At 45.4% G+C, this 121,083-nt stretch overlaps 2 protein-coding genes across 2 annotated transcripts; one reads left to right on the forward strand and one right to left on the reverse strand.

Moving 5' to 3' along the window:
- Positions 1-23,577: 23,577 nt before the first annotated feature.
- Positions 23,578-39,959, reverse strand: TMEM17 (transmembrane protein 17). Its single transcript, XM_066587175.1, has 4 exons — positions 39,509-39,959; positions 33,427-33,530; positions 29,594-29,707; positions 23,578-25,421 (listed from the first exon to the last, which is right to left on the reverse strand). The coding sequence occupies exons 1-4, from the start codon at positions 39,615-39,617 to the stop codon at positions 25,188-25,190; spliced, it is 561 nt and encodes a 186-aa protein (XP_066443272.1). The 5' UTR covers positions 39,618-39,959; the 3' UTR covers positions 23,578-25,187.
- A 355-nt stretch (positions 39,960-40,314) lies between these two features.
- On the forward strand, positions 40,315-88,042 carry LOC136587416 (zinc finger protein 585A-like). Its single transcript, XM_066585984.1, has 16 exons — positions 40,315-40,366; positions 45,203-45,391; positions 46,699-46,892; positions 47,025-47,183; positions 47,269-47,392; positions 48,746-48,843; positions 51,219-51,333; positions 54,218-55,343; positions 70,072-70,207; positions 73,400-73,588; positions 73,674-73,791; positions 75,076-75,173; positions 76,673-76,748; positions 78,141-78,232; positions 82,390-82,501; positions 84,902-88,042. The coding sequence occupies exons 3-16, from the start codon at positions 46,821-46,823 to the stop codon at positions 86,227-86,229; spliced, it is 3,843 nt and encodes a 1,280-aa protein (XP_066442081.1). The 5' UTR covers positions 40,315-40,366; positions 45,203-45,391; positions 46,699-46,820; the 3' UTR covers positions 86,230-88,042.
- The last annotated feature ends 33,041 nt before the right edge of the window (positions 88,043-121,083 follow it).

Raw genomic sequence — 121,083 nt, forward strand, 5'->3', positions numbered from 1 at the left:
TCATCATGCAGCTGCTGCAAGAACACATTGGGACACATTTATGGCTGGTGTTGTACCAGAATTCTGGAGTAAGGTGCACTCTTTTTTGGTACAGGTCAATTTAGACAAATTTACTATTGATTTGCCCCAAAAAGAGCAGATGTTACACCTCTCACTCCACTTTTCAAAAATGTCTAGAAAAGGGAGTGGGGTTTCAGCGGAGTGAGGTCTTTAGACAGATTTAAGAATTGGGATTTTCTTAAGAAGTCGCAAAATTCTTCTATATACATCTACAGACATATTTAAAGATGCAACAAAATTGTTCAACATTTGATACATTTTCTGCTTATTAAATTGGAAAAGGGAAAAATAAATCTGCCAGAAAAGTGGCATCACAAAATCCCCTGATAATAAATCCCCCCACTGATACTACAGAAGCTCCACTGGCTCTACTGGTACCGGTAGACATTTCTTGCATGTGCAGACCTCTCAGGTTTGCCTCAGGTTCCTTCTTTGTGTTTTGAGTCACATTATCAGATTCTGAAAGTGTTTGTAAAAAGTTCTATATCACGGGAATATTGGTCAATATTTTACATAAACTTTGGTAGGTTGGGTGGGATCAGGCTGGTATAGCTGGACAAAAAGTTAACAGATTTTGTTGCTCTACAGAAGTAGCAGTGATATCACAATAGTATCACTATGATACTGGTAAGGAAATCGTCAGGGTTGGACAAAAAAATTTCAATGCAAGTAAAAAAAAAAAGTGTAGATAAGGAACTTACCTCAAAGTTGGTTGTCACTCATTTTCTGCTAAACATGTGCCTATTGGAGAGGTCGCGCAGTTTGCCCAGAGCTTTACAAGATCTATTAGTATTGTAGTGATTAAGGCCCATTTAGACACAATGATTCTCGCTCAAAACCCGTCTTTTGAGCAATTATCAATGTGTGTAACTGCACTTACATCGTGCAGTTTTTGTTATGCTGTCGCTCAATTTTGTCTTTCAGCGGGATACAGCTGGTACTATTGTTTCAGCTGTATCCTGCTCCCTGATCACAGGCTGGGTATGAAGAACAGAGCGGTCCAGATGTGTTCTCCATACCCCACTCAGAGCGCTCGGCTGTATAACAGCCGGGCGCTCCATGCAGAAAACATCTGGATGCAGAAGACAAGCAGGGACAGCGCGCTTGTCTTCTGCATCCTCCGCTCAGAGCGGGGAACAGCTAGATGCAGAAGACAAGGGGGGCCCCCCGCTTGTCTTCTGCATCCTCCGCTGGCAGCACAAGGTGATCACTCCTCTTGAGCGATCATCTTGCACTGTAAATTACACAACGAATATCGCTCAAAAGTGGCTTGAGCGACATCTTTTGAGTGATAATCGTTGTGTCTAAATGGGCCTTTACTATTTGCTACCCCTTCTTGTTCAGGCCGTTCCTCTTACTTTTGCCCACGGCTCTAAGCTCTAATGTCTCATCAATACCACATTTCTTCCTGTTGCTGCTCAGATGGTTTTTCTCAGCTGTGGAACATCTGCAAGGTGATGCATCTGCAGGATGAATTACTAGAGAGCACAGACTAAAGGGCCTAAGGCAGGCCTACACAACTTGGCAATACGTAGGGGCCAAAACTAAAATGAGCAAACCTCTTGGAGCCACAGATAGGTTTTTAGTGGCTTTACTTCATCTATTCAATAGCTTAATGGTTAAACTAAACATTTGAAAAACTAGCAATTTAAATTTACAATACACTTTAGCCTCCCTCAGACAGGCATTTTCAAAAACGCTGTATTTTTCAATGCTGCGTTTACTGCGGTTTCAGCAGCGTTGTCATGCAATATGCCAGAGTTTTGGCAGCCAAGGCAACTTGAAAAAAGAAGCAATACTCAGCAGGCGCTGTCCGGGTCTCTCTCACTGCTCTCCGGCATTCCTGCAGGCTTGCTTACAGTTTTCAGCACAGACAAAGCATCTCTTGCTGGTAACTGGGATTGAAAACCCCGCCTCCTCCAAGAGATTGCTCAGATTGGGTCTCGAGCGCTGGCTCAGCCAATTAGAGCCAGCGCTCGATGCACCAATCACAGCCATTCATTGAATGGCTGTGGTGAACCAATCACAGCCATTCATGAATGGCTGTGATTGGTTCATCGACTGCCGGCTCTGCTTGGAGGGACCCAGACAGCACCTGCTAGGTGAGTATTGCAATTTTTTTGCACGTAGTATAGCTAGGGCATTTAGCGCTGTCAACAAGGGGGCACCAAGTTGTGCAGCGTTTTCAGCAATGCTGAATACTCTGCCCATTCATTTCATTGGGCGACGCACAGCATTTAAAAATGCTGAAGCAGCCAAAAATAGAACATGCACCACTCGAAATTTGCAGTGCTTTTCGAGCGGCTGTCTGTGCCTGTGTGAGCGCTGCCACTGAAAACAATGAAAGCGTTGAACCACGATTAGCGTGGTGCTGAAAGTGTCGTGCAAATCGTAGTAAAAAGCGCCTGCGTCAGGGGGCCTTAGGAACGTAAGAAAAAGTTTTACCCCGCAATGCAGCATACACAGCATATACACTTATGGCAGCATATATACATTGCTCCAAATACTGCAGGTTGAAAGATTCTGCAGCTCCCGGGGCCTATAAGGCCTTCCCTCACTTGAATGAGTCACATGACTGCAGCCGGTATTGGTAAAGTTTAGGCTTTACCGCTATTGGCTAGCATGACATGACCTTTTGACTGGGGAGGGTGAGGGAGAGCTAAGCTGTGCTCACTGAAAGCAGAGAAGAGAGAGCAGGGACACAGCCACCAACACAGACAGAGGAATTACATAGAGTAATGGCACGCTGAACTGAGCATGCTCATCCAGAGCGGAAAACTACTGGTGGACCCGTCCAAAAGAAAAAAAAAGGTGAACAGTGATTGGGGATGGGATGTATAGAGGGAGAGGGGGAGAAAAAATCAGGGTTAGTGCATTTTCAAAAAGCGGGTTAATGTGCAAAAATCAATGATTTTAGATATAGTACACTGAGTCACCAAAATGATCTTAGGACTACCCCTTAATCAAGGTATGCTGGCAAAATAAATACTTAAAGGGTCTTTAAAGGAGTTTATAACAGTTTCACATAAATCAGCAGCCAGATGTTAGCTGTAGGGAAATATGAGACGAAATACAAATACTTTTTTTGTGTGTTTTCTTTTTCCTCATTTTTGTTTTTTGGATCATTCGTGGTTTTTTTGGCATTTTTGCATAGGCTTCTAATATGCGATTTTTTTTTTTTGTCTCCCATGCCTCCCTTCTGAGCCTGCTTTTTATCACATCGCAACGCACAAACTTACGATTTTCATGTGATGCGATGCATTTTTAACATTACAAAGTTTTATTGACTTTGACAATAAAAATTGTGCAATTTCATTGTGGGTGGCAGCGATGCACTACAAGATTATTTTCAAGATAAAGCATCGTTGACGCTCAAAAATCGTAGGAAAAGAGCCCTAACAGTAGGAAAAGGGACAAAATTATAAAATGACCAATACTCACCTGTGAAATCTGCTAATGCTCTGGTGGTCCCTGTGGGTCTTGGTTTACATTGGCTGCAGAGGTTACATTGATGTATGGCACGTCCTCACTACAGCAATCACTAGCCTCAGCGGTCTCATGTCATACATCCAAACATAACTGCTGACGCCAGTGATTGTAGGGTTCACCTGGGGGTGCAGCATATGATTGAAGCCATAGCATTGCAGCAGTGGGAGTAACAGGTGAGTTGCTTTCTTCCAGGTCCCGGTATACAGAGTCGTTTGTTCTGGAAAACTTGGTATATTCTTGAAAATGTGGACAGCTTGTTAATTTTAGTGAGCACTGTATAATGTTTTATTTTCCCAGTAGTGATGCTGTAGAAGACGGGAATAAGTACTGTTGGGATCCCCTATATATTACAGCTGATCACGTGCGTGTGTGGGGAGGGGTTGTTCTAACAAAATGTGATTGTCCAAAGTTGATAACCCCTTTAATTAATACATTTTTTTCGTGACGCTAGTGCCTAAAGTACCTACATATTCTTCTAATAGCACCCTTTTATAGTGTCAATTTTCCTTGAATAGACAAAGATATTATACTTTGTTCAATTTTTTGCTTTATTAACCCTTCCCGACATCTACCATATACAGTATGTTGGGTGTCAGGTTCAAGAGCCAAGTGTGCTCTATATTCTGGCACCCAGCCACAGCTGACAGGAGTGAAGATAACAGCTGATCCCAGCAGTTACCCCCTTAGATACCGCTGTTGATTCTGACAGCAGTATTTAAAAGGCACAGCAGAGGGAGGAGACTCCCTCCGGCACTCGAACGGCCTGCCTGCAATGAGATCGTGGGCTTCCACTTGGTTAGCATAGCAGTTTGGGGCCTTGTGAAGGCCATTTATGGCATGTCTGAGGGCTACATATTAAGCCCTGTTTATCGCATGTCTTAATAGAATGCCTGTAAAAGTATGATAAAGTATTGCAGCATATCATACATATAATCAGATGCTCACCAAAAAAATAAATATTGATTTATTTTAATAAAGAGTAAATTTTAAAAATTGCACTGTGTCCATAAAAGTCTAAAGAGAAGTTAAAGGACCGCGCTCTGAGTGATGATTGGAATAGAAATAATGATATTAGGGAGCTGAAAAAAAAACCCTGTGAAAGGTATAAGATAATATGCCGAACAACAAAATCATGCAAAAAAATTGCGGATTTACCAACCCAATATTTCCCAGATCCACTAAGAAGGCAGAGAGCAAAGAAAGGATCGAGAGTACAGCAGTTCGCCAAAAACTAAGCAATCCAGAAAACAACAACAGTAGTAATATACAAAAACGTGATCAAGTGCTCATGGGATAAGTGCAAAATACGGGCATAGAGGTAAAGCCACTTACTCTTTGCAGGAGGTCCCTCTTTCCAGAGACCTCCCCAATGACAACTTTCAGCCAAGCATGGAGAGTCCTTATCCAGAAGGTTCAATCAGAGGGTACTTATTAAACCAAATACAATTTATATAATAGAATATAATCCAAGGAACATCAAGGAGCACTCAAAAGTTTTCCAATACATTATATGGTACTTTAAATGGTACCACTAAAAATTACAAATTGTCCCTAAAAAAAAACATGCTCTCATATGCCTAAGTCACCAAAAAAATGTCTGATTTTTTTTGGACGTTTGGAAGGAGATATTAAAACGAAAAATAGGGCTGCAGCAGTACCCAATCTCATCTATGAAAGCTAAAAGTACTGTGCCTATAAGTGTTTATGTTTCTTCCAAAATATTTTTATATCGTATGAGTATTAAGCATTTTGTATTTGAAGATAGTCATCAGGGTCGCCACAGAAGAATATCAGAAGAAAAATGGTATTTCATACATATCTAGTGCATTTGATTTTCAAATGAGTTGTCTCATCTGGATCTAAAAGAGCATATGGATGTCAAAGAGGAGGGTCTCTAATTTGACACCCTCCTCCATGAGCATGAGCAGAGAGACGCTAACACTGACGGGCTCAGGGTGTAATCAAAAGATGTTGTAATGTAAAGATTACCATTTATATGAATGCCCACTATGTAACATAGTATCACATTCCCATGAGTAAATTGGTTGCATAGCTGTATAGTTCAACAGGCAATTAAAATAACAAAAATATCTAGAAAAAAAAGTAAAAAGAAAAGACATTTTCAATAATATGGATTATGGTGCCCTCTGCCATATCACACACACAGCATATGTAACGTACCCATATCTACTGTACATAGGATAGCCACCAAAAAATACCAGCTAAGGTAAAAAAGGGGCGTGGCATCCCCCATGTTTCTTAAATGAAATGTGTCATCAGAAAATAACCTATATAAATCACATTTTTGCATTAAATATATTTTTGAAGAATTTGGGTGATTTTCTTTTAACGTTTGGTCACAATCTATATTTTTAAAAACATACTAAAATCCTGCATTTTTCACACTGCCCACAGAGTCTGATACTAATTGGTCACTTCCTGTTCTGTAGACAAAGCTTTGCAGCGGTCATCTCACTAACCTCACAGGTAGGATTAGAGAGATGAGATTGCAGATAGATAACACATCAACCACTCATAGCTGAGCAGATAAACTATAGAATACCTGTTGTACATATACTGCAGAGGTTTTACAAGCACTGGCCTCCCAGTTAAAATACCGACCAGGCTAATAATTTACCAGTTTGGTGGAACCCTAACTGTACGTTGTGCCACTCAGGCAGTTCCTTGCAGTTGATGATTTGTTCCTTCAACAGCAACTTAGCTATAGGGGTTGCAGTGGTCAGTCCCTCCACACCACAACTGTACTGTAATAAGTAACTGAGGGGAAGAAGTTGGGCCGCTCAGGCAGCAGAGTGAGTGAAGGTATTGGCCAGAGTTGTGTGGGGCGGGTGGGGCACAGAGGGCCACTATAACTGTCTGGGGGTACAGAAGCACTGGTATAATGGTGTGAGGGCACAAAGGAGCCACTATAAATGTGTGACGGCATAGAGGGGTCATTATAACTGTGTGGGGTGTGTGGATGTGTCACAATAACTATGTGAAGACATAAAGGGGAGCACTAAAACTGTGTGGGCATGATGTTTCCTGAGGAAGATCCCAATCCAGGGTTGAAGCACATCACTTTTAACAAAGTCTTTGTACTTGGATATATACACATCTGGAAAGCATTTGTTGCTCCTGAGCAATATCCACCACTAGTTGGTTCCTATTCTATATCAACACTTTGTAGAGCTGGTATCTGACTATGATATGGTGACTGCATTATATGGAGCTATATCACAGCTGATCTACTGTATCTAAACCTACTGGATTATTTTTAACAGATATGCTGTTTATCAAAATATGTATGATGAGGGGGTTAATGCATGTGTTTTGGAGCTTGTGCCCATAATCTTAAGATTCTAGCAACATCCCTGGCTGTGAATGCTAGAAAAGGCTGGGCATGATAGCAAACTTCTGAAGGGGGCTGCCCCAACCACACCCTCCTCGAGCCCTACATTGGCTGAATTGCCTCAGAAAAAAGATACAACTAGACTGCCAAGTCTTGCTAGACTAAAATTACAGGGTTAGGAATAATGTAATAGTGGCGTTATTCCTAACCCTGAAACTTCATAATATAAGATGCTACTTATACAATTCTGTAGGTTGAACCACTTCCTTCAGTCTAACCACACAGATGATCAAGGCTGCAACACTGTCTCCTGGGGTATTCCCTATGAGCACTACAGTAGAGTAAGAACACAGTCATAGCGTCCAGAGGAGAAGAGTGTGTAGTGACCTTGACTGGCACTACAGAATATAATTACTTTACCTGCAAGTTAAGAGCAACTGTTCTAACTACCAGTTCGCTTAACTAAGGTTAGTTATGCTGGATTTCATTTTATAAGAAGAGGGAGTCTGGATAGGAACTAAAGCGTCAAGGTTGCTTATGCAGTTCCCTATCATAAATCACGTAGAAGCTGAACTGTCAAGCCCCCTCCCTTCCTTCCCCACCCCCTCCCGAAGTGAGGAAAGAAAAGGAGCGGGTTTCTGGCTCATTTCATGTTGCTCAGCTATAAATTATAAACAGTGTGATAAAACGGAAGTCCAGGGGGAGTATGGAGTGAGTTTGTGATGAGATCAGTTGGAGAGAAGCCGAGATGGACATGGAGGAAGCTGACAGCCATGTGAAGCCCTAGCGGACAGCTTCATTCTCTCCTCTGTCCTGCTGTAATTAGAGATGCATTATGTAAACGTTAAAGCAATCCTGTGTGCAGCAGCTAATAAATCACCCGGATGCTGAGAAACTGTTTGTTTGTCCAAATCTGAAGTCCATTCAAGCCAGCTCTGCTTTCTCCTGGACAGCAAGACAGACACAAAGCTTCAGAGAAGCAGTAGAGAACTAGAGAATTTCGTGAGTACTAGAGAAAACTTGAGCTCAGTGTTTCATGGTGGCCAATTTACTGTTAGTCAAAAGAAAGGGGTACTTTCTCATCAGTTCTCTCTCTATAGCTCTCACTTAGCTCAGATGCTGCCTCCTCAAAGTTTGTTTATCCATGTATAAAGTGTTAAACTGTATATATGCAAGTTGTATATGCAATTTCTGGTGCTTAATATTAATGCAGACAACCACGTGCCTGAAAGTAAATGGTGTGCCTGTCATTTACCTACATACATGTGTTAGTCTTATTTCACTACCAAGCGCTTTTAATGCAGGTACTGGCGTCACGATCACCTAATTCCATTAGTTGTTCAGATCCTGTTGTATACCTTCAACGGTGCACTAGGTTACAAAGAGCATGCTGAACTCATTGCCGCTGTGACATAGCTCCACAGCCACTTCTTAGAAACCACTCAGAGAATGCAGGCCTCTTCCCACTTGTCGCACATTCTAGGTGTCCATAGACCGCAGGAAATTAAGGTAGCGGTAATTTAAAAAGGCTGCTATATGCTTTAAAGAGCAGCAGTAGGCAAGCTTTTCAGGATACAGTGACCATGGCGAAGAGCAGAAGCGTGCATGCATTGTGTTTTGAAGCACTTGTGGGTTCACATCTATTAAATACTGAATGGTAAACAATATTTGATGTATAATATGTAAAACCACAAGTGTTCCCCACCATGGGTGCTGTACTCTGCATACAGAGTTAATATGGGAGAGGGCAGAGATGGGATAGGCAACCTGAGCAGTTTTTGCATGCTCAGCAACTATGTAGCCTATTTAAGTATGGAGCAAACAGTTGAAAGTAGTTAGATATGGCTTCTATTTAACTGAACTGACCGTGGGCTCAATTACTGTCTTACACACACACACCTCCTCACTTCCAGATGCCTCTGTGTCATGGACAATAATAATGATAGGCGCATAGGTAGGACCGGGCAACCTACCTCAGGGCTGTGTGCCCCACAGTAGCCTTTGCAGCTGCTATGGCGGTAGATCCAACCTTGTTTTGGCCAGCCTCTGCCTGCTTGGACACTTCCAGATCTCTAAATATCTACATAAAAGGAGGGGAGAGTTTGTGCTTGCCAGTGATGTATGTTCCTTTCTGCCTATTTCCCTTCTCCACCACCCATCTTTTTCCTTATCCCCACCTTTCCTTCATGAGATACCTGAAATTTTCTAAAATGAGGACAAGCAAACCCTCATGTATGACTTTGCCTTATCTGTAGGACATTTGTTTGTGTTGCATTATTAAACATTTTCTACAACCATTCAATGGTTTTCTGAAGGGTCTGTTTTCTACTCTTTTGTACATGCAATAAAATGTAGGGTGTTGCCTTGTTTTCAGTGATACCAACGAATACTTCACCCTGTATATATGTTAAGCTTCTGTACATCCAGAAATAATCTTCTTGCCTGTAGAAAAGGAGACATTTGTCTGTCTCTCCCCCTCCTTTCTCTCCCACCCCCTTTTTTTAAGTTTACCTAGAACTGCAGCCTTTAGTAAGCAAATTTGGAGTTACAGTACTTTCGAACTGGTATTCGACAAGTATATTGGCTGCCACTGTATTACAAGTGACAATTGTGGTACTCTTATTGCAATTAGGTTACTTTTTCTTGCTGCTTTTCCTCTATTGTCTTTTTCGACCCTTCTATATTTTTGTTTGTCTAGTCCGCCCAGAAAAATGGTCACCCACACCACTGTAGAGGCCTTGGGGTCTTAGTGCTTTGCAGCCACTCTTCAATTGAAATAATTCCTTTTATTTTTATTATAGCCAAAGCTAGCCTTAGATATTTGTGACCTGCATCGAATAGACAGGGTGCCTAGCGCTCCCCCATTATAAAAGGTACACCATGCTAGTTCACACCATTAGCTACCTGCAGGGAATGGACTATCTCCGACAGCCTGCACTTCTGTGTTGCTGTGCTGCCCATCTATACCTCCTTCAACTAAATTCCAACTAGAAGAATGCAGGATTTTTAGTGACATCCCAGTTACATGATCAAGGTCGTGCATCCAAGCACAGAGGAAGACTACTCAGCTAGAAGATGTCACTTGCTGTTCTTCACACTGGCCGGACTCCTGAGAAAGTGGCAGCAGTGGCACGGAAGTTGCAGCTGGTCCCTTTACTGTCTGCAGCTTGATTCTGGAAGCTAAAGGTATGTGTTGGTCATCGTTTTAGGAAGGGGACACTGTGTAGTCAGTGCTGGTGGCACAAATGCAGCAACAAAGTCAACAGTGAAGGTCAGGGCAAGCAGCAGAACAAACACAACCAGGGGCTTTGTCACAAATGACAGTAGGAGACCAATTGCTTAGACATCCACCTTAGGGTGTGGATGCCTAATATAAGGAATGCAGGAAGAGGACTATAAGGGGATGACTTATAGAAGTGCGCACTGGCCCTTTAAGAGATTGGTTGGGAGCCTATGAAAGCCCTGCGGGCAGTGGAGAGAGAGTGAGCAGAGGAGACATGGTGAGAAGCAGCCGGCGTCTAACATGGAGGACCAGAAGAATTGCGGTGGCTGCAGAAACAGGTAAGCTGTGACGCTAGCATGCTGTGACAGTAGTTGTAATTGTAGTTCAGTAAGTACTACTGCAAAAAATGTAATGCTCCTCCTATCACATTAAGGCCAAATGCACACGGCCAGGTCATATTCCACATGCGGAATCCCTCAGCGGAATCGGACCCTGTGCCGTCCGGTAACCCTCCGTGTACCTCTCCAGATTGTCTTCTCTCTGCTGCGGATGTGCCGGGCCAGCGTGCCGGCGCACATGCGCAGTGCAGAGAATGCAGCGCCATCGCAACGGCGATGACGCGGATCTGCAGCGATTTCAAAATTGACATTTCGGAATTGTGGCGAGCCGAACGGCTTTCATTGACTGCAATGGAAGTCATCCGTGTGAGTCCCACACCAAAATAGAGCATTCTGCGATTCTTCCTTCGTAAGCGGAAATCACAATTGATTTCCGCTCATGTGCATGAAAGAATCATTTTACATTGCATGCTATGGATTGACATTTCTGCGGGATTCCGCAGCAAATATCCGCCCGTGAGCATTGGGCTTATTCTATTGAAAATGTGAGTACTGTTATCATTATAATCATTATGCTCAGCTTAATCAATGATTAAGTGTTATTCTTACAGGCACAGAAGAACAATTAGTGCTACTGTAGTACTGAATAATGTGTTATTTGCAATGAAAAAATCGTGTTATCAACCTCTTAGTATAGAAAATTCGCCATCACTTCTCATTCCTCTTCACCACTCAGCATCGCCAGAATAGGTCCTTACACGTCCAGTGACAACTATAAGGTTCTGATACTGAGCAGCATCACAGCCAGGTGTGGAAGCATCTAGAGGTCAAAAGGATGCAAATAGAAGGGTCTGGTCTTGGTCTGAATCATTTTTGGGGGGTCTAATCTACTCTGAAGTAATTTAGGGGTCTGGTCTGAATTCTTTTTGGGGTCTGGTATGGGCTCTGAGTTAACTAGGGGATCTTTTCTATGATCAAGATTGAGTTTAAGATTGTGACTGGGGTCCGACTTTATTTTGGGGGTCTGGTCTGAGATATGTATTTGTTTTTGGGTGTGAATTTCGCTAATCTCTCTTGGTATCGCAGTGCACCCATTCCTTGTCTTCCCTTGGTTGCCTGCTTTGGAACCTGATCAAGCTCTATGTGTTTCTTTTGAAATAAATAGTGGATATCTGTGTCCAACAAGAGCTCGAGTGTTCAGTCAACAGCTATTCCTAGATGGAGTGTTCATGTGTTCTGTATGGGGAGAGGAGAGTAAGCCACTTCATATCACACTTCTTACTTATTATTTATCCAATTCTAAACAGAGTTCCTTTTTGCCATCAAAGACAGTATCTCAGTTTGAAGGCTTGTTAATCATGGGAGGAGAGTTTAATGTAGCCTTGGACCTCACTTTAGACAAACCTAAGCTAATCAGCTCGAAATTGATCCCTTCCAAATAAATCCATCTATCAGTTAGCTAAACTTCTCCACTCTAATTACCTAGTTGACATTTGATACAATCTCCATCCTACAACATATGATTTTATGTACTTTTCAAAACACATATACCAGAATTGGTCATGCATTCACCCATACCTAGTCATTAGCAAAAGTGACCAATTCATGATTTCCTTATGGTCCAATTACTCCCTTATCTAAGGATAGTGATGGGTGACCTTTTCAAAAGCTTGGGTTAGTGATTTTCGGCAAAAGGTTTGATTCAAATTAGTTCAAACCAAACCTTCACCAATACCCCTGAAAGAAGAATGAGGAATAGGATGATGAGAAGGAAGAGGAGGAACTTAAGTGGGTTTGGCCAAGACAAACTACCCGATGTTTGGGTTCACGCCTAAATGAACGTTTAGCAAAGTTTGACCCAAAATGGTTTGAATGCTTCGGTTTGCTCAACACTATGTAGGGATCTGTTCTCCATATGCAGTACATGATGCTTGAATGAGTCTCTATTCTGCAGTTAAATGGTTTATAAGGAAAACCACTAGACTGTAGAGGAGCTCTTTCAACACAACCAGAATGGATCTCACACTAATTGGGAGTCACACAAAGCAGTGGTGAGAGGGAGACTCATTCAACTGGTCAATAAATTGAAATCAGCTCATAAACTGGAGTTGAACTTGAAAAAATCTTACTGCCTTTTCCATTCTAAAGCACTGCAAAGCAAATCCCTCTTCAAATATCATAAAAGAGATAATGAAAGTATGGACTGAATTGAATCTTTGCTTCACTACACAGGCTAAAACACAGTTGGTCCAGAACTTGTTTCTATTTGCAAGATAACAGACAGGGTACAAATTATGCTTGTTAGATGGTGAATTAAGTCAGAACCCAAGGGCAATTGTGTAGACCTATGAACAGTTTTCCAAGAATTTATACTCTACCCATGAGAAATTAACTTCCAAATGGGTTGATAATTTAATTAACCAATCAGCTCTCCTCCCAAATCAAAGACAAATACACGTAGCCCTTAATGGGCTTTTCCAGGATGGGATACTTGATGACCAATCCTCAGGATAGCTCATCAACAGCTGCTTGGTGGGAGCCTGCCAATCAGGACCCCCACGATCAGTTGTTTGCTGGGCCACTGTGTCACTGTACTGAGCTGGAAGAACACAGCTTTTACCTTGTGCAGTGGTCCGAAATGGTATGGCAGGCAAAGTTCCTATTCACTTAAATTGGGTACATGGCGGGCTGTTCTGTTGGTATTTACCTTACCTATGAACAAACTCTGGACTTAAGCACTACTAAATAAAAATCAGCATACAAAGAAAGAAAAACTATGGTGCTGAGAGGGGGAGCAGGAATTAAAAATTTAGGTGTTTCAAGCAGAATGATAATGATAAATTAGAGGCACACTCCCATATCTGGGGGAAGACAATACTGCAAAGTATGTCCCACCTCCTCAGATCCAAGCAGATATATAAAGCCAATTTAAGGCATCCCGTAGGAATCCAGAGATCCAGACACTTAGGCTTGTTAAAATAGTAATAGTATAAAAATTCATTGAAATTGCACAGCTAAATTCACCAAAATCTTGTACGCTGAAATGTACAAGATGCTTCTATGACTCCCACACTTCTTTCCCAGAAGAAAAGCTGTCAAAGAGCACTCTGGGGCCCCCCTACTTTCACATTTCTTAGGCCAAGCAGGAATATTAAAAAGTCTACTCTCCAATAAGTTTCATTTATAAGAAATCACGTGTTTTAGTAGTAGCACACACCTTAAGGCGTTAACATATGTAAGTCATTGCAAATGAAGCAATCATTAGTTGTTATGACTTTGGGGACGTGTATTTCTATTACTGCATCACTTGGAGTATATTTGTGCCATGATGTTGTTAATAAACCAGAAATGTACTGATGTTGACGAACATTGTGTCAATGTCAGTTACTTGGCATGCATGCACTTCTCATTGTAACCAATTTGGAGCAGTACAGTGAAGTCAGAGTGATATAATTTATTTCCCATAACACTAATCATGACACTGTGGAATTCTAACTCCTTGGACAGGGGCACAGAAGTCTAAGCAAGTTTGTTTGGTTGCTTTTTTCCCCCTCTTCTCTTTTATTAGCTATCCTGGAAAGTAGTACTCAGGCCCACATATTCATTTTATCTAAGTGTTGATGGCCATTCTCTCACTTATTCCATTTCCTTATAATCCATTCCCCTACTTCATATTTCTCCTTTGTTGCATATGTCCTTGTTTAGTCCTTTTTTCAGGCTTTTTGGGAAGTTTGAGGTTCTTTTGGAGTAGGAGTTGATTGGCCCTCTTTGTGATTCTCCCCTATTATTAAAACTCTGTTAAAATAACAGAGAAATTTTGGTTCTATATTTGTGTCTATTTACAGCTTTCCTTTCTACATTTTTTATGTGTGAGAATGTAATAAGTGTCCAGCATATTACAAATTGTCTAAATGAAGCTAAACATAGTAACAGTTTGTAAGGCTGAAAAAGACACATGTCCACCCAGTTCAGCCTATTATCCTGCAGTGTTGATTCAGAGGAAGGCAAAACTTCTAGCATTTCTTTACTATTGTTATTATTTTTTATTATACCTAGAATTTCAGGGTGCCCATATATATACGAAAACAGGAGTTTAAATACTTGTACATTATATATGAAAAGCAACATGAACAATAAACAAAATGAATATGAAGAGAGAGGAGCCGGCCCATGAGGGTTTACAGTCCACAGTGGAAGGGAGAATCAAACAGTAGGTGAGGTAGAAGTATTTAATATAGTGGTGGTGGCAGGACTACAGTAAGTTGTAGGTTTTTCAGGTTCTTTTTGAAGCTTTCCAAGATGGTAGACAGTGATGTGTTGGAGTAGCGAGTTCCAGAGTATAGATGATACACAGGACAAATCTTAGAGATGACTGTGCAAGTAGCAGACTAGGGGAGAGCAGAGAAGGAGGTCTTGTGAAGACCAGAAAGTACATGTGGAGAGGTATGAGGGATGTTAAGTCAGAGGTGTATGGAGGGAACAGATTTTGAACAGCCTTGTATGACATTGATAATATTTTGAACTGGATTCATTGGATAATGGGTAGCCAGTGAAGGGATTGGCAGAGGAGTAAGGGGGGAGAGGTGAATTAGCTGGGTCGCAGAGTTGAGATTCATAGGAGGGGTAGAAGAGTGTTGGATGGGAGGCAGCAGAGAAGGATGTTGTAGTAGTCCAGACCAGGGATGATGAGCATATACTCTACTATTTTTATTGACTCAGGGGTAAGGGAGGATTGTAGTCAAGAGACGTTTTGGAGTTGGAACCAGGAGGAGGTGGTAAGGGCTTGAATCAAAAGTTACACTAAGACAGTGGGCTTGTGGGACTGGGGAAAGTATAGAGTCATTGATTGTGATTGATGGGTCAGTTGGGAGTGTTGAGTGAGATGAGGGAAAGATGATGGGGCTTATTTAATAACACTGTTTAAAGGTTAGTGCAAATTTAGACTAGATGGTCTTAATATGGGCCAGAATTATCACAGAAGCATTGCCGAATGATAAATCTGTCAAATTCTAAGACTGTTTAGGCTAAGTTTAGACCACTTATTAGTTGGCCAAGAATATGCCAAAAATTGTGCCACAATTTGCCTCGATTTTAAATATAATTTAGACCCTGCCCTTTTTTTTGGACAAGTCAGAAAAACTGTCTGAAAGTGTCTAAGTGTGGCACAAAGAATGTAAGACAGTTTTCTGCTGCAATTTGATATTTTGAATATTAAATAAGCCTCGATGAGTTGAGTTTCTCCACATTGAGTCTAGAATGAGAGAAGAAAAAGAATACAACCAATAAACATTTGTGATTCTGGATAGCAGAGAGGTAACATTTGGGCCAGATAGATCATCATCATAAAGGTGTATTGAAAGCCATGGGATTCTATGAACTGCCCTAATCCATATGCATAGATGGAGAAGAGTAATTAATTGTAATTCTTTTAAATTTTGAAAACTTGAGTTAAAATGGCACCTAATAAAACTGTTGGGATGAAGAGAAGCAAAATTATATAAGATGTGTATTATATGATGTAACGTAACCTTTTGGGTGTGAGTGTATCCATTAAGTAATACTCATAATTCCAGATTGGGGACTGTGAGACAGCTGAGCTGCATATTAAACAGTGTAGCCCTCTTGGCTGATGACCATTATATGACTGACTTTTTGGCACCAGTGCAGAAAATGATAGCAAAACAAACCCCTTCAAAAAACTGTGGCTAGTTTTGACTCAAAGGAAAGGAGTGGGAAATCCTCAAAAAACAGCGTAGGGGTTATAAAACAAGGTTTCCCTTATATAGTATATTAGCTTTAGCTGCGATGACACAGAAATCACAAAAAATAATTTTGATACATTTTTTTTTTAAATACAGCAAAAACAATTAAAAATTGTCACCACTTGAACTAGACCGACCAACAATGGATGCCAAGTAGAGATGAGCGAGTATACTCGCGAAGGCACATTACTCGAGCGAGTAGTGCCTTAGCCGAGTATCTCCCCGCTCGTCTCTAAAGATTCGGGGGCTGGCGCGGGTGACAGGTGAGTTGCGGCGGGGAGCGGGGGGGGGGGGGGGAGAGAGGGAGAGAGAGATCTCCCCTCCGTTCCTCCCCGACTCTCCCCGCCCCTTGCCGGCCCCCGAATCTTTAGAGATGAGCGGGGAGATATTCGGCTAAGGCACTACTCGCTCGAGTAATGTGCCTTAGCGAGTATACTCGCTCATCTCTAATGCCAAGTAATCAGTGGCTGGGCTGATTATTAGTTCCATCCTGCAGTCAACGCTGTGCAGAGCATTGAACTACTAGACTTAGTATGGTAGCTTCAGGAGGGTAGCGAAGGGGACAGGACCTGCTGAATTGGTGCTATCAAGTGACTGCCAACTTCTTATTGTTTGATTGCTTCCAATGTAGCCCACCAGAGACTTACGCCCTCGAACCGTAAGGCTCAACGTATGCTTTTTATTGGGGTAACTGTTAAGCTCTTTCCACATTGGATTCATGATTTCCATTTATAAAGGAAGTCATGTAACTTTGATGGGTACGTTATGAAAACAACACTTCCCAGTCCGCATTGACTTATAATAGGATCTGTCGGGGTTCCGTAATTTTGATGGCAAGAATAGTGCTGCATTCTGGGCAATTCTTGCTGTCAAAATTGATAAAAAGTTAAAACGGAAGGGCATAATAGCAGTAAGAACATAGTCATAATAAGGGAACTCTAACAGTGCCCACCCAAAAAGGGGTGAGGCAAGCATATACATTTTATTAGTACAACTAGTGGCCCAGCAAGGATATTTTCTTAAAAACGAAGCCTTAGGCCAAGTCTGCCACAATGCAACCGTAGTCTCATCACACTGGAAGTTTTTGTAAAACCTCGTTCCCACGAGCGCTGTGTGCGCAGATTAGAGGCGCGCACAGAACATGCTTCTACAAGAACCAATGGTTTCCGATAGAACCCTTCAGATGAATTCATTGTAGACACACAAAATCCTCGCACCTAACAAAGATAGGACATGCGAGTGGAAGGTTGCATCTACGTTATGTGGTGCGCGCAAAGATAGGATCTGACCTCTCTTTGGTGCGTGCTTTCCATACACTCTGGTGCGTGCTTTCCATACACTCCGATGGGAGCTGGATAACACGCACCTCGGATCATGTGAGCAGGCTAGTTCAAAAAACTGGAATTTACCCGTTCTTGTGATCTTTAGTGCAGTATAGGCGCAATCTTTTCATGCAATAGGAAATACTAATGCAAATCTCTTCATTGTGTCTGTGTGAATCAGACAGCATACAGACACTTGTCCATGTGCTATCCAATGCAAGTTTCACCCAACTTACACAGACGGTAAGTGTGCACATGGCCTATGGATTGTACATGCTGAAATCCAATATGCCCAATTCTTCTCTCCTTCAACATCTACTGTGAGGGAAGAGCCTGATGACACTCATACACATTAGACTGTTGACTGACCCCTGTGAAATATGCAGGTTTATCTGCTTTTGTATATGGGCACTTTAATATAGTATGGTGTCAATATCTTAGGGTAAAAAAATGCCATTATATATTGATATGTAAAGCTAGGTTCACATTCGACATAAAATTCTCCCCACATGCCAGATCCCCAACAGACCCTATAATAGTCAATGGGTTTCCATTCAGCACCGTATGGGTCCGCAACATACCGGAATCGGCATTTACAGTTTTATGTTGTTCGGTACGAGGATTAAGTCAAACAACTGATGAAAAAGATGGTAGAGTGAAGGTTTGGAGGGTCATATTTTGTCAAAAATGGTCATAAATGGTCATTGACTGATATATAAGCCTTTGTATGTCTTTGTGATGAAGATCACCCATCTGATACAATATCAAGACCTAATTAAATAGCACATAGTGATAATAAGCTTGTGTGAGAGATGATCTGGTTTCTGTTTTGTGCCGATAGCCATGTCTTGGCACCATCAGCACCTCTAGCACAGACAGGCTAGACAGGGGCACTATGGTTCCCATCTGAGGTTATAAACACAGTTTGTGACAGAGATTGAGTAAGAATTAGAGAAGGATGTAGGAATTTGGCACAGGAAGGGGTGCAGAATCTGCCTCAAAAAGTCGTTTTCTCTGCTAACAAGCAACAGATGGTGTGAAGGATGAGATGGAGCGGGGGAAGAGGAACAAGCAGGAAAACAAGGCCAGATTTAAAGGGGTCTGTATAATTGTAAGAAGTGGGGAGAGCCAAAGAAGGGAGATAATGACGGAAGACCCAAGAAAGAGTTAAAAATAAAGGGAGAAAACAGAACAGTAATCCAAGACAAAGGCAATATTAAAATTGAATAAAAACGTAAATGAAAGAGGAACAGATAACATTCTGTGTTCAGACAGCAAATCTGAGTCATTAGAAGTGATAATATGGTATAATTAGAGGAGCGCATGCTATACATCTCTTGCATTAACATTGCAATCTGGTCACACTGATATCGAGGACTCCTTGCAACACGGAGTTAAAGACGAAGTAGCAAGACTGCATTTAGTGTCTATTAATGCAGCTTAAGACACGGGCGCTCCTTTTAGGCACTGACCCGTCAGACATGTAGATGCTGTGATTTGTTATAATGTTATATATACTGTTTCCCCCAAAATAAGACACTGTCTTCTATTCAATTTTGCCCTAAAAGAGGCACAATGTCTTATTTTCGGGGGGTGTCTTATAATACTTATCTAGCAACCGACGTTCGGGTCCCTAGTGCTGGCCTCCGTCACTGCTGCAGGCTGCTGTGTCCTCCTTCACGCCGACAGAGCATTACTTCCTAATAGCGGTGCTTGAATACCCCGCCTCCAGCAAGCTAATGCCCTGATTGGTTAATCGAGCGCTGCGTCAGCCAATGAAAGCCACCGCTCGATTAACCAATCACAGCCATCTATTGAATTACATCATTAAATGGCTGTGATTGGTTTATCGAGCTCCGGCTCTGATTGGCTGAACCGGCACTCGATTAACCTATCAGAGCTTTACTTGCTGGAGGCGGGGTATTAAAGCCCTGTTACCAGGGAGTAATGCTCTGTCAGCATGCAGGAGGACACAGGAAGCCTTGCAGCCGCGTCGCAGCCCAGCACGTGTGACCTGAACAATGGCTGCTAGGTCAATATATATATATTTTTTTATCATGCAGTCTAGCTAGGGCTTATTTTTGGGGAATGGCTTATATTTAAGACCCCCAAAGGTCATAGATGTCGTCAAGGGGGACATAGATGGTAAAATAATAGTTACAAAAATAAGTTAAAAAAAAATTATTATATTTATAAAAAAAAAAGAATATGATCCACCGCCAATACCCGACCAAAACCATCGCCATATGTGCCCTGTGATACCCAACTATACAAATTATGTATCAAAACTTCCAAATGAAAATGAGCAACCCACACCTGTACTTTATTTTAGCATAAATATAAGATAAACGACAATTTTTAAAAAATATATTTTTAAACTTTTTATTAAAATTTAAAAAAAAAACTGAAAAAATAGGTCAGTGAAAAAAAAGATCTCAAGAAATCGCCCTAAATAATTTGGCAACTGAAGAAATAAAAACAGGGCAATGAAACCACCGCATGGGTAAAATCCCGGAAAAAAAAGTGTCTGGTCCTTAAGGGGTTAAATACTGATCTTTCAGCTCCTCTCACAGAGGCTTCATTCACACGAGCGCATAAAGGGCAACGTTTTTACGCCCGACCAATATATGCGACCATTTGAGGCATTGGTTTCCAATGCATTGGTTCACACAGGCGAATATATGGGGCGTAAAAACATCGGACTGTCAAAAATGGAACATATGCGACGGCAATACGACCGGCGTATATACGGTGGCTAAAAAGATAGGTCTGCAACTATCTTTTGCCGGATATACGGCGGTGGCTCCCATAGACTCTCATGGGAGCTGGAAAAAAAAGGGAGGGGGAGGCATGTTAGCGTTTTATTGGAAAGGGCAGCGCTATGTGAGGGAATTTTTTTGTTTAAGAGCCATAGTTTTTATTGGTACTATTTTGGGGTATATAATTACTTATTGGGATTTTTAGGTTGCATAATTAACAAAAATGTTTTTTCTCTTGTTTTTAGCATTTGCTGTACAGACTAAAAAAAATATTTTTAATTTATTGCATATATCGTTACAGATGTGGCCTTTTTTAATAAAAAGGAGAAAAGCACGCAAAACAGGGTATCAATTGTTTTCCTACGCTATTTTTTTTTTCATATTCCTTTAGGGGACCTGAACCTGCCATCTTCTAATTGCTCAGATAATACACTGCACTACTTCTGTACTGCAGGCTATTATGTCATTTCCTTGTCAGTAGTTGCTATGGCAAATTTAAGGCAATTTCATGTCAGGGGGCCGATGACATTAAAGAGGGAGCACCCTCCCTCTGTTATCTCCATACATACCACAATCAACATGGATTGAAGGGATTAACGTCAGAGATCGGCGTTTTTGCCGATCCCTGCCGTTGCAGCAGAAGGCTGGCTATTAGTCACAGTTGGCTCCCACTGCAAATAACGCAGTCTTAGAATCTTAGCCACCTATATTGTGTAATTATACATCTTTTCACACCAACCTCTTCCCACCCAGAATGTACATATATGCCCTGTGGCAACAAGGGGTTAAAGGAGTCTTCCAAGACTTAGAAAATGATGATCTATCCTCAGGATAGGACAACGCTATCAATTCGGCAGAGGTCTGCAGCTTGGGACCCCTGCCACTCAGCTGTTTGAAGAGCCCATAGCACTCGGATGAGCACTGAGGCCTCTTCACTGCATACCAGGCACAGTGCGGTACAACTTAACCCCATTCACGTGAATGGGACTGTGCTGCACTTAGGCCTCATGCTCAATGAACATTATGTCACTGGCTCAAGAAGAGGCAATAACGCTCACTGGGCACCATGGCCTCTTCCAGCAGCTTATCAGTGGGGGTCCCAGTGATGTGACTTTGACAAGGCCGAAATTGTGAGGGTTAGATCACTGGGTCAGAGCATCCTCAAAACAGAAGGCTTGTAGAGTGGTCCCTATGTACAGTGGTCAGGACCTACCATAACTGGTCCAAAGAAGAACAACTGGTGAACCAGTGACGGAATCATGGGTGCCCAAGGCTCACTGATGTGTGTGTGCAGAAAGACTAGCCATCTGATCCATCCAGCTAGAATAGCTATTGCATGACAAATTGCTGAAAGTTAATGCTGGCTATGATAGGAAGGTGTGTGAACACACAGTGCACTACAGCCTGGTGGTGCTGACCTCCATTCACCACTAGAAGCCTACAATGGGCATGCGAATATCAGAGCTGAATCACTGAGCAATAAAAGAAGGTGGACTGGTCTGATGAATCAAGTTTCCTTTTGGGTAATGTGGAGGGGTACATATGCATTGCTTACCTGGAGAGGGGTCTGTATTCACTGTGGAAAGAAGGCAGAGGTGCTCTGGGTAATGTTCTGCTAGAAAACCTTGGCCCTGGCATTCATGTGGGTACCACCTACCTAAACATTCCTGCAGACCAAGTGCACCCCTTTACGGCAATACTTCCTAATGACAGTGGCCTCTTTCAGTAGGATAACACTTTCTGCACAACGTGTTCTGGCATGGCTTGAGGAACATGTTAGAGTTTGAGGTGTTGACAGATTTCAATCCGATCGATCATATGCGGGATGTGCTGGTAAAACAAGTCCAATCCAACTCAACTTGCAGGAATTAAGCTGGCAGTGCACAGTAGACATTTATTGGCCGGATGCCAATATCTGCAGCAGCAGCCGACCACCGAAGTAGTACGACAGCCTCCCGACAGCAGATGGCAAGGGAAGATAAGGATTGGGCAGTTACATTTCAACTTGCCTAAACCTTTTGTTCTTGGAGATAAGCCGCCATTGGAGGTTTCTCACAGCAGCTTACTCCCATTTCCCCATTCAAAAAATACTGTATGAACGGGACCAAAGGGAGTTACACAATATTAGGCATAACAATGTTTTAATGTTATGGCAGGTATTGCTAGTTTTTCTTTTGCCATTCATTTCAGAAGTGAAGCTGAAAAGCGCTGCAAGAAAATGCAAATTCTGCTGACATCTAGAGGCCAATTGGAATACTGCAATTGTTTAAAAAGTATGTTTTATGCAAATTGTCATGACAAACACCTGAAAGGTGAATTAAAAGGCCACTCTGGTGATTTCTTTCCCCCCATTCATTATGCAGCTGCCCCCTCTCCCGGTATATAAGTGAGCTAGTGTTTGTTACCTTGGTTACTTATTTCTGTCTGAATCTCCTGGCCTCTTTATCCTTAGATGGTCATGTGATCTCAGTTGTAATCAGTTCAGATCTACTTGGAGTTATGTTGTCTGAAACTAATCAATTTCTCAGTCTGTGTGATGCTGTTATATGAACCCTATCACAGAAACTGCCTAGATGGGGACAAGGCACTCCTATCAGTTACTGATGGTGATCACATGGCTCCTGTCACACAGTTATAATAGAGGAGATCACATCTCATCCTCCTGACTGTATACTTATGGTCTGTAGCTTTTTTAGGTGAATATAGAAGGTAATAATAATTAAACTGCCCCCCCCCCCCCCCAGCAGGCAGAAATGGTATGGTCTCTAGCTAATGCTATGCTGATGCATCATGGGACAGATGTGAAAACAAAACCCCAAAATCCCACCATCATGATGGTGCCTGATAAGCATCAAACAGGGTGCTGCACGGCATGGAAATGACAGCAATACACTGAGGAGATCTCTAAAGTGTGACAGGCAATCAGGTGAGCATGGAAGGGATGCAAAACAGTTTTCGCCAGAGTGGTCCTTTAAGAGGAAAAAAGCAAAGCAAACAGCTTTTAACAAAAGGAATGTTTAAAAAGGTTTCAAAAACAAAAAATTATTTCCTTTAAGTTGTAATGCAAACTTATGCATATGTCCCTAGATCTTTATGAAAATAATCATTTTTGGTTTAATTTCTACATACCTATAGAACAATCTGCAAACATATCTACAACTATCTGACATTGCCCATTATCTTTGTGTAGCCACCTCACGCTGCTACTTTTTCTTCAATGGCCCATTACCATGGAGTATTGCATTTCTGGAGAAGGCCAAAAATTCTGAATGTTAGGGTAGTGATGTGATTTATTAAAAAAATAACATTTCATATACAAAGTGCAAAAATATTGACATATAATGTGACAGAGCTTGATATCAAGGTTAAACAGATTGTGCCAGAATTGAATTTTATCATCAATCCACAGGAGTTAAAGTCTGATAGGTGAAAAAGACTTGGGTATACTAATAGATCACAGACTGAACATGAGTCAACAATGTGATGCAGCAGCCAAAAAGGCAAACACAGTTCTGGGATGTATTAAGAGAAGCATAGAGTCTAGATCACTTGAGGTAATTATCCTCCTCTACTCTTCCTTAGTCAGACCTCATCTGGAATACTGTGTCCAGTTCTGGGCACCCTGATTATAAAAAGATAAAGACAAACTGGAGCAAGTTAAAAAAAGAGTTACCAAGATGGTGAGCGGTCTGCAAATCATGTCCTATGAAGAATGGTTAAAGGATCTGGGAATGTTTAGGCTAAGAGGAGACAATAGCTGTCTACAAATATCTGAAGGGCTGTCACAGTGCAGAGGGATCAGCCCTATTCTCATTTGCACAAGGAAACACTAGAAGCAATGGGATGAAACTGAAAAGGAGGAGACACAGATTAGACATTAGGAAAAACTTTCTGACAGTGAGGGGGATCAATCAGTGGAACAGGTTGCCACGGGAGGTGGGGAGTTCTGCTTCAATGAAAGTGTTCAAAAAAAGGCTGGACAAATATCTTTCTGGGATGATTTAGTGAATCCTGCACTGAGCAGGGGGTTGGACCCGATGACTCTGGAGGTCCCTTCCAACTCTACCATTCTATGAGTTTGGGTTCTCACAACCGTGACCCCATTGATCCCGTGTATAGGGGTCCTGTATCCCTCTTACTTCCCTCACTGTAGTGAGGCAGGGCTTGAGTGCAGCAGCATACATACTGCCGCTGCATTTATTTAAGTGCTACTGCTATAGATAGCCAAGCACCCTTCCGCCTCAGTCAGTCCCACTGGGGCGACAATGTGTATGCTCAGCTGCTGCTCCACTTGAGCTCCTTTTCACTGCAGCGAGAAGGAGAGGGGAACACAGAATCCCAGTACTCATCATCAGCGGAGGGTCTCTGTGGTGAGACTCCCTCCAATCAGACTTATCACCTAACCTATGAACAGGTGGTAAAACTCTATTCTGGCATGACCCTTTAATCAAAAATTACATTTTCAGCCTCATATGTAGCCTTGAATGATTGTTTCCTATTAGTTTCACAAAAAATCAGCTCAATTTCAGCTAGCGAGATGAGATGATGCTCGGCTGGGCGTTTCTGCTGCTTCGTACTGGCAATCGGTAAGGGGTCTTAGCGTCTGGACCCCCACTTGTCCAAATTCTGTCAAGTTTTTTTTAAATTGATGGTTGTACTTTAAAACAAGGACATAAATACGATGTCCATAAGGCGCATTTGTCGAATTGCAGGGAACCTTTAAAAAGATACTGAATTAACTAAACAAGACCAGTTACTTTCCAAGTCCCAGACAAGCAGCAGATGTGCAATATTTACTGTTCTGTACAAGTTGGCAGTCCCCACCGCCGCTGCGGCTCTGATAACAGAGTGGGACTATCGCTCCCACTGTAACTGTGACCCTTTAAGCGTGTTCTCTCAAGTCTCCAAGCTGGTGAAATCTTCCAGCAAGACGTCGGGTGGTTTTCCGTAGAGTAAGTGTCGACACGGGAATCTGAAAGAGCAAAAACGCTGCCAGTATTCCATGCGAGGCTCGGTCGAGTGGCAACGGTTTCACGCCGGGGTCACATAGAAGAAAGAGTAGAAGGGGCAACTGTAATAGGATGCTGAGCAGCCAAAATCCAGCGAGTTCAGGAACCTAGTGAAAAACACAAGACAGCATTAGCAAAATATATATATGTACTTAATATATACCCCCCATAACAAGTCTTATGAAGAGCATCTAATTTAAAAAGGTCTGAGCTGATTGGCTAGAAGGCATTACATAGTTGAGGCCACGACTCCATCTGAGAACCGTGTAGTGGCTGCGATCATGTGGTTCCTCTCTGGCAACCAGGCTTTATAGTCAGCAGAATACAGCTGCTCGTTATTTAAGGGGTATGTCTGCTGTCAGCCGCCATGCTAGAAATGGCAGCCGGAAGCTATGTCAATTTAGCGAGAGTCAGTTGGATTTTTTTTTACTTCACTCTAGAGCATAGCAAGACATGACGCCAGAGCCGGGAAAGGCGAATAAACCACTAGATCAACCACTATTAGCAGCTTTGAAATCCACTGCCTGTTGTTAGGCATTTGGCTTCTCTAGTAAGAAGGGACATGGGGACACTGCTAGTTACTACATGCAACAATAAGTGACAGACATTCAGCTGCCTTGCAGGCCTGTGCAAGGCAGCATGGGAGGTGGGGGGGAGGGGTAGTCTCAGCCAGTGCAGTACTGGCAGAATGGCTGCTTAGGGGACACCCTACCTGTAAATGGACTACAAACATCAGGACAGCAGAAAAATAGGAAAATCTACATGTAAAACGGAATCAACATAGCTAAAACGGGGTGCAAACAGCTACAACGCAGCGGCCAATGTAGGCCTGGAATGATTTTGAAAACTCAGGTATACTTATATATTTTATATTTATTTCTGAAAAATTTTTTCTCATTGGAGGTCTAATAGGTGGAAAGATTCTTGGGGGAAATTTACTAAGCAAAATGTGGCTGACTTTTGGGACAAATTGCAGGATACATGCCATGCACCAGATTTGTGACTTATTTTAAACCCTTTTTGCACCTCACTAGACAGTTCTGAAGTCTCTGGAATCAAGAGTCTGGCTAAGAGGAGTATACAAAAATATACCTGCCGCATTGTTCCCATGAAGTTCAAACAGGGAAAGGGACGACCCTGCAACAAGCCTCAGCTAAACCACTCGAGGGTGGAAGAATAGTCCGCTCTTGTATCATCAGGCTGGAAAAGTCACACATTCCAGTCAAAACTTGGCCTTCTTGAGAACTTGTGGAAGAAGCAGCCCAATATGTACTCAGCGATTAATGTTGGCCTCCCCCATCCTAATTTGGATGATTTAACACTCTTGTCAGGCAATGGTTACACTCATGTTAAAGGGAACATGTGAGCACAAAATGACCTGGTGTTTAAATCAAGTCTGCAGGTTACGGTGACTACCCACTAGCGTTTGCAAATTTGCTGCGTTTTTTCCCCCAGGTGTCTATGGGGCTTTCTAATGTTAAAAACGCATCGTTGCACAATCGCAATTTACCGCAAAATCGCGATTTTGCGCTATGCGATTTTAAAATTAACAAGTCCCATAGACCCCTGGAGGAAAAAAAAAACGCTGCGAATTTTGCAGTGAAAAAGAACTGCAGTAGTCAGTCACCCTTACACAGATTTTCTATTTGTTAAATTTTGGTAAATCTTGCAGTTATCACTCTGGCCACTAGGCTCAATATCGTTGCCGCTTCCTGTTCTGTACAGCAGCCTCATGAACCACAGACACAATAGGCTGGAGGGGACTTCTTTGGGAGAATGTTCTATCCAAGCTCTGTGCAGAGGTTACTATGCAGTGAGGGGGGAGAGGTGAGCTGTGACCATATTGTGAATGGAGGATCCTGTGTTATCTGTATACTGGAGGTACCTTTCATTATAATCTTTACTGTGAATGTAATGAGATGACATATGACAAGTTTTCAAACAAGACGTGTCAGACTAGGCCTAGTGGTCAAAACTGCAAGATGTTGGGATTTTCTTTTTTTGAATATACGGAATAAGGACAATGAAAAAAAAAATGTTTAACATTAAAACTTGATTTAAAGGGAACCTGTCACCTCCCTACAGTAACAAAAACTAAAACTAAAGTTCTGGCGCTGTTAGGGGAGGTAATGTATTCTGCATACTCGCATACTCCCTGATTCCCACTATGAAGACTGCACGGCGCACAGACATCCGACTCTTTTCAGATTGCCGTGTTTGTACTTTCCTATACAAGTCTATGGGAGGGGGCGTGCATGGCAATCTGAACAGAGTCAGATGTCTCTGCGGCATGCAATCTTCAGAGGGGGAAACCTTGGTAAAAAAGGAGTAGGAGTATAAAGAAAACTGCATCACCCGGCCCCCTGTCACCTCTCTAACAGCCCTATAACTTATGTTTATGGTGCTGCACCACTGTCTTTTGATGGTGCTGCATTAGAAGCCTGGCGGGCGTCTCATGTGCCGGGGGCTCAGCAGTTGGATGACAGACTGGCACTTGCTTTAACACCGGGAAGCGAAGAAACCTCGGATCTCTGGTGTTTGACCCTTTACACGCCGCAGTCAGTGCAACCGTGGCATGTAAAAGGCCGACAGAGGGAGTTGCTATGGCACCTGGACGCTTGAATGTAGCCGATGGGTCTGCCAGCTACGGTGGCCTTATAGGCTCAGCCTCTGCTGAGCCTCAAAGGCTTTCTAATGCACTATTATACTGAAGTATAGTGGTGTTTCAGAAGAATGATAAAATATGCTAAAAATTAAGTCCCCCAGTGGGACAAAAATAAAAAGTTTAAAAAGTATTTAAAAATATAGTAAAAATAATAAAACTTTATAAAAAAAACTTCTTTATTGCAACTTTCCCATTTACTATGTAAAAAAATGAAATCATGTATGTGGTATTGCTGCGTTTGTAATGACCCAGAGAAAAAAAGTTAGCACATTTGACCCACACAGCGCAGACCATAAAAAAAAAATACAAAAATCATGGCAAAAATAAATTTGCCTATCTTGCCTTACAAAAAAGAAATAGAACTTGAACAAACATCGCATGGATCAACAAACTGGTACCATTAAAAAGTACAGCTCCTCCCACAAAAACTGCACTTTAAATGCATGCAGAGACTGAACGACTGAGCGAGAGTTGTTCAGTCATTCAGTTTCTGCATGCACTAACCTGAATGATAAGTCGTTCAGTTCTGCAGGACTGTCTGCTTACAGTGAATGGAGGCGGGCGGGGGAAGAACGCTCCCCCGGCCACCCCACTGGCCATACTCGCTCCCATGTAGCAGCACAGGAAGAGCTTCACTGGGACGCGCTATCGGGCATCATTTGCCCAACATGTAAATGGGCCCTAAGCATAGACTTGTCAACTTTTTGCTTTATATCAGTCAATAAAAACTTAAAAGTAAGGAATTAAAATAGAAACTCTACCAGGAAGGAGAAAATCACGGAACTTTTTTAAACTGGCAACTGATCCAAAAGAAACCAAGAAAAGCCCTGAGACATGGGCCAATCAGACCAGATCAGCACTCAGACAAGAAGCTTTGACGTTATTTTAAAGAGCCGGTCTTGACAAAAACACATTTTTTCATGCCTGCCCCACTCCTCTAATTGCATGTCACACTCTGGCTGCAATTCATAGTTGAGACATCCACTTATTTGCAGGTCAGCCTCCTGCCTGTTGCTTATCACCATCTTGATGTTTGGAGATTTTGGTTTTACTTTCACATCAATCCCATGATGCATCAGCACAGCATTAGCTAAAGTCATACCATTTCTACCTATCTTGGAAGGATAGGGGAGTTTAATTATCATTACCTTCCATATTCACCTAAATAAGCTACAGAGCATAAGTATACAGTAAGTAGGATGAGCTGTGATCTCCTCTATTATAACTGTGTGACAGGAGCTGTGTGATCATCAGTAACTGTGCCAGGAGATTCTGTGTCCTCCTCTAGGCAGGCTCTGTGATAGCTCCATGTAATCGTATCATACACACTGACTTAATTTAAGGATACATAAAGGTAAGGAAATCTGAGCTGGACAGAAGTGAAATCCCATGTCCGCCTGAGAAAAAAGGGCATGGGAGTTTCAGATAGAGTGAAATAGCTAACAGAGGGAACACTAGTTCACTTCTATATACTTGGGGGGAGAGCTGCATAATTATATATATATATATATCACCGGAGTGGCCCTTTAAGAAATCTGTTAAACATTTCTAGAACTGACGCCCTCCTGAAGTGGCAATCACACACAGCATAGCATTTCCTAGGCTCCAGCTTACCTTCTCTTGCAGGTTTCCGCTATATCCAAGGTATAATCGAATCACTTCAATCACGGACATCAGAATCAGAAGAGTCACAAGGATGAATTTGTAATGATCAGGAAGCAGAACGTACTGCCAAAACAAAATGTGACGAATGTACATAAATGCAGATTGTAGCACTGAGCGAGGACCTAAGGATCCGAGTGACACATCGATGCCTCAAACCAGGTCCGTTAGAACAGAACTGAAGGCTTTATTGCAGGATACAAGTCTAAGTGTGTGGAAGCATGAAAGATACGGTAAGAGTTCACAAGATACTTGCTGGTCCGGAGGAGCAAAGGGTCAGAGAATAGTAGGGCCATTTTACATGGGACTACTGGTTGGGCGTAGATGCCTGACCGGTCGTCCCAGCGATAATGGTTCCTGTCTAGAGATGAGTGAGTACCAAAATGCTCGGGCCTGCGTTATTCGAGTCGAGCTTTTTGTAATATTTGAGAGCTCTAATCGAGTAACGAACCCCATTGAAGTCAATGGGAACCCCGAGCATTTTAGTATGTGGTACGCCGGGTCACAAGCTTTTTTCTCTCTCTCTCGTTGGTCGCTTAGTCGGGATGTGCATTTATATCGCACTTGTCAACGTGCATTTTTCATGACGATGTGAAGCATTTTACTTTTTAAGAACGCATCACTTCGGTGAAATTGCGATCCTCATGTGCGCATTTCAAGCGTGTGAATAGGATCACAAGTGTTTTGCATTGATTTGAATGGGAAATATCACACTCGCATGCAGATCGCACGGCATTTGAGTGCCACGTGATGACTATTGAAAACAAATAAGCAAAGTATTCCGAGGGAACGCCCAAAGACAGAACATGCCATGTGAATGAATCTATTCAGAGGCACGTGAGACTATCCCTCGGGTGAAGAATTCCTTACTTGGATTTTTATTCCTTTACATCAATGCACATTCTGTGCTGAACAGTCCAATGGACACACAGATACCGTAGCTGTCAGTCAACATGCACAGACCACCCATGCAATATCGCTGCGATTGTCTCGCGGCGATATCACGTCACCCGTGTGGAAGCGGCCTAATAGGAATCTGAGCTGTTGTTCATACAATGTGGATTTTTCAACATGTGGATTTGAAATGCATCTTATGGATAGAAGAAAACAAAACTGAACACACAACTGACAAACTCATTTTTGACACATAAAGCGTGTCAGAAAATGCAATGTAACTTAGACCCATTGAGTCCGGCTAATCCGGATGTAGATCCGTGTCACGTTCAAATGAGACGCCGCAGTAAATTGCGCATATTTCTTATGTGGATTTTTGTTCAAAATTCATGTCGGATGTTTCTGATGTGGATTGGTCGCCGCCCCAGTGCTGTTCTAATAGCAGTCTGTGTCGCAGCGATGCAGAGGGTAATGGATAGGGGAGTATGCGACAAGATTCATTTAAAATAAAACAGTGATCTCTTAGGCCTCATGTCCACAGAGACAGAACCGCAGCGGGTGTCCCGCACGCGTGATCCGCGCCCCATAGGCATGCATTGGATACCCGCAGGTAGTTAAATACCTGCGGATGTAATTTTCCCCTTGAGACGCGAATTGCGGGTGCGGGAAAACACCCACAGCATGCTCCATTTTAGTGCGGGTCTCCTGCAGAGAAGCCTATGGAAGACGTCCGGATCCGCGGCACACCCACAGCTGAATTCCTACTCTCCGGCGTGGGAGAGCAAGAGTAAAAAAAAAAAAAAAAAAGAGTGCCCGGCGCCGGCATGCTGAGCGCATCCGCCGGGCCAAAGAAAGAAAAATCTTCTTTTTAAGAATCATGGTCGGAGGGACCCGCTGTGGATTCTGCATGGAGAATCCACGGCGGGCCTGATTTTCCCCGCGGACATGAGGCCTTAATGGGATTAAAAAGATGGAATAATAATTGCATGTTATTTCATTTTTCTTTAGTATAAAAAATACTTTGCGCAAACAAACAGCCTATAATTATTCAATAATTCAACATGATATGTAATAGAAAACAAAAGACAAACAAGTATGAAAAGACTTTTTATCCCCCTACATCTGTGCCAGAGTTATATACCATTTTTTGGACTATTGGATGCACTTTTTTTGTGCTGCCATAGATTGGTGCATTTAGTAATCAGTATGCACACAACAGCAGGTGTAAAGAAGCAGGAAATCTGCTCTCCCAATGCATCCAAGGTCCTGGCGGCGCCTTCTGATTGGAGCAGCATGTATAGTGCTGGGTGCAGAGTCCTCACTGATCAGTCAGGTCTAGAGATGAGCGAACATGCTCGCTTAGAGCAATTACTTGAACGAGCATCGCTTTTTGAGTAACTGCCCACTCCTACTTGTCCGAAAAGATTCGGGGGGCAGCGGGGAGAGAGAGAGAGAGACAGACAAAGAGAGAGATGGAGAGAGAGAGATCTCCCCCCTGCTCCCCCGCTCCACCCCGCTGTCCCCCAAATCTTTTCGGACGAGTAGGCAGTTAATTGCCCTAGTCGAGCATGCTCGCTCATCTCCAGTCAGGTCTGAAGGGGTTTCTCCACTACATAAAGTTGCTCCACAACCTTCTTGGTTGCTGCTGACCAGGACATGTGACTGCTGCAGCCAATCACTAGCTGTAAAAGGTCACTGCTGTGGTAAGCGATTGGCTTCAGCAGTCACATGTCCTGATCAGCAACAACCAGAAAGGACACAGCGCTTTTACTAATTTTATGTAGTGGAGAAACCCCATCAAGGCCCTGCATCACCATTAGTGAAAACGTATTTGAACCCAATGACAAACTGTTGCATGAGGGTCTCTGCATTAACCCTAACCGATGACATCGGAGGAAAGACTGATCGACTATGCTGAATTTCAACATCAGACTCCAGGTTCCTGGTAACTTGAGTGGTGGATTTCTCTTGGGATCAGGACCCCCTTCCACTATACCCTTTCTGGATAAGGGTCAGACAAGGTAATTACCCTACTCTAGATGTTTAGCTTAATAAAGGACAACTTAGTCCAAAATGTCGCTACATGTACTTCACGTAGAATGGCTCAGTGCAGGATTCACTAAATCATCCCAGACAGATGTCTGTCCAGTCTCAGTTTGAACACTTCCATTGAAAAAGGAGAACTCACCACCTTCCGTGGCAACCTGTTCCACTCATTGATCCCCCTCACTGTCTAATATGTAATCTGTGTCTCCTCCCTTTCAGTTTCATCCCATTGCTTCTAGTCTTTCCCAATGAGAATAGGGCTGATCCCTCTGCACTGTGACAGCCCTTCAGATATTTGTAGACAGCTATTAAGTCTTCTCTCAGCCTTCTCTTCTGTAAGCTAAACCTTCCCAGATCCTTTAACCGTTCCTCATAGGACATGATTTGCAGACCGCTCACCATCTTGGTAGCTCTTCTCTGAACTTGCTCCAGTTATGGAATTCTTGTCAATTTCTATTCCATAAAGCCCAACACTTATTAGCATCTCAGTGAAGCCTGATGAGGTTTTCTTCTTCTTCATACAATGTAGTTGTTATATCCCAGCATGCAGTTCGGAAAAAACATAAGCCGTGTTGGTCTCATTATGATGGGGAGCAGCTCGCACGAGAAGCCTATATGATCTAATCTTCCTGCAGAAATGCCAGATGCACCACGACTAGGCGGAGAGGTACCATATGTCATTTATTTTGCTACTGTGACGCTCACTAGAAGCCTCTAATAAACAATTCATGAAGAATGTCTAATGAAAAGAGACATGCTGAGAAAGTACTCTAACAATAGAAGACTAATTTGACTAGATTGACAGTATGTATCATGTTCATCAACACAACCATTTTAATTAGTACCTTTAATTGAAGCATTAAAACATCGCAGATCCACCAGACGGGGAAATAAAATGTGTTGAAGTAGAGCGACATCTGCAGTGTTAAGCTGGAGACAATGTCGACCTCTGAAAGAGAAGGAAATAATTAGTCACATCAAAGGAACTTGAACAGTCAGTATAGAATGTAAAGGGCAACACAAAGATATAGATCATCCCTGCGGGGGCCACGCGGTGGGGCTCATCTGAGTCTACTTCACACAGTAAGATAAAGTCCGCTGGTGCAAGACTGACTCGTAGGGTGATGTCACATCAGACTGCTTTTGCGGGGTAGTTTGCCATTGCCTTCCCCAGTCATCTTTTACCCCCCACCAAGCTGCGTACTCATTTTACCGACCTCAGAAGGATGGAAGGCTGAGTCAACCTTGAGCCGACTACATGAACCAAGCAGGGATTGAACTCGCAACCTTCAGGTCGTGAGCGAGCTTAGGACTGCATTACTGCTGCCCTAACACTCTCCCATACACAGTAGCTCCATCCAAAATCTAACTCCTCACAGGTAATGGTCGACAAGGCAGTGAAAAGTGTAGCCTCCCTGTTAAAGGGGTTGTCCGGGACCTTTACTATTTCAGCTGATCGCCGAGGATCGGATCGGATATTGATGACCTATCCTGAAGGCTCTCAACGGGAAGGATGAGGGGAACGTCCCAGCAGGGCAGCGCCCAGTGATAGATTCTGTGAGAGACGGAGGAGGCTTCCCTTTTATTCTCTATCCAGGTCCAGACGGCCAATCTGTCTCTGCACACTTCCACCAAGTAATTGTGGCCCCTTAGCGGCGTTCCTTACAAAGCAACTGTGGCCCCCAACCCCCTAATCTCCATCCTACAATGCACCATATTATTTCACAGAAAGGAGGCGCTCTGCTCTCCCCCACCCACACAAAATGTGCTGTGAATATGCCCAGCAGTAACACAGCCGCAGGCTACATCCACAGGAGGCGGAGCTTGCTGCAGAATGTCTGTAGTGGGAATGCCGCAACAAATCAGCAGCGCAAAATCAGCGCCGTATGGTGAGAATTTGAGGTGGATTTCATCCCCTCATTTGAATAAGTGAAATCCACACCCCAAATCCGCTGCTAAAATTGACACAATGCGGCTTTAAATTCCCCTCTGATTTATGGCTCATGCCCACGGGCAGGTGGGAGCCGCAGCAGCGGAGTCCGCCCTTGCCCGCAGCCGAGCTCCCTGCGTACCTGTCCGGGTCTTCTATTTTCTGCACTGCCGATGTGTGTGAAGTGTCGGCCGCCACATATGCGCAGAAGTTCGTTTTTTATTAAACTCCTGCTTTCTTGCGGAGTTCGCGGCACGTCTGCAATGTCATTTGCTGAGGGTCCGCGGATCGGACGGCCTCCATTAACCCCTTAGTGACGGGGCCATCGCAAAACTACGTCCTGCTGTTGCAGAACGTGTATGGAGGGAGGTAGCGCCGCTATCTCCCTCCATACAGCGCGGGCGTCAGCTGTTTATTACAGCTGACACCCGCGGGCAATAGCTGCGCTTAGCCGTTCGGCCGATTGCGGCTATTAACCCTTTAAATGCCCCGAACGCTGTTCGGGGGTCCCGCACGGCCCCCCCGCGGTGAGATCGGGGGAGCCGTGCAGGTGTCATGGCAGCCGGGGGCCTAATGAAAGGCCCCAGGGCTGCCTTAGCAGACTGCCTATCAAGCCATCGCCGTAGAGTGGCTTGATAGCCTGCCTGTAAAAAAGCAGTATGACGTAATGCTATAGCATTACGTCATACTGCAGGAGCGATCAAAGTATCGCATGTTAAAGTCCCCCTGGGGGACTACTAAAAAATCTAAATCAGAAAATAAAAATATGTATTTGGTATCGCCGCGTCCGTAAAAGTCCGATCTATCAAAGTAGTGCATTATTTTTCCTGCACGGTGAACGTCGTCCGAAAAAAATAAAATAAAGAACGCCAGAAATACACTTTTTTAGTTACCCTGTCTTCCAGAAAAAACGCAATAAAAAGCGATCCAAAAGTCATATGTATTCCAAATTGATACTATCGGAAACTACAGGACATCCCGCAAAAAATGAGCCCTTGCTCAACTACGTCAACGGAAAAATAAAAAAGGTATTACACGCAAAAAATGACGGCAGAAAATAATTGAAAAAAATTAAATATCTTTAAAAAAAATGCAAGTACTACAGCATAAAAAATACTATGTAAGTTTGGTATCACAGTGGTGAAAGGGCTACTCAAGTTAAATTTGGAGACTTTTTGCTCTGCCTACTCTGTGAAATATTGTAAGTTTGGTATCTTAGTAATCGTACTGACCCATAGAATAAAAATATCAGGTCGTTTTTGTTGCAGTTTGTGCGCCGTAGAAACAGGACGCACCGAAAGATGGTGGAATGTCGTTTTTTTCCATTTCTCTCTGCTAAGAATTTTTTTTACGTTTTTCAGTAAATTATATGGTACAATAAATAGTGCCATTGAAAAATACAACTCGTCCCGCAAAAAACAAGCCCTCATACAGCGACGTCGATGGATAAATAAAGGTGCTACGATTTTTTAAAAGGGAGGAGGAAAAAACAAAAATGGAAAAAAGCAAAAAACCTCCGTCACTAAGGGGTTAACCTTAATAGAAGCGGTCCGCACGGAATCCGCCCTACAATGGAGTATATTACTATTTGTTTTCCTCATGCGGAATCCGGGAAAACAAATCCGCATGTGTTACCTGAGGCGCAGACGCCCGTGCTTCCCCGTGGGCGGGTTCCCGGGGACATTGGGCCGTAGCGCTGATTTCTTCCGCAGCGTGTGGATGAGTTTTTGAAAATCTCACTGCTGCTACTGTAAATGTGCGGTCCGAGCCGCCGGTACTGAGACATCGAACGCGCAATTCTAGTAAGTAATTCGAACCAGAAAAGGACATGCTGCCACTTTTTTTTCACGCGGACCGTTTTTGTGTAAATATCCTAATTGGCTACAAAGTGTCTATGGGTAATATGCCCATAGGGCTCACAAGGGTGTATAGGCCACCCGTATTAGGCCCCCTTACATGAGCGTATGTGTACTTGCGCACGCACGAGCGCAACATTTTACTGTATTTTTTGTGCCCGAGGGGCTTATTGATTTGCTTGTTGCAAACAAAGACATGCCGATTAACCCCTTAAGGACGCGGCCCTTTTTTCCTCGCATTTTCGTTCTTTCGTCTCCCCTTTTAAAAAGTCGTACCTCCTTTATTTATCCATCGACGTCGCTGCATGAGGTCTTGTTTTTTGCAGGACGAGTTGTATTTTTCAATGGTGCTATTTAAAGTACCATATAATGTACTGAAAAACTTTTTAAAAATTCTAAGTGTAGTAAAATGAAAAAAAAACAACCAAAAACGACATTCCGCCATCTTTCGCTGCGTCTTTATTTTCTACGGCGCACGAAGTGGAATAAAAGCGACCTGATAACTTTATTCTACGGGTCAGTGCGATTACTACCATACCAAACTTGTAGAGGTTTTATTTGCTGTAGTACTTGTATTTTTTTCAACGACATTTAATTTTCTCTAATTACTTTCTGCGCACAATAACTTTTTTTACTTTTCCGTTGCCGGGGTTGTGCGCGGGCTCATTTTTTGCGAGACGTCCTGTAGCTATGTTGGTACCATTTCGGAATACATAAGTATGTCAGGGGAGGGCCTGAATTGATATATAAATGAGTGTAAGCTCACCTGGTGGTTATATTACACTCACATCCCCGGCTCTCCATTGACAACTGAACACTGTCTCATAGACACTGTTGAATAAAGTTTAGTTTGAATGCGTTCCATAGAAGTGAGTGTACATGTTCACTTACGGATTCCCCTCCCCACCGATGACGGCATATTGAATCTCTTGGCGTCCTCCGCTAACAGGTACATATATATGTATTGTACTCTTATCATTTTTTTTTTCTTGGAGAGCGGGTGACCGAAAAGTGCATTTATTTTTTTTCGTACAACGTTCACTGTGCACGGTAAATAATGCGCTACTTAGATCAGAGTTTTATGGGCGCAGCGATACAAAATATGTACTTTTTTATGATTTAGATTGTTTTATTATAGATATGGCAAAAGGGGGGGTGATTTAAATTTTTAGTACTTTTTTTTTTTTACAATTAGTAAAACTTTATTGATCTTATTGTTACTTTTTCTTTTAGTCCCCCTAGGGGACCACAACTAGCGATGCTTTGATCGCTCCTGCAGTATGATGTAATGCCATAGCATTACATCATACTGCAATCTGACAGGCAGCCTATCAAGCCACCCCACGGGATGGCTTGATGGACAGTCTGCCGAGAGAGCCATGGGGCCTCTGACATGGGGCCTTTGACACCTGCACGGCTCCCTGCGATCTCATCTACAGACAGACAGGATTTAAATGCCGAAAGGGGAGGTCGCCCCTCGCGTGTATTGCGCACGCATTGGCGCCACCCCCCCCCCCCCACCAGGATAATAGAGTGTGATCCATGTTTTGTGCGGCCGAAACGCGCAGATAAAATAACAATGAGAATGAATGGGCTCTATTCTCTGCGTATCACACGCGCAAATACATCCGTGCGAATCCGGCCTTCCGCGTGTAGAATACAGGCAGCGTAACCCCCACAGACCCGCATTGCGGTTTGTAAATGTACGTTTTTCATGTGCGTGAAGAAAAAAAAAAAAAAAAGCAGCATGCCCCACATTGATCCATATTACGGACCCAAATCCCCCGCGCCAGTCTATGGGAGCGTTAAAAATACGCCGCAAATACGCAAGAAAGCAGCAAAAATCTAACGATCCTTCTTGCGTTTTTTTTTTCTTATGCGCACGATTATTATTAAAGGGGTTGTCCCGCGAAACAAAGTGGGTCTATACACTTCTGTATGGCCATATTAATGCACTTTGTAATGTACATTGTGCATTAATTATGAGCCATACAGAAGTTATTCACTTACCTGTTCCGTTGCTAGCGTCCCCGTTTCCATGGTGCCGTCTAATTTTCAGCGTCTAATCGCCCGATTAGACGCGCTTGCGCAGTCCGGTCTTCTCCGTGTTGAATGGGGCCGCTCATGCCAGAGAGCTGCTCCTCGTAGCTCCGCCCCGTCACGTGTGCCGATTCCAGCCAATCAGGAGGCTGGAATCGGCAATGGACCGCACAGAAGACCTGCGGTCCACCGAGGGTGAAGATCCCGGCGGCCATCTTCGCAAGATAAGTAAGAAGTCACCGGAGCGCGGGGATTCAGGTAAGCACTATCCGTTTTTTTTTTTCAACACATGCATCGGGGTTGTCTCGCGCCGAACAGGGGGGCTATTGAAAAAAAAAAAAAACGTTTCGGCGCGGGACAACCCCTTTAAATATGTGCAATTCTGGATCCGTGAAAAAACGGCGTATTTCCAGGACCGCCCGTGTGAGCGCGCCTACAACCCAGAGGAGCTGTATTCACGATTCTGCCGGCTTCACAGCTGAAATATCCCAGCATTCCCTGCTTTCTCGATCTCTGCTTGTGATAATCGCCACACCAACCAATCAACATGCAGCTCGCCAGGCGCCCTGTGATTGGATCCCTCGGGGGCCAATAGGGAGTATTTACAAGTATTCCTTACTTCTGACGCTCCATTGTTTGACAACTGGGCGGGGCTGGGCTTTGTTTCCCGCCAAAGCGAACACAGAACTGGATACACGTGTTCACACGCGAGTATTTCTGCACGCCGTGAAAAGAACCCATTGATATTAGCGGATTTGCTCACATGAGCGGATTTTTTCCACGCGATGTTCGGTTGTGTCCTATTTTAGCGCATATTACGGACCGCAATGGGCCATTGAGGAGAATGGGACGGCGCAAGTACACTGCGGCGACCAGGAAACCAGCGCATGCGCTGCATATATGTGCGACAGATACACGGACCGTTCTGCGCAATTTTTTTTTCCATGCGCAAACCTGCAGTGATTTTGCACCACAGAAGCACGGCGACACACACGGGCGTAAGCGATTTTCGGTCCACGGTATATGCAGGCGTCTGAAATGCGCTGACGCCCGTGTGAATGGGGACATACCCCCTGAGGTGACCCACCTACCGACACTCACCGCTGCATTCAGGCACTTCGCTCTTGTTCGGCGCCGTTTGTCTCACATCACTGAATATGCTGCGGGTCATGGTGTCTAACTGCCGACGGACCGTCCCCGGCAGCGCCATGTCCGGCTATGGGCTTCCCAGCCAAAGCCAAAGCGCGGAGCGGTTTCTATAGCAACCAGAGTAACCGGCGAGAGAACATTACTGCGCCTGCGTCATCTCTCTTTCAGCTAGCGATGGGTCGTTCACCGTAGAGACTAGAGTGGAGTTGCTAGAAGGAGGTCTGGCGTCATAAGGTCAGGTGACTTCACGGTCACATGACTCGCTAAGGGTGACGAAATTAGTGTTTGCAGAGATGTCTAGTAGATGGAAGAAGGTTGGAAGGCACCGGGGAGGTTCCGAGGCCGGGAGGTGCACAGGGGACGCTGTGTGAGGCTCGGGAAGTGGGTAACCCGACAGGAGAGACTAGAGTGGAGTGGGCGAAAGGAGGTCTTACGTCAGCCGTCACGTGATGCCGGTGGTTACGTGGTGATGGGGAGAGGGTTAGTGTTAGGGTTAAGCTTTAGGGTTAAGGTTTAGGGTTAGTGTTTAGGGTTAGGTTTAGGGTTGGGGTTAGGGTTAGGTTTAGTTAACCCTAACCCTAAACCTAACCCCGTGCTGCTTAAGTGTAGTGTGTAGTACACGGCTGCTTAACTGTACTGTGTAGTGCACACGGCTGCTGCAGGCAATCCGCGTGCACGCTGTGTAGTCACATGTGCCGATTCCAGCCAGCTGATTGGGTGAATCGGCCGCGCTGGAGAACTGCGGCAGAATGTGTTAATATGCAGCCGGTGGGCGACTGGACGGATGTAGTCGCTGACCCGGATGTGTAGGTATGTAGAGCCCGGCTGGTGTGTGGGGGTGGGGGGTCTGCCAGGGAGAGGGGGGCATCTCATCCATGGTGCAGGGTTTGTATGGCAGGGGGTCATGGGGTGCAGTGTGTGGCAGGAGGGGGAAATGTGGTTGTTCCCAGTAAAGAGAGACCAAGTAATCTTGTAGATATGATACCTTTTAACCCCTTCCCTCCCCATGATGTAAGGGTACGTCATGTGAGCGGGGTACTTCCTGCAAAATGATGTACCCTTACGTCATAGGGATAGCGTGAGATCATGACTGACCTTGCGCTATCCCGCAGCTGGAGCCGGCTGTCAGTAGATCGCGGCATGGGAAGGGTTCACAGAGGGAGCGCGCTCCCTCTGTGAAGTTGCCGGGCTCTCGCGATATAATCACAGAGAGCCCGGCCTGTTGCCATGGCGTCCTGTGTTGCCAGTACCTGGGATTGCTGTATAAGTAATAAGGCATGTCCTGCCATGCCTTATCCCAGCGATCATCAGTGCTGTGCTTTAAGACCCCCAGATGGACGTAGATGGTGTAAAAAAGGCTAATAAAAATGTACAAAAAAAGAATAAAATGTAAAAAAAAAACTTTTTTGTGCTGTTTCTCATATTAGCATAAAAAAGGTAAAAAAAAATTAAAATGGCACATATTTGGTATTGACGCGTCCGTAACGACGTGTACAAAAAGTTGAACATGCTTTTTTTTTTTTTTTTTTGCACGGCAAAAAGCGTTAAACGCTAAAAAACAGAGGCAAAATGCTAATTTTTAGCATTTTGCCTCCCAAAAAATGCAATAAACGTGATAAAAAAAGCCGTACATTCCCCAAAATGGTACCAATAAAAACTACAGCTCGTCTTGCAAAAACTAAGCCCTCACAGAGCCTCGTACATAGAAAAATAAAGTTACAGGACTCTGAATGCAGCGATATAGAAAAAAAAGATTTCAAAAAAGGGTTTTTATTGCAGAAAAGTGGAAAAACCTAAAAATAAATATAAGAATTTTGGAATCGTTGTAACCGTACCGACCCGCAGAAATAATGCATTGTGTCATTTATGCTGCATGATTAACGCTGTAAAAAAAATCTATGGCAGAATTGATGCGTTTTCTCTCCCTGCGATCATAAAAAGAATAATAAAAGTTTTACGATATAGTCTATGTACCCAAAAGTGGCACCGATAAAAACTACAGCTCGCCACGCAAAAAACAAGCCCTTATACGGCCGCGTCCACGGAAAAATAAAAAAGTTATGGCTTTTGAAAAATGGAGATGAAAATCTGTCAAAAATTGTTGCGTCCTTAAGCCCAAAATAGGCCGTGTCTAGAGATGAGCGAGCATACTCCCTAAGGACAATTACTCGATCGAACATTGCCCTTAGTGAGTACCTGCCCGCTCGGAAGAAAAGGTTTGGCTGCCGGCGGCGGGCAGGGAGCGGCTGGGGGAGAGCGGGGAGGAACGGAGGGGAGATCTCTCCCTCCCCCCCCTCCACCCGCTCCCCTCTGATCACTGCCACAACTCGCCTCTCATCCGCGCCGACAGCCAAACCTTTCCTTCCGAGCGGGCAGGTACTCGCTAAGGACAATGCTCGCTCGAGTAATTGCCCTTAGCAAGTATGCTCGCTCATCTCTAGCCATGTCCTTAATGGGTTAATGGCTAACAAAAATACATGATGTTACAGCGAGCTATCGGACCTCTCAGGATCCTTCGTCAGGCATAATGGAACAGATCTGAAGAGGCATTTATATAAATACATATATACACGTGAGAGGGCACAGACACGGCGTGATTAATTAGATAGGATGAGCAGAACAGTAAATTGCTCTACTGATAAGGGATGTGAAAGTTTAATGGTCTCTAATTGGTGCTGGGGTGTGGGGAGGTCACCAGGCCAGCGTGTTACCCCTGCCCATGTTCTCCAGAGGGGATGAGGGGTGTAGTTTTCCTAGAGGGGGCTTACTCTTTTTCTGCCATTATGCAATGGCGCTATCTGCTGGCTAAAGCCAGTACTGCATGAGGTGACCTGTTGGATAGGCTCTGACAGCAGAGAGGCTGGCAATATACAGTAAGAGAACCCTGATGGGCCTCTTCCAACATCGGAGCTGTATAGCCCTATGGTCTTCTTCACACAGGCGACAAAGTCGTGAAATTTTGTCACGTTGCTACAAATTGCATGTATGTGAAGCCCATGGTTTCCTAGGGGTGTCTTCACACATGTGATGTTTTGTAGCATGCAACAACCCGACACAAAGACCTCACGGATCCGGCGATATGCCCGCCACACGCGAGGTTTTGTAGTCCATGTTTCTCTATGGAGCCTTTCTCTCTGTTGCATCGCACAAAAACGCGATTTTTGTGTGGTGCGATGCAACTTTGACAGGAAATCCCACTGTCAAAGCTACAATCTAAGCCCTAGCTGCAGAAAAAGAAACAGAAAACACATACATCACCTTACAAGCACTCTCTGACACCACCGCAGCTTCTCCCCGGGTCCCTGGCACTGTTTCTCTTCTTCATCTTCTGGCCGGGGATTGAAAAATCCCCGCCTCCCGGGAGCGCTGGCTGTGATTGGCTGCTGCTTAGCCAATCACAGCCAGTGCTTGATGAGTGGCTGTGATTGAACCAGATTTTATTACAGTAAATTACTTAAAAACACAAGTCTTATAATGAAGGAGTCGGTCGTGGAGGATTTGGCTTACTGACTCCACAGCCCTAGGTGCAACCTATGTGAGTTGGGGGAGAGGGGGGGAGGGGCAACAGAGTGCCGCTTGGTTGTGAGAGGAAGGTAATACATACGGGTGCAACCTATGTGAGAGTTGTGGGTCATGGGGTGAAGCCTTTGTGAGAGGAGGATACATGGGGTGCAACTCTCTTTGTGAGAGTTGAGGGTTGATGGGGTATACAATTTGTAAGAGTGAGGGCGGACACCCACTGGCGTTTTTTTCTCCACTGCGCTACAATAGCAAGTAAAAAGTCGCCTCGCAGTGCGAGGAAAAAAACGGGATGACGCCGGGATATCGCCAGTCTTTTTAATGGGGCCAGCGGCAGGAGTTCTAACCCCATTGAAAAGATGTGGAGAATACCACAGACTTCTGCCACAGCTGTGACAGCTGTGGCAGAAGTGCAGCATGCTATCCCATTGCTTTCAACCCATGCAGTATGATTTTCGGGGAAGGGCTTGAAATATAAGCCCTTCTCTGAAAATCATCAATAAGTGGTAAAAAAGTTTAAAAAAAAATAGTACTCCCCTCTCCGCCACTCAGACGCGCCCTCTGGCTGGCTCCCCAACACTGCTATCCAGCACTTTCAGCAGGCGGGGATTTTAAAAACCTCGCCTCCTGAAAGGGCTGTGCTGATTGGCTGAGCGCTCAGCCAATAGCAGCTAGTGCATAGCTATTGGCGCCGGTGTAGCTGCTGGAGAGAAAGGTGAGCCTGGCGGCTGCATTCAGGATGGACTGGAGAGGGGGAAGTCCAGTCAGTAGGGAGTTACAGTGGATAAGGGCGACAGTAAGAGTTTTTGCTGTTTCCACTGTGAAGAGAAGGTGGATTCGGGAGATGTTTTGGGGTGCAGGTGACATGAGCGAGCAAGTGACTGGATATGGGGAGTGAAGGAAAGGTCAGAAACGCAAGAAGTTCAGTTTTTGTTAGTTTTAGAGCGATGACATGATGTTCGAGACAAGAGACATATTGGTGTTTTGTAGTAGTGAAGGTGTGATGTCACGGGAAGAAGTATATACAGTAATTGGGTGTCATCAACGTAGGGATGGGAGCAAAACCTAAATCTACTGATAGTTTGCCTGATAGGGGCCGTATAATGTGACCACGTTTTAGACAAGTGGTGAGGATAGTGGAAGAGGGCAATGTATCTTATTTACACAGTCTGGCTGTCTCAAATTTGCAACCATCTCTATATAGGTCAGAAGTTTTATTTCTGGGAATATCCTTTTAATAAGTCACAAAAACATTGAGTTCTAAGGGTATCTTTATTGTACACAGAGATTTCGGGAGCCATGTCCCCTTCCTTAAAAAAAATGGTCCCACTTTTAAGCATTTTGCTGCAGAAAACAAACAGCGCTGTACATTGTGCACTGGCCCAAGCTTGTATTGCAGGCTAAGTCGCATTCACTTCAATAGGACTCAGCTTGCAGTTCCAGCTCAGGCCACTGTGCAATGTACGGAGATATCTGCTTCCTGCAGCAAAACAGCTAGAATTGGGACAACCTCTTTAAACATGCTGAGATGGATCAAGCTTGAGGAAGTGGTGTGGCTCCCCAAACTGTCACCCGTGATCCTGATTTCATAGCAGGTAATGATCACTTGGGGTTGGAGCTTTGCGGTCATAATCCAGCTCACCAATTATCAGGAGGACAGCACGCAGCGTTCTCTGGCATTGTCCTCCTACCCGGCAGTGCAGCGGCCAGATTGTCACCGAATTTGAATAAAAAAGAAATTTTTACTAAAAAAAAGTCACTGCTAGGTGGCGCTCTAACTATGCAGATCACGCTATAAATGCTCAATAAGTCCCCATTGGTTTTCAACAATGCTCCATATTCGCAAAACCATGGCTGAACGTAGGGGAGCATTCATTGCTACAACATGCAGACGACTGCAGCCTTCAGATCTGACACTGCAGGTCCGTCACAGAACACCTGATCTGCCACAGCGCCACCTATCGGTGATTTTGTTTTACTACCTTTTTTTGTCAATAAATGGCGAGTGCCTCTTGCTTTGCTGTAACATCACCTCCTTTTTGTTGGCCATTAAAAGGTCTCATGTCTACAAGATTACTTGGTCACATTCTGCTTTTCTAACTAACATGGTGCCAATTTTCTGTTTAGTACGGACTGGACTATGGACTCCAGAGAACGGACCACCTTTAGCCCACACCAGTCTGGACCCAACTATTAGGAAACTAGCGCAGCCTAAAGACCGACTCCTCCGCACGGATCCGGTGACGTCATCGAACATCCGTTCCACACTGGAGTCTAGCTCCTACCCAAGCTGTGCTACATAGGTCTCTGGTCTGGGTAGGTGGCACTTACCTTGTGTACATCACTAACATACAAGGTATCACCTCTGCTCTCTTAGGCCGGGCTCACTTGGCCGTATGCATATAACCCTGCCTTTTGCCATGTATGGCAGCCATATTGTGCTGCGCATGACAGCATATCTCATGCACGCTGTCATACACAGTCTTCCTGTTTTTTTTAGGTAGCCCCAAAATGCAGCTTCGCAACGGCTCATATATACGTTGCCCGTATGTAATTCGATTGCGTATTGGCAGCATTGATTAAGCTCCCATAGAGAATTATGGGCTCTCTTTCAGATTCGCATAGTACAAATATCTTACATACAAATGTAAGCGAACCAGCATAAGGCAACGTATTTGATTGCCTGCGACTTACTGCGTATCGCATACACGTATACTACGCTCATGTAGCCGTATACTGTTTACAGCCTCTCTGCTGACCCCCAGTTTACAGCACATGTCCACTGCTCTACCACCTTATGGGAGGCCTCTGCTTCCTCTTCTATATACAGAATGCTGTAAGCAGGCCTCCTCCGCTGTCCCTCATATATTACAAAATGTTACCTTTGCTCCTCGTCTCTCCATGTTACGTACAGAATGCTCTGTCCGCCCCCCTCATCCACAGGATGCCAAAAAAAAAGTTATAAAAATGAACCAAATCATATGTACTCCAAAGGAGAAGCCATAAACACTTCAACCCAACTTGGGAAAAACAAGTCCTCATGTAGCTGCGTTGGCAAAAAATTAAAAGGTTTTGGCTCTCACAATGCGAGAAATCCAAAGGTGACTTTTTTCCATAAGAAATGTTTTTGTACAAAAGTACTAAACATAAAAAGTCATCCCTGTGCATACAGCCTTAATGTATTATTTCTGTCTTAGACACTTACGACATAGCCACAGGGTGTGCCTAATATGTTCAGTAGATGTAGGTCTCATTACATCTATCAACACAATGGGGAACCTCAACTCCCTTGCCGTCTGGTGAGCAAGCCACGGGCTATGGGAGTTTTAGAAATAGCTGAACAAGCTGTGCTCACCAGGCAGAAGAGGTGAATGGGAGGTGCAATACCATGCTAGGCCACTGCACAGTGTACAGCGCTATCTGCTTCATACAGGTGACAGCTGCCCTGATGAACAGGGTCCTGGGTGGCTATTAATGACCTATTCTATGGATAGAGCTTCAGTTTTTAAGAGCTGGAAAACCCCTTTAATGGTTTTAAAAGTCACTGTATCTTTGTTTTTAAGGGTGATGTTGGGACATAAAAGTTGCTTTCTTGTTAATCTATAATTTTTTGTTATTTTTAGAGAGAAGAAAAGTTTACTGAAATTTGGCAATGGGTGTTGACACTGCATAAGGAAAACTTTAGGGGTTTTACCCATTCAAGGTCCTGCAGATATTAGTTTTTTTCCTGCCTGACCTATCAAAGATGGACCAAGAAAAAACCAAGATGAATTTATTAAACCTCGCCATGGAGATCATCTACTGGCTAACTGGAGAGGTGAGGAATTTGGAGGCTTATGTCACGTTAAATGACCCTTCATTACTAAAAAATAAACAGGGAGGTGACTGCAGGGGTGAGGAATTCTGGGAGTGTCTACGGTGATATGTATTGGGGTTTCTCCATATTTAGGACTACAAATTAGTGAAGAAGACATCTGACAACTGTGTGATGTCAGGAGGGTGGAGCCCAATTATGGAGCCTCCACCGGACTCCATCATACCTGAGAGAAGCAATGATGAGAAGATCCTAGAACTTGCCAACCGGATCATTGAGCTGCTGACAGGAGAGGTGAGCGCTGCTGGGAATGCTGGGACATTATAGAGTAACACAAGGGATGATGTGTCTGGGTGATGACTGTATATTGTGTCGTCAGGTTCCTATAAGATGCGAGGACGTCACGGTCCATTTCTCCATGGAGGAGTGGGAGTATTTAGAAGGACACAAGGATCTCTACAAGGACATCATGATGGAGGTGCACCGGCCACTCACATCATCGGGTAAGAGGAGACTGTCATTTTAAAGTGGGAGCCAGTTTGAGGGGTTTCTAATTCAGGTCAAGAATGAGTGTAAGATAACCAAATTGGTTAGCAGAAAACACCACCAAAACCATACATATTGTCTTATAGGAAAATCCTAAGTAACTTGGTTAGCTACCCATAGTTACACTCCAAACAATACGCAAACCTACAAACAAGGGAGCGAAGTACCAAAAAATATTAAAATCTTTATTGAGAAAAATTTTTAAAAAAAAGAAGGGCTGTGTAAGCCTAATATTATAAAAATATTTGCAAAAAATGACCAAAATGCATACAGCAGTGGATACATGTAAAGTGCGGGGTGCAAAACTGAGTTCATGAACCCAAATAGCATAAATGGACATACAGTGTATGATTAATATAAATAGGCCACAGGCTTTTTCTTGCACCAATCTTTGACCACTTTGACTCGCCTTAGGAGGATGATTTTGGTGTCATTCGATTCCTTAGATCCTCACCATCGGCGTAAAATCCCAAAATTTAAGATGGTTACAATGAGTGACCCGTTGGGCCACATCAAAGTCCCCCGTGTTAAGTATAGCGATGAGTGCCCTTAGGGAGACTCAAGTGTTGCTAAGTGACATTCATAGCCTTGCGGCTTCTCTCTGTCACTGTCACAAGACTATGAACATCCCTACTGGCTGAAGGCCAGTGAGACAGAGAGAAACAAACATACAGACACACAGACATACACACACCAAAAAGGGAGAGAGAGGGGGAAGAGAAGCGGCATGAAGAGAGGGGGAGGGGGGAGAGTAGTGGCATGGAGAGAGAAGTGGCAAGGAGTGTGGGTGAGAGAGAAGCAGCATTGAGGAAGAGAGAAGTGGCATGGAGAGAAGGAAAGGGGGGAGAGGGAGAGAGAAGCGACATGAAGAGGGGGGGTGGGAGAAAAACTGGCAGGGAGAGAGGAGGAGATTCACAACACTCATTTTATGTTCACGTAGCAAAAATCAGGTCAAGCTAGTAGTACCAGAATGCTGTGACCAGACTTTATGCAGGTAAAAACCCTCTTTGTAATAAGTAATGTTGGCTGTGGCAAAAAAATGAGTTTCAAACAGATGAGAACAGGAAAAGGAGGATTAAAGGGGTCATCCAGGCAGCTGTTGCTAGGATACACTGGGGTCGGACTGGAAGCACTGCATTGAAATCAGTGGGAGCTGCTCCTGCAATTATGAGCGCCGGCCGCTACACAGGGGTTGGCAGTGCTTGGTGTATCCCAGCTGCCACTTCCTGGATAACCCCTTCAAGTGGAGGGAGAATTTGTTGCATTACTGCAATATGGACACTAGAGGTATTTAAGTGTTTTTCCTTCAGATGGTCCCAGTAGGAGATGTCAACCAAAGAGATGTCCCAGTCCTCTGTATTTCCAGGATTGTCCGGAAGATGATGACACTGTCCCATTGGATGATCAGGTAGACTGTGTGCCCCACTTGTTCACTCGTCTCACTGAATCTAGCATTACCTCTCTTGTTCACGAGGCATTCCTCACCTATCCAGCATGCATGACGTATCACTTCACTGGAACTCGGACTGCTCTGTTACAAGGACTTCCCTTGACAACAGGCAGTGGATAGCAAGTTAGAAGCAAGTTGGACCCCTAGTGGCCAGTAATTTGGAGGGATTTTTTAGCATAGAAATGCCATTTAAGTAAATACTAAATGAAAGCAGCATTTCTGCTACGTGTGAATGAACTCTGAAAAACTGTAGGACAATTAGTAAGGAGGCTTCCTACTGACCTAAAGGGATATCCCAAAGTAGACTTTCATCACCTATCTATAGGATAGGTGATAAAAGTCTGATTAGTCAGGGGTCTCACTGCTAAGACCCCCACCAATCCCAAGAATGGGAGTCCCGTGCCCTCTTCCCATCACGGCACAATGTAGTGACATGGAAATGAAGTGGAGCAGAAGTTTCACATGGATGGTGCAGCCCCATTCATTTCAATGGGGCTGATGGGCATAGCCAGGTTTGAGCGTAGTTGGTCCAAGGAAAAGCTCGTCCGGGCGGACAATTCGTCCAATGTCAATTTGTCCCATATATCACTATGTCCAACCTAGATTTTATCTACTTGGCATTGGAAACGCAAAAGTGATTCTGAGCCACTTGTTTTAACTCCTTTGTGACCAGGCCTGTTTGCGCTTAAATGACCAGGCCAAATTTTTGAAAATGCAACTTTTTTAGTATAGCATTAGGTCAAAAGGGGCCACGTCCGAAGTTGTCCTTTTGGACAGTGATTTCGTAGAGATTGTATGTTCGAGAGGAGAACACACGTCTCTTTTCTTAAATATGGCAAAAAGTATCAATGGTGAAATGTCAAATGTCTTACTAGACGAGGAAAGTAATCGGGTGAAATGTGGATTGGACGAAATGTCCTGAAACCCATAGCCAGGTACAAGCGCTCGGCTATCTACGGCAGTGCCACTGAAGATCAATGGAACGGCACTGCGCATGCAGGGTCATCGTTCCATTCAATCTCCTCACTGCAGGAGATGCAGTGAACCCACAGTGAGGAGAGGGAGACGCGATACCCCCATCTTCAAGATTGGTGGGATTCTCAGTGGTGAGAACCCAACGATCAGACTTTTATCACCTATCCTATGGCTAGGTGATAAGTCAATATTGATACAACCCCTTTAAGGTCTCATTTCACTAGAGTCCTCATACATTTGTAAAGCATTATAGATGAAGGCTGCATCCACACATAGTGTAAATTGGACGCAAAAAAAAGTGTACCGTGTAATTTGCAGCAAAATTCACTTGTTTTACGTGTGGAAATTGTTGCAGATTTCATTGCAAAGTGTGAATTTTACTTTGATAGTTCACAGAATTGATATGCTCCATACCACTTGTCCATTTCTGCACAGATTTCTCTTTGCAGCATGTGGATGTGATATATATTTTTTTCTTTTTAAGGTCTTTCAGACTCTTGTGCTGAAAAAGTCCCCCTCGGCTTATACTCGAGTGAGGTAAAAAAAAAAAAACCCTCAATACTTACCTCTTAGCCGGTGTCTGTGTCCCCGGCGGTGTGGCAAGCAGTTTCAGTCTTTCCCCCGCTGTCATCTCCCTGGCTTGGTTTTGAAATCTCCGCCGTCAGCACTGTGATTGGATCGAGCGCCGGCCAATCACAGCTGGCGCTCGATAAACCAATCACAGCCATTCAGTGATGTCATTCTGAATGGCTGTGATTGGCCGGCGCTCGTTCCAATCACAGCACTTCCTCACACAGTGCTGATGGCGGGGATTTCCAAACCAAGCCGGGGAGAAGACTGAAGCAATTTGCCACACCGCCAGGGACACAGACCCCGGCTGAGAGGTGAGTATTGCTTTTTTTAAATTTTTTTTACCTAGTATATACTGGAGTATAGCTCGGCTTATACTCGAGTCAATAAGTTTTACTAATTTTTTGTGGTAAAACTTATTGACTTGGCTTATACTCGAGTATATACGGTAGTTACTAGTCCAGTTGTCCAGGTTTGGCCATATGAGCACACTGCACCCCTTAAATCCTACTTTGTAAGCAGGAGTATAAAAAAAATTTACTAAGTTTTTGTACATTTAACAGTAAATGGTTCTTGGGAGCGAAGAGAGGGAATGTTTGCTGCAAGATTTCCTTTAGGGCTGTCAGGTTGCAGAAGACACTATGGAGGTGATATAGGAGGTGCCGCTACCTGATGGGGAGAACATCTCTTGGCCCGGCGCTGTCATGGAGGTTTTGTCACATTATTATCATTTGTTTTCTTGAAACTGAATTCTTATAGTTTATCTTTTGTTTCACCTGCTGAATTAGGGTAAGAATTTCATAGACCTAAAAGTTGAAGTTGTTGAGGAAGAAGAAGCAGCAATGGATTTGAGGAGTCATCAGCCATTTACAGAAGAAGACATTCCTACTGATATTAACTTGGGTGAGTAAGAGAAATACCAGACTGAAGTAGAGTCTCCTTCTTCAGGCTGTATAATAGTCTGTAACTAGCTATTGCTAACAAGAAAACTCCCAGTCAAGAGTTGTGTGGCCAGTGCTGATCAGAGTTGATTCTCAATAAAATATGCATTTGACTTGGCCCAATGTGTGCTTTACCTGGAAAGGTAGGTACAGCGGCCGGTTGGTGCGCTCTTACAGTCTGCTTTTCTGTAAGAAGAGCCAAACAGAATAAACCTTAAACTGGCACCAGCATACACTTTGCATCCTATGTGCACTTGATTTTCAGGGGATCCAGTAGACCTTTACTTTTTACTCCTTATTTACATAGTTACACAGTATATTAGACAATGGTCCATCCAGTTCAGACATTTGTCCATCCAGTTCAGGCTATAACCCCCCCCCCCCCCCCCCTCCATATTGACCTACAGGAAGGCAAAAAACCCAAGAGGTAGCAGTCAATTTTCCTAATTTTAGGGGAAAAATTCCTTCCTGACTACAATCTGGCAATCAGAATAATCCCCGGATCACCGACCCTTCTGAGCAATCAGTGATATAACATGTAATACTGTTTCGCTCATGAAAGACATCCAGCTCCCTCTCACACTGTTAGCGAGTTCCCCATCACCACATTCTCAGGCAGAGAGTTCCACAGTCTCACTGCTCTTACAGTAAAGAACTCCCTTCTATGTCCATGTAGAAACCTTCTCTCCTCTAGACGCAGAGGGCACCCCCTTGTTACAGTCACAGTCCTGGGTATAAATAGATGATGGGAGAGATCTCTGTATTGTCCCATGATATATTATACATAGTTATTAGAGCGCCCTCTTGTTACAGTCCTGGGTATAAATAGATGATGGGAGAGATCTCTGTATTGTCCCCTGATATATCTATACATAGTTATTAGAGCGCCCCCTTGTTACTGTCCTGGGTATAAATAGATGATGGAAGAGATCTCTGTACTGACATATTTATACATAGTTATTAGAGCGCCCCCTTGTTACAGTCCTAGGTATAATAGATGATGGGAGAGATCTCTGTATTGTTCACTGATCTATTATACATAGTTATTAGAGCGCCCCCTTGTTACAGTCCTAGGTATAATAGATGATGGGAGAGATCTCTGTATTGTCCCATGATATATTTATACATGGTTATTAGAGTGCCCCCTTGTTACTGTCCTGGGTATAAATAGATGATGGAAGAGATCTCTGTACTGACCACTGATATATTTATACATAGTTATTAGAGCACCCCCTTGTTACAGTCCTAGGTATAATAGATGATGGAAGAGATCTCTGTATTGTTCACTGATCTATTATGCATAGTTATTAGAGCGCCCCCTTGTTACAGTCCTGGGTATAAATAGATGATGGAAGAGATCTCTGTATTGTTCACTGATCTATTATGCATAGTTATTAGAGTGCCCCTCAGCCATCTTCTTTCTAAACTAAACCCCAATTTTTGATAACTTCTCTGGGTATTGTAGTCTGCCCATTCGGTTTATTACTTTAGTTGCCCGCCTTTGGACCTGCTTAAGCTTTGATATGTCCTTCTTGAGTACCACTGCCTAAAACTGTCCACAATATCTGACGTGCGGTCTAACCAGTTCTTTACGTTCTATTACTTGCATCAGTCGCAACTTCTTTTGGTGCAAACTAATGTAGATAAATTGACTCTTGATTTATGCCAATAAGAACAGATGTTGAGCTTTACTAGACACTATTCAACTGTGTTTAGAAAAGGGGCAGGATTTGAGTAGTGAGGTTTATCGATAGATCTTTCAGCGGTCTCACGCCAGTAGGTGGGGAACGTAAAAAGTGTAGCAACATATCTAGAAATATTTAACGATGTTGCAAATTTATCAACCTCATGGCAATATGATGAATTTGGTTAATTTTGCACTGTTGCCTTTGCAGAGCTTGGCTTCAAATCCCTTAAAGGGGTTGTCCCGCGAAAGCAAGTGGGGTTCAGCACTTCTGTATGGCCATATTAATGCACTTTGTAATATACATCGTGCATTAATTATGAGCCATACAGAAGTTATTCACTTACCTGTTCCGTTGCTGGCGTCCCCGTCTCCATGGTGCCGTCTAATCTTCAGCGTCTAATCGCCCGATTAGACGCGCTTGCGCAGTCCGGTCTTCTCTCTTCTGAATGGGGCCGCTCGTGCCGGAGAGCGGCTCCTCGTAGCTCCGCCCCGTCACGTGTGCCGATTCCAGCCAATCAGGAGGCTGGAATCGGCAATGGACCGCACAGAAGCCCTGCGGTCCACCGAGGGTGAAGATCCCGGCGGCCATCTTCACCAGGTAAGTAAGAAGTCACCGGAGCGCGGGGATTCAGGTAAGCACTCTCCGGTTTTCTTTTTTAACCCCTGCATCGGGTTTGTCTCGCGCCGAACGGGGGGGCTATTGAAAAAAAACAAAAACGTTTCGGTGCGGGACAACCCCTTTAAATGATGATTGTATTTTCTGCCTGTGTTGGCATGGGTTTCTTCTGACAAGAGCACTATATCATATCAACTTAGACTGTAAGCCCCAAGTTGTGTACCGCACTACATATATAGAGTTAAAAAAACAAAATGAGGCTCTCTGTTGTTTGGCGCTGCACGGTCACTTAGATAATCTTATTTGTTGAGTTTCGTGCTATTGCACAGTAGTTTTATTTGGGTTTTGCTACTTAGGCGCTGGCTGCTCCATTGTATCACTGACTATTGGGACACACTAAGTTAGGGGAATTGACCCTCCTATTTTGATAGAACTTCTAACATTAGTTTAAGTGCCCTGACATTTGTCATACACATTAGGAAATGGACCTGAAGCTTTATGTGAGGAATTGAAAAAAGTAAAGCTACTCTACTTTTTCTCCAGATGGCCACAGCAAGGACCTGGGGGGACAAAGCCACTTTTCATCCACAGACTTTAAAGGAGAGGAGAGTAACTCAACACAAGATTATCCAAGAGAAACCCAGTTTCTATGTTTGGGATGTGGGAAATGGTTTAACTACGAAGTAGATCAGAAAACTCCAATAGAAGAGATACAATTTCAATGTTCAGAATGTAGGAAATGTTCGAACCAGAAGTCGGGACTTTCTAAACACCGGAAGGATCACACAGGGGAGAAGCTATATTCATGTTTGCATTGTGGACAGAGTTTTACCAAGAAATCACATCTAGTAGAACATAGGAAAATTCACACAGGGGAAAAACTGTTTTCATGTACAGAATGTGGGAAATGTTTTACCAAGAAATCAAATTTAGTGCAACATCACAAAATCCACACTGGGGAAAAGCCATTTTCATGTTCCGAATGTGGAAAATCTTTCACCAAGAAATATGGTCTAGTTAACCACCATTGGATTCACAGAGAAGAAAAGCCATTTTCATGTCCTGACTGTGGAAAATTTTTCACCCAGAAATCAGATCTGGTCAAACATCATAGAAGTCACACAGGGGAGAGGCCGTTCGCATGTTTGGAATGTGGGAAATGTTTTACTCAGAAATCCGATCTTCTTAAACATCAGAGAATCCACATGGGGGAAAGGCCATTTTCATGTTTGGAATGTGGGAAATGCTTTATCAAGAGATCGGATCTTATTAAACATCAGAGAACTCACACGGGAGAGAAGCCGTTTTCATGTCCTGAATGTGGGAAATCTTTTACCCAGAAATCAGACCTAGTCAAACATTATAGAAGTCACACAGGGGAGCAGCCTTATTCGTGTTTGGAATGTGGGAAACGGTTTACGCTGAAATCGGGGCTCGTTAAACATCAGAGTATCCACACAGGAGAGAAACCGTTTCCATGTTCAGAGTGTGGAAAATGCTTTACAAAGAAAACAGCTCTCAATAAACATCAGAGAATTCACACAGGAGAAAGACCATTTCCGTGTCTGGTGTGTGGAAAATGTTTTACCCAGAAATCTATTCTTGTTAAACATCACAGAATTCATCAGGAGGTCGACGACGTTCCCGATGCCTTACATAATAGGAGTGCGTTTACTTCTTAAGTGTGGGTGATCTTGATCTTTCACTTGTGTAATATACTTTTGGGATGTCTTGGGATCCAAGAAAAGAAGAGTATAGTGCACACTGGAGTTTCATTGTCTTTTGATGTCCTTTTTCTGGGGGTTGTCTATGATTTGGCCCTGTGAGGATGAAAACATTTTTTTAAAGTTTTCCTTGCTGCATTTCAGAAGTCATAACTTTTTTCAGTTTTTATTCAGCGTAGCCGTTGGATGTCTTGTCTTTTGCAGGATACATTGTACTTCGTGTAAGTGCCAAGTCTAACATTTAATTTATACTATTTAAAAAAGCAGTGTTTTTATATATTTTTTTTGTCATACAGCGATCCTCATAAGTGATGCTATAACTTTATTGTACTGATTTTATTGTATGGTGTTATTTTCTGGGACATATATATTTAATAAAGTTTATTGTAAAAGATGAACGCTTACCTGTGTTTTTCACTTCTTTTTAACATGACTTTTTTTATTCATTGGCGATTTTTCATTCTTTCTCCAAACATGTTTTAACGAAAGGTTAAAGGGGTTGTCCGCCGCCCAAACTGATTTTTTTTTCCCCCCATTAATGCCCTGTGGAGTAGAAGCATCACACACAACAGCCTTTCCCATAAAAATTGATATTCTGCTTACCTTTTTATTCCTTTTCTTCCCTTTATAAAGTTTGCCTGAAGAATTTTCCAAAGATGGCGCTGCTGGCTAGTTCCCATGATGCACTGCTGCCTCTCTCTCCTCAGCGTGCGCGCTCCCAATGACACCGGTCACATGACTGGAGGACCGGCGTCATAATGCAAACGCATGCTTCACTGCTTTGAATGGAGCCGGCAGCCGGCCGGCCCCATTCAGAGCAATGAGAGGGCAGGGAAAGCAGTGCGATCTGCTGCTAGAGCTGTGACAACTGTAACAGGAGATTCCTTCATCTCCTCAGCATGTCCCCTCATCACTGGAGGCTGTGACAGCAGTGTCAGAGTGTCCAGTAATAAGGGGACATGATGAGGAGATGAAGGAATCTACTGCTACACCTGTCAGAGACACATGCACCCCACAGTGTCCCCCTCCAGTGCCCCCCCCCCCCCCCCGCAAGCCACCAGCTGACAGCTCCGACCAGCATCCTCCTCCTCTCCACCCCCCCCCCCCCCCCCCCCCCCACTGGCTGACAGCTCCGACCAGCAGCTCCCCCACCTTCCCCCTCACCCCCATCCCGGGACTACTGACTGACAGGTCCGTCACCCCTACACCTCCCCACCCCCACCCCTGACTACTGACAGCTCGCAGCACCCCTCCCCCGTGAGAGACCGGCACTCCACTCCCCTTACCTGTCAGCTGAAGATCCCGCGGCCGCGCGTCCCCTGCAGGCAGACCAGAGCTTCCTGAAGCAGCCGGCAGGAGAAGATCTACTGCGCATGCGCGGAGTAGAAGAAGCGCGTCCCCGTGCAGAGAACACCTGGAGCTGGCCCGACAAGAAGAGGACAAGAGACTTGTCGGAACCAATGGCAACCGAGAAGCAACACGGGGGGCGGGGGGCACCCCAAAAGGTAAGTGAATAACTTCTGTTTGCATAATTTACAATGCACAATGTATATTACAAAGTGCATTGTATTGGGCAAACAGAAGTAATGAGATTCAATGGCCGGACAACCCCTTTAAGTGTAGGGGTATTCCAGGACATTTGTAACTTCAACTATTAACCCCTTCCCGCTCCAGGGCGTAAGTTTACGTCCTGGGAGCGGTGTACTTCCTGCAACAGGCCGTAAACTTACGTCCTGGGGATAGCGCGAGATGACATATGATCTCGCGCTATCCCGCAGCGGGAGCTGGCTGTCAGTCACACCCGGAGTCCTGCTGCAACAGGACTAACAGCCTAACAGGGTTAACAGCCCCCCCCCCCCCCCCCCCCGCTGTTAACCCCATCCCTTCCGCGATTTAAGTAGATCGCGGCAGGGAAAGAGTTCACAGAGTGAGCGCGCTCCCTCTGTGTCTTCAGCCGACTCTTGCAATGTTATCGCGAGAGCCCGGCGTGTTGCCATAGCAATAGTGTCTGGCGTCCTGTAGTGCCAATGCCTATGATCGCTATATAAGTGATAAGGCATGGAAGAGCAGTAGCCCTGCCATGCCTTATCACAGCGATCAGCAGTACTGGAGGTCAAAGTCCCCCAGGGGGACACAAGTTGTGTGAAAAAAAGATTTTAAAATGAATTTAAAAAAAACGTAAAAATAAAAAGCAAAAAAACCCTTTTTTTATTCTTTTTCTCATAATAGCATAAAAAAAAAGATTTAAAAAAATTAAAACCCCACATATTTGGTATTGTCGAGTCCGTAACGACGCGTACAGTAAGCTGCACATGCTTTTGAGTGTGCATGGAAAAAAAGCGCAAAAAACTGAGGTAAAATGCTAATTTTTAGCATTTTGCTTCCCTAAAAACGCAATAAAAATGATCAAAAAAAATGTATGTACCCCAAAATGGTACCAATAAAAACTACAGCTCTTCTCGCAAATAATAAGCCCTCATAGAGCTCCGTACATTAAAAAATAAAAAAGTTACAGGACTTTGAATGCAGCGCTTTACAAAAAAAAATTTCCAAAAAAAGGTTTTCATTGCAGAAAAGTGGAAAAACCTAAAAAAAGGTAAGAATTTTGGTATCGTTGTAACCGTACCTACCGCAGAAAAAATAGATTGTGTCATTTATGCTGCATGATTAATGCTGTAAAAAATAAAAAATCTATGGCAGAATTGATGCGTTTTCTCTCCGTTATCATATAAAAAAATGTTTTACAATATAGTCAAATGTACCCAAAAGTGGCACCGATTAAAAACTACAGTTCGCCATGCAAAAAACAAGCCCTTATACGGCCGCGTCGACGGAAAAATTAAAAGTTATGACTTTTGATAAATGGAGAAGAAAATCCGCCAAAAATCATTGCGTTCTTCAGCCCAAAATAGGCCGTGTCATTAAGGGGTTAATTACTTACAAGTGATCAATGATTGGGAGGGATCTGCTGCTTGGATCCCTGCTGATTCCCGGTGCAGCTTTCGCTATGGTCAACAGAGGAAGCAGAAAGTGCTGACCATAGTGCAGTGGCCTGGGTTGGTACTGCAGGTGCAGCTGAATTTGATGGAGGTTTAGTTCCACTCTAAGATTGTCCACTTTTGCTTTATGCACAGAATTGGTGTGTTGTTTCCACTCTCCTTCTGACTACTCCAGTGCCCAGCAGAGATCCCTAATACTGTTCCCTGGCTCATTCTTTAACCTCTTAACTGACATATAGTTGGCTCCTGCGGCTACCAGGTATGTATGCAGGGGGATTGTGGGTTGATCCAGCTCCATATAATGTTAAAACCGAAAATGGAAAAAGAGGGTTGCGTTGTTAAGGGGTTAATAGAGCCCAAATGAATTAGTTTTGTTATGATTAAAATATTCCCCTACTGCGCTCCAAATTTGCGGGAAGGAATCCTTAAAGGGGTTGTCCCGCGCCGAAACGTGTTTTTTTTTTTTTTTTCAATAGCCCTCCCCCCCCCCCCCCCCCCCCGTTCGGCGCGAGACAAACCCGATGCAGGCATAAAAAAAACAAACCGTCCAGTACTTACCCGAATCCCCGCGCTCCAGCGACTTCTGACTTACCTTGTGAAGATGGCCGCCGGGATCTTCACCCTCGGTGGACCGCAGGGCTTCTGTGCGGTACATTGCCGATTCCAGCCTCCTGATTGCCTGGAATTGGCACACGTGACGGGGCGGAGCTACGAGGAGCCGCTCTCCGGCACGAGCGGCCCCATTCAGCAAAGGAGAAGACCCGGACTGCGCAAGCGCGGCTAATCGGGCGATTAGACGCTGAAGATTAGACGGCACCATGGAGACGAGGACGCCAGCAACAGAGCAGGTAAGTGAATAACTTCTGTTTGGCTCATAATTAATGCACAATGTACATTACAAAGTGCATTAATATGGCCATACAGAAGTGTATACACCAACTTTGTTTCGCGGGACAACCCCTTTAAGTTGCCATGTGATAGTTGGGTTACTAGGGACCAAGGAGCACAAAGCACTGGTACTTCCTGGACTTTGATCAGACCATGGTGAACTCAATTTTTTGCTGTAGAGAAGAGCGGTTTTGCAAGTCAGTTAAAAATATGGTTAATCCTGCAAAATGTAGAGTGAGGGTTGGAAAAGAATGTATAATCTTTGGTAATGGGGTTGACTTTGTGCCAACTGTCCTGAAGGTCAAACACTTGAAGTAAGATGCAATATCGATCAATGATACAGGTGGGGTAAAAGATGTCTATTTGAGATGTGACTTTATCCGAGAGGCGATCTAAAATTTTTAAATCCACCCCTAACTAGAAGTAAGCCTTTTTGATGGGCTCTAACAGCTGTGAATAAACTGAAAAAGAGCTTAACCTGGTGAGCATTTGGTGCATGATAACATGCCAGGGTCATATCCACATCAAACAACGTACCAATCAGGATCAGCCAATCACTGTAGCATTCGATGAACCAATCCCAGCCATTGCATTTAATGGCTGTGATTGGTTCATCGAGCGGTGCAGTGATTGGCTAATCCACAGCACTCGAGAACCAATTAGAGCTAGTGCTTCCTGTAGGCCGGGTTTTTAAATGCCTTTACAAGGAAGCGCTGGCAGAAGACTCCAGACAAGTGCCGGAGCTACAGGTGAAGTGCAGCACCTCTTTGGTTTTTTTAAATGTAGCTAGGGCTTATGGGGAAACGGTTGTTTTTCCTACTGTAAAAGTTGCATTGCGCTGCACGAAAACTACGTTTTCATGCAATGCAACAGAAAGGAAGGCTGCATAGGGAAACATGGGCTACAAAACATCCCAAATCGCGGCAATATTCAGCATGCCATGATTTTTTTTTTCTTCTTGCAATGTAGCAGCCTACCAAACATCACTAATGTGAAGGAACCCATTGGAGAGCAGGGGCTTCACATACATGCGATCTGTAGCACTGTCGCATTGCGAGAAAATCGGGCAACAAAGTCGCGTGATTTTCATGTGAAATCGGCCTTAGGAAAAGCAAATATGGGAATGTGGACTTCTCCCTAAGTAGGAAAGGGTAGGAATATCCTCAATACCAGTTACTGAACTCAAGAATCCAGTTCACTTCCTTTTCCTTCAAGATATCTTCTGTACCTAGGATCTTCACCAAACTTGAGAAGGAAATCATAGAGATGGTAGAGCCGGGTAGTCTGGCAAAACGCGTTGGGCCTGCAAATGTGAAGCATTGATTGCACTTTATAGAAGTACTCTCTACTGTATTAGAACAGTTAAGTGACTGAGATTTGGGATCATGATTTGAGTATGAGCCAAAATCCATCTTTCCCCAACTCGGCACTTTATCCCATTTAGATATGGATTATCCATTTAATATGGATCTGTGAATGGAGGGAGATTGCGGGCGATCTCGCTCTATACATCGCGGCTGTTTCATACAGCTGACTCCTGTCTGCAACAGCTCTGATAAGCCGCGCTGCTCAGTGCAGCTGTTAAGCCTTTAGGTGCCATCGAAAGATGGCGGATTTGTCTTTTTTTCCATTTCATTACACTAAGAATTTTTTTTAAGTTTTTCAATACAGTATATGGTACCACTGAAAAATACAACTCTTCCCGCAAACGACAAGGCCTCAGACAGCTACCTCGATGGATAAATAACAGTTATGATTTTTTTTTTTAAAGGGGGGGGGGGGGGGGGGGGAGGGAAAATAGAAAAAAAAGGAACGGTCCTTAAGAGGTTAAAGTCCCAAAGAATAGTGTGTCAAAAAAAAAAAAAAAAAAAATACAGAAAACTTTTTAATAACAAACATTTTAATAAAAAAAATACATGTTAAAAACCAAACCTACAAGCGCTGCAATGTTTCAGAAGTTAAAAAGAAATCTGGCTAGGATGCAGCCAAGATTCACAAGGCTTACCCTCCCTCCCCTACACCCAAACAGGGAGGAAGCTGTCAATCACGGCAGTGTGGGCGGGGAGAGCCGGGCAGGCCCCACCCCTGCTGTACCAAGCCCCATTCCCAGTGAATTTGAAAGTGTTTTTTTTCTGAAATGGCGCAGTGTCTCAGAATAAAACATGTCTGCACTGAAGGGGCCCGAGCCCAATCCATGCTGGTGACAGCTTCTCTAACAAACCACAGAAGAGCGGGAGGCGCCGACTTACAGTCAGACAGGCATGATCTACGGTAGGTAAGACTAAGACTGAAGCAAAGTCAATAATCAAAAACTCTACATACCGGACTGGAAAATAAGAAGACTGACATCCATTGTCGGCCGAGCAGCTGCCGATGTCGATAATGCTATGGCCTCTTGCATGCGTGAGAGCCAAATACTGCATGCATAATCCGGCTCTGGCAGCAGCGGCGGCCGCCCGTACGTACTCTGTTGCCGTCTTTTCTGTACTCCAGATGAACCCGGCGGCTCGCCGTCACAAATTTTTTTCCCCGGGCAGTCGCTAGGCGAGGACTTGGAATCCACAACCTGTCCACAATGTTTATCGTGGACGGGCTGCGGGGCGGATGGCTTCTATTGACTTCAATGGAAGCCGTCTGTGTGATGTCTGCATGAAAAGGGAGCATGATGCGATTTTTATTCCCCGCCCCCCCCCCCCTCCCCCTGTGCGAGCGAGTGGGAAGCAGCGGATCTCCATAGGAAGTAACAGGCGGCATTTGCTGCACATTTGCGCTGTGGACACTGATCGTGGATTCCGCAGCACCTATCCGCCCGTGTGCTGGAAGCCGATTACAGATGGATGGAGAGGAAGCGATGTCCTTTACTGCCCAATACGGGACACGTGTGCTGCGCCACCTTTTCTCCTATCTGTAAGGACCAAGGTACGTCATGTAGTAAAATTCCAAGAGGACGGCCGGTGACATAACACCATATTTTGGCCGCAGTCATGCATCCGTGCTGTCGCAGCTGCGGAGAGTCCTGACCCCGGACTGTCAGCATCGTAGACATCTATGCTGACATGTTGGGTGGGAAACCGCGCGGCCGGTCTGGAATACTTCCATATCATGGATTCCAAACTGCGTGGAAATCCAGTGGCGCACCAGGGACCTGTAGAGGAGCCACCATCATCATCCAAGAGCTGGAGCCCCCGAGTGAAGTCTAGAAGAGAGGAATGCAATCAGAAACGTAACTCCTGGTCAGAAACTAGAAACCCCGGAGAGTGCCGCACCCATACAAGTGGAGCCGCCATTGACCAACACTGATTTATTTGGCTTTTCATCTCCTTTTAACCCCTTAATGCTGCATGATGTACAATGACCTCATGGAGGTTCAGGCTTTGCATGCAGCAGACTCAGGGGTCCTTCCCGCTCTATACAATGCAGGCGTCGGCTGTCTTTGTTAACCCTTTAAATGCCACCATTTTTGACAGCTTCATTTAAATACACTGATCAGAGTCCGATGGTTCCTCAACGGCGACCCTCCCCCCCGATGAGATTCAGTTGCCATGGCAGCCGAAAGGAATCTTATTTCACATAGTTTTACAGTACTTTCTAAAAGTACTAAAAACTGCTTTGCTCTATGAAATATCTGGAGATTGTCGATATTGGTCACGGTCCGACTACCTGATAAGTTGTCTCACGTGTCTCCAGGGTTCTGGATTCTTGCTCCGGTCGAGGAGCAGGAAAGGGAAATCCCCACGGCTGAGTGCTTCCGTTTTTCGGATGGAACCAAAGGGACCCCATTGACTATGATGGGGTCTGTTTGGTTTCTGCTCAGCTGAACAGCTTTTAGCCAGAAGACGAAGCGCTGCATGCAGTCATGTGACCGCTGCAACCAATCAGCAGAAGACCAGAGGCCTGTAAAAGGCTGCAGCAGTCACATGTGCACAGACATGTCACCGAGCAGCATGCTGAAAACTGGCAGCGCGGACCAGAAGAGCTGAAGGGCCGCGTGATCTTACTGCTGTTTTGGTAAGAGGGAGCGTGATACCGCTGTCAGGCCATTTAAATCCACTGTCAGCAGAGATGCTGGCAATTAAAGGGTTAACAGCCACGATCTGAGTTCTCTCTGGCCAACACCCATGGTGAATGGAGTGGGCTCAGTGATGAAGACCCTGCACATATCTAATGTACATGTATGTTGAATGTAGCCATGGGCTTAAAGGGGTTTTGTATAAGATTTGACAATATAGGTGAAAAGGCAATTCCCCTGTGCCTCCAGTGACCCCCACACTGCTCATCAGCACCCCGCCATCCCCCTGTGCCTCCAGTGACCCCCCACACTGTTCATCAGCACCCCGCCATCCCCCTGTGCCTCCAGTGACCCCCCACACTGTTCATCAGCACTCTGCCACCCCCACTGTGCCTCCAGTGACCCCCACACTGCTCATCAGCACCCCACCACCCCCACTGTGCCTCCAGTGACCCCCACACTGCTCATCAGCACCCCACCACCCCCACTGTGCCTCCAGTGACCCCCACACTGCTCATCAGCACCCCGCCATCCCCCTGTGCCTCCAGTGACCACCACACTGCTCATCAGCACCCCGCCATCCCCCTGTGCCTCCAGTGACCCCCACACTGCTCATCAGCGCTCTGCCACCCCCACTGTGCCTCCAGTGACCCCCCACACTGCTAATCAGCACCCCACCATCCCACTGTGCCTCCAGTGACCCCCCACACTGCTCATCAGCACCCCACCATCCCCCTGTGCCTCCAGTGACCCCCACACTGCTCATCAGCGCTCTGCCACCCCCACTGTGCCTCCAGTGACCCCCCCCACACTGCTCATCAGCACCCCGCCATCCCACTGTGCCTCCAGTGACCCCCTTACTGCTCATCAGCACCCCACCATCCCCCTGTGCCGCCAGTGACCCCCACACTGCTCATCAGTGCCCTGCCACCCCCACTGTTCCTCCAGTGACCCCCACACTGCTCATCAGCACCCCGCCATCCCCCTGTGCCTCCAGTGACCCCCACACTGCTCATCAGCACCCCACCATCCCCCTGTGCCTCCAGTGACCCCCCACACTGCTCATCAGCGCTCTGCCACCCCCACTGTGCCTCCAGTGACCCCCACACTGCTCATCAGCACCCCACCACCCCCACTGTGCCTCCAGTGACCCCCGCACTGCTCATCAGCACCCCGCCATCCCCCTGTGCCTCCAGTGACCACCACACTGCTCATCAGCACCCCACCATCCCCCTGTGCCTCCAGTGACCCCCACACTGCTCATCAGCGCTCTGCCACCCCCACTGTGCCTCCAGTGACCCCCACACTGCTCATCAGCACCCCGCCATCCCCCTGTGCCTCGTGACCCCCACACTGCTCATCAGCACCCCGCCATCCCCCTGTGCCGCCAGTGACCCTCACACTGCTTATCAGCACCCTGCATCCCTCCAGTGACCCCCCCCCACACTGCTCATCAGCACCCCGCCATCCCACTGTGCCTCCAGTGACCCCCACACTGCTCATCAGCACCCCACCATCCCCCTGTGCCGCCAGTGACCCCCACACTGCTCAGCACCCCACCATCCCCCTGTGCCGCCAGTGACCCCCACACTGCTCATCAGCACCCTGCATCCCTCCAGTGACCCCCACACTGTTCATCAGCACCCCACCATCCCCCCTGTGCCTTCAGTGACCCCCACACTACTCATCAGCACCCCACCATCCCTCTGTGCCGCCAGTGACCCCCACACTGCTCATCAGCACCCCACTATCCCCCCTGTGCCGCCAGTGACCCCCACACTGCTCATCAGCACCCTGCATCCCCCCTGTGCCTCCAGTGACCCCCACACTGCTCATCAGCACCCCACCATCCCCCCTATGCCTCCAGTGACCCCCCACACTGCTCATCAGCACCCCACCATCCCCCCTGTGCCTCCAGTGACCCCCACACTGCTCATCAGCACCCCCGTGCCTCCAGTGACCCCCACACTGCTCATCAGCACCCTGCATCCCCCCTGTGCCTCCAGTGACCCCCCACACTGCTAATCAGCACCCCACCATCCCTCCTGTGCCTCCAGTGACCCCCACACTGCTCATCAGCACCCCACCATCCCCCTGTGCCTCCAGTGACCCCCACACTGCTCATCAGCACCCCGCCATCCCCCTGTGCCTCGTGACCCCCACACTGCTCATCAGCACCCCGCCATCCCCCCTGTGATCCAGTGACCCCCACACTGCTCATCAGCACCCCACCATCCCCCCCTGTGCTTCCAGTGACCCCCCCCCCCCCTACTCATCAGCACCCCACCATCCCTCTGTGCCGCCAGTGACCCCCACACTGCTCATCAGCACCCTGCATCCCTCCAGTGACCCCCACATGACTTTACACCTTCTTCTGCCACTGAGCACACGTTTTAGTCATGTGACTGGAAGATATCACATGACCTGCTGACGCCAAAAGGTCCTTGCGCTGTAGGCAAATTATCATTTTCTGCAACACTTCTGCCCTGACGACCAATCAGCTTGAATCAGCCAGCCCAAAAAACCAATCAGGTTGCAGGAATTGCTGAATAGGGCAGAGGTGCTGCAGAAAATGCGCCCGGTAGAGGGTTTAGCCTTTGCAGTTCGCATATATGCTCCTCCCACACAGAAGTCTGGTCACGTGTTGGTCACATGACATCACAAAGGTCCTGTCGCCCACTAGCCTGCCGTCTCCGCCGCGTATATATCTATAGTAAACCCCAGTTCGCCGCCTGCCGCCGGGTATGTAGAGTGTGTGGCTGCTGTTATACTATCCTATAGTACACATATCTGCCCCCTGGCGGTCTGCGGTGGCCGTGCAGCTGCTGTCCTCCAGGACTGCAGTATATAAAGCAGGTTGTTCTAGGGGCGTCCAGCCCCCCAGGACTGCTGCCTGTCCTCAGGGTGTCAGTATCTGGTTCGGTGGTCTGCTGCCTGGGACCCCACAGACTGGTGGCCGCGGCGCTGCAGCCCCCTCAGTGATCCTGAGCGTCTGGCTGGACTCACACCACCGCATTGGAGCTGCGCACGCCGCGGTCTCTGCCCGCCCGTGTGATCTGCGGTAGCTGGCAGGCGATCGGTTACATTGCTTTACGTAGTTCCGCTCCATGCCCATTGTTCCCTATGGTCGCAGGTATACCCGCAGTGCCCACGTAATTACGTTGCCTACGGGCTGCGGTATACGGGTCATCGCTAAGCGACGGCGCGGGAAATATAAAAACAGGAACCCGGTGTACGGCGCATGCCCGCCTCCGTGAGTCATGCGCACTACACCTCCGCACGGCCGTATGCAGGGTCACAGCTGTAAGATGCTGCAGGACCCCCGTAGGAATTTCCGCTTACGGCCGCGTGAGCCCCGCCTGCTGCGCGCTGTTTGTCGCTGCACACGGAATGATTGTACTTTTCTGTCTACCATTTTTGGGTAGCTGCAACTTTTTGCCTTTTATTAAAGGGTCTCCTTGGGGAAGTCCTGGCGAAAGAAAATCTCTCTGGCAGGACAGGGGGCTTGAACTTGTAAGCACGCTGGATTATCCTGCGGGGTCCACACAAACGGCTTCCATTGAAGTCAATGGAAGCCGTCTAACTTGCAGCTGTTCGTAATTAACATTGCAAATGGGCCGCGGATTCCGCGGGAAAAGCAGGAGTTTGAAAGCAAAAAATCCGTACCGCGTATGTCTGACGGCGAGCCGTGCGGACCGCCTGCAGACACCGCTGCTGCCAGGACTGGAATCCGACCCGGCCGTGTGCAGGCGGTCCAAGGCTGGGTTCACACGGGGCAGATTTGCCATGGAAATTCCATGCGGAATTTCACCGCGGCAAATCCGCCTGCGGCCACTAATCCCGGGATTAGCCAGCCATGTGGATGAGATTTCTCAGAAATCTCGTCCACCTGGGACGGTAAATCTGCTGCAGCTAAGCCATCAGAAGCCGCCGCTGCGGCGCGGATTTGCCGCCCGCAGCATGTTCATTTTTCTTTCTTCCGCTGCGGCCGCGCTCTCCTCTATGGGGGCGCCGGCCGCAGCGGAAAAGAAAACAGCTGGGCCGCTTCAAAGCCGCCGCGGGTTTTGAAGCAGAGATTCTCCCGGCGGAAATCTCGCAGTTTTTTGCTGCGACCAAACCGCGAGATTTCTGTCGAGAATCCACCCTGTGTGAACCAAGCCAAAGGCTGCGTGCACACGGGCTACAAAATCTCGCAATGCAGCAGCGCTACGGATCACATGTATGTGAAGCCCGTGCTTTCCTATTGGTTCCTTCATTTGAGCCGTGTTTTGTAGGCTGCGACATTGCGAGAGAAAAAAATCGCGGCATGCTCTCTACAGCTGCGATCTTCGCTGCTTTGTCGCCCATGTTTCCCTATGGAGCCTTCCTTTCTGTTGCATCGCATCTCGCGAAAACGCTGCTTTGGTGCGATGCAACTTTTACAGTAGGAAATCCTACAGTTTCCCCTAAAATAAGCCCTAGCTGAATTTAAAAAAAATGTCTAATTGTTTCATCGAGCACTGCAATGATTGGTTCTTGAGCGCTGTGGCTGAGCCAATCAGAGCCAATGTTTCTTGGAGGCGGGGTTTATGAACAAACAAATACCACGGAACCGCTGGGGGAGAAGTGCGGCGGAACGGACAGCACCTGTTAGGTGATGTATTGTTCTGGTTTTCTTAAATATAGCTAGGGCTTATTTTCAAGGTCCCCCCCCCCCCCCCACCAAAGAAAAAAAATCCAAAAGAGTACTACAAAATTGTGATATCACCACGAGAAAACCTAGCGATATCGCACAGAACACGGCTGCGATATCGCTGTCGCCCGTGTGAAAGAGGCCTAACAGCTGCGATCTGAGTTCTCTCTGGCCAACACCCACCGTGTATGGCGTGGGCTCGGCTATGAAGCCCCCTCTATACCGACCCTGCACACATCTAATATACATGCTTAAAGGGGTTACCTACCTTCAGACACTGGTGGCCTGTCCTCAGGATATCCATATCTGATTGGGTGGGGGTCTGGCACCCGCTATTATCTATTGCGTCTCTTTGGAGTACTGCAGGGTCGTTCCGTTAAAGTGAATGCGATGACCTTGCAGTACCCAAAACGGCCACTATAAAAAGTACGCCATTCTTAGTACGCCATACTCAGATGTAAATCCCTTCAATCAGCTGATCAGTGGGGGTCCTAAGCGGCAGACCCTCGCTGATCAGATACTGATGGCCTATCCTGAGGACAGGCCATCCATTTCTAAAGACGGGATAAAAACCCTTCAGCAAGAGCTCCTCCTTCCAGCAGGGTCACCCTGTTCCTCTTGGTGACCTATGAACTCATGACCCGCCCTTCTCCTGAATGTGAGTGACATCATCAGGTGAGCAGTGTCGCTCATTTTAAGGGTGCTTTCATACGGGCGATCGCGGTATTGGTCTGAGAAACTCGCACTCACGGATACGAATTGCATATCCTGCGAATGGAAGAAAAATCACATCATGCTGTATTCTGCCACGGAATCCACGTGGACGGCATTCATCGATGCCAATGGAGGTGTCCAACCCGCAGCTCACATCATGTATGGGCTGCGGGTACCCGCTTCATCGCTAAGCGACGGCATGGGAGATAGAAACAAAAAAAGACACCCTGTACTGCGCATGACTGCAATACAGGTTAGTGCCATACGCAGTGTTGCCAGCCTAAGGATGCCCCTACATGTAGCGATTTGTGTAGTTGTCATCGGCGCAGCGCTCTGTGGGGGGCGCCCTCATGTTAGTGGCATTATACAGATCTTTCTGAACTCAATGGATGTCCATTAACTGGCAGGGTTCTTCAATTCCTGAACCTATACCACCCGTCCCACCACACAGAGAGGGGTCCCTACACTCCACATATTCTCTAGGTAGCCAATGGGGTCCACCCGGCGCTGTTCGGTTCTGTCCAGATACTGAACCATTTGGCGGCGGGGATTCCCCTTTCCTGCTCCCCAAACAGAGCAGGAAAGCAAAATCCCCACCACAAGTGTAGAACCACCCTTAGGCCGGTTTCACACAGTCGAGAATCTTGCGCAATATTTGAGTGTTGAGACGCTTGTGGGAATATGAATCCCGTTCCTTTGAATGGAGTTTCACGCACGATAGAGGATTGGAAGTTCTATTGATTGAGTGAGAGAAGGCCTTCTGACAGCAGCACTCTGGTGATTGCAACGTCACAGGCATGATTACAGCCTCTCCACCCCTTCTACTTGCTGCATCGGCAAAACCGCTGAAGACCCCCTTTAAATTTAGATCTATACTGAGAATCTCTAAACGAGTGAAGCCCCACAATGAAAGTTAGATATCAGGGGGTCAGAGCTGCCAAGGACCAGACTCCGAGTCCACAGTGGAGACCAACTAATGTTAGAGGTGCAGGGTTTGTTCCCCCAGGGCTTTACATTTCAGATCCTGAACAAACCTTGGACATCTGATCGACATTGTTGGAGTTCGGCTGCTTGTTTTGTTTGTGTTTACTGAGAATTTGGGGCTTTGGGTGTGAAAAAAAATGGAGCTTTTACTGCATTAAAGATGTAGTAAAGGGGTATTCCCATCTCGACAAGTTGTCCCCTATCCACAGGGGATAACCGGATAGAAGATAACTTGCTGATCGGTGGGGATTGGACCCCTGGGACCTGTGCCGAGTGTTACGGGGTGATTTCTCCGGATTGGTGGGGGTCTCAACGGTTACATCTTCACCAATCAGCAAGCTAGCCTGAAGCCCCCTGTATGATTGTGTTTTCTTGTAGACCCCCGCGGTGCAGGAACCCTCCAGCTGATCCAGTCGTCTTATACCCTCACCTAAGATGGTCCTTTTCCTGACTGAGCCGCGGAGGATAGAGAAGGATAAGAATGTGATCTCCACCAGAATACTAGAGGTCACCCTGGAGATAATGTACCTGCTGACCGGAGAGGTGAGGGCTCTGCAAATATCATTTCTCTTCTCTCTAATGTTTACAGAATTTTCTGTCCGTTCAAACGGCGGGCAGGACAAGGGCAGTGTGTGATGTGGTGGCGCTCCGGGCATGGAGGTACGAGCTGTACGGCAGGACAGGTATATCGCTGCACCAGGAGGAGAATTGTTGGATGCATTCTAACTGGATGGTGAAGAAAAGGAAGTGCGGTTGGGTGAGGGGAGAGGGAATCCCACTGGTGGATACATCTGTCCTTCTCAGACTGTCATGTACAGTTGTTGGGGAGGCGCAGATAAGAATGCATTGTTTTCACAAGTGACTATATGCTGCGCCGCCTTACGACTGCTGACCCCGACTCAACACTTTGACAGAAATGCCTCATGCCAGACCCCATCGATGCACTTCTGACTGCGGTGTTGTAATTTCTTCAACCCATCCAGAAAGAATTCCTTTGATTCAAGCCTGGCATCAGATACTGCAATTGTGTCAGAAATTATGGCAAATTTGGTTCCCTTTAGGTGTTTCTTCAAGTTAGAAAACAGATGATAGGTCAATGGCGCCAGATCAGGCGGGTAAGGAGGATGCATCCGGCCACCACAAGGGTTTTACCAGCCAAAAATAAAACAATATGGGTGTCATGTGTCCAATGTTCTTCATCTAAAATGCCAAAAAGTGCAATTTTTAGGGCCTTGGGTAAGGGGGTTAACCCTTAAGGACCAGGCTGTTTTGTACCTTAAAGGGGTTGTCCCGCGAAAGCAAGTGGGGTTATACACTTCTGTATGGCCATATTAATGCACTTTGTAATGTACATTGTGCATTAATTATGAGCCATACAGAAGTTATTCACTTACCTGTTCCGTTGCTAGCGTCCTCGTTTCCATGGTGCCGTCTAATTTTCAGTGTCTAATCGCCGGATTAGACGCGCTTGCGCAGTCCGGTCTTCTTCTTTTCTGAATGGGGCCGCTCGTGCCGGAGAGCGGCTCCTGGTAGCTCTGCCCCATCACGTGCCGATTCCAGCCAATCAGGAGGCTGGAATCGGCAATGGACCGCACAGAAGCCCTGCGGTCCACCGAGGGAGAAGATCCCGGCGGCCATCTTCACCAGGTAAGTAAGAAGTCACCGGAGCGCGGGGACTCAGGTAAGCACTGTCCGGTGTTCTTTTTTAACCCCTGAATCGGGTTTGTCTCGCGCCGAATGGGGGGGCTGTTGAAAAAAAAAAAAAAACGTTTCGGCGCGGGACAACCCCTTTAAGGACCAGACACTTTTTAGGGATTTTAGCCATGGGGTAGTTTTACTGCCCTATTTTTTATTTATTTTTTACTTCAGCTGCGAAAATTATTTTTTCTGCCTTTTTTTTTCCTGAGACATATAGGGCTATTTTTTTTAAATATCTTTTTCACTAACTTTTCCCCCCCATTTTTTAGTTTTATTGGGCGTAAAAAGCTTAAAAATGATTTTTTTAACATTTACAGTTATTCTTCTTAATTTTAGTATATGTACACTAAAATAAGGTATGGGCACGGGTTCCTCTATTTATTTCGTATGTTTTAATAGATAGTATGTATGGTTTTGGATTACAGGGCGCATATAGCGACGGTTTTGGTTGGCGTCGGCTTCAGGTTTTTTCCTTTCTTATTTATATATTTTTATTTTATTCTGTAATTTTGTTTTATTGATGTATGTAATTATGTTTTTACTATCTATGTCCGACCATGATGTCATGTAAGACCTCTGGGGGACATTCACATGTCTATAGGAGCCCCAGTTACAAGGAAAACAACCCCCTGTAGTGACATTAGTCACTGGCAGAGCTGATCAGGGTCTGCCACGACCCTGTAGCTCTGCTGTAGCAGGCAATCCTGGCAGTCAGGTGACCCCCAGGCTCCCGATGTGGAAGAAACACTTCCACTTCCACTTTTTAGGACATAGCGCTCATTGAGCACTATGTATCAGGGAAAGGAGAAGGCAGAAAGGATTAAAAACCCCTCCAGCCTTCTCCTCCAGGTTATCAGCTGTTACTAACAACTGACAACCCAACATGCTGATTGATTGCAGAAGCAGGGGCTTTAAACCCCCGCCATATTTTTACAATCGGCCTGTTTTAGAGTCAAGGACCAAGCGCCGTAGATTTACAGTGGTTGGTCCTAATTGGGTTAATAGCATAGAGGATAGAAATTAAAAACATCAGTCCCGAATGTTGCCACATATGGGCATTCCCGCACCCGGTGCCAAACATCAGCTTCTAGTCTATGACAGCGATGGTAAGCCAACGTGGGGATTTTGCCCATTTTAAACAATCGTAGTGACGTTAAATAGACCTGATGTATGGTGTGTAATTGTATCCACTTAGCCTTAATAGCCGGGATAACTGTCAAGTGGGAAGCCAGCACATCGCCAGTCATTGGGGGGAAGTGTAGGGATAGAAGACAGACACTTTTCTTGAGTTGGAAGAGAAGGAGAAGGGACTTTCACTGATAGAAGGTGAGTATATAATGCCGAGATGGGACCTTTAGGGCCCTGGAAGCGCGTGTCGAAGTTGGAAACCTCTATACAGTTGGATGCCAGGTTCTTGAAAGGTATCAGAGTCGAGTAAAGGAGAGGACTACTCCATCCCGGTGCACATCTCCCACCTTAACTGTGTTTAGGGCAGATCCAAAATGGGGATCCGGTATTGAAGGTAAGGTTGGGTTCTGCCATAGGGGCAAAGTCGGTATAATGTCAGAATTTACAGAATGACCTAAGGACCTTTTACACAGGGCAGGATATTCTGCAACAGTATTGTGTAATGTGCCCTTTTGCGGAATATTCAGCCCCAAAATCCAGACTGCTAATGTGTGGATTTTGGTGCAGAATGCCGACAGCCTGTGGATTTTGGTGGGGAATTCAAAGGCGGCATATTTCACAACACTGCTGCGGAATATTCCGTCCCGTGTGAGAGGTCTCCTATAGGCCTCTGGGCTCGCATATATCATTATTTTGATAGGAAATTCCATCTATTGTCAGAAGCTTGATCCGTGTGACCTCGGAGAACTTGGCTATGTTCACCCTGGAAGTTTAACATTTTCTCCAAAAGTTTGTTAATTAATTTTATGTGACATGGCGATTATCTTGATCACTAAAACATAACTGGAGATGTGGGGGATTCTGGGAATGTATCTAGTGATATTGATCAAGGTCTACCTCCACATGCAGCGTTACACAGTACTAAAGACATCTGATAAGTGTGTGACCTCCAGCAGTTGGCCCTATGTGTCAGAAAGTTGGAGCAGGATCCAGGACCCCATCATGGAGCCTCCACCGGACTCCATCATACCTGAGATAAGCAATGAGCAGAAGATCCTAGAACTCACCAACAAGATCATTGAGCTGCTGACCGGAGAGGTGAGCGCTGCTGGGAATGCTGGGACATTATAGAGTAACACAAGGGATGATGTGTCTGGGTGATGACTGTATATTGTGTTGTCAGGTTCCTATAAGGTGTCAGGACGTCACGGTCCATTTCTCCATGGAGGAGTGGGAGTATTTGGAAGGACATAAGGATCTGTACAAGCATGCAATGATTGACCAGCTTTTCACATCACTGGGTAAGGGAAGGCTTTTTTGTGACCTACTCAGAACAAACTAAGCCAATCTACAAGCCAGCCACTGTAAGGGCTCTTTCACAAGGCCCTGTGATTTTCGGCCAAGTTGTGGCTGAATCTCCCGTTTCCTCGCCCATTCAGACGGCCGGGTGTGGCGTATACATGCAGCAGCCCGGAATACTGTCGGACGGGTGGAGAGTGTTCAGCTCTGCTAAACTGCCTCCCACTTCCCTCTGCCTCTCCTCTCCTTGTCAGCTGCCGCAAGGAGAAGAGGCAGGAGCTTAGCTTAGCTAGTTGTGCTAAACTCCCTCCCCAGCCAAAAGGAGCTGCTGGGAAAGGGGAAGGGACTTTAACAACGTGAGCCGCTGCTTAAGTCCCTTCCCCTTCTTTTTCCTGACAGCTCTCATAGGCTTCCATAGGAGTCTATTAGAACGGCCAACGTATTCCAGCAAAAGATAAGACAAGACCTATCTTTTCCGGCCGGCATAAAAGTGGCCAGCGGGAATGTGCACCATATGCACTATCTTTTCCGGACTGCCAGTTTTGCGCACCGGAAGATAGCCCATCTGAACTAATGCATTGGAATCCAAAGCTTCAGATGGTCGCAATTTTCGGACGGCGTTTTATCACGGCAAAGGCACCATGATAAAACGCTTGTGTGAAGCTAACCTAAGTGTGTGCATACTGAGGCTATGTTAGGACAGTCACACCCCATGTGTATGGTATGCACATGTGTGCAATAACATTGAGTCTGTCACCCCTCCAGGCTCTGGCACCACTAGCGGGTCCCATTGGAGTTCAGACAAAGCTTTGTTGTTCCACCAGGGACATATTCATATACTGCACATCTATCTCTGTATGTGTGTGTATATATATAAAATGTGGTCAGATCAGTGTTGTAGTTGTATCTATGTAGTAAGCGTGTTACTGTATCTATGCAGTAAGCTTAGTTCTGGTACCACATCTCTGTAGTAGACACATTTTCCTTTGACACATCACTTTGGAAGCTGCCTTCTACTTTTTCTGATGATCCATATGGTTGAGTAATCAGTATTGGTATTACATGCGGAGTCCGATTTACTCCAATGAGCACTGTACAGAGATGTCTGCTTTCGGCAACAAAGACAGCTCCATACTGACAGCTGATTGGCAGAGATCCTGAACAGCGGATCCCCACCGATCTGCTATCGATGACCTATCCTTTTAAAAGTTATCACTTCTCGGATACTCGCCTCATTACTGACTTAGGTCTATTCATGATTCTATAATCATTTGTTTCTCCTACAGATGGATCCGGTAAGAGAAATGTACGGAAAAGACATCCCCGTCCTCTGTGTTCCCACGATTATCCAGAGAATAAGCATGAGGGCCTCCAGGATGATCTGGTAGGTAGCAGCCAGGTTTCAGCAAATATTATCATAAAGGGGTATTCCCATCTTAGTACTTCCTGGCTGAGAAATCCGTGCTGGGTTTCCAACCTCCTCACCAGGGCTTACGAAATCAGTGAAGGCGGGAGCATTTCCTAACTCTGTTGAAGTGAATGAGTGTTATGGAAACAGGATAGTACAGCGCATATCTCCTGTGTTACAGAAACGGGGTAGTACAGCGCATATCTCCTGTGTTACAGAAACAGGGTAGTACAGCGCATATCTTCTGTGTTACAGAAACGGGGTAGTACAGCGCATATCTCCTGAGTTGCAGGAACGGGGTAGTACAGCGCATATCTTCTGTGTTACAGAAACGGGGTAGTACAGCGCATATCTCCTGTGTTACAGGAACGGGGTAGTACAGCGCATATCTTCTGTGTTACAGAAACAGGGTAGTACAACGCATATCTCCTGTGTTACAGAAACGGGGTAGTACAACGCATATCTCCTGTATTACAGGAACGGGGTAGTACAGCGCATATCTCCTGTGTTACAGAAACGGGGTAGTACAACGCATATCTCCTGTGTTACAGAAACGGGGTAGTACAACGCATATCTCCTGTGTTACAGAAACGGGGTAGTACAGCGCATATCTCCTGTGTTACAGGAACGGGGTAGTACAGCGCATATCTCCTGTGTTACAGGAACGGGGTAGTACAGTGCATATCTCCTGTGTTACAGGAACGGGGTAGTACAGCGCATATCTCCTGTGTTACAGGAACGGGGTAGTACAGCGCATATCTCCTGTGTTACAGAAACGGGGTAGTACAGCGCATATCTCCTGAGTTGCAGGAACGGGGTAGTACAGCGCATATCTCCTGTGTTACAGAAACGGGGTAGTACAACGCGTATCTCCTGTGTTACAGAAACGGGGTAGTACAACGCATATCTCCTGTGTTACAGAAACGGGGTAGTACAACGCATATCTCCTATGTTACAGAAACGGGGTAGTACAACGCATATCTCCTGTGTTACAGAAACGGGGTAGTACAACGCATATCTCCTGTGTTACAGAAACGGGGTAGTACAACGCATATCTCCTGTGTTACAGAAACGGGGTAGTACAACGCATATCTCCTGTGTTACAGGAACGGGGTAGTACAGCGCATATCTCCTGTGTTACAGGAACGGGGTAGTACAGCGCATATCTCCTGTGTTACAGGAACGGGGTAGTACAGCGCATATCTCCTCTGTTACAGGAACGGGGTAGCGCACTGCGCCAGGCTGTTTCCATAATATCCATTGACTATGATGGGAGTTACAGAAATGACGTAAGGGTGCCACCTTGGCTTTTTCTGTAACCCCTGGCGAGGTGGTTGGGAAATCAGCTGCGAGTTTCTCATCTTGGCCAGGAAGTAATGAGTTGGAAATAATACTTTAACATGAAGTCAGGAGACCAGGGTTTTTTTTCTTTTTGTTTGTTTGTTTTTCAATATATTTTCTTCTTTTCTGTTTAGACTGAGCATCTGCTTCATGTCAAAGTTGAAGTTATAGATGAAGAAGAGGACATGTATATGAAAACTGATCAGCAGTGTAAGAAGGGGGAGGGTGTCTGTCATCAGTGTAAGGAGGGGGGAGGGCGTCTTCCATCAGTGTAAGGAGGGGGGAGGGCGTCTGTCATCAGTGTAAGGAGGGGGGAGGGCGTCTTTCATCAGTGTAAGGAGAGGGGAGGGCGTCTGTCATCAGTGTAAGGAGAGGGGAGGGCGTCTGTCATCAGTGTAAGGAGGGGGGAGGGCGTCTTTCATCAGTGTAAGGAGAGGGGAGGGCGTCTGTCATCAGTGTAAGGAGAGGGGAGGGCGTCTGTCATCAGCGTAAGGAGGGGGGAGGGCGTCTGTCATCAGCGTAAGGAGAGGGGAGGGCGTCTGTCATCAGCGTAAGGAGAGGGGAGGGCGTCTGTCATCAGCGTAAGGAGGGGGGAGGGCGTCTGTCATCAGCGTAAGGAGGGGGGAGGGCGTCTGTCATCAGCGTAAGGAGGGGGGAGGGCGTCTGTCATCAGCGTAAGGAGGGGGGAGGGCGTCTGTCATCAGCGTAAGGAGGGGGGAGGGCGTCTGTCATCAGCGTAAGGAGGGGGGAGGGCGTCTGTCATCAGCGTAAGGAGGGGGGAGGGCGTCTGTCATCAGCGTAAGGAGGGGGGAGGGCGTCTGTCATCAGCGTAAGGAGGGGGGAGGGCGTCTGTCATCAGCGTAAGGAGGGCGTCTGTCATCAGCGTAAGGAGGGGGGAGGGCGTCTGTCATCAGCGTAAGGAGGGGGGAGGGCGTCTGTCATCAGCGTAAGGAGGGGGGAGGGCGTCTGTCATCAGCGTAAGGAGGGGGGAGGGCGTCTGTCATCAGCGTAAGGAGGGGGGAGGGCGTCTGTCATCAGCGTAAGGAGGGGGGAGGGCGTCTGTCATCAGCGTAAGGAGGGGGGAGGGCGTCTGTCATCAGCGTAAGGAGGGGGGAGGGCGTCTGTCATCAGTGTAAGGAGGGGGGAGGGCGTCTGTCATCAGTGTAAGGAGGGGGGAGGGCGTCTGTCATCAGTGTAAGGAGGGGGGAGGGCGTCTGTCATCAGTGTAAGGAGGGCGTCTTTCATCAGTGTAAGGAGGGCGTCTTTCATCAGTGTAAGGAGGGCGTCTTTCATCAGTGTAAGGAGGGCGTCTTTCATCAGTGTAAGGAGGGCGTCTTTCATCAGTGTAAGGAGGGGGGAGGGCGTCTGTCATCAGTGTAAGGAGGGGGGAGGGCGTCTTTCATCAGTGTAAGGAGGGGGGAGGGCGTCTTTCATCAGTGTAAGGAGGGGGGAGGGCGTCTTTCATCAGTGTAAGGAGGGGGGAGGGCGTCTTTCATCAGTATAAGGAGGGGGGAGGGTGTCTTTCATTGGTGGTTCTGTCCTCTAAATTATAGCCATCGTTATATGTAAACTATGTATTTAAACGTCATGTACTTCTTATAGATGGATCCAGTAAGAGGGATCCACCAGAGAGATGTTCCAGTCACCATCAGGACTACCGAGAGGAAAATTGCAGTTCTCCCCAGGATCATCAGGTAGATAAGGCTGAATTCATATGTGAAACTGATATTGAATCTTTTTCAGAGTTGTGTGACCCCTTGGTCTTTCACAGTAATAATAATCTTTGTATAGCATCAACATTTCGGAATAACCAGTTGAAGGGGTTTTCCAGGCAGCGCTGGCTGTCAGTGCCGGGATATACCGGGTTTGGAGTGGAAGCCGCTGTGTAGTGGCCGGCGGTCATAATTATAGGGCAGCTCTAAGGCTGCCTGTCCATGGGCGTTATTGAATTTCGTTCCCAGCAGAGATAATCCAGCCACGGGGAACGCAATGCACGCTTTCCATAGCGCTGCTATGGAAAGCGCCTCTCCCCTGTCCACGAGTGAAGAATCATTGCGATTCTCTGCTCGCGGCCAGCAATTCACAGGCTGACCATGAAGCATCCTATCTGTCATAAAGGCTGACAGCGGGGATCCGTCTGCCGGCTCCTGCTCCCGGGCCGCGGGATACTGCAACGCTCGTGGACAGGCAGCCTAATTGAAAACAGGCTGCGGTTCCATTGATCTTAATGAGAACTGCATCTGCAATTATAAGTGCTGGCCACTACATGGGGGTCGAAGCAGTTGCAACCGCTTCGAACTTGGTGTATCTCGGCTGTAACCATGGGCGCTGCCTGCAAAAACCCTTTTAATTACAATTTCACACCATCCAAAACAACTTATTTTTGTTATGATGGCAGTCTGTGGGCGATGGATGGCATTTCTTAAAGGCACTCTGCATAGTCATCCAGTAAAAGAAACCTCTGTTTTAAATGTATACATTTTTAACATGGGAGCCTATGGGTGTCAGATGGCTGATGGCTGGCATCCGTTGGACATATACACTTTGTTTAGAGCCATACATCTCAGGATATGTAGGGTTTAGAGTGAAGTTAGAGGAGTTGTACCAAGGTTATAAGGTATTCTCTATCCACAGGACGGTAGGGGCCTCACCGCTGAAACTCCCACTGATCTCGAGAATGGCGTTTCCGTGTCCCCCCTCCTCACTGCGGACTTGCTGCACTCCCCGTAGTGGGGAGGAGTCTAAATGAAGTGCGCCATTCACTTTCAGTGAGACTACAACAATATCCGAGTGACAAGTGCTCAGATATTTCCGTTAGCCCCATTGAAATGAATGTAGTGCTGACATCGCTACGGGGGGCAGAAGTGATGGGAAATGAGCCCCACAGTGACGGGCTTAGGGATATTGGACCTAACCGATCAGCATATTCTTCCCTGTCCTGTGGATAGGGGATAACTTATAATCTTGGTAAACCCCTTTAACCCCTTCAGTGGCTGGTTTCTTACCCCCCTGTCAGACCCACCAGGGCAGGATTTTTAAATGGCCAAATGAATTAATTTCAACTAATCTTGCAGTTGCGTTCCAAGAGCCATAACTTTTTCATTCTTCCATTGACCAGGCCATATGAGGGCTTGTTTTTTGTGGGACAAGTTGTACCTTTTGATGGCATCATTTTTGGGTATATATAATGTATTGCATGACTTTTGTAAAACAATTTGTAGGGAGATGGGGGGAAAAAAGAAATCCTGCCATTTGTTTTTCGGATTTCATTTTTACAGCGTTCAGCGTGCGGAATAAATAATGTGATAACATTATTCTCTGAGTCAGCACGATCCCGGCGATACCAAGTTTATACAGTTTTATGTTTTGCTATTTTTGTACATTTAAAACATTTTTTTTCCTAAAGGTTCGCTTTTGTGTCGCCACATTCCAAGAGCCGTATCATTTTATTTTTCCATTGCCAGCGCTCTAGAAGGCCGTGTTTTTTGCGGGATGAACTCTAGTCTTCATTTATCTAATTTTTCAGAACTTGCAAAATTTTGATCGCTTTTTATTCTATTTTTTTCTAGGGGCAAGATTAACAAAATCTGTAATTCTGGCATATTTTTTTATTTTTATTTTTCACTGTATTCTCTGAGCTGTATAAATAATATATTAAAGTAATTCTACAGGCCGGTATGATTATGCCAACACCAAATTGTAATAGCGGTTTTTCTTTTTTGCTACTTTTTCACAGTTAAAAAAAAAATATATATATATATATATATTATACTGCTGCATTCAAAGACCCCCCCCCCCCCCCAGCATTTTAATTTTTTATCAACAGAGCTGTGTTTTTACTTTGCGGGATGAGTTATACTTTTCATTAGTACCATTTATTGATCTGTGCAGAATTTTGATCACTTTCTATTCCGTTTTTTGTATGGTGATATAGGCTAAATTAGCTATTTTTGGCACGTTTGAAATTTTTTATTTTACATGCTGTGCACCCTGCAGATGAACCTCTTCCCACTCCAGGACGTACATTTACGTCCTGCAGCGTCGGGGTATGTATGAAGAGAGATCGCGGGGCAATAACTGCAATTGTACAGCATTACGTCATACTGCAGGAGCGATCAAAGCATCACTAGTTGTGGTCCCCCAGGGGAAGCTTAAAAAAAAGTAAAAATAAGATCAATAAAGTTTTATTTATTGTATAAACAAAAAAAAGTAATGAAAGTTTAAATCCCCCTCCTTTTGCCATATCTATAATAAAAAAAAAAAATCTAAATCATAAAAGAAAAAATACATATTTGGTACTGACGCCTCCATAAAAGTTATATCTATCAAAGTAGTGCATTGTTTACCCCGCACGCTGAATGTAGTCCGAAAAAAAAATAATAAAGAACGCCAGAAATACACTTTTTCAGTCACCCCGTCTACCAGAAAAAAATGCAATAAAAAGCGATCAAAAAGTCGTATGTATTCCGAATTTGTACTAATGGAAACTACAGGACATCCCGCAAAAAAGGAGCCCTCGCTCAACTACGTCGACGGAAGAATAAAACAGTTATTGTGCGCAGAAGATGACCGCAGAAAATAACTTTAAAAAATGTAATGTCTTTGGAAAAAAAAATAAAAGGACTACAGCAAAAAAACTATACAAGTTTGGTATCATAGTAATCGTACTGACCCATAGAATATAGTTGGCAGAATGTCTTTTTTTATTTTTTTTTTTATTTTACTCCACTTAGAATTTTTAAAAGTTTTTCAGTACATTTTATGGTATTTTAAATAGCACCATTGAAAAATACAACTCGTCCCTTATACAGCGACATCAATGAATAAATAAAGGAGTTTTGATTTTTAAAAGGAGGGAGGAAAAAACGAAAAGGGGGAAAAAAAAGGTATTAACTTCCTTCTCTGGGTCATTACGACGCAGGGATACCACATGTGTAATTTTTTACAAAGTAAAGGTAGAAAGCTGTTTTTATTTTTTTACAAATTTTTTTTTTGTTAACTTTTTTAAAATTTTTAGCCCATTAGGGGACTTCCACAGAGACCTATCAGGACCCCTTGATCAAATTACGGGGGTTCGATGGTGTCAGCCTTTCACATGCTGCGGTCGCAAAGACCGTGGAATGTAAAGGGTTAAACAGCAGAGATCTAAGGTTTTCTCCATTCTTTGTTGTGTAAGAGCTGGTGCCCGGCTATCCTCTAACAGAGGAAGCCCCCTCCCTCTGTCAGCCCTTTACATGCTCCGGTGCGATGGTGTCAGCCTTTTACATGCTGCGGTCGCAAAGACCGCAGCATGTAAAGGGTTAACACAGCAGAGATCGGAGGTTTTCTCCATTCTCTGCTGTGTAAGAGCTGGTGCCTGCCTATCCTGACAGCCAATCACCATCTCTCCCTGCCACAGAGACCATTGGCTGGCTTCTGACAAGCTGATAGTCTCCGTGGCAACCTTTAAACAAAACAGTGCAGGAGTTCAAAAAAAGAAGCTTCCGGCAGATCGGTTAGATCCTGCTTCTTTTTTTAAAGTCCTGCTCTGTTCTGTGTGAGTCTGTGCGAGTCTATGCAGGTAGAGCACACTGCCACAGCTTATGGCATTGTGCTCTGCAGGTCCCATAGTGATAAATAGCCCGGAAATCTTCCGGGCTATATCACTATGGGCAGTGGAGCTCCTCCTGGAAAATTTCCAGGTGTGCCACTGAAGGGGTTAAAGGAAGACACATCTGCATTCTGCATCACTCTACAAATCAGTGGGTACATGTACAGACAAAATCGCATATGAATAGCTGTGATTATAGACTTCTGGTGGATTTGTTGATATGTTAGTCTTCTAGAAATGTCTGTACCTGTGTCAAAACAGGGTGAAGATTTGACTAATATTAAAGTGAAGATTAAATCAGAATATGAAGAGATGTTTGTGAATGGAGATCAGCAGTGTAAGGAGGAGGAAACGCCAGTAGATGTTGGCATAGGTGAGTAATAACTGTGTGATTTAAGTATTTTCTCAAAGTGATACGTCAACCATATTCAATATTCCACAGGGAGCTACATTTCCATCTATTGCCTTATATACTGGTGCTCAAGAAGTAAACAAAGTGTCATTTGCACCAGTCCCTTCCATCTAATTGACACTAAATATGAGGAACTTCATACTCTGATGGTAAAAACTGCTTCAGCTCTTGACTCTGAATAATCGAAAACGCCTCTCAGAAACCCTGTATGCCTTGTCAAACATTTGCGTTGGTGGAGAAAATGTTAAAGGGTTGTACCAAGATCTAAAGTTATTCCATGGACACAGGATCGGGTCCGACTGAACACTCGTATTTTGCAATTTCCAGTGCTGTCATTGAATTGATTGGAGCAGCAGCGGCAAGCATGTGTGTACTTCCATTCATGCAGGGACGCCAAGGCCTCCATTCTCGGGATAGGTGGGGGTCCCAGCAGTCAGTCTCCACCAATCATAAAGTTATACCCCTTTACTGAGTTCCTCAAGAGTCCTAGGACATGCCTGACAACCCTCAAGATGTCTCCCAAGAGCATCCAATGCATGATCATTAGCGTTCAAATCAAGGGAATGGGCTTTCATAAACCAGTTATTGTAGCCCCTGAACAGCCATGATGTTAGAGGAAATCATCACTTTATGCCTGGGCTATTCGAGATCCACACTTGAACAGTTGGATCAGTATATTCAATCTCAATATGATATACTGTGGCACTCCTACCTCCGTAATGGTCCTGTTAAAGAACTGCTCTCCAAACCAACCTGGTAGGTAAAGTCCCCTGGTGCAAGCACCAAGTCATGACCGACTTTTAGGGTGACGTCATATTGTGACGTTTTCTTGGCAGACTGTTTTTGCAGGGTGGTTTGCCATTGCCTTCCCCAGTCATCTTTTACCCACCAGCAAGCTGGGTACTTATTTTAAGTAGGATGGAAAGATGAGTCAACCTTGAGCCAACTACCTGACCCAGAGGGGATTGAACCCGCAACCTTCAGGTCGTGAGTGAGAACTTAGGACTGCATTTCTGTGCCGCACAAGGCTCTTAAACCAACCTGGATTTGTCTGTAAATGGTACAGGGTTCTACTGTTCCTGTCCCCAAATATGAAGCTCTGTACACGCTACACGGGCTCTTTTTGGGCAGCTGCTAACGGGATGTACTTTACGGGCTTCCTGGCATTCTACCCCATCTTATGTAATCTTGTGTAGTCAGTATTGATTCAACAAAGCATTGTGAACTGTCCATAGACTACACACCTTGCAGTTGGATGCAGTTATTGATGTTTTTATCACAACTAGGAGTGGATAAATATCTTATCAGTGGGGGTCTGACTGCTGGGACACGAATGTGCAGACTACCACTCCATTTCTGTGGTACTACTAAAGATGGCCGATGTGCTCAGCTATCTTCAGTAGTCCCGCTGAAATAAATGGAGCAGTAGGGCATAGTCTTTTTATGAGGCGACCCCTTTAACACCACTGCTTTGCTGCTTATCTTCCAGCCACACATCTCCTGATCTACCACATCCTAACTATGCTCTATAAGATTGAACTCTTGTGATTGCATAGGCCAGTGGAGTGCACCGACATTGTCATAAAAATATTCAAGTAGTTTGTTGCACTTACTTGATACTCAGTTGGTATTGACAGACTAAGGCTACGTTCACATCTGCATTGGTCCGTTTTCCTGCTCCATTGTGGGAGCAGGAAGTGGGAACTCCTTGGCCAAACGGATCCATCTTATGATGGAACCCGAACAGCTCCAAACAGACTTCATTGACTTTAATAGTGTCCTTATGGTCTCCGTTCAACTGTCCGTCATTATACCGATGGAAAAAGTCCTTCCTGAAGGAATTTTTCTTCTAGCATCTTGTTCCAGATCTACGACGGAACCTCCAAATGGAGGATCCTAACACAGATGTGAACATAGAATCGTAGAATGGTAGAGTTGCAAGGGACATCCAACCCCCTGCTCAGTGCAGGATTCACTAAATCATCAAAGACAGACTTGTCCAGCCTTTTTTGAACACTTCCATTGAAGGAGAACTCACCACCTCTCGTGGTAACCTGTTCCACTCATTGATCACCCTAACCGTCAGAAAGTTTTTTTCTAATATCTAATCTGTGTCTCCTCCTTTCAGTTTCATCCCAACATAGCCTTAGTGTGTTGATGAGAGCTATATGGATAGTAATCAGACATACTCATTTTTTGCTGATATGTGTAATAAAGTGGCTGCTGTGTATAGTCCAAGGTCCATGTCTTTGTCATCAACACATTTCAAAATCTTATGACAAGCTTTATAATATAGTTTTATGAAATATGTCTATTTTGTGATTTGCAAAAATTGAAAAGAAATCTCTTTTTTTCATCCAGCAGATAAATCTAGTCAGAGCGATGAGGGAGACTGGCTCGTATCTCCAAATAATAAAGTGGAAGCTAAAGATATCTTGCAACATTCTTCAGTAGAAAACCTTATTACCTGTAATGTACATCCAGGACTTCACAATACTGAGCTGTCATCTAATCATGAGGAACTCTGCCCTGGTAAATCACAGATTGTTACTGCAAGAGCTGATGAGAGAGGTGGTAAAATTTATCAGTGTGGAGAATGTGGAAAACGGTTTACAAAAAACGCTAATCTATTTACACACAGGAGAATTCACACAGGGGAGAAGCCATACTCCTGTCCAGAATGTGGAAAGTGTTTTGCACGTAAATCAGGTCTCAATCAACATAAAATAATTCACACAGGCCAGAAGCCGTTTACATGTTCAGAATGTGGGAAATCTTTTAAGCAGAAATCCTTTCTTTTTAAACACAAGATAATTCACACAGGAGAGAAGCCGTTTGCATGTTCTGAATGTGGGAAACATTTTACCCAGAAGGCTCATCTGGTTCAACATCAAAGAACTCACACAGGAGAGAGACCATTTTCTTGTTCTGAATGTGAAAAGTGTTTTACTACTAAAGCCAAACTCAAGGAGCATCAAATAATTCACTCAGGGGAGAAACCATTTTTTTGTTCCGAGTGTAGAAAATGTTTTACTAGTAAAGCCAAGCTCAAGGATCATCAGAGAACTCACACAGGAGAGAAGCCATTTGCGTGTTCAGAATGTCGTAAATGTTTTGCTCAAAAATCTTCTCTTGTGGAACATCAAAGGATTCACACAGGGGAAAAACCATATTCATGTTCAGAATGTGGCACATGTTTTATGACTAAAGCCAAACTTAGGGATCATCAGAGAAGTCACACAGGGGAGAAACCGTATTCATGCTCTGAATGTGGAAAATGTTTTATCCAGAAATCATATCTTGTTAGCCATCAAAGAATTCACTCTGAGAACAAGCCATATTCATGTTCAGAATGTGGGAAATGTTTTATCAAGAAATCTAGACTTCTTTATCATCATAGATTTCACTCTGGGGAGAGACCGTTTTCATGTTTGGAATGTGCAAGATTTTTCACACAGAAATCAGATCTAGTTAAGCATCAAAAAATTCACACAGGGGAGAAGCCATTTTCATGTTCAGAGTGTGGGAAATGTTTTACTCAAAAATCAAATCTCATTAACCATCAGAAAATTCACACAGGGGAGAAGCCGTTTTCATGTTCAGAATGTGGGAAATGTTTTACTCAGAAAACAAATCTCATTAACCATCAGAAAATTCACTCAGGGAAGAAGCCTTTTGCCCAGAAATAAAATAATTTACAATAGGAAATGGTTGTTTTCATGTTCAGATTGTCAGAGATGCTTTTGTAACCAATCAGGACTTTAGATCAGTAGATGGTCAGCGGTGTCCACTGTTTGGGATCCTAACTGATCAGCTGAAGAGGCCACGGAGCTCAGGTGAACATTATGGCCACTTCCCAGGACTGTCATGTATATTGGCCACATGTACATGGATCTGTATGCAGCTCTGTCTCATTGAAGTGAAGCAATTGGTGCTATAGCATGCTGTTAATGCTCGTGTCATAGCACTAATTGCCAGGCTGCACCTGCTGGTGCAGACCAGCTATTATCATGGGAATGTGAGCGCTAGAAGCTGCCACTAGTACTTGTGTAAGAGCAGCTTACTTTAATATAAAATGCCACTTTTAATGACTAATGCTCATAAGAGTACATATTTGCAAATCAGGTGTTGTCTCAAGCATATCTGATGTAACTAATCGAGGGCTTCATTAGTTGCAGCAGGTGTGCTTCTGATAACACATTAAATAACTAGACTGGCTAGGGTTTTGTTGAGTGTGTTTTTTTTTTTTGATTGCATCTTAGAAGGGAAGCTTCATTTACATGAGCGTATATTGGTCCCGTTTTCACGACTGTCCGATATACGCTAACCATCTGAGGCATTGGTTTCCAATGCCTCAGGTCAGATGGCCATTTTTGCATTGCATAAAAACGGCCAGCAAAAATGGCGCATATGGTGCGCATTACAGCCAACACTTTTTACGCTGGCCGGAAAAGATAGTTCTGGAACTATCTTCCGGCTGGAATATGGCGGCCAGTCCCATAGACTCCTATGGAAGCTGCCGAAAAAGAGAGGTGGGAGGGAGTTTAGCAGCGTCTCTGCTTAACTCCCTCCCCCTCTCTGCCCTTTGGCAGCTGTTAGCAAAGGGAAGGGGTGGGAGATCAGCACACTAACTCCCTCCTCTTCCCACTGCAGACAGCTGGCAAGGGGTGGAGAGGGAGTTCAGTAGAGCTAAACTCCCCCCTCACCCCTGATGGTATCCCAGGCTTGGTTTATACTCGCCGGACCAAGGCCATCTGAACGGGCGCATAAAACGGGTGATGCAGCCATGACTTGGTCATGGCTGCCTCTTATTCATGCTGTTTACAGTGCACTGTGGCCGTGACACGGCCGGCTGAAAATCACAGCACCCGTGTGAAAGAGCCCTGAGGGTGCTATTACACAAGTAAGTGCTAGTGCTCGCCTGTTTTCTGACACTCGTGTAATAGTGGTAATTGCTAGGCTGCAGATGTGCTTGCACATTGGCGGCTGCTGCTGCTAGTTCTTGTATAATAACCTCCTGAGTCAAGAGAATGGAAACTCGCCTATTGGTAATAAAGTCCAATTCTTAAGGGGCCTTGTGGGTTCAATCCTCGCGTGGTTCAGGTAGCCGGCTCAAGGGTGACTCAGCCTTCCATCCTTCGGAGGTCTGTCAAATTGTCGTGGATTATTTTGGGTCCACGGCGTAATCAATAGGAATGTTTGCACCCTTCCTGATTAAAAGGTGTAAGGCCTGCAGCCTGTGCATCCACGGAAGAATCACTCTGAAGCCTGCTGTTCAGCTAAATGAAATTTCTTTATGCTTTCATTTGGACTTTGCAATCTTCAAATTTACATCACAAACAAGTAAAGTCTTATGCAGGGGGGGGGGGGGGGCAGAAAAGCTTTTTATCCCTAGTCAATATCTGCATCACACACTTTACATTCAACACAAAGGGGATTGTGATAAACAAATAGACATCAGTTTGAAAGGCATTGAGGTGAGTGCTACAATGTTATAAAGTACATGATTCTATTGAGATGAGATTGTGAATGAGTGTCACTTTTGGCAAATTGTGTGAAAAAGTTTGCTGAGTGACTGTAGAGATATTATTCCATCTTCCTTATTTACTGAAGCTGTTATATGCTATATTAAACGCTGGTGTCTTTGAAATGCATGGGTATTGGTGCTGTTTCAGCCCCCTCCCCTCCTCCCCTCCTCTCCCTCCTTCTCTGTCTGTGATTCTGCACAAACAGTAAAGTCCGAGAATGACAGCCCCCACCTTCCAAAATAACTGACTGTTATCTCTCTCAGCACTGCTACATCGAAAGATATTAGAAAGCAGCCAAAATATCCAAACAACTTTAAACAATATTAATTATTAGTAATTACAAGAGGTATAGGAATAGAATATGAAATACAGACTTTAACAAAGTTGTTTTAGTGTAACTGCAGGTAATAGTTAAACACGTAAAGAAAAGAAAATATGCCAGGAACTTCTGACAACGCAACATTCTCTGCATTTTTAACCCTTCTATTCTTAAAAGCCCCCACAGTGGGGTATAGCTTTCTTACATCTGTAAGGAGACTAAGACGTAGAACAAAGATTAGATTACATAACATCAAGACATACAAGACAAACAGTAGTGGTTATCTATATATATAAAGCTGAAAGCCCTCACTGACTCACTCACTGACTGACTGACTCGCCAAAAGTTCTCCAACTTCCCGATGTCGTAGAAACATGAAATTTGGCACGAGCATAGATTATCTCCAAAAATTGAAAAGTAATTGGGTCCCAACTCGATTATTCAATTCTAGCGCAAAAGAATTGGCGTCGAAATTTTACGTGCATAATCTAAATCTCTCGCTTCCCAATGTCATAGAAACTTAAAATTTGGCACGGGCATTGAATATGTCATGAATAGGAAAAGCTAAAGGGTCCCAACTCGATTATTCAATTCTATGCGCAAAAGAATTAGCGTCCAAATTTTACGTACGGAATCTAATTCTTTCACTTTCCGGTGTCATAGAAACGTGAAATTTGACACGCGCATTGATTATGTCATAAATAGGAAAAGCTAATGGGTCCCAACTCCATTATTCAATTCTGTGCGCAAAAGAATTAGCGTCCAAATTTTACGTACGGAATGTAATTTTCTCACTTTCCGGTGTCATAGAAACGTGAAATTTGGCACGAGCATTGATTATGTCATAAATACAAAAAGCTAATGGGTCCCAACTCCATTATTCAATTCTATGCGCAAAAGAATTAGCGCCAAAATTTTATGTACGGAATGTAATTTTCTCACTTGAAATTTGGCACAAGCATTGATTATGTCATAAATAGAAAAAGCTAATGGGTCCCAACTTGATTATTCAATTCTAAGTGCAAAAGAATTAGCGTCCAAATTTTATGTACGGAATCTAATTCTCTCACTTCACGATGCAACAAATAATTACAGAAATGTTTACCGCACAAATGTGAAATTTGCCATGACCATTCTTTGCATACTAAATATTGGAAATTTAAAGGGTTGCAACTTGATTATTTAATCCTATGCATAAAAGTAAGTGACCCCCCCTATGTAATGTAACTAATAACACACATCTGTACTGCACAAACTTGAAATTTGGCTTGACCATTCCTATGTTATGTAACTAATAACATATCTGTACCCTGTAATATATGAGACAGTTATTTTCTCAGCAAAACAAAACGCATTTAGAAATATGAGTATATACTGACAGAAATAAAACTGACTGTTGTATGTATTGAAAGGCTCTAAAGTACAAAAGGAAGTGGACATGGACTGCTGGGATGGAGTATGCCTTTAAGTATAAAAAGGGGCTGCAACCTTCAGTCTGGGTAGGACATTTGAATAAAAACGGGCGTTACCTTTCAGGGTAAAAACGAGCAGAGTGTGAGGTGCCACATTCTGTGGGGTGACATTCTGTGTAGTGGCATTCTCACATATAGTCTCAGGGAAATCTGTCTCCTATCTGCCTATACACTGAGAGGAATCTGATCTGTGTATAATAAGCAGCGTGTGAGAGGTTGACATTCTATGTAGTGGCATTTTTATATACAGTCTGAGGGAAATCTGTCTCCTATCTGCCTATACACTGAGAGGAATCTGATCTGTGTATAATAAGCAGCCTGTGAGAGGTTGACACTCTGTGTAGGGGCATTTTTACATATAGTCTGAGGGAAATCTGTCTCCTATCTGCCTATACACTGAGAGGAATCTATCTGATCTGTGTATAATACGCAGCGTGTGAGAGGTTGACATTCTATGTAGTGGCATTTTTATATACAGTCTGAGGGAAATCTGTCTCCTATCTGCCTATACACTGAGAGGAATCTGATCTGTGTATAATAAGCAGCGTGTGAGAGGTTGACATTCTGTGTAGGGGCATTTTTACATATAGTCTGAGGGAAATCTGTCTTCTATCTGCCTATACACTGAGAGGAATCCGATCTCTGTATAATGGGCAGCGTGTGAGAGGTTGACATTCTGTGTAGGGGCATTTTTATATACATTCTGAGGGAAATCTGTCTCCTATCTGCCTATACACTGAGAGGAATCCGATCTCTGTATAATGGGCAGCGTGTGAGAGGTTGACATTCTGTGTAGGGGCATTTTTATATACATTCTGAGGGAAATCTGTCTCCTATCTGCCTATACACTGAGAGGAATCTGATCTCTATAGTAGGCAGCGTGTGAGAGGTTGACATTCTGTGTAGTGGCATTTTTTCATATAGTCTGAGGGAAATCTGTCTCCTATCTGCCTATACACTGAGAGGAATCTGATCTCTGAATAATAAGCAGCGTGTGAGAGGTTGACATTCTGTGTAGTGGCATTTTTTCATATAGTCTGAGGGAAATCTGTCTCCTATCTGCCTATACACTGAGAGGAATCTGATTTGTGTATAATAAGCAGCGTGTGAGAGGTGGACATTCTGTGTAGCGGCATTTTTACATATAGTCTGAGGGAAATCTGTCTCCTATCTGCCCATACACTGAGAGGAATCTGATCTCTGTATAATAAGCAGCCTGTGAGAGGTTGACATTCTGTGTAGTGGCATTTTTATATACAGTCTGAGGGAAATCTGTCTCCTATCTGCCTATACACTGAGAGGAATCTGATCTCTGTATAATAAGCAGCGTGTGAGAGGTTGACATTCTGTGTAGGGGCATTTTTATATACAGTCTAAGGGAAATCTGTCTCCTATTTGCCTATACACTGAGAGGAATCTGATCTCTGTATTGTTCTGGATTATAGTTTTCTCCAGCAGGTTTTGGGGTATTTTGTAGCTTCCGAATTGTATCGTGTGCACACATCATCGACCAGAATCAGACACAAATGCTGGTCTAAAACCGGGAGAGTCTCTACAATGTGTAGAGGCTCAGGCTTTTTATTATAACACATGATAACCGCCTTTAATGGGCGTGCAACAGATTACATCAGTAACATATAGGATTCTCATTTGTCGGATCATATAGAATCCCCCACCTCTCTGCCCACCCTCTACTAGCCAGGATGTTGCATGGACTCTGTCCTAGCTCCAGTCATTTCTGTGTGCGTGGCAACCCATTGTTTTGAGAGGTCTCTGTGTGGGGGGTAATATGGCTAGGAAAACACTCAGTGTTGGACAAGTATATACATATAATCCTATAACCTTTAACTCTTAGAGGCTGGTTGTGCAATTCCTATGTACTTAACTAACATTACATCACACATCCATTGTCTAGCAAATACCATGATTAGATTGTGTGTCCTTTAAACTCCTCAGAGCTAAAAGTCATTACAATAGCAAAATACATTTACGTTATACAAATCGATAGACATTTTATACAAAATAATCATCATGTCTATCACAGTATAATAGGCAGCGTGTGAGAGGTTGACATTCTATGTAGGGGCATTTTTATATACAGTCTGAGGGAAATCTGTCTCCTATCTGCCTATACACTGAGAGGAATCTGATCTGTGTATAATAAGCAGCGTGTGAGAGGTTGACATTCTGTGTAGTGGCATTTTTTCATATAGTCTGAGTGAAATCTGTCTTCTATCTGCCTATACACTGAGAGGAATCTGATCTCTGTATAATAAGCAGCGTGTGAGAAGTTGACATTCTGTGTAGTGGCATTCTCACATATAGTCTTAGGGAAATCTGTCTCCTATCTGCCTATACACTGAGAGGAATCTATCTGATCTCTGTATAATATGCAGCGTGTGAGAGGTTGACATTCTATGTAGTGGCATTTTTACATATAGTCTGAGGGAAATCTATCTGCCTATACACTGAGAGGAATCTGATCTCTGTATAATACGCAGCGTGTGAGAGGTTGACATTCTGTGTAGTGGCATTTTTATATACAGTCTGAGGGAAATCTGTCTCCTATCTGCCTATACACTGAGAGGAATCTGATCTGTGTATAATACGCAGCGTGTGAGAGGTTGACATTCTGTGTAGTGGCATTTTTATGTATAGTCTGAGGGAAGTCTGTCTCCTATCTGCCTATACACTGAGAGGAATTTGATCTCTATAATACGCAGCGTGTGAGAGGTTGACATTCTGTGTAGTGGCATTTTTACATAGTCTGAGGGAAACTACCCTGATAGCATTATCAATCAAGCATATTCATTCGCTTTGGCCCAAAAAAGGTCTCAACTCTCAGCCCAGAATACAGCAATCAGACCAAAAGGCAAGAATCATTGGTACCTATGATACCGGTTCCACCGAAGTAAGGAATATCTTGCATTTTTACTGGGAAATTCTTAAACGTGATAAAGATCTCCAAGACTTTCTTCCCTCCAACCCTGCCATAACATTTCGTCGCGGTCACAACTTAAGGGATCATTTAGTTAAAAGCCACTTGTCTCCAAGTGATACCCAAATAACCTAGCTCAATTCCAAAAAACCTCTTGGAAACTTCCCATGTCAAGGCTGTTTAGCGTGTCCTTACATCCTACGCGGTGACTCTTTCAGAGCAGCTTCTACCAATAAAGTCTATTCCTGCAGAGACTTCACTAACTGTAGAACACAGAACTTGGTATACCTCGCCACTTGTTCTTACCCTATGAATTATGTAGGCAAGAGAATACAGCAATTTCGCCGGAGAATTCTGTCCCATTTAGGCAATATCAATCGCCATGAGTCAACTCCTTTGGCAGACCATATGTGGAACTTTCATAATGGCGACACACAATCACTTAAGTTCCAAGGGATAGAAGTTCTGAGAACGCAAGGTCGGCGAGGCGACGTGGATAAAAAACTATTATGCAAGGAAGCTTCATGGATATATCGCTTGAATACTGTCAATCCTAACGGATTCCATGCAAACCTTTGTTTCTTATAAACTTGGGTCTCTATGTTCATCTTAATTCTCCCTCAGATCTACTGCCGCCATCAGTTCCTTTCTCTATTATGAGATTATCGCATTATCTTATTATCCTTGCGCTCATATTTTTATTGAGGACTTTTACATACTTTTTCCTCCTATTATGTAATTATACACTAATACCCGCAACTATGATTATCCTACCTGTTGTTTCATTAGTGGTTTAATCCTTTCCCTTCATCACACAAACACGATCGGACACTACAGTTAACTGCCAACCACTATATACTGTTGGTTTCATCCTTTCCTTAGTATATCTACATTTCCTATGGGGCTCTTTGTATACTAATTGGAACCGGGACATTAACCCCTCCCACTACAAGGGCTCATTGGTCAATTGTGGACATCCAGCCACTCCAGGGGACGGTCAGCAGGGTATATAGCTGGCACTATCTTGGGCTTGCAGTCATATGCCTGATACTCACCATCAGAGTTACAGGCTCGGCTACTTCTTTATTTGGTTTGGTATCTCAGCTCTTTGGCTCTATCTTAGAAAGCAATTCCAGGGAAGTTAGCTCAGCTTACCGCAATCATCTGGCCACTATGCCATTCTATTCAGTGCTATTAGTGCCGTTTAGACAACTTCTGGGTTTATTTTAAAGCTTTTCTTTCTCAGAGATGACTTTCCATCAGAGGCTATACTGAGCACTCCTCTTAGTAATCTCTGTAGTTGACTACTTAGTGGATCTATTTCTCTTCAGCTATTATGCTGACATCCATTATACTTTGGATATTAGCCACTAGGATTCCCTTCAAAGTTTTCTATCTATAAACCCATACTCTAATCAGAGCTACATTGACCATAATTTCTCCCCACATTACGCTCACTTTTATTCTCTGTTACAAACTTGTATACAGAGTTAGGAATTGCTTTGGCATTTTCTCTAAGATAGTATTCAGACACTATATATATAGTGTTTTCGCTATTATGCGAATTATCTATAGCAAACAGAGCGGCCTTCTGCTCTCCCATGGCCTCACCTTATAATCTTATATCTCAGAGTCCTGATCTCATTCATTGAGATCAATGCATATAGACCGCCTGTCGATACCTTACATACAAGTTATTAGAGACTTTACACACTGTTATCTCGAGAGCATCCTCTCTTATTAGCAATCTAGCTAATGTACTTATCTCAAGTAACTTCAAGCTCCTGATGAACTACTGGTCACATCAGTAGAGAAACGCCTCGAGTTATACTAAATTGTTGAAGCATATTTTTTTTATATGCCTAGAGGTGCACTACTGACATCTAGTGCCTCTCCAAGCTTGCATCACCATATTAGACTCGGGACTATATATCTTGAGTCCCCGTGTTTTCATTATATACTGGATACTCCGCTCTCATCCTATGAACTACATATTTGAGATATTAAGGTTGTAAGAGACTATGCATCAAAGCGTCAATTCAAGTATCTGATATCTAGATTATATTAAGGAGTGTCTATTTCAGTCCTTCAGATATTCTACTACCTAGATATCAAATTTAGATATCAGTACGACCATTAAGTCACGGTCTGGTCTTTCAGTCCTTCATTGGACCAACCCTGACGAACGTGTCCTCGGTCTCTATTTTTGTTTTTATGTTTGTTTGTTAGCCCATGTCGGAAAGAAAAAGTTTTTATCTAGTCACTAAATAAAAGTTATATTTTATATTTTCTGGTTCTGTGACGGGCCTTTTTGTATATTGGAACTACTTTGGCAATGCACCAATCCAGTGGTATAATCCCGATCTTGATAGTATCCATAAATATTAGGTACAGTGGCCTAGCTATCACATCACTTAGTTCCCTTAGTACCCTTGGGTGTATTCCATCTGGACCCGGTGATTTATCGATTTTAATCCTCTTTAATCGGTTCCGCACTTCCTCCTGCGTTAGGTATGACATATTTTGTGAGGGTCTCATTTTGTTCCCCTGCATCTCGTGTGACATTTCCTTTTAGTTTGTGAATATGCTTGAAAAGAAACTATTTACGACGTTTGCCTTCCCACCATCATCTTCAATGAGTTCTCCTGCATTATTTGTTAATGGGCCAGTGCTTTCTGTGCAAATCCTTTTACTGTTAATATTGTTAAAGAATAGTTTCGGGTTGTTTTTGCTCTCTTTGGCGATCAGTCTTTCTGCTTCCTCCTTGGCAATTTTGATCTTTTATTTGCATATTTTGTTTTTTTCCCCCGTATGATTTTAGCACTTCTTCGCTGCCTTCTTGCTTTAGTAGTTTAAACGCTTTCTTTTTTTCGTTTATTGCCCCTCTTATCGTCTTGTTGAGCCACATTGGTTTCCTTTTACTTGAGTTCTTTTATTTTTAAAGGGAATGAACTGCTCACATGAGGTGATTAGGATAATTTTGAACTTTTCCCATTTGTCCTCTGTACTGATATTTTTGAGGGTGTTGTCCCAATTAATGTTACCGATAGTAATTCTAAGCTGATCAAATTTAGCTTTACTAAAGTTTAGTTTATTTGTCGCTCCCTGATAAGGCTTGTTATTGAATGACAGCTGGAAGCTAATTATATTGTGGTCACTGTTGTCCAAGTGCCCCTCAACCTACACCCCCGTTATTTGGTTCGGTTTGTTAGTTAGTAGTAAGTCCAGAATGGCCCTCGCTCTAGTTGGTTCCTGCACAAGTTGGGTAAGGTAGTTATCTTTAATTGTTCTCAAGAACTTATCACCCTTGTGAGATTTGCAGGTCTCGTTATCCCATCATATATCCGGATAATGAAAGTCCCCCATGATAATTACTTCGTTGCGGTTTGACACCTCTTCTATCTGCTTTAATAGTAAGGTTTCAGTTTCTTCTGTTGCCTTGGGTGGCCTATAGAAAACCCCTATCAAGATTTTGTTATTTCTTCCTCCCTGTATTTCTACCCATAGAGATTTCATATGTTCATCTCCTGCACCTATATCCTCCTGTAATCTCGGCATTAAGTATGATTTAACATACAGACATACCGCTACCCCTTTCTGGTTTCCACTGTCTCTTCTGAAGAGGTCGTAACTCTGTAAATTCGCCGCCCAATCGCACTTATCATCAAGCCATGTTTCCGTTATTCCGACTATATCATAATTTTCATCGGCCATTCTCACTTCAAGCTCACCCACTTTACTGATCAGACTTCTTGCATTCGTGGTCATACAATTTATGAGGTTGTTTTTGTTCTTTAAATTAATTTTGCTACTAATGGTACTATTGGCTGATCTGTCAGTTCTAGCTGTACTAACCCCATCCCCTGCTCGACCTCCATTCCCATTACTTAGACCCAGGTTGCTAGCTACACTGACTACCCCCTTACTGTATCATTGACAATTAACCCATATAGGGCTGCAGTCAGGAGAGACATGGGAAGTATTAAAGTATATTCAAATCAGTTCCATATATATATAAATATAATATAATATTACTGCAGAAACATGCTGAAATGTAATAGCCCCCTATCCCTTTATTAGTAAATATATATATACACACGAATAGGGGGCTATTACACTGCAGCATGCTCCTCTGCAAAGCACCGTCAGAGCTACACTGATCGCAGCTGGCAGCAGTTCAGTGACTATGACAAGTGCAAGTGCCAGCTGCAATCAGTGTGTGTCTGCTTGCATAGATAAATAGATATGAGATAGTTATTAGATAGAAAGATAGATAGATAGAGATATGGGATAGATATGAGATAGAGAGATAGATAGATATGAGATAGATCGATAGGAGAGAGAGAAATAGATAGATAGGAGAAAGATAGAGTGATAGATGATAGAATCAGGCGGAATAATGTGAAATTCTGTGGAATCTCTGATAAAATATCCAACAGAACTAAAGGAATATTTGCTCCAATTGATGAAATTGCAGCTTCCCACCATATGAGTACTTCCACAGGACTTCCAAGACCGAAGTTCCTCCCTGTGAACACTCCTCGCATCGTCTTAGCAGGAATACTTTTTCACTTCAATGTTTGCAGCCCACAAAGTCTGTTCCCTTCCAAGCCCCTTCTCAGACAGTCATCTATTTACCTCTCATCGGCACCAATTTGAGCAAGAAGGGCCTGTACTAATGTTACCTCCACCCTATATCAAGCTAAAATCCCATGCAAGTAGGGTTTTCCCAGCAAGTTCCTGATCGAGAAAGAACGTGAGTGAAGCAGCTTATCAAAGCCTGAAGATGGTTCCAAACTGCTGGGATCCTGGGGGTCTGGGAAGTCGCTGGGAAAAGATCCACCAAACTATCCCAGGAGAGAAATCAGAAAGCTTCATCACATTGACAAGCTCTACACAAGTGGAAGAAGAGGCCACTACACACAAGGAGGCTCCGAGAGCCTTTTATAGGCCAAGGGGGGAACCACTTTTAGAGCCTCAGGTGACAAGACTGTTCATCTAATACAAAGATGACTGGCAGCATAAGCGGATGTAGTAGAGAGTACTTTATTGCCCCATCACCACAGAAGCAACGTTTCGGCCAGAATGGCCTTCTTCAAGCTTTATTTTTTCTAAGACCGTTTATCTAGTCACCACAACTCTCATCATTTACAGTTCTGCCTGAGATGGAACTGCATGCCGTCTTGCAGAAAAATGACAACTCCTTCTAGGGGTGTGATTGTTTTTGACAGCTCTCCCCCTATGAATGCCTCACTTCACTTGCTCTTCTAAGAAAATCATTAGCACCACTTACCTTATAGATTCTTGATTACTTTGTCCCTACCCTTGAAAATCTAGATTTAAAAAAAGGCATCGCACACATCTCCAACCTTATAGATAATGACAAACGTAAAACATTTACAGCTTTAGTGCAGGGATTTACAATATCAAAGAAAGATTCCTTTAATATATTCAAATTGGCTCCTTTATTAAAACCTTACATATTCATAAGACCCAGATTCCTGTTTGTTTGCAACAAATATGGGACAATGTTCAACCTTCTCTTACATCCGATGTCCGAAGGTTTTACAATGCGCTTTCAGGAGACATGGGGAACCTCAAATAAAGCTCACCTCTTACACTGGGAGAGATTTGGGTGGTAGATTTTTCCCTTGACCAATAGCTCTATGCATTCAAATCAGCAAATCAATCCACTTTATGTGCCACATTACTGGAAACCCGCTTGAAGCTGCTGACTAGATGGTATTTTAATTCTCCTCCTAAAGTCATTCTCAGGGTCTGATGATCTTGGCCGGACAAACTGTAGCCATGTTGGACCTCTCTGTCGGGTCTTTTGGAATTGTCCCATTTTGACTTCATTCTGGAAAGATGAGTTCATTCTTATAGATATAAACACCGGTGGGAGGATTTCTACGACCGCTGGAACTGCTTTACTACTCAATATCAGTCCAATCCCTCCTCCCTATAAAACATTGATTTGCCACATTTTCTTACCTTCCAAACTCCGATTGGCCAGGAACTGGCAGTCCCCGCGTCTCCCTCAATAAGTGATGTGATAAAGTTGTCTCTGAACAAAGTATCTGCATATAACTCTTTGCTCCTTGTAATAACAATACACACAATTACTCGATGTGGAGTCCTTGGCTGCAGGGTTTTCTGACATAATTCTGCCTTTGTGAAAGGTTTGCCCTAGTTTCTTATATTTTTAGAACGTTTAGTTATATTCTTTCTATTCTTCTTTCATCTAACGTAACTTACATATTCAGCTTTATGTATCTTATCAGCCGTGCTCCGTTCCATAAAAATATTTTGTTTTTGTTTTCTTTTACAATTTTATTCACAGGGGCAGTAGTCTAGTTTTTTATTTGAAGCCCTTCACAGTTTAGACTAAGTTAAAAAAAAATTATATTTATTGATTCACTTTAAAAACACATACCGCTGTGGGGCTCACCAAACACGAAAGTACACAAAACAAGCAAACGATTAGTGGGTAGCACACTAAGTAAGGGTGCGGGCAGACGAGCGTAGGCGTATTTACGTTCGCACAAGCGCAACGTATAATCGCCCGAGCGATCGTTTTTCACCGATCACGACCAGAGCTAGAAAGCGTATTTTCGTTTGTTCCTACTTTGCAAACGGTGTTTTCGGCGATCAAATATGCGTTGGCGCGTATTTCGGCCGCATATGTTCCGTTTTTTTTCGAATTGCCGTTTTTACGCGCCGTAAAATCGCCCATGTGAACGAATACATTCGAAACCATTGCCTCAGATGGTCACGTATATACGTTTGGTCGCAAAAACGCGCCGTTTATGCGCTCATCTGCCCGCACCCTAAGATTGGGAACACGAATAAGGGTTGCCAGTAGGGAATGAGTATCCTTCAGTTAAACATTTGGAGTATAAAGGTAGAAACTCCAAGAAGTGCTCTTATATACAATAATAAGCACGAGAGATACTCAGAGCGACCTTATTATTATATCATAATCAGGTCGATGTAAATTCGACTATCCCGATTAGATATTGTAATAGTTTATTAGTATATCATTGGACACTCAACCCTACTTCGTCCTCGTACAGTAGGCTAGATATCATAATAATTGCCTATTGCTGGTTACATCAGGTTTCAGAATAGCCTGTTGATACAGATCATATCACTAATGGGGACGTCAGTACATGGTGTCCCGTGATATTAAAATCAATTTTTTAGTAGAAGAAAAGGCTCTTTTTATTATTGCAAGCAATGAAGTCCCTTTGTATGTACGTATATTTTGTTTTATATAAAACAATTATAGAACTCTGGAAACTTCAATTGTGAAACTTTAGAAACTTTGACGCGTTTCTTCGTGGATCCCACGGTTCATCAGGAAGTTATTATCTGTAGGATATCTGAAACACAGTATACCGCCTGAATTCAGTATGCTGCCTAGAAAGGAAGAGGCTTATTTCTTTATTAGCTCAGCCAATGATAATTGATAATTACTGCTGATGCTCGTTACACATGTTTTGTATAATCATGCGGATTATGATCTTTTATCTGTGTAAGAAGTTGATTTTGTTCCCTGCTAGTTTCGCGGGATTCAGGAAATCAAAATAAAAATAGTGCCCATAGCACTGATGGTCGATGTCCACCATCAGGGCTACAGGCACTTTTTTATTTTGATTTGAAAGGGCATTATAGGAGGGCTTATTATCTATAACTGCTGTTAGGAAAGCTCACTAGCAAGATGAAAACTATTAGCGTGAAATAGAGGTGAAGATTATCTCTCCCTCATTAATCGAGGGATTCAAGCGGGGATATACATTTCTATCATTCATTATTGATTATCATATCTTGAACCCCACTATACTATTGATTATTATATCCTGAATAGAGATGAGCAAGCACCAAAATGCTCGGGTGCTCGTTGCTCAAGTCGAACTTTTCGCAATGCTCGAGGGCTCGTTTCGAGTAACGAACCCCATTGAAGTCAATGGTGACTGAAGCATTTTTGTATGGGACCGATGCTCCGCATAGCTGATGACTTGTGAAACACTGGAAAACATCAGAAAGTCATGCAAAAACCACAAAAACGGATAGGGAAGAGCAGGGGCAGCATGCATGGCTGCATCTGAAGCTCCCAGGTCCCACTATTAAGCCAAAATGGGGGCAAGAGTCTGGCGTCGTCCCCCAACAATTTTTACTTCGGACAAACCCTCATTAACAAGGCACACCTTAGCTAAGCACCACACTACCTGCAACCAAGGACAATCATTGCCTGCGGGTGACACCGCTGCCTCTTCTCCTGGGTTACATGCTGCCCAACACCCCGCACGACCCTGTGTCCACAGCGCACACAAAGGTTTCCCTGCGCAGCGTTCAACTGCCCTCATGCCACACACTCGCTTCATAGCTACACCACCCTCATGTCTATTTCTAAGTGCCTCTGCGATGAGGAGAAACCGGAGGCACACACTGCAGAGGGTTGGCAGGGCCAGGCAGCGACCCTCTTTGAAAGTGTGAGCAATAGCCCACAATGCTGTTGAGAATTGATGATAGATTGACGTACAATCATCATTCCAATCCCGTGACACCTCCGTCAAAAAATTATCAAACGTGGGCATAAAGGGGACTCAGCAGCCAGGACTTCTACACATCTCCACAATGCAGCAGCACATACTAACATACTAACACCAAAGATTGGTTTGAAGCAGGAGGTGTCGCAAAAGTAACCACCACAGGTATACAGTGACCCTGTGAAAGTCTCATGAAATCACTAACGCTTCCTGTGAATGCTCCAATCCTGTAGCTCGGATAACTGGGGTAATTTGTAGCACGAGAGATAATACATGCCAACGAACGCAGATCCCAAGACCCCAAGCAGGAGGAGGAGGTGGCATAATAAGCCCAAGAAACCATGACCAAGGTAGGACCCGCAATACTCTGTGTGGGAAGCACGTGAGCGGGCCCTGGGTCAGGCTCGGTCCCAGCCTCCACCTTGTGTGACCCAAGGTGCCGTGAGTTACATAGCTATGGGAAATCCATGTGTCCCCACACAATTCATTCTGTGTAGGTGTCAGATAGCTGAACACTGCGCTAGGAAAGTCATCTGTGTCCTACCCAAGTCATTCAGTGTATTTGTCCCAGATAGCTAAAACACCGCAATAGGATATCTTTGGACACCCACAGCATAGATGAGCCCCTGAAACCCAAGGAAAGTATTAAACATGAAGCAATTACAGTGCCCAAACATGGCAGACTTTCACTTCGCTGAGGACCTCGGCCTCTACAGACACCCTCAGCAATTGTTGGCATGAAGCGGACACCGATGGTAGTACAGCTGTGAACATCTCATTAAATCAGTTACGGTTACTTTCATCGCTCCAAAGACTGCATGAACCAGGAAGAAGTTCCACGGACCAAACCCGGCGCAGTTGCATTTCCCCCAGGACATCGTCCTCTGCCCACACCCTCAGCAATCGTTGGCATAAAGCGGACTCCGATGCTAGTACAGCTGTGAACGTCTCATTAAACCAGTTATGGTTGCTTTCATCACTCCTAAGACTGCATAAACCAGGAAGAAGTTCCACGGGCCAAACCTGGCGCAGTTGCATTTCCCCCAGGACATCGTCTTCTGCCCACACCCTCAGCAATCGTGGGCATATAGCAGACTCCGATGCTAGTACCGCTGTGAACGTCTCATTAAATCAGTTACGGTTGCTTTCATCACTCCAAAGACTGCATGAACCAGAAAGAAGTTCCACAGGCAAAACCCGGCGCAGTTGCATTTCCCCCAGGACATCGTCTTCTGCCCACACCCTCAGCAATCGTGGGCATATAGCAGACTCCGATGCTAGTACCGCTGTGAACGTCACATTAAATCAGTTACGGTTGCTTTCATCGCTCCAAAGACTGCATGAACCAGGAAGAGGTTCCATGGCCCAAACCCAGCACAGTTGCATTTCCCCTAGAACTTCGTCCTCTTCCTACACCCTCAGCAATCGTGGGCATAAAGCGCACTCCGATGCTAGTATTGCTGTGAACGTCTCATTAAATCAGTTACGGTTGCTTTCATCACTCCAAAGACTGCATGAACCAGAAAGAAGTTCCACAGGCAAAACCCGGCGCAGTTGCATTTCCCCCAGGACATCGTCTTCTGCCCACACCCTCAGCAATCGTGGGCATATAGCAGACTCCGATGCTAGTACCGCTGTGAACGTCACATTAAATCAGTTACGGTTGCTTTCATCGCTCCAAAGACTGCATGAACCAGGAAGAGGTTCCATGGCCCAAACCCAGCACAGTTGCATTTCCCCTAGAACTTCGTCCTCTTCCTACACCCTCAGCAATCGTGGGCATAAAGCGCACTCCGATGCTAGTATTGCTGTGAACGTCTCATTAAATCAGTTACGGTTGCTTTTATCACTCCAAAGACTGCATGAACCAGAAAGAAGTTCCACGGGTAAAACCTGGCGCAGTTGCATTTCCCCCAGAACTTCGTCCTCTGCCCACACCCTCAGTAATCATGGGCATAAAGGCGACTCAAATGATAGTATAGCTGTGAACATCTCATTAAATCAGTTATGGTTGCTTTCATCGCCCCAAAGACTGCATGAACCAGGAAGAAGTTCCACGGGCCAAACCCGGCGCAGTTGCCTTTCCCCCAGGACTTCGTCCTCTGCCCACACCCTCAGCAATTGTGGGCATAAAGCGGACTCCGATGCTAGTACACCTGTGAACGTCTCATTAAATCAGTAACGCTCCTTTTGTTTGGCCCAAACCAGTGTCTCAGATAACTGTGGTAACACAAGAGAAAATACATGTTGCCCAGTGCTGATCCCCTGACCCTAAGGAGGAGGAGGAGGTGGCATAACAAGGCAAAGAAACCATGACCAAGGTAAGACCCGCAATAGTCTGTGTGGGAAGTATGTGAGCGAGCCCTAGGTCAGGCTCAGTCCCAGCCTCCACCTTGTGTGACCCAAGGTGCCGTGAGTTACATAGCTATTGGAAATCCATGTGTCCCCACACAATTCATTCTGTGTAGGTGTCAGATAGCTGAACAACGCAATTGGAAAGTCATCTGCACTCTGCACCCTACCCAAGTCAGTCAGTGTATTTGTGCCAGACAGGTAAAACAACGCAATGGGAAATATTTGGGCACCCACAGCATAGGCAAGCCCAAGGAACCTAAAGATGGTATTACGTATACAGAAATCACAGCCCCCAAACATGGCAGTTTCAACCCACCAAGGACATCGGCCCACATTTCTACCCTAGTCAGTCAGTGTATTTGTGCCAGATAGGTAAAACACCAATATGGTAAGTCTTTGTGCACCCGCAGCATAAGAAAGCCAAAGGAACCCAAGGAAAGTATTATACATAAATAAATCACAGAACCCAAACAAGGCAGTTTCACCGTGCCAAGGTCCTCCACCTCGGCTCACACCCTCAGTAATCATGGGCATAAAGCAGACTCGGATGCGAGTGCAGCTGTGAACGTTTCATTAATGCAGTAATGCTCTTTTTGTTTGGTCCAAACCAGTGTCTCAGATAACTGTGGTAACACGAGAGAAAATTCATGTTGCCCAGTGCTGATCCCCTGACCCCAAACAGGAGGAGGAGGTGGCATAACAAGGCCAAGAATCCATGACCGAGATAGGACCCGCAATAGTCTGTGTAGGAAGTATGTGAACGGGCCCTAGATCAGGCTCGGTCGCAGCCTCCACCTTGTGAGACCAAAGGTGCCGCAAGTTAAACAGCAATGGGAAATCCATGTGTCCACACACTATTCATTCTGTGTTGGTGTCGGATAGCTCAACACCGCAAGAGGAATTCTTTCAGTTCCTTGGGCTCGCCTATGCTGTCAGTGCACAAAGATGGTATTACACAGAAAGAAATCAGAGTGCCCAAACATGGCAGGGTTTTACCCCGCCAAGGACTTCGTCCTCGGCCCACATTTCTGCCCTAGTCAGTCAGTGTATTTGTGGGTGGGTGGCTGCGTATTAGCGCTTTTGCTCCAACGCTTGTGTTAGCGACAGCTGAACGCTGCGCTGAGAGACATTGCTGGATCGAATGGAGGACGGTGGAGGTGAGGGTGTTTGTGCAGGCCGGGAGGCGCTTGTGCCTGTGTCCTTGGAGGGGGATTCAATCTGTGTGGCAGGTTGGGGCACAGGGGGAGAGGCAGTGGTGTGACCCGGAGGCGGTGAATGGCCTTCGTCCCACCTTGTGGGGTGCTTGGCCATCATATGCCTGCGCATGCTGGTGGTGGTGAGGCTGGTAGTGGTGGCTCCTCAGCTGATCTTGGTGCGATACAAGTTGCACAGGTTCCACACCACTGTTCGTCGGTCGCCCGCGCTCTCGCTAAAAAACATCCACACCTTTGAACACCTAGCTCTCTGCACGGAGGCTTGCCGTGAGGGGGTGCTTTGGGAAACAGTTGGGGGATTTTTCGCTCTGGCCTTGCCTCTACCCCTGGCAACTCCACTGCCTCTTCCAACCTGCCCTGCTGCTGCACTTGCCTCCCCCTTTGAAGCCTTGTCCTCAGTAGGCTTAGCAAACCAGGTGGGGTCAGTCACCTCATCGTCCTGCTGCTCTTCCTTAGAATCCTCTGTGCGATCCTCCCTCGGACTTACTGCCCTTACTACTACCTCACTGACAGACAACTGTATCTCATCATCATCCTCACCCACAAAAAGCTCTTGAGACAGTTGCTGGAAATCCCCAGCCTCATCACCCGGACTCCGGGAATTTTCCAAAAGTTGGGCATCGGTCACGACAAACTCCTCAGGTGAGAGAGGATGCGTTTTTTCCTGGGAGTCTGCCTGCTCAGAATATGTCATTTTCATGGAGTGAGGATGCAGCCAGAGGATTCAGAGTTGCAGTCCCTAGACTGGGAGTAGTGGACTGTGTAGAAGACTGGGTGGTCGATACATTACTGGACACATTTTCTGCCATCCACGACAGGACCTGCTCACACTGTTCTGTTTGCAATAAAGGTCTACCACGCGGACCCATAAATTGTGATATGAAGCTGGTGAGCCCAGAAACTTGCCTCTCTCCTAATCCCGCAGCAGCTGGCTGCGATTCACCACGACCAGGAACTTGGCCTGTACCCACACCCTCACTTGGACGCCCGCGTCCACGTCCTCGACCCTTACCCCTTCTCCTCATTAAGGCGGATTAAGAATAGAGCAGGGCCCAAATAAATTACCCCACTGTACAGCACTGACAACTGGGCCTTAATTCACCGCACACAGAGACTTGTAGATAGCAGAGGCTCTATGCTGTGACTTAAAAAAATTAACCCGCTGTCTTGCGCTGATAACTTGGGGTAATTTACTGCTTGCAGAGACTTGTAGATAATAGAGGCTGTATGGAGTGGGAGAAGACTCTAAAGCCAGTGGATAGTGCTGGTAACTGCGGCTATCTCAACCCCACCAAGGAAAGGGTATTGTGAGACGCTATGCACAGCGGCAGAGTTGAAATACTTTGCAGTGGCCCAGGAAATATTACAGTACTGTTTAGCGGTGAGACCTCTGTCTTATACACTGCAGACACAGAACGGTATAAATGAAGTCGTTTGCAGCAGCCTAGGAAATATTTGAGTGCAGTTTCACGGTGAGAGCTGGTTGTACGGCACAGCAGCCTGAGAACGCTATTACTGAAAGGCTGGGAATAGGCCTAGATGCGTAATACAAAAAGGATGCACTACTACTCCCAGCAGGCCACAACTAAAATGCACACGGTCAGATGTAGCCCAACGAAGGAGCTTTGGGGGTTTTGCATGGAGGATACGGACTGTATAGTGTATATAACTTTCCCTATAGAAGTAGCTGTGCTCCAACACTCTGTCTAATGCACTGCAGACAGAGAACGGTATAAATGAAGTCATTCACAGTAGGCTAGGAAATATTTGAGTGCAGTTTCACGGTGAGAGCTGGTTGTACGGCACTGCAGGCTGAGAACGCTATTACTGAAAGGCTGGGAACAGGCCTAGATGCATAATACAAAAATGGATGCACTACTACTCCTAGCAAGCCATAAGTATAATGCACACGGTCGGACATAGCCCAACAAAGGTTTTTGAAGACAGGATCCTACTCTAACACTTTCCCTATATAAGCGGCAGCTCTATCCCTAAACTCAGTATAATACACTGCAGACTGAGAACGCTATAGATGAAATAGTCTGCACAGCCCGAGATGGAAAAAAAATGGTGCACTACTGCTCCCAGCCAGCCACAACAGTAATGCACACGGTCAGATGTAGCCCTAAGAAGGACCGTTGGGGTTCTTGTAGACATGATCCTACACTAACACTTTCCCTATATCAGCAGCAGCACTTTCCCTAATCTCTGCCAGCGTGTGTCTGAGGGGAGCCGCGGGCGGGACCCCTTTAAGTACTAGGCGGTCCCTTGATCTCGCCAGCCACTCACTGCTGTGGGTTGGGATAGGGCTGGCACGTCACAGCAGGAAGTGGTAATGCCTTCCCCACATGTCTATTGGCTAGAAAATGGCGCTAAACATGCGGGGAACTAAATGGAATTGACTCAAGTACCTCATAGTGTTCGACTCGAGTAACGAGCATCTCGAGTACCCTAATGCTCGCTCATCTCTAATCATCATCATTGCGCATGCGTGGTCCGAACCGCCCGTGTGCAGAAAGCCTTATGCAGTGATTATACATTATTTACACACGTGATCACATGTAGCATGTAGGATGTAGAATGGGTTTGCTTGATTGTGTAAACGGCAGTCGTGCCATTCAGTCGTTCAGATCCCGGTGTTCATGCAGGAATTTAAATGGTAATCGTACCGTGTAAACAAATGCAACGACTGCTTACAGTGAATGGAGGCGGGCGGGGGAAGAACGCTCCGCCTCCGTGCCGGCAGCGCTGTGAGCGACACAAGTGATACTCGCTCCTATGTAATAGCACAGCAGCGAGCTCCACTGGGATGCGCTGTCTGGCATCGCTGGCCCCTCAGCTCGTCCCGTGTAAATGGGCCGTTACTGTCCCTTTAAATTAGAGACCATTTTACCAATATTACATTTCGGTGCGTTGTTTAACGTCTGCAGGGGAAGATACATTGACCAAGTATTTGTTTCCCCCCCCCCCAGGGATGAAGATAAACCCCCAGCTACCAGAGGAGAAGGAATAATGAGGACCTGTATGTGCCGCAGTCTAGAATATTAGTTGTAACTCCGTATTTCCAGGAATGTCATCTGTTGTGAATCAGACACTGAAGTAACGGACGTCCACCTTGTAATCTACTGGAGGCGCTACTTGTTCAATAAAACAACTATTTAGGACTCTTCTGGTTATTCTAACAATCAAACTGTAGAGTCGCTTGTGGTTTACTGTCTCCATAAGAGGGAAGGAAAAGGGGAGGGGAGAGAAAATTGCTGAATATGCAGTGAGGGCTGTGAGTCCATCCAAGAGCCCCATATCTGTTGGCATTCCTCAGGGCAGCCCCTATGTTGGTACTTTTTCATAGGGGATCATGGTGTGGATCAGTCTCATCCAGCCTGATGGTGAACGGGGTTCCACAACCATCCATTTAAATGCAATTTTGTTTTTCTGGCTAAAAACTAAACCTCCTAAAGGGCTTTTCCACTGAAATACTATTGATGAACTATCAATAGTTGATCAGCCGGGGTCTGCTGCTCGGGACTCCAACCAATCAGCTGTGCGGTCATATATTGTCAGTGCCACAAGAACAGAGAGGTCGGAACAGAAGCCTCCGCGACGACCTCCTTATAATGGCCAGCGCTTGTAACTGCAGGCACGGCTCTCATTGAAATCTCATCAATAGTATTTCAGTGGAAAACCCCTTTAAATATCCGTGGAGAACATCGCCAAAGTTCTTCATCAAATAAGCCAAATAACACAATTTTAAGATCCAGACTCAGATTGAGGAGATGGCAAGAGCGGAGATATAAGGGCGGTGATGCGGACCCAAGATCTTTAATGTAAGGACAGTCCCTGTTGAACCACCTCTAGCTTGGATACAAGATGTGATACAGGCAGGTATGGAGGCTCTAGTACCCTGTTGTACCGTCTCTAGCTTGGATACAAGATGTGATACAAGTGGGCATGGAGGCTTAAGTACCCTGTTGTACCGCCTCTAGCTTGGATACAAGATGTGATACAGGCAGGTATGGAGGCTCTAGCACCCTGTTGTACTGGCTCTAGCTTGGATACAAGATGTGATACGGGCGGGCATGGAGTCTCTAGTGCCCTTTTATACCACCTCTAGCTTGGATACAAGATGTGGTCCAGGCAGACATGGAGGCTCTAGCATCCTGTTCTACCACTTCTAGCTTGGATACAAGATGTAGACATGGCAGTATACAGGTTCCATGTGTTATCCTGCAGCATATTGCTCCACTTTTGCTGTAACTAAGCCTCTAGATTATTCAAACTCGTATGCTGTCAAGGTTGGCATCCATGGTGGACCCATACATGTTGCATTGGTGAAAAATTGGGCCATGGAAGTGTGACAATGTTATGTGGACATTCCTGTGACCCCCTTGTGTGTGTGACCGAGCATTATCCTGAAGCCTCTTGGAAGCCGCCATGAGAGGAACACATGTGGCTGCAGGATGTCCACTACTAGGGGGGATCGACTGTCGTTTGCAATGGCCCCCAGACCATCATATTGAGACCATCACATGTGATGGCCCCCAGACCAGGATTGATGCGCTCACCCCTACGTCTCCAGACATGAACAAACAATGCCATCAGTGTCCATCTAAACCTGGATTCATTGCTGAAGACAAACTGCTTCCATTCTGTAGCGTCTAGTTTCATCGTTCACAACACCACAGAAAACGGAGGCAATAGTTGATCTCAAAGGCAGTGCATGTAATGGACGCCATGAGACCAAATATCCTTTAGCAAGGCACCTGGAAATGGTTCGGACAGACACGGACTGCAACAATGGCGCCACCTGCCTCTGGATGGCGGACAATGAAAAAGTTTGAGCTTCTCAGACAATCAGATGATCCTCTATGATGATACCCCATCAAGGGCGTCCTGAGCCCTGTCACCTTTTGTGCAATGCCCTCACACATCCACTGGTCCCAACACTTTCTACCAGTCTGGTAAGAGCAGCCCAGGTGGTGGGCACATTTGTCAATATGACCTTATACCTTCTCACATTCCAATAATACACCCCCTCTGAGCCTCTGTTAACCGAGTTATTTAACAGACATAATTTGGGGAGACGGGAGCGTTCTCATGCCCCTCAGTTTGTTAAGGGGCTACTGAAGGGGCAATTGATTACATTACAATTAGAGATGAGCGAACGTGCTCGGCCATGCCCCTTTTTCCCCGAATACCGCGATTTTCAAGTACTTCCGTACTTGGGCGAAAAAATTCGGGGGTCGCCGTGGCGGCGCGGGGGTTTGCAGCGGGGAGTGGGGGGGGGGAGAGGGAGAGAGAGAGGGCTCCCCCCTGTTCCCCGCTGCTATCCCCCATGCCGCCACGCCTCTCCCCGCCCCCCGTCGCGCACCCGAGTACTTTTCGCCCGAGTAGTGAAGTACTCGAAAATCGCGGTGCTCGATTGCAAAATTGCCCTTACCGAGTACGTTCGCTCATCTCTAATTACAATGTACTTGTAGTAATGATGTGAACTGCTGGATATAGATAGAGGAAATGGTAAATACATCTGTGGCTGGAGGTAACACTGACGCTCTAGTGAGAAGAACGGGGAAAGAAGGAGGAAGTATGATTCCATCTCAATTATTAGATAATGGAAGGTAAAAGCAGATGATGGATCTTTCATATCTACTTATGATGGACATTCTTCTATGATTCAGCAAACAATTGGGAAATGTTGGGGATATTGAAGTTGGACCCTAAATATGATTTTTTATTCCAAGAAAAACCTAGATTTATATATAAAAAGAAGGTAAATTGTTGACTGATGATTTGATACGTTCAGATGTGCTTCCTAGTAAAGCTTCAAATCAAATTTTTGTTTAACCCCTTAACAACCAAGGATGTAAGGGTATGTCCTGGAGCGTCAGGTATGTATGAAGAGAGATAGTGGGGCGACCTCTCTTCATACAGCGCGGGCATTAGCTGTTTATTACATTTGAAACCCACGGGCAATAGCTGCAATCGGATGTGTGGCCGATCACGGCTATTAACCCTTTAAATGCCGTTTTCAGCAGCAGGGTTTAGATTCCCCGAACGATGTTTGGCGTTCCCGCACGGCTCCCCCCGCGGTGAGATCAGGAGAGCCGTGCAGGTGTCATGGCAGCCGGGGGCCTTCTGAAAGGCCCCAGGGCTGCCTTGGAGATTGCCTATCAAGCCATCCCCGTGGGGTGGCTTGATAGCCTGTTTGTCAAATTGCAGTATGACGTAATGCTCTCATATTTTGGAGAGCAGGGAGATAAAACTGAAATGTAGCCATTTGACGTACGTTTGCATCCTGGAGCAGTAAGTACGCCGCAGCCAAGTAATCTTATATCATATAGCATTACGGGGTTAATGATCATATGCAACATTGTCTTCAGCATCTCTAATGCTCACTGCCCAGCGGGTAATTACACGACTCGTCAGGCCGCTTGATTATTAGGTTTTGATAACTAAAGTGAGTTACGATGGCTGATAGAAAGAACAGATCAACTTGATCCCATATTGCTGGAACCAATGAAACAAATGCTTCCTTTTCCGTGATTACAGTTTAGTTGACTGTAATCTATAGTCAGACTGTAGGATGAAGATTAGAGATGAGCGAGCACCAAAATGCTCGGGTGCTCGTTACTCGAGTCGAACTTCCCGCGATGCTCGAGGGTTCGTTTCGAGTAACGAAACCCATTAAAGTCAATGGGCGACTCGAGCATTTTTGTATATCGCCGATGCTCGCTAAGGTTTTCTGTCTGGACTCGGGGTCCGGGAAACTGGAGGTCCCTGAAAATACCCGCAACCCCTGTCCCTTCCTACTTGCCCCCCTGGGCTAAGCCCCAGGGCGACAACTGGGCGACGGTCCCTACACTCACTAAGGAAGGGGAACACTGGGACTAACAAACAGACAGACACTGGAACAAACAACAGCAAGGAGAGTCAGACAATCCGGGTCAGCAACGAGAGGGTACGCGGTACAAGGGGGTCAGGCAAAAGCACCATCAGGACAAAAGGCAGAGGGTCAGTATCAGGAGTCAGAAATACAAGGTACGCTGGTGTAGCAGGAAATCCAAAACTAACACTGGCACTGGACTGCAGACACCAGCAGGTTTAAATGCTGTCAGAGCTCCCGCCCCCAGCAGCTGATTGGGGCGGGGAGCCTGACAGCAGCTGAGTGCACCCAGCAGCACTGGGGAACCCGCCCCCAGCCCTGCAGGAGGCAGGACAGGAGACACATGTTTGGTTGCCAAGGTACCTAGGACGCGACGCGGGGCAACACCCACCGCGTCCCTGGCAACCCGGCGGCGAGGCGGAGACCGGCGGCCAGGGGAGGTGACGAGGACCAGGGCCCCCCTGCGCCGCACAGCAGCCGCACGTGTGACAGGACCGGCAGTGCGGGCACGACGGACCCGCGAACCGCCGGTCCTTACATTTTCATTTGTGAAAATCTGGGAAATTCACGAAAGTGATGGGAACGACACAGAAACGGATAGGGCAGGTGAGGGGCTACATGTTGGCTGCATCTCAAGTTCCCCCCCCCCGCACTGTCAGCATAAAGATCGTTCTCCTCTGCCACAGCGCGGGATGAATTTTCGGGAAGGGCTTAAAAATATAAGCCCTTACCTGAAAATCATCCTAAAATGTGTAAAAATAAAAAAAAATGTATACTCACCTTTCCGCTGAATCCGGAGTTCAGCCGCGGCCGGTCGGCAGTTCTCCTGAACTGCTCTGAGTAGTATTCAGCAGCCGGGGATTTAAAATCCCCGCCTGCTGAATGAGCTGCCTCTGATTGGTCACAGCCTCACCAATCAGAGGCAGCTCTCACTCACACCCATTCAAGAATTCATGAATGGTCAGTGCTCGTTTAATCGAGACGAGTACCGCGTGGTGCTTGTCTCGAGTAACGAGCATCTCGAGCACCCTAATACTCGAACGAGCATCAAGCTCGGACGAGTATGCTCACTCATTTCTAATGAAGATCTGACTTCATTTGCTATTGTGGAGGAAGTGATCACACCTGATCCCGTCTTTTTAAAGCCCATTGTGATAAGTTCCTTACTAGAGATGAGCGAGCACCAAAATGCTTGGGTGCTCGTTACTCGGGACGAAATTATCGCGATGCTCGAGGGTTCGTTTCGAGTAACGAACCCCATTGAAGTCAATGGGCGACCCGAGCATTTTTGTATTTCGCCGATGCTCGCTAAGGTTTTCATGTGTGAAAATCTGGGCAATTCAAGAAAGTGATGGGAACGACACAGCAACGGATAGGGCAGGCGAGGGGCTACATGTTGGGCTGCATCTCAAGTTCACAGGTCCCACTATTAAGCCACAATACCGGCAAGAGTGGGCCCCCCCCAACAACTTTTACTTCTGAAAAGCCCTAATTAGCAATGGATACCTTAGCTAAGCACCACACTACCTCCAACAAAGCACAATCACTGCCTGCATGACACACCGCTGCCACTTCTCCTGGGTTACATGCTGCCCAACCCCCCCGCACGACCCAGTGTCCACAGCGCACACAAAAGTGTCCCTGCGCAGCCTTCAGCTGCCCTCATGCCACACCACCCTCATGTCTATTTATAAGTGCGTCTGCCATGACGAGGAACCGCAGGCACACACTGCAGAGGGTTGGCACGGCTAGGCAGCGACCCTCTTTAAAAGGGGCGGGGCGATAGCCCACAATGCTGTACAGAAGCAATGAGAAATATAATCCTGTGCCACCGCCATCAGGAGCTGCACACGTGGGCATAGCAATGGGGAACCTATGTGCCACACACTATTCATTCTGTCAAGGTGTCTGCATGCCCCAGTCAGACCGCGATTTTTAATTCATAGACACAGGCAGGTACAACTCCCTATTGTGAAGTCCCTGTGGACCGACAGCATGGGTGGCTCCCTGGAACCCACCGGCGGTACATAAAAATATCCCATTGCATTGCCTAACACAGCTGAGGTAGTAATGTTGTGCTTAATACAGGTGGGCTTCGGCCCACACTGCATGCCCCAGTCTGACTGGGGTTCTTTAGAAGTGGAAACAGATGCATTTACAAGTCCCTGTGGACCGACAGCATGGGTGGCTCCCTGGAACCCACCGGCGGTACATAAAAATATCCCATTGCATTGCCCAACACAGCTGAGGTAGTAATGTTGTGCTTAATGCAGGTGGGCTTCGGCCCACACTGCATGCCCCAGTCTGACTGGGGTTCTTTAGAAGTGGAAACAGATGCATTTATAATTCTCTGTGGACCCACAGCATGGGTGGGTGCCAGGAAGCCACCGGCGGTACATAAAAATATCCCATTGCATTGCCCAACACAGCTGAGGTAGTAATGTCGTGCTTAATGCAGGTGGGCTTCGGCCCACACTGCATGCCCCAGTCTGACTGGTAATATGTACCTTAACAGTAACCTCGTTAGTGGTAATGTGGTGGTGACTGCGGACCTGGTAGAGCGGTTTTATGTAGTTGGTTTTCGGAATGTGGCCAGGATTAAGTGGGCCGTGGCGGGGGGATGGTGGTGGTGCTCTCTTGTTGTGTCGTTAAAGGTGAAATTCTTGGACTGCCACCAGACGGACCAATGCTAAGGTATTTGCCAAGAATGTTTTCATTGTTGGAGGAGGAGGGGGATGTTTTGGAGGCACTATGTGTCCTCTACACGTGTCCGTGGTTATATGCACCTTAACAGTAACAGCATTGGTGGGAAATGGCCTCGCCGCCATCATGTCTTTGTGAAGTCTCTGTTTCCACACCCCAGTGACATACCATTAGCAGCGGTATAGGCAGAGCCCACAATTATTAACATTTCAGCGGTAGCATTAGGGACAGGCCCCACTAACATATCACTAGCAGCAGTATAGGGGGAGCGCAGTCTTAGTTCCATTTCAGTAATAGTAGCACTCAAGACAGGCCCCAGTAACATTCCCATTGCAGCAGTTTAGGGAGATAACAGTCTCTTTCACATTTCAGTAGCTGCAGTATAGACATTTATGTAGCTAAAGTGTAGGCAAACCCCACACACCTTTCTGTACCATGAGTGCAGGCGAAGAACATAGAAATTACTATGATTACACTGTAGGTGAGGGCCCAAAAAAATTGGTGTACCAACAGTACTAATGTACCTCAGAAAAAATTGGTCATGCCCAACCAAGATGGCAGGTGAAACCCATTAATCGCTTTGGTTAATGTGGCTTAAGTGGTAACCAGGCCTGGAGGCAGCCCAGTTGAACGAAAAATTGGTTCAAGTTAAAGTTTCAACGCTTTTAAGAGCATTGAAACGTATAAAAATTGTTTAGAAAAATTATATGAGTGAGCCTTGTGGCCCTAAGAAAAATTGCCCGTTCGGCGTGATTACGTGAGGTTTCAGGAGGAGGAGCAGGAGGAGGAGGAGGAATATTATTGATTGATGAAGCAGAAATGTCCCCGTTTTGGATGGTGAGAGAGAACGATGCTTCTATCCGCGGGTGCAGCCTACGTATTGCTTAGGTATCGCTGCTGTCCGCTGGTGGAGAAGAGAAGTCTGGGGAAATCCAGGCTTTGTTCATCTTGATGAGTGTAAGCCTGTCGGCACTGTCGGTTGACAGGTGGGTACGCTTATCCATGATGATTCCCCCAGCCACACTAAACACACTCTCTGACAAGACGCTAGCCGCAGGACAAGCAAGCACCTCCAGGGCATACAGCGCGAGTTCAGGCCACATGTCCAGCTTCAACACCCAGTAGTTGTAGGGGGCAGAGGCGTCACCGAGGACGGTGCTGCAATCGGCTACGTACTCCCTCACCAACCTTTTACAGTGCTCCCGCCAACTCAACCTTGACTGGGGACCGGTGACACAGTCTTGCTGGGGAGCCATAAAGCTGGCAAAGGCCTTGGAGAATGTTCCCCTACCTGCGCTGTACATGCTGCCTGATCTCTGCGCCTCCCCTGCTACCTGGCCCTCGGAACTGCGCCTTCTGCCACTAGCGCTGTCGGATGGGAAGTTTACCATCAGTTTGTCCACCAGCGCCCTGTGGTATAGCATCATTCTCGAACCCCTTTCCTCTTCAGGAATGAGAGTGCAAAGGCTCTCCTTATACCGTGGATCGAGCAGTGTGTACACCCAGTAATCCGTAGTGGCCAGAATGCGTGTAACGCGAGGGTCACGAGAAAGGCATCCTAACATGAAGTCAGCCATGTGTGCCAGGGTACCTGTACACAACACATGGCTGTCCTCACTCGGAAGATCACTTTCAGGATCCTCCTCCTCCTCCTCCTCTGGCCATACACGCTGAAAGGATGACAGGCAAGCAGCATCTGTCCCCTCAGCAGTGGGCCAAGCTGTCTCTTCCCCCTCCTCCTCATGCTCCTCCCCCTCCTCCTCAACGCGCTGAGATATAGACATGAGGTTGCTCTGACTATCCAGCGATATACTGTCTTCCTCCGCCTCCGTTTCTGATTCCAAAACGTCTGCCTTTATGCTTTGCAGGGAACTTCTCAAGAGGCATAGCAGAGGAATGGTGACGCTAATGATTGCAGCATCCCCGCTCACCATCTGGGTAGACTCCTCAAATTTTCCAAGGACCTGGCAGATGGCTGCCAACCAGGCCCACTCTTCTGTAAATAATTGAGGAGGCTGACTCCCACTGCGCCGCGCAAGTTGGAGTTGGTATTCCACTATAGCTCTACGCTGCTCATAGAGTCTGGCCAACATGTGGAGCGTAGAGTTCCACTGTGTGGGCACGTCGCACAGCAGTCGGTGCACTGGCAGATTAAACCGATGTTGCAGGGTCCGCAGGGTGGCAGCGTGCGTGTGGGATTTGCGGAAATGTGCGCAGAGCTGGCGCACCTTTCCGAGCAGGTATGACAAGTGGGGGTAGCTTTTCAGAAAGCGCTGAACCACCAAATTAAAGACATGGGCCAGGCATGGCACGTGCGTGAGGCTGCCGAGCTGCAGAGCCGCCACCAGGTTACGGCCGTTGTCACACATGACCATGCCCGGTTGGAGGCTCAGCGGCGCAAGCCAGCGGTCGGTCTGCTCTGTCAGACCCTGCAGCAGTTCGTGGGCCGTGTGCCTCTTATCTCCTAAGCTGAGTAGTTTCAGCATGGCCTGCTGACGCTTGCCCACCGCTGTGCTGCCACACCGCGTGACACCGACTGCTGGCGACGTGCTGCTGCTGACACATCTTGATTGCGAGACAGAGGTTGCGTAGGAGGAGGAGGAGGAGGGTGGTTTAGTGGAGGAAGCATACACCCCCGCAGATACCACCACCGAGCTGGGGCACGCAATTCGGGGGGTAGGTAGGACGTGAGCGGTCCCAGGCTCTGACTCGGTCCCAGCCTCCACTAAATTCACCCAATGTGCCGTCAGGGAGATATAGTGGCCCTGCCCGCCTGTGCTTGTCCACGTGTCCGTTGTTAAGTGGACCTTGGCAGTAACCGCGTTGGTGAGGGCGCGTACAATGTTGCGGGAGACGTGGTTATGCAGGGCTGGGACGGCACATCGGGAAAACTAGTGGCGACTGGGAACCGAGTAGCACGGGGCCGCCGCCGCCATCATGCTTTTGAAAGCCTGCGATTCCACAAGCCTATACGGCAGCATCTCTAGGCTGATCAATTTTGCAATGTGCACGTTTAACGCTTGAGCGTGCGGGTGCGTGGCGTCGTACTTGCGCTTGCGCTCAAACTGTGGCGCTAGCGACGTCTGGACGCTACGCTGAGAGACATTGCTGGATGGGGCCGAGGACAGCGGAGGTGAGGGTGTGGGTGCAGGCCAGGAGACGGTAGTGCCTGTGTCCTCAGAGAGGGGTTGGATCTCAGTGGCAGGTTGGGGCACAGGGGGAGAGGCAGTGGTGCAAACCGGAGGCGGTGAACGGGCATCGTCCCACCTTGTGGGGTGCTTGGCCATCATATGTCTGCGCATGCTGTTGGTGGTGCCTCCCCAGCTGATCTTGGCGCGACAAAGGTTGCACACCACTGTTCGTCGGTCCTCAGGCGTCTCTGTGAAAAACTGCCACACCGTAGAGCACCTTGACCTCTGCAGGGTGGCATGGCGCGAGGGGGCGCTTTGGGAACCAGTTGGTGGATTATTCGGTCTGGCCCTGCCTCTACCCCTGGCCACCGCACTGGCTCGGCCTGACTTGGGCCTCCGCGTCCTCGCCCGCGTCCACGTCCTATAGGCCTACCCCTACCCCTCAGCATGGTGTATTACCAGTGATTTGATTTCCCAGGCAGGAAATAAATTAGCGCAAGCCTGCTGTTAAACGTAGCTGGCTGCGTATGATTTTTGTTTACGTTCTGCACCCACCACACATGTACCCAGAATGCTGAGGACTGTCAGAGGCAGGCCAAATAGAATGTTTCCTTTTTTTTGTTAAAGAAAAGGCCCACTGCGTATATTCAATCAATAATATATGTCTTCTGGCCCTGCAAATGTGTCACAGAACTGCAGGGTTGCAGAGTTATTAACTACAGCAGAGCAGTGATTTTTCCCAGGCAGGAAATAAATTGGCGCAAGCCTGCTGTTAAACGTAGCTGGCTGCGTATGATTTCTGTTTACGTTCTGCACCCACCACACACGTACCCAGAACGCTGAGGACTGTCAGAGGCAGGCCAAATAGAATGTTTCCCTTTTTTTGTTAAAGAAAAGGCCCACTGCGTATATTCAATCAATAATATATGTCTTCTGGCCCTGCAAATGTGTCACAGAACTGCAGGGTTGCAGAGTTATTAACTACAACAGAGCGGTGATTTTTCCCAGGCAGGAAATAAATTGGCGCAAGCCTGCTGTTAAACGTAGCTGGCTGTGTATGATTTCTGTTTACGTTCTGCACCCACCACACACGTACCCAGAACGCTGAGGACTGTCAGAGGCAGGCAAATAGAATGTTTCCCGTTTTTTGTTAAAGAAAAGGCCCACTGCGTATATTCAATCAATAATTAATATGTCTTCTGGCCCTGCCTACACAATTCTGTCCTTGTAGTATTACTGCAGGGCGCAATGCTCTGCACAGCCGATTTAAAAAAAAAAAAAAAAAATGCAACACTGCTAACAGCAGCCTGCACAGTACTGCACACGGTTAAATGTGGCCCTAAGAAGGACCGTTGGGGTTCTTGAAGCCTACACTCACTCCTAACACTCTCCCTGCCTAACCACCACTTCTGTCCCTGTAGTATTACTGCAGGGCGCAATGCTCTGCACAGCCGATTTTGAAAGAAAAAAAAATGGGCAACACTGCTAACAGCAGCCTGCACACGGATAGATGTGGCCTTAAGAAGGACCGTTGGGGTTCTTGAAGCCTACACTAACTCCTAACGCTCTCCCTACAGCAGCTCCGGCACCAGCAGCACTGTCCCTCAGCTATCTCACAAGGCATCTGAGGCGAGCCGCGGGAGGGGCCGACTTTTATATTCGGCGGACACCTGATCTCCCCAGCCACTCACAGCAGGGGGGTGGTATAGGGCTTGAACGTCACAGGGGGAAGTTGTAATGCCTTCCCTGTCTTTCAATTGGCCAGAAAAGCGCGCTAACATCTCAGAGAGGAAACTGAAAGTAACCCGAACATCGCGTGGTGCTTGTTAAGAGTAACGAGCATCCCGAACACGCTAATATTCGCCCGAGCATCAAGCTCGGACAAGTACGTTCGCTCATCTCTATTCCTTACTGATCCTGAGCGTCGGGTTCATGCAATGAGTATGTTAATGCTTGTGCTATCTGTACTATCTGGGGAGTTCGGGGGACGGAAAACGTCCTGAATATCTGGAAGGGGCACCACAGAAATGATAAGAGCCCATAATGATTTATGATATAATGGTATTCTGTATAATGTCCAGTCCTATATATAATAATGGCCAACCAGACACCTAGATTCTCACTATTTTATTTTCTCTTTAACAGTGCAGAGAGAGAGAGAGTTTGTGATTAAAGAGAAAAATTATGGATGCTTTTAAGCAGATTTATAGAGATGAGATGTAAGTATCCTTTTGTAAGACCCCTAGATGATATATAGATACATGGAAGGATATCAGGAAAACAAATGTGAGAAGGTGCAACCAACTTATTATAGAAACCAGGATAATGCAGCCAAAAACAAACAGTCCATAAGGATGATCCATAAGGAAGATACAACAAATGTTATTAGAGTCATAAAAAATGAACATACAATGGTGTGTCGGACTGGAGCACCTCGGACCTCCAGTGAGATCTAGGGGCCACCCTACATAAACATGCAGATAAGAATATAAAAAAACGTTGCATGCTTAAAGTCCAAAACAAGCCAGTCCAAAAGGGGTTAACCTGACCACCTATAGACTTTCTCTTTATACTTCCAGTTATCATATTATCCTCTGGTCACATTAGCTGCCAGAACTAAATTTCTGTATATGTGATGTGTTTTTAAACAGAGAAGAAGAGCCCATCATGAGCGACTATGATAACATCGTTGTGTAAGTACAGAATCCTCTACAATGTGCTTATTGTATATAGGCACCATATATTATACTACATTAGAGATAGTTAATACATGATGTGTCGGTCGGGATGCACTCATGGCTGGCACTGATTATACATCTTATAGTAGCGAGACGATGTCCTAAATTGTCACCATCTTCTTTTCTCTCTAACAGGGTTCGCTGGGTGGAGGATGGCTTTAGAGTTTATGGGCAGAACATAACGGATGGCGAAGTAAAAAACATCATGGATTATATGTAAGTATCTCACTGTCAGACCCTACAATACTGACTGTTACCCCAATATCTGCTGTTAATCCCCCAGACATGACCCCCACTCATCAGATAATCACACCACAGGGACAAGGGGCCATATATATAACACTATTATAATAATAGTGGGAATGCAGAAGTGGAGAGAGGCCAATACCAGTGTCTGGCCATGACAGACAGATAATACAAGATAATCCCTCATACAATGACCAGTAAATGTCATCTACTATCTGATTGGGTGTTGCAAAAAATTCCTTGCTTCATATTTTATAGATTATTTCATATAAATATCCTTTTTTGACCATTCTTAACCCATAAATGTCCTATTTACATTGTTCTTTTTTTGTCTTCCGCAGAGCCAAAGAGACAATTGATAAAAAGGCCTTGTCCTTTAATCAGTAAGTATTTTCTAGCATAATGACCCCATCTCTCTAGTGTTACATCCAGGGGTCTTCCCTGTAGAGTGACATAAGAATATTATG

This window comes from Eleutherodactylus coqui, chromosome 13 (assembly GCF_035609145.1).
Source record: "Eleutherodactylus coqui strain aEleCoq1 chromosome 13, aEleCoq1.hap1, whole genome shotgun sequence".
NCBI lineage: Eukaryota > Metazoa > Chordata > Amphibia > Anura > Eleutherodactylidae > Eleutherodactylus > Eleutherodactylus coqui.

What these genes read in the sequence shown, in the direction of transcription:
- LOC136587416 (XM_066585984.1), top strand. Translation starts at nt 46,821, where the DNA reads ATGGACCAAGAAAAAACCAAGATGAATTTATTAAACCTCGCCATGGAG. An exon ending in TCCTACTGATATTAACTTGG is followed by an intron (nt 51,334 to 54,217) that starts GTGAGTAAGAGA and finishes CTTTTTCTCCAG; the next exon opens with ATGGCCACAGCAAGGACCTG. An exon ending in AGGGCCTCCAGGATGATCTG is followed by an intron (nt 75,174 to 76,672) that starts GTAGGTAGCAGC and finishes TTTTCTGTTTAG; the next exon opens with ACTGAGCATCTGCTTCATGT.
- TMEM17 (XM_066587175.1), bottom strand. Translation starts at nt 39,617, where the DNA reads ATGGCGCTGCCGGGGACGGTCCGTCGGCAGTTAGACACCATGACCCGC. An exon ending in CGAAGTGCCTGAATGCAGCG is followed by an intron (nt 33,531 to 39,508) that starts GTGAGTGTCGGT and finishes CTTCTCTTTCAG; the next exon opens with AGGTCGACATTGTCTCCAGC. An exon ending in TTTTAATGCTTCAATTAAAG is followed by an intron (nt 29,708 to 33,426) that starts GTACTAATTAAA and finishes TTGTTTTGGCAG; the next exon opens with TACGTTCTGCTTCCTGATCA.